Here is a 137,535-nt window from a genome sequence, read left to right as displayed (position 1 = left end):
CCATGTCATTCCAAGCATGTGTGTCAATTTGTACCTCTCTATCTACATTATTCCCTGATTTATTCAGTTTTCAAATTTATACTGAGTTTTTGATCACCCGGTACACTGAGAGCAGGCGAGATACCTCATAGACCTCTCACAGAAATGAAAACAACGAATAAACATGTGTGAGCTATGTTACAACGAAGGCAATCAAGAGTCAAAACTTCCAAAACGGAACGCAAGAGCCATAACATGTAGTGCTTGTGTAGAACAAATAGGAGGTACGTACGTCTGGAGAGCCCTTCGTTACACGTCGCTGTTGCGAACGGACGTCACATCACGACAGACACACAAATTTAAATATAGCAAACAGATACGTCTGTGACCTGCCGGACAGTTCATAATTTTGTGGAAAAAGAGAAAAAAGTGGGGCTTGAAGTACATTTGAACCCGATTCTCCCTCTACTCAGTCCAATACCGTGACCATATTACCACGACGCCACAGTCATTCAGGGTCGCTCCATCTTGCACCTCTTCACCTTGGACCGTTCACTGTATCTATTTTGCTTCTCTTCTCACAGTTCGGTACACGTTCTTCCTGTTCCCATGCTTGATTTGTATTCAATGTTTGAAGTGTTATCCAGTGGGCCATCTTATCACTAAATCTGAGGGAGCTGCGTTGGGGAGTTTCCCTTGTTAGCAATTAAATTTCCAAAAACAGTGAAATGCATATATTTTATTTTTAACAGGGAAGCCAAACATAAATATTCATAGATGTAGCTTCAAAAATGCTTGCATAGTGAAATATTTCCATAAAAACCTTCATCTCCTATTTTACCCCCATAGGGACTGAATTTCCAAAAACAGTCAAAGACGTATTTTTTTATTTATAACTGAGAAGCCAGATTCAAATGAAATCCCCTTAGGGGATGAATTTCCAAAAACTCCGAAGCAAGTATTCTTTTTGTAACTGAGAAGTCAAATAACCAATCTTCATAGCTGTAGCTTTAATAATACTTTAGTTATTCTTTGATAATGATTTACTTTAAAAAAATTCACCCACTATTTCGCCCACATAGGGATCAACTTTCCAAAAATGCTGAAACACCTATTTCTCCTCGAGAAACCAAACACCAGTTTTCGTAGATGTAGCTTCAAATTGGCCGTAATAGTGGGGTACTTTACAAAAATCTTTCATCCCCTATTTCATCCCATTAGGGGAAGAATTTCGAAAAATCCCCTCTTAAACGACGTTTAAAGTAGAAGATCAATACGTTCTCCAAATTTCAAGTGTCTGTCCTTAGTGGTTTGGGCTGGACGATAATGAGTCAGTCAGTAAGTACATTGCCTTTTATATATATAAATTATCTGTTCTAGGCGTATGCTAAAAATCTCTATGAACTACTTTTAAGCGCTTGGCAGACGGTACTCTTCACTCTACAACATTTATGGTTTCTTCCCATTCCATTCTCATATAGCGAATGGTAAGAATGACTGATTCTATGCTACTCTGTGAACTGTTATTTGCATACGTTCGTCTTCATGAACCCTGTGGGACGGATACGTATGTAATGGAATGTAGTCGAATTAAATCAGGTGATGCCGATATAATGAAATGAAATGATGATCGTATGGCATTCTTGGCCGGGATGCCCCATTCGGGATAGGTGACGCCACATCGGTGACTTACGAGTCAGTGATGAAGACAGTGATGATGATGGACACACAACACCCAGTCCCCTGCTGGGAATCGAACCCGGGCCCCCTGCGTGGTAGGCGGATGATTAGTAAATGAGGTATCTAAAATAGTGGTTTACTATTTGGAGAGGAAGATAAAATAAATATCTGAAGCCGAGATAGAAAACACAGACTGGCAATAGTAGGAAAAGCGCTTCTCAAATGAAGAAATTTGTTAACATCGAATGTCAAGCGCTAGGAATTTTTTCAGAAGGTATATATACTGCGCAACAAAATGAAAGGGTCAGTTTATCGAAACCCCTAACTGTCTCCCATTGGGACGTATAAGCTTGTTATTCGACTCGAAGGTACCTACAATCGTCCCCTGTAACGGTACAAAACCTGGCGTCCTACGACGTCATAACGGGCTCGAAGGCGCTTCAAATAGCAAAATATCGATACACACGAAAAAAAGGCCAGAGCTCAGAAATTATGTGGACTGTTGGGTGAGTTTACGGTGTCACATTGGCACCAGCCAACCAACGCTGGATGTCGAGGTTCTGAACTCCATCTCAGAGACGTCAAAAGAAGGGCTGAAATGTGTGTAAGACGGACAGTCCACGGTGGCGTTGGGCAGAATTGTGACGAAATTTGGTGCTAATGTGATCCCATTAACCCACCTTACAGCTCACATGAACTTTCGAGCTGTGGCCTATTTTTTTCGCGTGTGTCGCCTCCATGCAGTTTGAAGTGTCGCCGAGCCCGAGGGTGACGTAGCAGGACGACACGATTTTGCATCATTACAGAGGAACGTTGGGGGCACCTTTGTGCCAAATTTCAAACTCATGAGTCGCAATGGGAGGCAATAACTGGATTTTCAGAAAAGTGATCCTTTAATTCTGTTGCACAGTGCATGTAGAGTGTAGTCTTCCACTGAAGTGAAACGTGGACGATAAGAAGTTTAGACAAGAATAAAATAGAAGAGTTTGAATTGTGGTGTTACAAAAAAATGATGAAGATTGAATGGTTAGAGGGGATACCTAATGAGGAGGTACTAGAACGAAATGAGGAAGAAATAAATTTGTTTCTCACCTTGACGAAAAGAAGATACGGGATGACATGACACTTCCTGAGGCATCAAGGTACTGTTGCTTTGGGAATGCAAAGAAGTGGAGGAGGCGGGGTAGGGAAGGGGCGGAGTAAAAATTGTACAGGAAGACCAAGGGTTGAAAGGTTGAGCGCAGTAAGCAAGTTCAGATGGATATAAGCTGCAGTGTTTATGCAGTGATGAAGAAGCATACACAGGATAGACTAGAGTGGAGTGCTGCGTCAGACCAATTACAGGACTGAAAATCACAATAACAACAACAAATCCAATAACAGCAACAATAACAACAACAAACACTATGTGATCAAAAGAACCGGACACCCCCAAAAACATACGTTTTTCATATTAGGTGCATTGTACTGCCACCATCCATATCAGCGACCTCAGCTGTCATTAGACATCGTGAGAGAGCAGAATGGGGCACCCTGCTGAACTCATGAACTTCGAACGTAGTCAGCTGATTGGGTGTCACTTGTGTACGCGAGATTCCCACACTTCTAAACATCCCTAGGTCCATTGTTTTTGATGTGATAATGAAGTGGAAACGTAAAGGGACACGTACAGCACAAAAGCGTACAGGCCGACCTCGTCTGTTGACTGACAGAGACTGCCGACAGTTGAAGAGGGTCGTAATATGTAATAGGCAGACATCTATACAGACCATCACACAGGAATTCCAGACTGCATCAGGATCCAGTGTAAGTACTACGACAGTTAGGCGGGAGGTGAGAAAACTTGGATTTCATTCCCGAGCGGCTGCTCATAAGCGACGCGTCACGCCGGTAAATGCCAGACCACGCCTCGCTTTGTGTAAGGAGCGTCAACATTGGACGATTGAACAATGGAAATACGTTGTGTGGAGTGACGAATCATGGTACACAATGTGGCGATCCGATGGCAGGATGTGGGTATGACGACTGCCCGGTGAACGTCATCGGCCAGCGATTGTAATGCCAACAGTTAAATTCGGAGGGGGTGGTATTATGGTGTGGTCGTGTTTTTCATGGAAGGGTCTTGCACACCTTGTTGATTTACGTGGCACTATCACAGCACAGGCCTGTGTTCATGTTTTAAGCACCTTCTTGCTTTCCACTGTTGAAGAGCAATTCGGGGATGGCGATTGCATCTTTCAACACGATCAAGCACCTGTTCATATTGCACGGTCTGTGGCAAGTGGTTACACCACAAAAACATCCCTGTAATGGACTGGCCTGCACAGAGTCCTGACCTAAATCTTGTAGAACACCTTTGGGATGTTTTGGAACGCCGACTTCTTGCAGGCCTCACCGACTGACATCGCTACCTCTCTCCTCAGTGCAGCACTCCGTGAAGAATAGGCTCCCATACCCAAATAAACCTTCCAGCACCTGATTGAACGTATGCCTGCGAGAGTGGAAGCTGTCATCAAGGCTAAGGGTGAGCCAACCTCATACTGAATTCCATCATTACCGATGGAGGGCGCCACGATCTTGTAAGACATTTTCAGCCAGGTGTCCGGATACTTTTGGTCACATAGTGTATGCCCCTAGAGAATATTCGTAGCTTATACCCTGAACAACGGTTCTTGAATTTTTATAAGCAGATTGTTGTAGGATTGTTTTAATATCTATCATTGAACATTCTTCAACATTTCTGTTATATTTTCTCGCCAGTCAAACGAACTTGTGACCAGGCATACTGTCCTTCTTACGAAATAGATGTCCTCTGTTAGTTCGCCCTGAAATGGTTCCTACATACTTGAAGGGTATCTACATATGGGTCATGCACCTGTTTAGTAAGCAATCTCTTTTGTAGACAAGCTGCAGCTTGCCAGTATCCTCTACCAATGAATTGTAGCCTGCCATATTTCTTTGCCTACATCTGAGGCTGCATACACTGCTGGGAGAAAATAGTAGATCTAGAAAGACAACGTCGATTTTGATCTGATGACGGGATTTGCCACCTGGGTGATAGAAGATGTACTGAGAATGGTTTCAACGTGGTCAGCCAACATATAGTGTAGTGGCATAGCTACTAGAGCGCCATCTGTGTCTAATGCTTACAGCCAGAAGGCTTCGTGTGGTGCAAAAGTGTGAATCGAGCAGGCTACCACGCCACAGAGTAGCACACGTGCTCCCAACAGCCAACTGAGTGAGTCTGAAAGGGGTCAAATTGTAGCCTTCCGAGTGGCTCTTCAGAGAATTGCCGCACAAGCTGGATGTGATGCGTCAGTTGTGCAATGATGCTGGTATGAGTCGGTACGTGAACTTTCTCACACCCGCAGACAAGGTTATGGACGTCCACGCAGCACAGACTCCCTCCAGGATCGTCGTATTGTAAGGGCAGTAGTGGTAGCACCACAGCACAGATAAAAAAGGTATGAGCGCAGATGTGTCAACACGGACTGTTGCGAACCGGATATTAACAGTGGAACTACAGACATGCACATCTCTAGCCCGTCTACCACACACGCCACGGTATCGACGAACAGAGCAAGAAAGTGCCATCAGAGGATCGCTTGGAAGACGGAATAGTGCGTCGTGGCCTTCAGCGAAGAAAGCAGATTCAGCCTGCACGCAAGTGAGAGTCGTATGTGGGTATGACACAGACCTGGTAAAATGCTCTCTCTCTCTCTCTCTCTCTCTCTCAGAGAGCACGTTTGTACAAGATACAATGGACCCACTCCAGGCCTTATGGTCTGGGATACGATAAGCCACAACTCTAGTTCACCATCAGTGTTTCTGGAGGAGACGCTAACCAGCGCTCGGTAGGTGTAGTATGTTGTTAGATTCGTTCTTTTGCCGTTTTTGAAACATGAAGTTGTTGTTTTGTTCCAAGAGGATAATGCTCGTCCGTGGAACTCGACATGCTCTGTAGGATGTGCAGCAGCTTCTCTGATCAGCACGATCTCCAGACTTGCCTCCAATGTAGCACATGTGGGGTATGATGGGACGCTGACTCGTGCGACTCGTCAGTTAACAAAACAGAGCTACGTGAACAGGTCGAGAAGGCGTGGAATAACGTATCTCAGGACAGTCTTCGCCATTTGTACAATCCATTGTATACCAGAATAGCGCCTGCATTGCCATCTGTGAGGCTACAACACGCATTAAAATGTGTGTTTCATCATATCTCGATACCTGGTACCTCAGAACCGCTTGTACTATTGATCTGTATATCTAATCGTTTCAGGTACTCCATATGCACTGTTGCAACAATAAATCTTGAGCGAACTGGAAATCTCTAAACTTGTTCCAACAGGGTATTCGTTTCACTTCATATCTCCACACGATGTTAATCCCAAATTCTTATGGGGCGCGACTGACTCTGGGTGTGACAACATCACGCAGTTACCTAATGTGTCACGTGTGCCGTGTGCATTTGTTTACAAACACAGCGCTGTCAAACATTTCGTGCCATACACCAGAGGCGTTGTGTTTTGTATATATGTGTATTGGTTTTGTTATTCTTTGATTATGTTTTTTTACATTTTTTATCTTCCATGCATGTAAGTTGGTTGTGCATAGCTATGACATAACTGTGATGATTTCGTTGCTTCCGTGTTATGTTTTACTGAACTGTAAGCTCGAATCGGCTGAACAGGCTGTTGTATTTTTTGTCGTATACTGTAACTGCGACCACTTTTGCTTTTGTGTGATCTGGTTCCGTCGTATCAAATACACGCAGCTTCTAATAGTCGAACGACAGCCTGCTGTGGGGCTAGTGAAGCAATGGATGCAACCTGTCGGCTTTGACCAATGACGTCATACATTACTCATAGATAATATCTTCATTTTCAGCCATAGATAATAAAGCAGTTCTGTGCCGGGTAAGCGCTATCATTGTACATGAAAATAATTGAATGTGATTTTAAAAGAAATCGATACATATTGCTCAAAATATTCTTCATGTGCATTTATTGAAATAAATGATTGTTTGCAATTAATTCGGTATTTAATTACATTATTAGTGATATTGGTCTATTAGTTTCTTATTTTACGACAATTTTTAGTATCTCATTTTCGTTTGTGGGTATGGATTCATCTGTTCCGATGAACTTGGATGATTTGAGAGAGGCTACGGGCGTAAACATGCTGGCTACGATTTGTTTTTTAGAAATGTGTGGTCTCGTTGCCGCGTATGTTGGATGTCGTGACTGCGGCGAACATACGCGCCTCGCAAGTGTATCTCGTCACCGTACTCACAACTTATTCGTATGGCGCTGCAGCAAAGATCCGTTGTGGCGGTCCATTAGACGAGGGACGTGGTTCGAAAAATCTAAGCTCGCCTTGAGAGACATTATGAAAATCACGTACTGTTGGTGTTTGAGATATCCTGTGTGGCTGTGTGTCCATGAATGTTGTGTGAGTAAGCGTACAGTTGTGGATTAGTACTCTTTTTGTAGGAAAGTTGGTGGAGAATACATGAAATATAGGGGGCCGTTGGGGGGAGGGGGGGGGGGGGAGTTGAAACTGACGAGTCGCATTTTGGCAAAAGGAATTACAACAGGGGGGAACCTCCGGTGGGATTATGAGTTTGTGGGGGGGGGGGGGCTGTAGTTTCAGGTCAAGAGTGTGACGATGTAGTGTTTAAAGTAGTACCCAATCGAAGGAAGGAAGTTTTGGTCGGCTTAACTGAAGATCACGTTGCAGAGCGTTCCATTGTACCATTGTAATTTCAGATGGGTTTTCTTCATATAGGGATTTAGGGGGAAGGGGTTCTCAGCATCTGGTAGTTAATCACAATATTGAGTTCAGATCATTATCCACAGGGGCTTGCACAAATAGCATAGAGGGTTATTGTTCAGCCGTGAAATCTCTTGAAGGGAAGGGAAAACGCCATCACATAGACGAATATTCATGCAGGCGTAGTATTCCCCAAACATATTGCCCACCGGCCGTGGTGGCCGAGCGGTTCTAGGCGCTACAGTCTGGAACCGCGCGACCGCTACGGTCGCTGGTTCGAATCCTGTCTCAGGCATGGATGTGTGTGATGTCCTTAGGTTAGTTAGGTTTACGTAGTTCTAAGTTCTAGGGGACTGATGACCTCAGAAGTTAAGTCCCATAGTGCTCAGAGCCATTTGAACCATGTGAACCATATTGCCCATTTAAATGTTTTGTTAAACGGGTTGGGCAAATGTACCGTCCGAAGTATGTTATCTAATTTCACATAAGGATGGGGGTGGGGGATGGGGGGTGGGGGTGGGGGGGGGTGAATGTGTGTGTCTGTGCGTGGATGTGAGTCTGTGTCTGTGTGTTTTCGTAATGTTTTGTTTGTTGTGTATGTCGGTATGTGATTTTTGTTGATGTCTTTCTAGGTGAGCTACGGTTCTTTTAAGAAGTTCCTGTGTGGTAAGTTCAGTTTTCCATTTTTTCTTTTACTGCATTTGACTATTTTGATGTATTTCATTGTTGTATTACACTATTACGTATGTTTTCGTGTGCTCCAGCACGTATAAGAAATTTCACAGCTGTCGTTCTTCTTTCGTTTCCCAGCACTGGTATCAGTACAATTTTTTCGAATCTGTACTAGCAATATTAAAGGCGAAACGCCCGACACAACTAAAATATGTATCCCGTCCTTCAGTTGACCTTCACACTGACACTACCTATTCGAAAAGAACGACATATTTAACATTGATGAGATTTACCTATATATGTCAACTGGAGAGCGGGATACAAATTTTGTGTATAACTATATAGCTCAACTAAAGAATGGGATACAATTGGCACTGCTGTGATCAAAACTATAATTTTCAGTCGATACTATTAGCATCGAAGGCAGAAAAACAATTATGACGCATAGTGAAGTACGGGATACAAATTGTATATGTTTCGTCTTATTGCCTCTTCGCGTAGTTCAACTGAGGTACAGGTTGCAAATGTAGCATACGTCCATTTCTACGTTTTCGTTAGCTATATATATATACACACACAGCTAACGACATCTACTACGTGGTACTACTATCTACGTAAGAACAGACCATTAGTGGTAGCGGAGGCGAAGGAAACAACACATGTAAAATTTGTATCCCGCGCTTCAGTTGACCCATATAGTTCAACTGAACAACAGGATTTTAATGCTAACGAAAATGAAGAAATCGACGTACGCTAAACTTGTATCCCGCACTGCAGTTAACCAGTTCAGTTCGAAATAGGTTCGAGATACAACCCATATATATATATGTGACGTGAGGTATTCTATGCTACCAATATTTCGATCAATTTTTCCCTTTCATTTTCCACAGAAAAAAATACGATACAAACATGCGATATCCTTAACGTGAAAATACTCCTTGCCTTGATATATGTCACTATATTTTTCGTCTCTCGTATTCCTTTGTTTCTGAACTGTCTTGTCAGTTCTTTTATCTGTGTAATAAATGCTCACTGGTCAATTCTAACATCATTGGTAAAAGCCGACGAGTTGTATCCCCTGCTTCACTATATAGACCCGCACAGCTTGTACCAGTACTAGTTATGATTCACTAACCCATTTGTGAAAGGATACCATGCCTTTATGTATCATGGCGTGAATTTCGCATTTCTCTCAAGTATGCTCCAGTTGCCAGTTTTTGCTCTGGGCTCATATTTTGTTGATAGGTAAATATACAGGATGTTCAGGAGGAATTGTGAACACACAACACACAAATGTGAGGAATGTTATCCACAGCTACACGTTTCGGATGTCAGGCTCCCACTGTCTGTCTACCTCCATTCAGTCCTTCATGCACAAGCAATTGCAAAAGCACAGAATTGTTATGAAATAAAAGAAAATCAAATTAAGGTATTCGTACATTAAGTACTCGTCTTACTTACTCACAGTTAATAAACCAAAACGCAGAGAAAATCGCAGTATTAATAAAAAGACACGATTGTGCAGTAGAACCTAATAATAATCACCCACGAACGTTTTCGAAGATCTAAGAAGAAAAATTCAGAATCATAATGGTAGAATCATTCGCGTAGTGGCCTCTATAGGTAGCGTACCAAATGGAGTCGAGTGTTGGTCAACCTCAGAGTCGGATGCAATGTAACTCAAGTGTTCAACTTTAGATGGTGCGTTTACCACATGATTAGAATAGTACAGTGTGGAAGCATTAGGAGAGCACGTTGATTGGTATGTGTAGTATGTGATAATATAGGCTGCACTACTGTTCCACTTGTCGATTGGTTGATGCCAAATAAATTAGTGTCATTGATGGATAGTGGTTAAGGAATAACAGAGACAGTGTGTAATACATTTTGAGGATACAATTAACAGAACATATTAAATATGACATCTATTAAAGGGACAGAATAGGTACTGCCAATGTTGTTGACAGCCCTACCTACTTTACCAGAACTCAGTCTTAACTCCATAAATCCGATTGTTGTTGGTTTACCTTCAACAGTCTGGCTCCCATCAATCATTAAAAACGGTTGTTAGGAAATGAGGCACACTTCATAATTGGCGGCCAATATGGGGCTCGCATAAGGAATCACGACAATGGAGAGCTTCGCATCTTAAATAGTGCTCGGAGAGATGAACTTATATTTACTCAGCAGGACACCATACTGTGTATGACAATTGCTCCATTCTGTCCCATCTGTGAATGACGTGCAAAAGGAAAGACTGTCAGGAGGAATCAGAAAAGGCTAGAATTCATCTAATTGCAGGTGTTGCCCAGAGGCACAGAAATGAAGTAAGCCCTACTGTACTTATAGGCGCAGACGATCAGTAGAGCCAAGATTCCTCTTAATGTACTATGATGCCTCTTTCCATTGAGCTGTTCTGGTGGACTAATTGTTCATAGATAGATATATCTACAATTTGGAGTGTCCTGAGGTCTCCTTGTCGTGTGCCTAGTGCTCATTGGGAGATGTCAAACCTACCAGTTACATACTGGAGTAGAATACAACTTTTTTGGACTCGACTTGTTTGCTAATATCTTCTGGATACTATGGTGGCCTATAAATTTATCTTCCAGATCTGTACTACTGTTTACTCCCATCTAATAATCTTCTTCACTATGCTTGGATCCTCTTCTCCAAAGATTTCGTGAATTAGCTAGAAAAGAAGCTCATTTCTCTCCTCAAACAACTTAAAAAATTCATAACCAGAGTTTCATCATTTCAACGATATATTGTCAAATTAACCATTAATAAAATGTACTTTACAGTGAGTACTAGGCTCCTTGTTCTCTCCGGTCCGCTTACAGTAGAGTAAATCAAATACATTACTTTTTACATAACATTCACTGCGAATACAAGCTCCTTGGTTGTTGCTTTGATTAACCATTCCATCAGCTCTTGGTAGAATATTTTATACATTTAGGATGAAAACACATGCAATACTGGTGTAATATTCTACATCATTTATTATTTATTTCACAAACTGGTTTTCGGTTGTCATGCCATCATCCAATACAGCTATAAGTTTGTGGTGCATTGAAATTTTGTTGGATCAAAAATTTCAAATTAGTGCATCTACAGATTATCTTCATTTCCAGATATGAAGAAGTTAATCTTTGATTTAGGAATAAAACAAGGGAGTTTATTTCATTTTAAATTTGATGTAAGATTATTTAACTAAGATAAAATATACAACATGTTAATTAATGAACTATATACAAACTACAACAGTTGTTCATAGAAGAAAATAAATTGAACAATAAACTATGGTGACATATTCCAGGGATGTGGCTCAACAAAATAATCTTGTCTTTAATTAGTCCTTGGTGGACTTCCATAACACTTTTCATCAGTGGCTGCACAGAATAACAAGTCCACCACAGCAAGTGACAACGTTCATTCACAACTCAGGCCCATAGGAGGTGCAGCTCCTGCATATATTCTGGGCTTTGCATAAACAGAAACCCAGTGTCGGTGTTTTGCTCTGGTCTAGCTCAAGTAACTTAAAATATTAGGTTTTCTCTCTATATTCAAGTGACTATCTTCCATTGCTTGAAGAGCATAAGTGTGTTCCATCGCATTTCCTAACGAAATGTCATGTTATGCTACATCCTGAATGTTGTAAAGAATACCAGGGATACTCTGGAGAGACGTAATGCAGTCCATCAGTCACCACCAAAGGCTTTTTGAGACATCTGCTCATCTGATAGGACTGAGATTTATTGTCAATGACGTTGTGTCAACTCCTTATAGAGAGTACTGCCTATTGTTGCCAAAGTTACATAGCTGACAGAAGTAAGTCCCTCGTTCATTAATGGTTTTGTTGTTATTTGAGATATTTTCCTGTTTTCTTTATCTTTCAAAGCTTTATTTATGTTTTGGAAGTTATGAAATTACATGTTTCCAACAATGCTGTATGTTATTAATCTTTACCTTGTCCTGTAACTCCTCTAAAGTCTGTTTTGCAAAATATTCTCTCTTATCTCCATTGTGCTTCACTTTGACCTCTTCATTTTCACATTTTCAGCTAGATACAGAACATGACTGTAATTTCACTAAGGACAAACTGTTTTTGTTAAGGTGCACATGTAATGTTTTGGAAGAAACATTGTTATTCTTATTTTGAATTTTACAATTTTATAAAATTGTATAAAATTTTGTGAAAAGCAATCAATTGCAGAAATTACTGTAGCCAACATCATACTCATGCAGACCACAATTACCTTAGTTATTCTTAAATTTTGGTACATTTGTCTTCATACCATTTTCTGTACAATTTTATAGCTCAAATGTAATAATATCTCCATGCCAATCATCGTGGATTTCAAAGAAAGAAAAAAAAAGATTGTGCAATCCTCAACATGCACTTTTCTCAAATGACTTTCTGAAAGTCATGTATCAAGGTACTCCGCCGAATGCACTATTTATTGAGTTCCAGAAGCATATGACTTGTTACAACACCAACAGTTATTACCAAAATTACGATTATAAGGGAAATGAAAGAAATTTTGTGACTAGACTGAAGATTTATTGGTAATGTTGCAGCAAAGTTACATCTGTATGCAAAGTTGTGTGTGCGGGAGGCTGAGCGGTGGGTTCTTGTGTAGTGTGGTGAGTGTAAAGTCTAAAATCCGTACTCAACAGGAACAATCTTTTTTACTCGAAGCCACCTGTATAGTGTTTCGACGTCAATGGCTTGGAGTCAGATGTGGCTGTTTAGTGCACAACGAGTGACATACACTGAACAGTGGAATGATGCAACAGCTCAACAGAAGCTTACTGACCCAGGAATGTGTCACTCTGCAGCGTGACAAACCAGTGGTGTGCATCTGCTGCTTGTGGCCTTTGGTAGCTGGCAGAAATGTTCTGTCCTCCCAGGCTCCTTCACTTTTAATTTACCGATCTTGTAAATTGTAAGTCAGGGGTGGCGTGAACTTACATTGATTTTGCTTGCTTTACACCACTGACCTTTACAGAATTTGATTATATGCTTCTTCTTCCGCCATTACTACTTCTCATTTTTTACCATGAATACAATACTGATTTTTATCGGACTTCCTCTTCAGATGCAGGCAGTTACAGTGACATGACATTCGCATAGTGCACGGAAGAATAGAAAACTTTCGTGGTTTTGCACTAAAAGGAACTCTCACACTTCATACTTTCATAAAAATCATTATTCAGCTAACACAATGTCTACTACACACTGCTCACAAGAATACGTCTTCTCCCCACGAGAATTAAAGACAGAGTCTATGTAATAATTGACAAAAAAAATAAACGAAGTTTTTATTATTTGTCATTTGCCTTCCGGAGTAGCAAAATACATCCTTTCCGACTCTTGCAGAGGTTGCGCTAGTGTTTATCATTGCTTTTTAGCTTTTGTCGTAGCTTGTTGGGGGTTTCCTTGTGTACCTATACACCTGGACCAGCACTATCAGGTTTAGCTGACAGCTTGTGGATCAGTGGCTTTCCCTAGTCAGTTGGTGTAATTAAACCATACATTCAGTCGATGAATCAGCTTTGCTTCTCTTAAATCCTAATCCCATGATGAAATTAGCGAATATCTATTTGAGCAATATGGTGCCAGTTTCAGGCCATGTAAGCTTTTCATTAGTCAGCATACTTTTCTACAGCCATCATTATAACCTTCAGGCTGTGTCATAAATATCATTTCCTTCAGGTCACTTTAAAGCAAAGCAGTAGTCACATCTATTTGTGCAATGTTCATCTTCTCCTTCGCTGCAAAAAATGGCGCTGAGCACTATGGGACGTAACATCTATGGTCATCAGTCCCCTAGAACTTAGAACTACTTAAACCTAACTAACCTAAGGGCATCACACAACACCCAGTCATCACACGGCAGAGAAACCTTCGCTGCAACAAGGGTAATGTTCGAGTAGTCAACATCTTCGCCACAGGGCTGAAAGTTGGTTCATAATCGAATCCTTTCTTTTAAGAAAATCCTTCGATAACCAAGCTTGCTTTGAATCTGTCAACTGATCTTCAGCATTCTCCTTCAATTTGTAGATCCACGTACACAGAATTGCCCTTTTTTCATGAGGTAAGTCGTCCAAAGTCCAAGTTTTATTTTCTTGGTGTGCCACCATTTCTTGATCCATTGCTGCTTCCCACTAATCTCATTGACTCATATTCATGGTATCACAACAAGATTCTGGCTCGCCAAAGGTCATCAGCTGCATCATGTAGACTTGAATTTCTTTTGGCGGTCTCTCAGTTGTGTCCCAACCCTTTATTCATCAGATTTTTCTAATTTCTCCTCAGTTTCATCCAGTTAATTGTCACAACTATGGAACATATTTTCTCTTGGAAAACTAAATTCCACTTTGCTCTCTACTTCGTCTGACGACTCTTGATATTTCCTAAGAGGGAGATCAAGATCCACAGGAATTAATGGACTTTCCTTTTGCATAATTCTCTCTTCATAGATAACATAACATGATATTGTTAGCTGATGACTTTCTTCACTTTAGGTCCAATAAACATCATCATGCTCACAGCCCATCACAATCTCTTTTACCACTTTTCGATACATTTTCACCATTAATTGTTTTGGAATTTGAACATAAAATGTAGGCCCTCTTATACATAGATGCTTCATGGCAAGCTTCTATTGATATCATATTTTGTATGGAGGTTCCCCTACAGTACTGGAAGGTCCCATTCAATTCAGAATGTATGCTGCAGAATTTATTATTTCAACCCAAAACGACTGAGGAATGTTTCTGTGAGCATGCATCATAACCCTGACTGTTTCATAAAGAGTATGATTTTCTCTTTCACTGCATCCACTTTGCAGTGGAGAGTATGCCATAGTGAAATGTTGTAATATGCCTTCCTTCTGTTGAATCTCCATTGTCTGTTTATTGTTGAACTCTCCTCCATTGTCGCTTAAGAGGTTTTTACTTGTATGCCCAGCAGTCTTTGCTTTGGTTGTAAATTTCATTAGGTTATTAGGAACTTCAGATTTTTCCTTGACAAAGTAAATAGTTATAAATTTGCTGTAATCGTCTTTGAATACAACAAAATATGATACTGAGACTTGGATTTTTGAAAACCACCACAGACATCCATATGAATCAGCCCTCACGGTTTAGAAACTCCCTTCCACGCTCAAATGGAAGCTGATATGCTTTACCATAAATACAGCCTTCACAGAGCTCAGAGCACAATCCCACATTTATGTACAAGATCTTGGAGAGTAACATCTCGACATATCGCTTAGTGTGATATCCAAATCTTTCATGATACAATTAGTAGTAAGTTTTCTCGACCAATTTAATATACTTCAGCAAGAATAGGAGGTGCAATGCTTATAATCATTAATTTCAATAGTCCTCCATAATGATACTGATTGCCAACTACTTTTGTAAAGTAACTGATATTAAAATAACATTTTTCTCTTGTGGATAAAATTGTACTTTTTGGATTTTTTTCTTGTGCCACTAAATAAGACAACAGATTCTTTTTAATTTTTGGTACATATCATGCATTACTCAAAGTGATTTTGTGCCACTTTCAATTCACTACTGCTCCATTTCCATGGTGCCCCTGCCAGCAGCCTCAGCAGCTGATATTAATGTATGTAACTGTATACAGGGTGTTACAAAAAGGTATGGCCAAACTTTCAGGAAACATTCCTCACGCACAAAGAAAGAAAATATGTTATGTGGACATGCGTCTGGAAACACTTACTTTCCATGTTAGAGCTCATTTTATTACTTCTCTTCAAATCACATTAATCATGGAATGGAAACACACAGCAATAGAATGTACCAGCGTGACTTCAAACACTTTGTTACAGGAAATGTTGAAAATGTCCACCGTTAGCGAGGATACATGCATCCACCCTCCGTCGCATGGAATCCCTGATGCGCTGATGCAGCCCTGGAGAATGGAGTATTGTATCACAGCCGTCCACAATACGAGCACGAAGAGTCTCTACATTTGGTACCGTGGTTGCGTAGACAAGAGCTTTCAAATGCCCCTATAAATGAAAGTCAAGAGGGTTGAGGTCAGGAGAGCGTGGAGACCATGGACTTGGTCCGCCTCTACCAATCCATCGGTCACCGAATGTGTTGTTGAGAAGCGTACGAACACTTCGACTGAAATGTGCAAGAGCTCCATCGTGCATGAACCACATGTTGTGTCGCACTTGTGAAGGCTCATGTTCTAGCAGCACAGGTAGAGTATCCCATATGAAATCATAACGTGCTCCATTGAGTGTAGGTGGAAGAACATGGGGCCCAACCAAGACATCACCAACAATGCCTGCCCAACGTGATAGCACAATTGCGTGCTGATTCTCGTCAGCCCACACATGTTGATTGTGAAAATTTACAATTTGATCACGTTGGAATGAAGCCTCATCTGTAAATAGAACATTTGCACTGAAATGAGGATTGACACATTGTTGGATGAACCATTCGCAGAAGTGTACCCGTGGAGGCCAATCAGCTGCTGATAGTGCCTGCCCACGCTGTAGCTGGTACGAAAACATCTGGTTCTCCTGTAGCACTCTCCATACAGTGACGTGGTCAACGTTACCTTGTACAGCAGCAACTTTTCTGACGCTGACATTAGGGTTATCGTCAACTGCACGAAGAATTGTCTCGTCCATTGCAGGTGTCCTCGTCGTTCTAGGTCTTCCCCAGTCGCGAGTCATAGGCTGGAATGTTCCGTGCTCCATAAGACGCCGATCAATTGCTTCGAACGTTTTCCTGTCGGGACACCATCGTTCTGGAAATCTGTTTCGATGCAAACGTACCGCGCCACGGCTATTGCCCCTTGCTAATCCATACATCAAATGGGCATCTGCCAACTCCACATTTGTAAACGTTGCACTGACTGCAAAACCACGTTCGTGATGAACACTAACCTGTTGATGCTACGTACTGATGTGCTTGATGCTAGTAATGTAGAGCAATGAGTCGCATGTCAATACAACCACTGAAGTCAACATTACCTTCCTTCAATTGGACCAACTGGCGGTGAATCGAGGAAGTACAGTACATACTGATGAAACTAAAATGAGCTCTAATATGGAACTTAAGCGTTTCCAGACACATATGCACATAACATCTTTTTTTTATTTGTGTGTGAGGAATGTTTCCTGAAAGTTTGGCCATACCTTTTTGTAACACCCTGTATACTGTAGAAAATGGTGAACCATTGTCTTGAAAAAGTTGTCAATATTGGTGATATGACTTTTTGTACCATTAGCTACAGACAGCTACCAGTATCACACTCAGATGACATAATGGTAGACGTCTCAGCAAAGAGAACCATGTTCACATCTGGAGTTTCAGCAACTTCTGACACATCACTTTTCTGATGCTTTTGTCACTGAACATCCGTAAACTACTTTCGGCATTTTTTGATCATGTGATTCGGCGTCTTACAATAATGGCAAACAATTTTCTTTTTCAACTATGGTTGTTTAGAGACTTGTTTCAATGAGTCACTTACAAGTGTCTCTTGAGATATAGAATCTCCTCCTGTACTCAAGAAAGCTTCCTTGTATGGACAAAGTCGAGTTGTCAGGGTGTTAACAGTCCCATCATTTTTTGATATAAACATTCAGCTTGATTTGAATGAGAAATACTCATCTGGTAGCATACCTAAAATTTTACAAAATAAAAGTAAATTGGGCAATTCTGGATTATTTTCTACATCTTTGGCCATTTCTTGTTTCAAATCATCCCACACATTTTTCAGTTTTGATATATGAGTTGCTATATCATCATTGAAGTATTTCACAATTCCAAAAAACCATATTAAAAGCTCATAAACACTGTCAAATACTTTATGCAGTTCAGCCTCCACTCCTCCAGATGTATTGAGACACATGGTTTTCTGCAATGTTTTCTCTGTTATATTCGTAGTCAATACAATTAAAGCACTGTTGTCAGCCTTAGGATAATTATTTAATGCTTTCTTACATATCTCTATTTCCAGAACAGAAGAATCTTCTGCAGAGTGTACAGGTTTAACTAACCTACCTTCAATAATGTCAAGCACTTCAGGAATACAATGTAGACAGGCATTTGGTTTGTATTTCCATGGATTCCAGTTTGATTGCCATTCCAACCAATGTTTATTACTCTTGTTGTATCCATAGTCGAAATTGACAAGCTGACTCCAAAAGTTACTCTGAGATATTAAAGTCGTAATATGCTAAGTTCAAAATTTTAACTTCATTTGTGTACGAAACTTACAACTTGTGTTTCTTCAATTCACTTTAAATTACACAGTAGCACATCTGGGCCCATGACCTGCTTTATTATTTAGGAATAGTACAAGTTTTCTACATTTAAAAACATTGGTTTATTAAAAGTCTGCTCATTAGCGCTTGACAAGATAACACTTTTGTTGTGGCAATAAGTATAAACCAGTCTGTTGCTGGTACGACAGATATATTTAAATGTCATTCAATTTATTAAATAAGACAGTTCACAACCTGAAATTTTAACATGTTGTATCAGAATTGAGAGCAAACTTCATAACATGTGTTCTTGATTAGTTTTCTGTGGTAAAGTGCTGAGAAGTGAAACAACATTTCAAAACATCGACATTTATTTGCCAGCGAAAACATATAAATACAAACACATCAGACTCTATTAATAGAGGAACAAATAGACCATATTTACCTTTACCATCATGTTTATTTTTCCTCGTATGATTTAAAATATTTCTCCTTCATTAGAGCTGACTTTTTCGCTTAATATATTGTTTTATGAAAATTGCTTCACCAGCTTATGTTCTTATTAATATACAGCATAGGTGTCAGTTCTCTTATTGCAAAACCTAAATAATGTTTAACTTCCAAGTATTTGACCTCGTTTGTGGAAGACCACTCAATGAAAAAATATCCAAGTCATCATAGAACATTTGCAATTTGATACGAACACAAAACAACACAAATCCACTATTCTAACATGAGTGAGTGCGGCAAATATAAGTTAAGTTTCAATGTTAGCAGATACCGTCAACACTTTCTTCCCGGGAAACTTTACCGAGACGAGACGCCCTGTACGAATGTCGTCATTTAATATGCATTGTTGAATATTTTGGCGTGACGTGAAGTGAAGGCCAGAGTGTGTTGACCTTTATTCAAGGAGCGGTTCTCAATACCAATTAAATTGGCGGCTTTTACTTAACAGTATTACGAGAACAACAGTGAAATATGACGCGATAGGATGCTGTTGTACTACATTGTGCGGCAAAAAAAAAGTTGTCGCAATGAAATGCTGGTCTTCTGCTAGACGGTGATATTTTTATTAAGTCTCTGGAAATGATAACATCAAGGATAATATTTAAGCTAAAGTCGATCGGGATATTGTATCGATATTTTGGAAGATTAGATGAGTGAAATATCTTACCTCGGCGTCGTATGATGGCGGAATGCGCGAGTTTCTGTGACAACAGTTCACAAATATTGTTTATTGAACTGTGTTCATATTGGAATTTGTGTACATAGAGAAGTTCGCGCGGAAGTGGGCAAGTTGTTGATACCGTTTCACAACATTTAAAAGATCTTTGGATGTAGTTACTGTAGAAAGAGTATTTTCTGCAAACTAACGAGCAGCACCAAACCTAGGTATGTGTAGTATATCTTTTAAGTACACTTGCGCGTTCGTCAGTATAAACATTTTGTTGAAGTGTGTTTGTTTTTGAGTTAAATAGGACCTTCGTCTAATAAATACACCTTTGTGTTTATTGGTGGCAACCGTAATATTAAATTGTCACAAACCTCATGAACATAATGAAGTATACCTTTTGGTTGTTTGTTTTTACCATTACGCAAGTTATTTTGAACAGGAACTGATAAGTGTCGCGTAACATTTATATATGTGCTGTAGCAGTAGACATTCAAATTAATGGCATGATCTTCATCTGGTTGCGAAAAAATGTATCATGAAGTAGTTGTTCTAATCTTAGCAATCCAGGCGCAGACCTACATTTATAACTCGATGTAAAAACTATGTGCTGTAGTATCCATTATTCCAGCTGCCTGAGATAACTTAATGCCGAAACGTTATCTGTGTGTGGGCGTAATGGAAAGAATATTATGAGGTTGTATTCGTCAGATTGATGTTACAGATGTGTACTCATCAGGAATTAGTGCATTTTTGTCGAAATTAAAGGTTGGCGATAATCGATTTAGTTATTCAAATGTGAAATAGATAACGTACATAGGCTAATGAAAAATGATTTTCAGTTGATTTCTGGTTGAAACGTCTTTGTTGTGATGGTAGTAAAACAGCTGAGCGCAGTGGCACAGATGTTATCGCACTGTACTGTTATTAGAAATAAGTTAGTTTGAAAAGGCGAGCGACCGAATTCTTTCTCACTCTTAAGTAGCTATAACTTACTCTCCATCTCTAGTAACTGTAGGTCTATCGTTGATAGGACATTGATCCTTTCTCTCTTACTCAATAGTAAGATCGTGTCAGTTGAACACACTGATTGGGACTAGTTTTTCAGTTGTATGCTTAGCCATGTCATAGTGAGTGTGACATAATTTCTGGTTTGTAAAAAAGTAGTCCTACAGTTCATTATTTTTGTGAGCACTCATCCCAATTTTCTCAGGAGACTCATGTTTAAGAATTCGATATGTAGTGTTAGGTACACTGAACTGTGTAAGGGTCATGCTGCTTCAATTTGTCAATGTTAGAAAACATTCGAACCCTTCCATGTCAGATTATATTCACATTTGTGGTGTTTAGCAGTCTGTAAATTTTGTAGGTACTGTCAAACTCGTGTTGCTTAGTATACATTACTTTGCCTTCAGGAGCCCATGAAGTCAAGGCAATCAAAATTTTGCTGTGGAGCTGTATGATGGAGTACACCCAGTATAAGGTGTGGGGGAGGGAAGTGATAGTTCATATTAATTTCACATTGAATGCTAAAAAGGTGTAAGATATCATGATAGTACACTTGCTATGAATAGACACCTGTTACATGTCCCAGTTATCTCCAGACTGACACTGAATTGATTGCGCCTCCCTGTCTCAGAATTGGGGGGAATGTCACTTTGGTGTATCAAGATGTTTTTTGGTCCATTTTATGTATGTATTTAAAACTCTGAAATGACATGATTTGCTGGTGGTAAGCACTTTCATTGTCCTTATTGCTTTTCTTCCCCCCCCCCCCCCCCCAATATTCAACTAAGTAAACTCGTGGAAACTGTATAAGGTGTTTGTTCATTGGTATAGCCCCATATTTCAAAGATAATATTGCTTTGGGCTTATGTTCTTATGCCTCTACAGCTAGCCCACACAGTTGATCCTCCCTCTCATTTGTCATCCTGCATTTGTCTATAAATCATATTTCTGCTTGTTTGGTTACAGAGCTGCAATAAGTCAGCTTTATCGTGTCCTTTAATGAAAACACAACAGATGGGACATGGCATACAATACCACTTGTCAGTTTTGGGCAATGACGTCATATGTCACCTCAAAACGCACACTCACTCACACATGATTGGAAAATAGCAACCAATAACTTAATTGTAAACTATTTCATAACACATATAATCACAAAATATAGAGTCGTGCAAACTCTTAATAATAAACATCAAAACTTAAGGACAATTGTGGGAAAATAGAGATTTTGAGTGGGGGAAACTAATATCTAATATAGAAACCACAAAATCTTATTAAAAGTGAGCTATACAATGTGCGGCAACAGAAACAAGAAATAGTGAAAAGTGGCAAAAACTAACAAGAGTATCAACAACCTAAATGGGATTAAATAGCTCACTTTGAATGACCAGTACCAATAAAGAAATTGAAATGCACACCTAATGAAAAGTGACAAAATACAGTACTGATGATATAAGTTGAGCCCACCCAGGAAGAAAGAGTCATGAAAACTAACAAATCATGGTATCATGAACCCAAGTTGAACCGTATAGTTCAACTTGAAAGACCAATACTGATAAAGAAATCCTAAAAGAAATTGCTCTACACATCTAGCAAAAAGTCACAAAAACTAATGACATGCAGTATCAACAAGTTGAGTTAAACTATATAGCTCAAGTTGAAAGACCAATACACATAAATAAAAACCACATGCCCACATAGCAGAAACTAATGAAACATGGTAGCAATGTCATTGACCGACACTGTCCATGTTGCCACAAAACCGAAACTTGCTCATATAACTGTTATCGAAAACCTGGCCTCACCAATGCAGATGAAATAAACTCCGTGATCCCTGCCACTGACAATCTACGTAGTTACCAACAACTAGCAATACAACTGAAAATTACATAATACCTAGTTCTATGTACAGGGTGCAGCAGTGAAACCTCCGTTTATTATTGGTGCGCAGAAGCGTTGGGAGTAGTGGGGGTGAGTAACCGAGGTCACCACTGCATTCCCCAATACCAAGCATTTCAGTAGCCACAAAGCAATGGACTAAGCAACAATGGTCATTTTCAGTGAGTTTTCTACCAAATTGGTAGCTATGTAGCCGCTCTGCGTCTTTTCTGGTCACATTTTCAAATTAATCGTAATAGGCTGTTGCCTTCGGTTAACTCAATATAAACTTGGGTCAAAACCTTTGAAAATGTTGGTTAAACAAAAAGGAAAAGAGGTGACAGAGTGAAGATAGTGCGTACTCACAAGAATGTGGAACATGCAAGAATTGCTGTGGGAAGAAACCCCACAAGAAGCTTATTCCGAACCTCTGGATCAGTGACGAGGCACATTTTCACCCCAATGAATATGTGAACAAACAGAACTTTAGATATTGGAGTGATCTGAACCCTCACCAACTCCATTGGAAACCCCTGCACTCAACCAAGCTAACAGTTTGGTGTGCAATGTCCTCATCGGGAATAATAGACCCTTATTTTTTTGAGAACGAAAGAGGGAAACCTGTTACCATGAATGCTGAGTGCTATTCAACAATGTTAAGGACATTCTTCATACCTCAGCTTCATCACAGTGCAGTGAATAATGAAACATTATTTCAACAAGATGGAACAAAGATTTACGCAGCCCATGTGACCATTAATGTTCTTAATGAAGTTTTTGCTAACCTGATGATTTCCAAGAGTAGAGCGATTACTTGCCTCCACCCCCCCCTCCCCCATTCCTTTCACCTGACCTTACAGCTTGTGATTTTTTCTTAAGCGGTCATTCCATGTCAATTTAATCAATTTGAGAAATCGTTCCAGCTGATAGTCTCAGATTTGGCTGAAATTTAGCACACCAATGCTACCAAGTGTGAAACACTCGTGTACAAAATTTCAAGTTCCCGTGCCAATTAGTTCGAGATTTGGCTGAAATTTAGCACACCAATGCTACCAAGTGTGGAACACTCATGTACAAAATTTTAAGTTCCCCTGCCAATTAGTTCGAGAGTTATGGCTTGTGAAAAAAGGTGGCGTGACCCAGAAATTGCAACCCGCATCTGGCAATCATCTTCAGACCTAACTTCAGGTCTTCATAACTTTGGAACTATTCCGCACAGTCCAGTGACATTTTTACAACCCAGTAACATCCACTTGGAGAACACACTGTGAATCAAAACACCAATAACATATTTCAGAGGGAAAATTAAAAAATTCCTAAATGTGATTAAAAAAATGTAATATGTTAAAAGGTACATAATGCAGGTGCCCTCTATGCCAAATATAATTCACGCAAAAAGGGTATAAATTTTTTTGTGGTAAACTTAATATGGCCTAAACACACACAGAACTCATCTTGCCCATATCAGTCACACAGGCAGAGTTACATGCACACATAAATAAAAAAGTTTGAAAAATTACCTGAAATACATGGATTTTCTAAGTGTGGTAGCACAAAAGGGACAAGTGATATCCAAGCCAAATTTCAAACACTGCATAAGTAGACCATAATATAATATGTGGCAAAATTTCAACTTGTTATAGCAAGGCATTTGCATACAATAAAAGTTGACTGAGATGTATTTGTTTACGTTTCTTTTAATACGATTTAGCAAGTAATAGTGATGATGCAGACAGCTTGTTTCAGATAAAGCTGTAGCAATTGTTGGGAACCATTCGGCAACAGAAAGTTAAACAATGGTAGTTTTCAGGGACAGAATGAGTCACTGTTAGGCAGGAACAACAAAGGAAACAAGCAACAATTACAGGTTACTCATGTTTTTAAGATTCTGGTTCAGACTGATCAGTACTGTTGTGGAAAGTCAGTATGGAGGCAGAAGAGTGTACAAGTGGTGCTTTTGTTCAAGCAAGTTGCATTATTGGTAGAGCACAAGCACCTGAATGTCATAAAACAACATATGGAACAAAATGTGGCTTTCGCTTTGTACTGTATGATCTGGATGAATCGGACCAAGATTTGTTGCTATGGAGATCCAGGATACATCCTGTGGGCGCAAGAAGTACAGTTCCAGTAAACTTAAGTGTTTGTTATCATCATATGAAAGTGTTTCTGGATAAGTATTCTTTCCTACAAAGAAGTTGTTTTGATCCATTTCGGATTCATAAGAAGACAGTGAAGTGTAGCCTCAGAGAAATTGATATAAAATCAGTATTGAAAGTGAATCAGTGCATGGGACTTAACATGAAACCAGGACAAAAGTTATGTTCCAGGTATGTTACACTGCTAAAAAGTTGAGAATATTCTGATAATTTACATGAGAGTGACAAAGAGTATTAGCCACCTACAACGACAGCGGATGAGCAATTAAATACTTCAGTGACTGTTCTTGGTTTGTCTCCCACGAAGACGCACAAAGTTGGGAAAAGAGGCAGGCCCAGCTATGGTAGAAGAAAACTACAAGAAGCTCTAATGGAATTAAAACACAAAATAGCTGAAACACTAACGCTAGAAGAGGAGGAACTATCTGCTCCAAAGGAACAGAAATCATACCAGAAATGCTCTGATTTTGACAAAATTGTACATGATTTGAAAGAAAAATGTGCCATATTCACACGACAGAAAAAAGTAGCTATTCTTACCCATGCACCTTCCGGCTGGTCTATTGACTACACTGCATTGGAATTCAATGTTTCTACATATATGGCAAAGCAAGCTGGAAAATAAAAGCAACCCAAGGAGTGCTTCCACAACTTCAGCAGGCTCAGGAATAAGCAATTGAGTTCAGAAATAAAGGTGCTAGTGCTGGAGTTTTATGAAAATAATGACTGCCGCCGAATAATGCCTGAAAAAAAAAAGACTGTGTAATGGTGAAAATGCGAAATGTTTGTGTACAGATGCAAAAAAAGACTGTTGCTATACAACATATCAGAACTGTATGTAGAATTCAAGGAAAAGTATCCAAATACCAAAGTAGGTTTATCATCTTTTTTCAATCTTCGGCCAAAATGGATTGTTCCTGTAAGTGCAAGGGGCACACACAATGTTTGTATATGTGAGATCCATCAAAATGGTAAGCTGATGTTTGCTGCTATAAAGGATTTTGGTCTGGATTACAAAGGTGCAATGAAGCTGCTAGTGTGTGACGTCAGTTCCTACCAGTGCATGATAAACAGGTGTGAAAAGTGTTCTGGTAAGGCAAATCTTCCAGAACACATGAATAACAAACTGTATGGTGAACTCCTTATGGATGACGATAAGCTTGTTTCTTATAAGTAATGGACACACATGGATTGCACAAGTCTTGAAACAAAGCAAAGTACAGTGGAAGATTTTGTTGAAATGCGTTGTCAAAAACGGACAAACTGACCACACACACCTTCACAGCAACAGCACAATCAGATTATCTCCAGTTTTGTAAGGATAATTTGAAACAAGATGAAATTATAGTAACACTAGACTTTTCTGAAAATTATGCATTTATAGTTAAAGATGCCATCCAAGGATATCATTGGGAAAACATTCAAGCAACTCTCCAGCCATTTGCGATTTATTATAGAGGTGAATCAGGTGATGTGCCTGTCATGAACCTGTGCGTTTTTAGTGACTATTTAATTCATGATTCCATTGCAGTTCATGCCCACTTTCGCACTGTCATGGCATATGTGAAAAACCAGCTGCCTCACATACATTTTGCGAAATACTTCAGTGATGGGACAGCTAGTCAGTACAAAAACTGCAAAAATCTCATAAATTTATGCATGCATTACCACGATTTTCAGAGTCACGCAGAATGGAATTTTTTCGCAACAAGTCATGATAAAATTGTTTGTCATGGTATTGGTGCTACCATTAAGTGCATGACATCGCGTGCTAGTCTGCAGCACCCTACAGAAGGTCACATTCTAACACCTCTTCAATTATTTACCCGTGAACAGAAAAATATCTTTTGCATGCAATCTTCTATGTTTCGAAAGATGAGGTGAAATCAGTCAAAGAGTTGCTAAAAAGCAGACTAGAACATGTTAAAACTGTTGCAGGCACAAGGAGCCATCATCACTTCTCTCCAGCTGACTCTGACAATGTGCAGATGAGCAGACTGTCCGGTTGCAACTATAGGTTCATGCACAATATGTGTCTTCACAATGTGTCTGACTCATGATTCAGAAACCAAAGCAGCAACATACAACCAGGTTGCTATGTTATTACTGTTTATCATGACAAATGGTACTTAGGATGTATTGCAGAGTGCTGTGAAGCAGTAGTAGGTGATGTATTTGTGAACTTCATGGCACCAGCAGGGCTAGCAAGATCATTTAATTGGCCATGTTTGGCAGACAGGTGTTGGATTCCTTTTGAACATATTCTTATGACAGTTCCTGTTCCTACCACAGTGTCAGGAAGACTGTACAATTTGCAACTCAATGTACAGAGTACAGTGGCTAAAGTGTGGGAGAACTCCTGTTCGAAGCACAATCGACTGGTTTTTAGCAATTAAGGTGCAGTAAAATTAATGATAGGTTGTGTTAATCTGTCTATATGTTGTTGCTTAGTGATTAAACAGTTGTGGGAGAGGATAAGAAGAGGCAGAACAGTTTACGGTATGTTTTTACAAAATTATGTTATGGAACAATGGCCACATCACCAAATACATCTGTCAACTTCCATTGTAGACAAATGTCTTGCAATAACATGCTGAAATTTTGAGATATATATCATTATGGTCTACTTATGCAGTGTGTGAAATTTGGCTTGGATATCACTTGTCCCTTTTGCGCTACCACACTTGGAAAATCCATGTTTTTCAGGTAATTTTTCAAATTTTTGTCTTTTCGTGTGCATGTAACTCAGTTTTTGTGACTTATATGGCATGATGAGTTCTGTGTGTGTTTAGGCCACATTAAGCTTACCACAAAACAAATTATACTCTTTTTGAGTGAATTATATTTGACATAGAGGGCAGCTAAAATTATGTACCTTTTAACGTATTACATTTTTAATCACATTTTGGAATTTTTTTTCATCAGAAATATGTTGTTGGTGTTTTGATTCATGGAGTGTGTTCTCTAAATGGATGTTACTGGTTTGTAAAAATTTCACTGTTCTGTGCGGAATAGTTCCAAAGTTATTAAGACCTGAAGTTGGGTCTGAAGATTGCCAGATGTGGGCTGCAATTTCTGGGCCACACCGCCTTCTTTCACAAGTCATAATTCTGGAACTAATTGACAGGGGAAACTAATACTTTGTACACGAGTGTTCCACACATGGTACAATTAGTGTACTGAATTTCAGTCAAATCTGAGACTATGAGCTGGAGCCCCTGGTTGAACTGGCATGGAATGACCCTATGGGGTTACCTTGAGAGCAAAGTGCGCAAAGAAAGGTCTCTTAGCATTGGTGATCTCAAAGCAAGAATCCGGCTGCAAATCGAGAGAATTCCTTATGGTATGCTCCATCACGTGATGGACAGCTTCGTAAATCGCCTGTGAGAATGCCATGATCGAGAATGACAACACTTTGCTGATCTTATTTTCAAACAATGAAAAAAAGTGAAAATGTTTCTTAAATGCTTTTCAACGTAGAATAAGAGTGTATGAATAAAATTTTGATATCTACAACCGTGTTTATTTTATACTCATTTAAAAAATGCAGGTTTGACTGCCGCACCTCGTCTAAGGGGTATAGTCATGTAGGGCACACATATTCATATACCATACATACTACAGCAAAAATAAAAACATGCTTACCAGCCAAAGTTAGCCAACGCATAAATCTAATGATCTCATGATAACAAAAACGATATTTCATCATCACAAACTCCTAAACAGAAAGCCTAGACTACTCAAACCAGGAACCCCTCCCAATTGAATGCTATATGTTGCACCCCTAACAATGCCGTATATACTGGTTGTAGATGCAACACCTTTAATATATATTAACCAAATAATTGTAGGAATTTAATCCTGCTCTGAATGTCATTCCCCATTGTGACATGCAGGGACCTACTTGCGAATGTTGCTGTCACGTCCAGAACTAACAAAAAATAAAATGTAAACCTAAAGCTCTGACCACGAACAATACAGTGCACTAACAATTCCAAATGCAAATATCAGTATATTACCCACAACTGTAAATATCAAGATATTCACTAATTAACTGCCATAAGCTCTTCCAACATTATCATCGCAGCAAGCACTCAGGAAGTTCAATATTACTAAGAATTCCTGGAAAAAAATTCAGAAACATAAACAACACAAAACTATAGAACAAGTACACCACCATGTACTTCCAGTGCCCCCTCCACAAAAACAATAGATTTAAAAATACACCTCACCACCATGACGTATCTCAACAGTTACATTGTGGGTCAAAGCAGGATAGCGGTACTGGCTATGTCGTCAGTCAAAGCAGGATAGTGGTATTGGACATGTCATGGGTCAAGCCAGGATAGTGGTACTGGACATTTGAGTTGGTCTAATGCTAGTATCATCTATGGACAACATTGACTCTGCTTAAGGCAGGTGGTTTGGTAAACCATTTATAAATATTCAGGCTAATGGAGAGCCTAACAGAGATCCATGAGGTAATTTGTTACTAACTTTCCCGTGACCTGAAAATAAATTTTCATGACAAATCACCTGTCAACATACCAGAAAATATGATGTGAAATAGTTGTAGGGAACATCATGGATACAACATTTGTAAATTTGCTAAGCAGCAACTCGTGGTTTATCAAATCAATGACCTGAAGGGTAGGAACAGCCCACATTTTAAATAATTTTGATTTATAGCATTTTTAACCCATTTTGAGCATTGACTAGCATTTTATTCATATTTTAAAAAGTTAAGTAACCTTTCATGAACATTTCTTCTAAAGTCACTAGAGAAAACTATAACATTACAAATACTAAACTAATTATAAATACACAGACCGCTCACAGAAAAGCAGAAGCATTGAGTTGTTGGTAGGCACACACAAAAGAAAGAAAACTTGCTAGCATTGGTATACTTTGAAGGTTTTGACAGAATTGCTTGCTGAAAGGAAGCTTGCTTGAAGGAAGCGAAACATTTAGTAATGCCAATAGACAGACATAGAACATGCCACTATCCCATCTGTTGGAACTATTAATTCATTACTTGACAAGGCGAGAGCAATAGGGTGAAAGAATGTTTTGAAGGAAGGGTAGACCACTTGGACCCCAGGATGAGACAGACCACTTGTTTTTAGAGCCTTGATTTGAGGAGCTCCTAAAGGCTAAGTACAGCATGTTGACTATTGAGAATTTGTGAAATTAACTATAACATAAACAGATATCGGCATACATATTTTGAATGGACAGTAAGGTAGTAAGATACTTGACATCAAATGATCCCTAAGAAAGATACAGATACTTTTCAGTGAAAATTCAATATAGGGTTTTAAGAAATAAAAGCTGTTAAGAATAGTATTAGAATAAAGTATCAAATGCTACCTACATTAAATTACTTACATTTTACAAAGATGTGTACACGTTAGACTCTAGATCTAGATATAAAATTGAATGTGTTTGAAATTTCATTATAGGATAACTACATCCTACATATTAGTAAAATAGTGCTAAAAACAGACTATTTTTTCATGCTAAGAAAATTGAGTTTTGCTGATTTTTTTTCCCCACCCTCTGTTTTTGAGTGTGTTTGTGTGTGTCTTTGTCTTGTTGAAAAAGAGATTGTGAGTGAGCGAGTCAGTAAGAGAAGAATTAAGGAAGATATGAAGAGCACTGTTGATTTAACACAGCTTTTCTCATAGTTTTTGTGTCCTTGGTCAAGTGATATACGTCCATTCAACATTAATCCCACTTCATAGTTTTATGAGAAATATTTGAAAAATATATTTAATGACTGTTTTTCGTTTCCTGTAACAATGAAGGATGGAGGTAGATGTCAAAGAGACATCTGCAGCTGGAGATACCAGTGATGGAGCAGTTAATGCACATGAAGAGAGGGGAGACGAGAGTGATGTAAAAGATACTGTGATGAATATCACAACTGAGAATACTGCAGGTGATGATAAAGCTATTCTTATTTTTGCATAGACATACTGAATTGGAATGTATTGGGCAACTAATACTAAACCAGCGCAAACTGACACAAGAAAAGACACAAGACTGTCAATTTCTTGATTAAGTCATATGATGTGTGGTGGATAAAAAAGATTACCTTCTTCTCTCACAGTACTTTTTTGTACATGATAGATGTATACTGAACTCAGTATACAATAAATGCAGAAATGTGCCAGTAACTTTTGAAAAATCAATATTCTACTGTAATTCTCTCCCCAGTTAAAAACCCATTGGTTAAACTAAGTTGTACAGTTCTGTCAAGCAAAAATAGAAGACAGTTCCTGAATCTTTAAACAACTGTAGTGTAAGACAGTTACTCCTAACTTAATTTTGCAATTTTAGATCTGTTATGTTTGTTGTTTTTATGCTATAACTAACACCTGTGTTTTGTATCCTAATTAATTTTCACTTTGCATTTTGTAAAATACCTGTGAAACAATACTGTTCAGATAATTCATTTTATCTGGTTACCATTCATTTAGCTTAATGTCAGCCATTCCATTTGTCTTGTGTAATTCATTATCTGTGCCAGTTCAGGTGCATATTTTTCGCACTTACCGGTCAAGTGGAAACACACTGTTTATGAGAGTTGTTGAAGGGTTGATTACCAGTCCATAGTGGAGGAAGTAGCGTGCACTGAATAAATACAAGGTTCATGGATGTGTTTGGAATTGATAGGTCTAAGTTGTATTGCTTGGCAAAGTAAATGGAAGATTTGATTAAGGTGGAAACTCCTTCATGTGTACAGAAGCCAGCAGAAGAGAGGTACATACAGTGTACACTTAAGAATCCTTACAAGTAGGTCACACTCAGATATTACACATCTATATACTAACACCTTGGGATAGCACAATCTTTAATAACATTGACATACATATTTTATTTGGCAATGCTTCTTGCTTGCTATCACTGTAGCTCCATTTATTCACAGTATAATGTGCATGAATCCTTGTTTTATCTGAGTGAACCTTTCACCTCCTTAATTCTGTTGCTTCATCTTTCCATAAAAATCTGTGCTTTTCTCTGAAACTAGATAGTCCATGTCATATGATGATTCATTTATTCGGACACCTTTTTGAAACCAGATCCCATGGCCAGAGTAATTTGTCTCATAGTATCTTTTCAAACTTTAAGGTAATATTCTGTGTGCCAAAAGTTGTGAAGGTTTTGCAAAGATAGTTTATCTTGGTAACATTCACAATATCGTAGATATTTTTGGCTAATAACAGAGTTAATTCATACCCTTAATCAGCTATTTATTGTGTACACTTTAGCCTCATGCCATAGTTTTCACATACTCAGCTTACTGAACTGTAGTATTTTTACTGCATATTGTGTCACAATTTATGTCAACAATGTTACTCCCTCTTCTTCCTCGCCATCAGTAAATTTAATTATATCAACAGCAACTCATTGTGCCTGCTATAAGGTATCAGTGAAGGGGACTAAGAAAAAGTTACTGATTTAAAGATTGGAACCAAAAAGCTTGGAAGATGATAATTAAATCTAAACTTTTCGTTTCACTGGAACAGTTATTAGTGATGACAAATGTTAATAACCACATCTGCTTCTCCCCTTCTCATTTACTTAGTAATCTGTTTACTTTTCTCCATTCAAACAATTAAACATTGCTCCACCCAACAGAACCTAAAAGTTCCAAGGACATGGTTATCTTAGTACTGCTACCTTGTATTCCCCTACTACATCTTTTCCCAAATTTATCCAAAATCTTGGAAAGCAAAGGGAGGAAAAAATCGGGAAAATAAAAATCGCATAAGATAGTGTGCAACACAAAGTTAATGACTTATCCACACTTAAGCACCACTATTACAATATCATATTCAGATTTATCAGATAACACCATAGTAATTACAAAGTGCATCAGACAGATGCCATTTGAGGTCTCTTCATCAATAAATTGTAACAGTTAATGAAAATAGGGTTCATTAGTAAGTAAAGAAATGTAATTAATATTAAGATAATAAACAAAATGTATGAATATCTTTCTCACAGTACTGAAGGTACGAGGCTATTATATATTCAGGAATGGAAACTATTGAATCTAAATGATTATTAACTTTTGTCTAAATACTCTTCCCTTTATAGTTTCATATCTTTCTCGTTTGGTTATATTCTCATTTGTACAAATCCTGTATCAACACCATTATTTCTAATGGTCTGCTAAAAATCAACAAAACTTTACACCTCATTGTCACACATACAGAGTCCCTTTCCTTATTTGTGTGATGATATGTCTTATTGCCCAGTGGGGCAGGACAACTGCACATAGGTGCCCATGTTAAGATTGGTGTTTGTTGACTAGTATAGCCAGGTGGTTCAGTGTGAGCAGAACAGGGTCCATACATGGATGTAGGTCAACAACTTCTTCCTGCACGTACACAAGTTGCATATAGTGGTGCTGCTCCACCACAAGGGTGGGAAGTGAGCAGATTTGGACCTGGTGCAGTCACTGTCAGAAAACTGGCAGCCCTGCTCCACACCTGTGCAGACTGTTGTTTCTGCCACATTAATTTCCTCATGCACACTTCTTTTCCTATTATTGCTCCATTCTTAACCCCAAAAACATTGCAATCTCACTTTGTAGTTTAATAAACTCACTCAAACCTGTAAAGTTTTTTTCAGTCATCTCTGTGTTCTTGCTGTGACTGATGTATCACAAGGATTGTGGTTTGTCCTTTTCTTCTTTCTTAAACATTTGGTGTTCCTGAGATGGTTGTGGATCTTCTGTTTTGTCCTGCTTTCCTCGTCTTGTTCTTGATTTTCTTTTCTTTCATCGCCTTACATTCTGTATGACTGTATACTCTATGGAAAATGCAGGATGGAATAATGACAGTTTTGTGAAAAGGCTCTGCCTTTGATGGGGTAGGTGATGTTAGTGACCAGACTGGAGTAGGTGGTGGTAGAAGGATGTATGGGACAGGTCATGCATCTCGGTCTTCTACAGGGGTATGAGCCATGAGGAAAGGATTGGAAGCAGGGGTTGTGTAAGGATGGATGAGTATATTGTGTAGGTTCGGTGGATGGCGGAATACCACTGTAGGAGGGGTAGGAAGGAGGCCACTGTCCTTCCCACTCGTCCATCCTTACACAACCCCTGCTTCCAATCCCTTACTTCATGGCTCATACCCCTGTAATGGTCCTAGATGCAAGACCTGTCCCATACATCCTCCTACTACCACCTACTGCAGTCCGGTCACTAACATCACCTATCCCATCAAAGGCAGGGCTACCTGTGAAACCAGTCACATGATTTACAAGCTAAGCTGCAACCACTATGCTTCTATGTAGGCATGACAACCAACAAGCTGACTGTCCACATGAATGGCCACGAATAAACTGTGGCCAAGAAACAAGTGGACCACCCTATTGCTGAACAAGCTGCCAAATATGATATCCCTCATTTCAGTGACTGCTTCACAGCCTGTGCCACATGGATTCTTCCCACCAACACCACCTTTTCTGAATTGCGCAGATGAGAACTTTCCCCTGCAATACACCCTATATTCTCGTAACTCTCCAGGCCTCAACCTTCCTTTGTCACTGTCCTCACACATCCAGCCCCCTCCCTGTGCCCATTCCACCACTACACAGCTGTCATTTCACTGCCACACCCAGGTCTTTTAATTTCTTTTTATTTCTCTCCTTTCTCCAACTTCCTCCCCCCCTCCCCACCTTCTTTTCTGCCGTCCATCTAAACTGCAGCACTTCACTGTCCACCACCCCCATCACAGTATCCCTCCCCGCCCTAGCCTCCTCCTTACCCCCACCCAGTTTCCACTCCCATCATGCACTGGTGCTGCTGCTCGCAGTGTGGTTTCAGTTGCCTGAGACTGCAGACCTATGTGCGTGAGTGTGTGCGTGTACGCTTGGGTATGTGTCTATCGTTGACAAAGGCCTTAATGGCCGAAAGCTATAATTGTGTTCTGCCTGTTGCAACTCAACAACTCCGCTATATGGTGAGTAGCAACTTTCCTTTCAATATTGTGACATTCCATCCTGGATTTTCCATTGTTTGATTTATCTTGTGTCTTTAGCATTTTGGGATACTTATGACTGTGTCTTATTTGAATGTGTTTTTCTTCTGGTCAGTATTCTCATAGGAATGCCACCTAAAAATCTTATTAGCTTTCCGCTGTCATTCCTAAGCCCGTGCTCCAAATGACTGCATCTCCCATTACCCTCTTTGATACGGAACTGATCTTCTCACCTACTGTCCAGTCAGCAGGCCAGTTTCCTTTGAAGTTTGTCAAAAACATGACAGGGTGGATCGAGCCTTCCAAAACAGATTTGCCGATGCCACTTAACGGAGAGCTGTGATGCCCTGTGAGTGCAATTCCATTGTGTAAGCCATGTGATTCTGTTTGTAATTCCTTTTTGATGCATTCCTGTGATCTTATTATTGTCCTTGGTGATTTCAGTCCTCACTGTTTGCATTTGGTTATAGAGCCCACCGCATTTCTCGCATGTTCTTCTACAGTCTTCTCGATTTTAGCAACATCACTATGCACTGTCTTCATGTCACATCTTACTTTCACATTTTCTGTCTGACATAAACCTGTGGTCGCGCAGGTTTCCTTTTCGTAGCTATGACTCTTTTGGATTGATTTTGTAATCCTGGTTCTGATTCAGAAATTCTTTCCTGTTTGTCTGTTGCCAATTCCGCACATTTGGCTACAAGATGTTCTAGCTAATGAAATATTGACAAAATTTTTTGTTATGTTCGTCCTTTTCCTTGTTCTTCCTTCTACTTCTTGTTCTTCCTTCGTAAACTCATTAATGCAACAACACACCCAGGGATGGAACGCACTGCCGCCTTGGTGTCTTTGGAGGCCCAAAGTGATTTTAAGCTTGACGCAGTACCCGAAAAATTGTACTCCAGGTATGGTTTTTACAACTTTGTTTTCATCTATTTTAAGTATGTACCATAGTTTTATGTTATTTATACAGATGGATCCCAGCAGGGGAATGCTCTCGGTTGTTCTGTGGTTTTCCCTGATAGGGTTTTTAAAGTGCGTCTTCCAGAACAGTTTACAAATTGAGAGTTATATGGCATTCTAATGGCACTAGAGAGGGTTCACAGATATCACCGTACAAGTTTTCTTGTCTGTTCCAACTATCTTAGTGGACTGCAAGCGCTTCACCAAATTTATCTGGTAGACCCGCTGATTCAGCTCATCCATGACTGCTTACAGCGGCTCCATCGCCGTGGCAAGGTGGTGATCTTTTGCTGGGTACCTGGCCATGTTGGGATACAGGGCTGATAAAGCTGTCAAGGAAGCATGTTGGGATGGTGCTGTCCATCAATGTCCCATCCCGTTGCACGCCATTATCTCATTTTCTGACATGTGCATCATGCGTCAGTGGGAGATTGACTGGTTGCAGGTGTTGGACGACAAACTGCGGTCACTCAAACCGACCACAAAAGCTTGGCAGACTTCGTGTCATGCTCACTGCTGGAAGGAGGTTTTGCTTACCCGACTGTGTATTGGGCATAGCTCTTTCACACATAGCTTTCTCCTCCGATGGGGGGAGGGGGGGGGGAGAGGATCCATCTTTCTGTGAAGTTTGTGGCGTGTCGCTCTCAGTTCAGCATATTGTGGTTACGTGTGACCTGTATACTGATCATAGGGCAGTCCTTGGTCTCACTGGAGATCTGCCCACGGTCCTCACAGATACTGATACCAATGTTACCAGGGTGGTGAAATTTTGTGAACTATCAGGCCTCATCCCTAAACTGGTGGGGAAGGACGGCAGACTTTAGTACGTTATAAACTGCTCTGCATGTGGGGACAGCCTTCGTCCCCACCCATGAGATTTCATGTTGATTTTTTGTCAGGGCACTGACGATCGTGATGTCGAGTGCCCCCTCAACCCAACTCATCGTCATCATCATCACTAATGCAACAGTTTGATTTTGTAGTCCCAGTTCCCTACTAGTCATTGGTTCTTTTTGTCTTTAGTACTGTATGTAAGATTTTCCCCCACTCTGGTTTCACTTCCATCCAAAAATCCAGTATCTTTAGCTTTGTCTCCTTGTTCCCATTATGTCATCCTGGTCCTTATTTATCCTGAGAAGTACCTGTGCTCTTTTGGCCATAAAGAGAATTCACAATGATACATGCATAACAACCACCGTTTGACTTTACTAAATAGGTGAATGGTTACAACAGAGGTGACTTTAAACCTTCAAAGGCTATTTCACACCCAAAAAACTTCTGCTGCAGCAACACTAAAGATTGTTATGATCATTTGGCACCTGCTCTAAGGTATCGGTGCGTGTGCCACTTCATTCACTACTACTATAAAGGTCAGAATCAATAAAATTTTAGAAGACAATAGTTAAATCAAAGTGCTTTATTTCACTGAAACCCTTATTTCTGATGAAAAGTTAATTCCTGCAACTGCTTTTTTTCCTTCTCCCTTCCAATTGTCACACATTGCTCCACTAGCTTCGACCTCGCTCAACAGAATCCAAAAGCTTCAAAGACACAGAAACCTTACACTGCCCACAGAGGCACTTTCCACAATTTGGTTTGTCTGCATTGTAATAAAGCACACGAATTAGAACTGGAATGCAGCTGTACCTAGACATGCGGCCACATTAAATTCCTGCTATGACCAGTTCTGTGGTTCGCTTTGTTGAGTAATGCATTGGCACTAGGCTTGATTCAGATGCGGTAAGTAATAAGGGAAGTGCAAACCGTGTGCTTGGGATAACAAATCCTAAATAATGTCCCATGATTTAAAGATTAAAGGATAGTGGCAGAGATGGTTATTCCAAGTTGAATGTAAAATTCTTAAAACTTGTAGCATTTTGAGCTGTGCCCAGAGTGGCTCTATGTTGGTAAGATGGAATTCTTACAGATAAATAACACAACTTATATGTAATCTGCGTGATTACTGCACTCATGCAGCACTTTTTTTGTGTCTACGAGGGGAGTTTTACAGGAAGCAAAGTAAACAAACCTTTTGGCACAGAATGAGTTTTGTGCAGCAAAAGCGGTAAGTTGCTAGTCTTTCATGCACTGCTGCCTTAAAGGGAAATGGAACCTATATTTTATGCTTTCCTGTGAGAGTGACAAAAAGGGATAACTGACATATAATTGTTACGTGTAATCAAGGGCTAAATGGTTTCTACATGAACAAGTTGGTAGTGGTATCTCTGATGGGCTAATATTTGGTTTACCAAAATGTAGCAAAATACTTTTGGCACCCAACTAAAGAGCACAGAAAAAGTGCAATTATGGTTTGTAGAATCTTGTGTTACTGGTTAGCAGTGTGTTAATTGTCACAGTAATTAATAGTTGAATGTTAGGTGCCGGTGTGTATTTGGGTTCTGCTCTAGCTTTTATCATTGCATATATTTCATGGCATTTTCATTAATTATTGGCTGCCGACAATTGTCATTTCTTGTAAACCCACCCCTCGAACCCACACACATACTTACTTCCTATGGTTACATCGAGCTTCTCTTATTACATATTCCATGTAGTGCAATCTTGATCTTCCTCTTGCTGACCTAGCTTCTAATATTGATTTTAGTCATTCCTATCTCACTTTAAATATACAGTAGGCTGCAGTAGTCCTGTTATGGCTGATTTTTATACTTACCCTTGTAACACTCCTTTTCACAACATTTTAAAACTCGTGTGATTGTTATTTTACTGAAAGTTTGACCATGAGTGTGGTGCTATTAACTTAGGCAATTGGACTCAGAATTAATTTGTCTTCTTCAAAACATAATTAGTGTGCAAAGCAATGCGGATAGGCAAATCATTTCTGGTAGGACACGCACATTTGTAATTAACGTGTTGTATAGTCTCCAACCCCATTCAGAGTTTTTAATGAGTAACAAACTTACAACAATTACTAAGCAATCAGTAAATCTGTGCCTTCCCTTATCAAAACATCCTGTATGGTTCTGAAAAAGGTAACCAAAGAAATTAATCTGCAACCTAACTTCATTTATATTTATGTCCCTTAAACTCAAATATACGTAAATGAACATGCACTTGTTACATTTTGCAAACATTGAAACAAACCAAAGCAATTAGTTGTTTCTCTTGAGTGTTCATTGAGCAAAACTGTCAGAATTAATTTACTTGTAGATTACTGGTTGATTTCTCATGAAAATCTTGTTCTGTTATGACATTATGCAACAATCAAAATTTGTGAACCTTTTTAATGAGACTGAATCTTTAAATAAAATCAGTGTTTTTATTGTGCCTGTCAGCGACTCAACATCTCCACTATATGGTGAGTAGCAACACGTCCTTCTCATAATATTGTTGTTACTGAACCTGGAAATAGTTTTTCAAAATGACACAAAATTCCGATAGGCCTTGTAAAGCAAATAATTAGGTTTTTTCTTTGAAATTATGAGGCTAAGGTAAATTTTAAGACTTGAACCAGAAATCTTTCACAGAAAGTGTGACTTAGGTAAGTAACTGTCTGTATGCACACGTAAATTGAGTTTATTGATAAAAGAACATACAATATATACTGGCCTGCATGAGTTACAGTTTTAAAGAAAACTACATTGCATAAAGGTGTCAATGCGAAGCGCTCTGTCGGTGTTGGTGAACGATGTGTAGTTTCAGCCTCAGCAATTACAAGGCTCTCATACTGTTTTTCTTCTAATTAACAGTTGCCATGGAATACTGTTTAAACATTCAGCTTCTTTATTATCAGAGCCAATGACTGTCAAAGGCAATATTTCCATGAAGTTGGACATACTTTAGCTTCAGTTACAAACCGATGTACACCTACTATGATGATTGACTACTGCCTTGAGCTTCGTCCTGAGTTAGCATGCTCTCCACGCTTCGTCCACATTTTCCATTGACACACTTTTGCTCATTAGCACAGAGGGACTTCACTCCAGCTTTTCCTATCCTATTGTTACAATTCTCTTTACCTTATTTATGGATGAGTAACCTTGCAATATTTTCACAGATTATCTTACAGGACGCCAACCCATGCAATTTAAGATTGAAATTGACGAGCAGATCACAGAACAAGTTAATATATTTAAATTTTTAGTGTACAGTATTACATGCGTGGAATACAATTAAATACAAAATAAATTAGACCTATTTCAGTATTTCTGTGGAACTTTACATAGAACACCGGGAAAGGAAGTCCACAGAGACAGTCTGCTAAAGTTCTGTAAGGTTATGGCTACACCGGCACTGCTCTATGGATGTGAAAACAGCACTCTTAAGAAGAGAAATGAAAATAGAATGAAAGCATGTGAAATGAATTTCCTTAGATATGTGGCTGGATATAAGTAAAAAGGGACATGAAGACACACAAGCTGAACTGCAAAACATAATTGACACAATGAAACAATATCGCTAAAGATGGAAAGAACATACGGACCATATACCAGATGCAAGAATTACTATAAAGCTATAGAACAGTATAAACCAAGAGGCAAAAGTTAATTCGGAAGACCAATGAAGAAATGGCGTGAACAGTTTTGAAGGACGCCAAACAGATCAAAAGGCCCTATCCTTGATGTAGATGACGATGATAAGCTTCTGTGTATATAAATGGTTCATGTTTAATACAAAATCAGAAATAAAAATAAATAATAGCAAAATGTACATGCATGTAGCTAAAATGCCTTCATCAAAAGCACTCTGGATCTTATTTTATTACTGTGTAAGCAATGTCTGCTTAGTAACTAGGATGGCAGCTTGAACTACCAACACAGTGAAACAGTTCTGCACACGACCAGGCAGTTGTGGGCAGGCAATGTTAAGTAATCAGTTGCCCAAGACATTCTCCAGAATGTTTTGAAGAAGTGGAAAAAGCTGAAAATAGAGAAAGGGTAAGATGGTCTGACATCAGAGAGAAAGGAAGAACGATGGATGATGTCATTTAAATATGAATATGACTCAGAAAACAGTGTAATTGCTTTAATGCATAAGTTTCGAGGTCACAAGCCAAATGTACAGCACGCTGTAGGAGACTTGCCACATGCGTATCAATCATCACTGTCAGTTTCAGAAGAAAAGTTTTCTAATTTGAAGCTCCTCTGCCAGAAGAACATTATTCCAACAGTTTACCATGAATTCTGTCACACACTGATATGCCGAATAGTTACTAATATTTAAGAAGAAGATTGAAGTGTTAAAACTATTTTAATTTCAGTGTTAATTTTAACATACCGTCTTTATTTTCTCCTGAGAACTATATTTTGTTGTTATGTTGTGCTTGCATATTATTGTATTCATGTGCTAGAAAGCTTTGGAAATAGAAAATGTTATAAAAGCATTATTACTGTCAACAGAATTTATGAAATAAAGATGTTCACATTCATGGCCACTTGCCGCAGTAGTATGATCTCGGTGAAATATGACCGGACCGTAAGTGACATTAATGTCAGACATCAGTACCTTTAACAACAATCCCATCTCTAAAATAACTTCTGGAAATTTTTTTGCTGTAAAGTATGTAATAGCAATGAAACAAGACATTCTAAGCAGTATTTGCTGGTGTACATTTACAGGTTGCTTTCTGGGAAATACTGTAACTTACTTTGTCATACTATAAAGTTTAAGAATTGCTAGTTATGATAGTATTGCTCTGAACTGTTGAGAAGCGTGAGTTGACCCTAATTTTAATCTTTTCCTTGTATTTACACTGAAATTGAAAATGTCCTAGTTTTAATTTTGCATTGAAGAATGAACTCTAATGCACTATGCTACAAACATATTTGCATTATTAGGCAGAGAAATAGTGGGACAAAATGTCTTGGATGTGACAGGGGCTGTAACTTAAACGAAAAATATAAAAATTGTAAGCTGTGCAAGGTACACACACTCCATTCCGTTCTGTGGAATATTTGGGTTTAAAAGTAGTTCTTAACATTCTTTTTTGTGTATAAAACTACATATTTATATGAAATTAATGAAGGTACTGTATGTACACTGAGAAGTGTTGCTATGTATTAATCAAAGTGGCGAGGTAAATAGTGCCCACACATGTGTAAACAGAGGGCATGACAGGTAAATTGAGCCACACCATTTTTTCATTGTGTTAATAGACAGCATACAGGAATTGGCGCACTGGAAGATCCTCCAACTGGGAGAGATGATCATGCAGGGTAGTATTGTATTTTGTAATCATGTTAATGCCACTCCTTTCCATTTGAATCGCTAGTGGGATGTGGCAAAAAGGCCAGCTTATCAAGATGATAAAACCAAAGGGGATCTACATCAGTACTCCACAGCCACCTTACAGTGTGTACTGGAGGATACTTCTTGTACTCGTACCACTATCATTCCCCCTCATCTCTGTTACATTAATTCCAGATGATTGTTTGGAAGAACAATTGTCTGTAAACCTCCACAAAAGCTCTAATTTCTCTGTTTCTCATCATAGTCATTTCATGATTTGTATATGAGAGGAAGTAATATGTTGAGCAACTCCTCTTGGGATGTACATTCATGCAGTTTCAACAAGAAACCTCTCCGTGCAGCACAATACCTCTCTTGTTGCAACTGCCACTTTATTTCAGTGTGTGTGGGGAGGAGGAGCTGTACACACACATCTCCATAGCTCTTGCACTTAGTAAATAATGCTGAGAGGAAGCATGCCACTCTTTGTTGTTGCATGTGGTTTAGCTCTTTTATTAATCCAATCTGGTAAGTATCTCAGACTAATGAACAGTTCTCTAGAATCAGCCGAATTAATGTTCTGTTGTTATTATTGTTTTCAGTCCAGAGGCTGGTTTAATACAACTTTTCAGTGGTAGTCAGTCTTGTGCGAGCTGCTTCATCTCTGCAGAACTGCTGCAATCTACACACATTTGAACCTGTTCATAGTATTCATACCTTAGTCTCCGTCTAAAATTTTTATCCCCCACACTCCCTTCCATTACCAAATTGACAATTTCTTGAAGCATCAGGATGTGTTCTATCAAGCAGTCCTTTCATGTAGTCAATTGTGCCATAATTTGTTTTTTCCCCTCCAGTTCAGTTCCTCCTAATTTATTATTCAGTCTACCCATTTAATCTTCAACATTCTTTTACACCACCACATTTCAGCAGCTTCTGTCACCTTCTTGTCTGAATTACCTATTGTCCACACCTCATTTCTGTACAAGTTTGTACTCCAGACAAGTGCTTTCATAAAAGACTTCCTAACACTTCAATTTACATTAGACTAGTGACCTGCCATGGCTTTGCATGGTAGCACCAAGTAGCTAGGACCAGACAACTTGTCAAGTGTAGCAGTAATTTTCTTTGTGGCACTTGTGTTGAACTATGATTAAACTATTGACTTTAGCTCTGGCCAGTTGCTGGCCACTCTACTGCAGCACCAGTCCGGGGCGAGCTAAATTTTCTGTATGACCTTTTCTCACGTTTCCCAAGTAATATCCTCATGAAGCATCCTCAGCCACATGACATTGGTTGAAAGCACTCTGTCACAAAACTTTGGTTTTAACCACCCTCTACCATGCAGCTGGGGTACAAAGCACCTCTACCATGCAATATCGGTAAGGTGTACCCTCTGACAAGCAACATCAGCACAATGTACTATCTGCCACTCAGTATCTGTACAAAGCATCCCCTGTTCTCCCCTGTTCTATTGACATTCAGTACGAAATACCTCTGCCACATAACATTGGTGCGAAACAATCTTTGCCACACAACATCGGTACGCAACATCCTCTGCCTTACAAAATTTGTATGTTGCGCAATCTACCCTACAACACTGGTACAGAGCACCCTCTGCCACACAACACTGGTACAAACTGCCGTCTAGCACATAAGAATATTGGTGTGAAGCACCCTCCATCACACAGCACTAGTACGAAGAAATCACTGACACATCAATAGGAAGAACCTTCTGCCCCGCAAAATTGGTATGAAACTTTCATCATCATGCAACACGATCCTTCTTCATGCAACGTCAGTACAAAGCATTCTTTGCCACGTAGCATTGCTTCCTGCCCAACAGCAGCTCCAAGCAACACCAGCTACCGCAATTCCAAGAATTATGCCATTCATCACCAATGCCAGTGGCATATTTTCACTATGATGGGAGGACATTAATTCATCATGGTTTAGCCGATTTGCATGAAATATTTATGAATTGTATACACAGACCTTACTTGTAAATCAGTTCATCTGTTAGTAACTACTGAATCAAATGCCTCCAGCAGTCCCTGAAATTACTTGAAAATATAGAAAGGACTGTGGCAGGGGTCTTCAATTAATATACATATAGATGTTAACAAGAACAACTTTTTTTATTTTTATTTAAGAAATACATGTCTTGCTATTGTCACTGTGCACTTTACATCTTCCCTACTTCAGTCAGACATCATCAGTTAATTTGCTGCCGGAATAGCAAAACTCATCTACTACTTTCAGTGTCTCATTTCCTAATCAGATATGACATTACATTACCCTTCTTTTACTTTAATTGAAATTTATCTAATGACCTCTTTCTAAGATACTATCCAGTCCATACAACTGCCCTTGCAAGTCCTTTGCTTCCTCTGGCAGAATTACAATGTCATCACAAAACCTCAGAAGTTTTGTTTCTTCTCCCTGAGCTGCAATTTCTTTTCCAAATTTCTCCTGGATTGCTTCACTTCTTACTAAATGTACGGATTGAATAACATTGGGGATAGGCCACAACTGTGTAACACCCTTCTCATCCATGGCCTACCTTTCATATCCTTTGACTCTTATAACTGCAACCTGGTTTCTGCACAAGTTGTAAATAATCTTTTGTTCCCCATGTTTTATCCCTGTTAACTTCAAAATCTCATAGAATGTAGTCCATTCCATATTGTGAAAAGATTTCTCTCTCATATACAAATGCTATAAATACCTAAGATAAGTCATAAGGTCAGTATTGCCTTTTCATGTTTCTACATTGCTCCGAAACCTAAAGTGATCTTCCCCAAGATCATTTTCTACTAGTCCTTCTACTATTCCATAAATAATTCATGTCAATATTTAGCAATTATGATTTGTTAAACTGATGGCTCAGTAGTATTACACTTGTTGGCATCTGTCTTCTTTGGAATTGGAATTAATGCATTCTTCCTGAAATCGTAGGATATTTTACCTGTCGCATGTATCTTTCACATCAAATGGAACAGTTTTGTCATGGGTGGCTATCCCAAGGATCTCAATAATTCTGAAGGCATGTTGGCTACACCATGCTATCACTTACATCTCTCAGTGCTCTGTCAACGTTTTCTCACAGTATCATGCCTCCCATCTCTTCTTCACCTACTGCCTATTCTCTTTCTATAATGCTGATCTCAAATTTGCATTGTGTTTACAGATCCTCTATATACAGGGCTATTACAAATGATTGAAGCGATTTCATAAATTCACTGTAGCTCCATTCATTGACATATGGTCACGACACACTACAGATACGTAGAAAAACTCGTAAAGTTTTGTTCGGCTGAAGCTGCACTTCAGGTTTCTGCCGTCAGAGCGCTCGACAGCGCAGTGAGACAAAATGGTGACAGTAGCCGAGAAAGCGTATGTCGTGCTTGAAATGCACTCACATCAGTCAGTCATAACAGTGCAACGACACTTCAGGACGAAGTTCAACAAAGATCCACCAACTGCTAACTCCATTCGGCGATGGTATGCGCAGTTTAAAGCTTCTGGATGCCTCTGTAAGGGGAAATCAACGGGTCGGCCTGCAGTGAGCGAAGAAACGGTTGAACGCGTGCGGGCAAGTTTCACGCGTAGCCCGCGGAAAATTGGCTCATGCCACAACTGGAGACCGACAGCGCCGACTTCATCTTTCAACAGGATGGTGCTCCACCGCACTTCCATCATGATGTTCGGCATTTCTTAAACAGGATATTGGAAAACCGATGGATCGGTCGTGGTGGAGATCATGATCAGCAATTCATTTCATGGCCTCCACGCTCTCCCGACTTAACCCCATGCGATTTCTTTCTGTGGGGTTATGTGAAAGATTCAGTGTTTAAACCTCCTCTACCGAGAAACGTGCCAGAACTGCGAGCTCGCATCAACGATGCTTTCGGACTCATTGATGGGGACATGCTGCACCGAGTGTGGGAGGAACTTGATTATCGGCTTGATGTCTGCCGAATGACTAAAGGGGCACAGAATATCGAACATTTGTGAATGCCTAAAAAAACTTTTTGAGTTTTTGTATGTGTGTGCAAAGCATTGTGAAAATATCTCAAATAATAAAGTTATTGTAGAGCTGTGAAATCGCTTCAATCATTTGTAATAACCCTGTATTCCTTCCACCTTTCATTGCCCTTCTATGGTTAGTACTGGCTTGTCTTCTGAGCCCTTTATATTCACACAGTTGCTTCTCTTTCCTGCAATGATCTCTAATTTTTGTACAGACCTACCTTTCCCGTAGATATGCATGCTTCCTTAGCCATTTTGCACTTTGTCAGTTTAATTCTTTTTAGAGACCATTATTGCGTTTCACTTGCTTCATTTTTTATTGTCTCCTTTTGTCAATTAAATTCAATTTCTCTTTATTTACTCAGGGATTCATACTAGTCCTTGCTGTTTTACTTGTGTGATTGTCTGCTGCCCTCTCTATTTCATCTCTCATAACTACTCATTTGTCATCTATTGTTCCCTTTCACCAGTTTTAGTCGGATGTTGCCTAATGATTCTTCTGAAACTCCCAACAATCTCTAGTTCCTTCAGTTTATCTCTTTAGTTTCTTGCCTTTTTGTAATGTCTTTAATTTTAGTCTAAAGTTTATGACCAATAAATTTTGGTCAGAGTGCACATCTGCTCATGGAAATGTCTTACAATTTAAAATCTGGTTTTGAAACCTGTTTCTTACCACTGTACAATCAATGTGAAACCTTCCAGTGACACTTAGTCTCTTCTGTATATGCAGTTTTCTTTTGCGATTCTTAAACCAAGTGTTGGTGATAATTAAATTATGCTCTGTGCAAAATTTTACCAGGTGGGTTCCTCTTTAATTTCTTTGCCCCAGTCCATGTTCTTACATTTTTCCTTCTCTTCCTTTTCTTACTACTGAATTCTATACACTTATCACGATTACATGTGCATCTCCTTTAACCGTCTATATAATTTTGTTTACCTTGTCATACATTCTTTCAATCTCTTCATCGTCTGCGTAGGTACTTGGCATATCAACGTATACTACTGTGGTAAGTGTTGGTTTTGTGTCTTATGTTGGTTATGATGATTCATTCGCTGTACCGGTCATAGTAGCTTACCCACATTCCTATTTTCTTAGTCATTATTAGCCCCTCCCCTGCTTTTCCTGTACCTGATTTTGTGTTAATACTGTTTACTGAACTGACCAGAAGTCATGTTCTTTCTGTCCTGCACATCATTAATTCCTACCATATCTAACTTCAGCCTTTCCCTTTCCTTTTTAAGTACTGTAAGTTACATACCCAATTCAGTCCCACTTAGGGGCAGGAATTTTTCCTCATTTGAATCCCTCCAGGTCCACTCAGTGTGCTATCAATTTAGTACTGGGGGTAAAAGGTGACCATAGGAAATGGGCACACTGCTCTTCCCTGGGGCTTCCATGGCTGCCTGCCTCATTTCCTTGCGGAATTTTTACAAAAATGAGTTTTCAAGGTGCGTGTGGGTTCTGCCTTGTCAGACACCTCTATCCAGGAAAACGGTGTGCCTCAAGGATCCATCCTGAGCGTCATCCTCTTTTGTTATCGCCATTAACCCTATAATGGTCTGACTCCTGCTGGGCATATCTGGTTTCCTTTTTGTTGACGATTTCGCCATCTATTGCAGTTCTCCATGGACCTGTCTCATTGAGCGGCATCTCCAGCGAACTCTTGATCGTCTTTACTCACGGTTTTTGTTTTTCCACTGACAAAACCGTTTGTATGAATTTCTGGTGGTGCAGTCGGTTTCTCACACCATCTTTACATCTCAGGCCTTTTGTTCTTCCATTTATTGAAACTATGAAATTTCTGGGGCTCATGCTTGATAGGTCTTGGTCATCCCATGTGTCTTACCTGGCAGCGTGCTGTACGTGGTCCATCAATGTCCCATGTGTCCCCAATGGTACTTCCTGGGGTGCAGATCGAAACACCCTCCTCCATTTGTACCGGTCCCTTGTCCATTCGAAACTGGACTATGGGTGCTTTGTTTATGCGTCTGCACATCTGTTCCTCTTATGCCGTCTCAACACTGCCCACCATCGTGGCATCCTTTTGGCAACTGGTGTCTTTTACACTAACCCAGTAGAGAGTCTGTTCGCCTAACCTGCTGAGCTACCCACTGTCCTACCGCTGTGACTTTCTCCTCAGCAGGTATACATGCCGTTTGTCTGCCAATCGTGGCCACCCATTCTATGCCTCCATTCTTCGATGACTCCTTTGATCACCAGTATGGGGCGCATCTCTCTTCTCTGTTACCTCCTGGTGTCTACTTTTGGCACTTGCTCCAGCGGCTTAACTTCACACTACCTGCAACTTTCCCGATGGGTGTGAACCCTTCACCTTGGCTTCATGCAGTGACCCATGTTCACCGTGGCCTTCATTTGCTTCCTAAGGACACTACTCCAGCTACCCTCTATCACCTTCAGTTTCACAACGTTCACATGGAACTTTGCGATAATGCCTTTGTGTACACTGATGGCTCTCAGACTGATTGTTGTGTTGGGTGTGCCTGCCTTCGTCATTGGCGCTAACGTTTTTCAGTATCGGCTTCCAGCACACTGCTCAGTATTTACAGCTGAGCTCTTCGCCCTGTATGAGGCCACAGGGTACAACCGGCGGCACATGCTTTCCAAATGTGTGCTGTGCTGAGACTCTCTCTGTGTCCTTCAGAATCTCTGTGTGCTGTACAACGCCCATCATTTAGAGTAACGGGTCCAGGAAAACTGTTGCTCACTCTTGATGGAGCTACTGTGATGTTTATGTGGGTTCCTGGTCATGTCAGTCTGCCACGAAATTAGGCTGCTGCCAAGACTGCAGTCCTTGAACATCAGCCCACTACTTCCTATATTCCCTCCAGTGATCTCTGTGTTGCCTTCTGTCAGGAGGTGGTGTCACTTCGGCATCGCCATTGGTCCTCCCTTCATGGGAATCAGCACTGTATTATTAAGCCTCTCCCAATCAATTACATTCCCACTTGCGTTTGCCGTGTGAGATAGCGGCCATTTTAGCAAATGACACGTGGGCTGTTGATCACGTTTTACTTTTTATCTGTCATAACAATACTGCAAAGGCCATTTAATTTTTAGTTCTGGACCTCCAATTCCCTATGGTGGATTTTACAGCCCTTTCTCCATGTCCCTATTTTTACCTGTCTTCTCTTACGTTGATTGGGATTGACGTGTAGTTATTTTTTAACTCCTCTCTTTCTTCGTGTTGTACAGTTTTGACTTGGGCATGTATGACCCCAGTTGGTTTTGCGCCCTAAAACAAAACAAACCACCCTTCCTGTCCTAGTGCAAAGAAAGCTGTACTTGACACACAGTCAGGCTAGTAGCTCAGTCACGGACTGTGTACCACAGACTATACTTCACCTACTAGATTTAGGAATCTAATAATCCACGTTCTAATAATCCACGTTCCAGCCCTTGTTTTTCCTGCTGACAAGATCCTCCTGAGTAGTTCACACCAAAAGATCTAAATCGGGGGCCATTTTTACCAAACAGAATGCCATCATCATTACATGTGCAACTAAATGTACATAACTACTCTGCAAGCCACCATATGGTGCATTCCTGATGGTACCTTGCACCAGTGCTAGCCATTTCCTTCTCCCCCCCCTCCCACGCAAATGGGCCAATGGACCGAGGGAAACGAGTCTCCACGATCATCATGTGAAATATACATTGGTGGCAGTAGAATCATTCTGCAGTCTGCTACAAATGCCAGTTCTCTAAATTAACTCATTTTCCAGGGGAAAAGGGGAAGAAGAAAAATATTCTCTCCAGGGATTATGATCAAACTTACTGGCAACAAGTTTAGCAGCACACCTCTGAATTGTGATGGCTTTCTGTAATTAGTTGCTTTGGTAACTGCATGTCCCATAGATCATTTAATCACTTCTTTTATCGAAATGATGTGGAACAAGCCAGTTTACAGAGTATGTATAAGTTATTTGTATTAACATATGAACAAACACATTATTTATTTAGTCCTCATGCAACAACACTCGAAGTACTCGAGAATGGACTTGAACTAGTGCACTGTACACAGTCTCCTTTAGAGGTGAGCTACACTTTTCTATAATTCTCCCAAAATCCAAAGTCCATCCTTAAAAGCTTGTTCTATTTCGTATTGCTTGGCAATTTTATGCTAGATTTTAATTGATGTGACTGTGTCAACAGAACACACTGTATTTGATGATTACAGGATTGGTTTTCGACTCGTCTGCATTAACCTAATTTCTACATTTAGAGCATGCTGATATTCATCACACCAAATGGAATTTCTGCCTTCATCCTCTACCCTTCTACTGTCACCCAATGACCGTACTTTCCCATAAACTACAAGCGTTATCAGCATAGAGCTGCTCACCTATTGACGCTATCAGACTTTCCTGGGGCATTCCTGACGATGTCATATCCTTGTCTCTGGTGAACACTTGCCGTTGAGGGCAACATAATGGATTCTATTACTTAAGATGTCTTCGAGCCATCAACATACCTGGGAACCTATTGCATGTGCTAGGACCTTTGTTGGGTGTCTGCAGTGAGGCCCTGAGTCAAACGCTTTCCAGAAATCTTGGAATATGGAATGTGCCTGTTGGCCTTCGTACATGGTTTGCAGGATTTTTTGTGAGAAAAGGGCAAGTCAGTTTTTGCACAAGTTTCCTGTATCAGGGAAATTTATTATGTTCGAACTTCGAATATGTTCAAGAATCCTGCAGCAAGGCAATGTTAAGGATATTGGTCTGTAATTTTGTGGGTCTGTTCTTTTATCCATCAGATGTACAGGAGTGATGTGCTTTTTTCCAGTTGCTTGGACTTTGTGCTGGTTGAAACATTCATGATGACTGCAAGCCTAGCAAGGGGCCAATGCCATAGATGAAAATCTCCACCAAACAGGAGTCTATGCAACAAATGGCAGTATGTCTGTACCAGCCTCCTGCATGAATAATTTCTTAGATGCAGAAATTTAAGCCTTTAGCTTTTTTTGCTGTCTACTGCCACACCAGACAGATCGATGGGTGATTGGAGGGCAACCTTTGACCTACTTAACGATTTCGCATATGATCAGAACTTTCTCAGCTTCTTGGCAAGATCTTTCATTAAGATGTGATGGTGGAAGTTGATGGGTGCTTTGTGTACAAAAAATTTTATAGACATATGAATTTCTACAAACATTTCCCTGTCTACATTCTCATCTTTTTTATATCAATAGTTCATGTATCTCTTCTTCTTCAGAATTTTCTGACTTTTGTTATTACTCAGTGATAGGTCTTTTCCACCTATAAGCCACTTATTAGTGCGCTCTGCTCCAGAGTGCAATTTACAATCAGTTTAAATTTTATCCATAATTTCTCATCATCCATCATATTGGAACTAAGTGATACCTATTCAGTGTCTACATCAGGATGCTAAAAAATGCTTATCTGCTCTTTACAGCGTAAATACTCTCATAGCCTTCTTGAAATATTTAATATCTTTAGTAATCATCACTGCTATAGTATCACAATCACTAGTTCCTCTGTTTATACTGACACTGTCTACAAGGTCAGGACTGTTCGTTGCTATAAGGTCTAAAATATTTCCATTATGTGTAAGTTTAGAACCAGCTGCCCATGACAGTTTTCAAACTAACCATACAGTAGAGCTGCAGGTGCTCAGAAAAATTATGGCTATAGTTTCTTCTTGCTTCTAACTGTTCGCAGTACCAGCACAGCAAGGTCATGTTGGCTAATGTTACACGGCCAGATCAGTCAATCATCCGTACTGTTGCCCCTGCAACTAGTGAAAATGCTGCTGCCCCTCTTCAGGGACCACGGGTTAGCCTGGCCTCTCCACAGACAATCTTCTGGTTTGGTTACACCTGTGGTATGGCTAGATGCAACTGTCTGTACTACCAATTTTGGAAAATATTTTCTTCTTGTTCTGGGAAGAAAAAAAAATTGCCACATGCCTAATAGAAACCCTACAGTCTTGTTAATTGTATTTCTGATGATAAATTTTGTTGTATTTTGAATATACCTGTAATTGCCTTTCATTTTGAATGCCCTTTCACTTGTTTCTTAAAAATTCAAATACACATTCCTGTTCAAAATGAAGTGAAACCCCTCAGGTAGAGGTAAATATCCAGAACTCAAAAGTTGGTATTCTGAGACAGTTGTTTCACATGCAGCTACAGGAAAAACAGAGATAAAATTCAATCAATTAGTGCATCATTAAAGAATAAAGACACCCATGGGTATGGTGAAATTCCAAATAGGATTTTAAAGATTGGTGTACCAAATATAAATTATCTTCTCAATCAACAGTGCAATTTGTCTTTCAGGTGTGGTCAGTTGATAGATTGATCTATTCATTAGTGAAATCACTTTATAAAAATGGCAAAAGGAATAATGTAGTTGGTTGCTGACCAATTTTTTTGCTACCAGTACTTTCAAACATTTTTGCTGTCTGATTCACAGGTTTGGCTTCAGGAAAGGAGTATCCACAGTAAATGCAATTTATTCTTTTGGGTGTGAAACACTGTCAGAGCTAACCAATAGGTTTAGAACAGTAGGTATTTTCTGGGATTTAACAAAAGTATTTCATTGTGTGGGCCATGCAATACTTCAGCATAAATTGAAACACTGGAGGGTTAGAAAAAATGTCAACAGTGTTTCACTTTACATACAGAGAATTTGAAGGCGAAGGTTATCCTCCAGTCAACAAAAGAAATAGGTTTGAATCTGACTGGGGCCATGTAAAGTAAGGGATGCCACAGGCTTCTGTACTGGGTCTGTTACTTTTGTTTGTATACAAGGTATCCCAGAAGGAATGATCAGTATTCAGGGATATGACAGAAATGCTCATTTGAAGCGAAAAGAAAATCATGGGTATACATCCTGTTCTGAACAGTTTCCAAGATAGAACACATTTAATGTGCGTTTATACTTGGGCTAGTGGGGCACACATGTGTGTCTTACCCACTTAACCTTTTTGACATTTTATTCTAGCCCAACCTACCTCTTTGCTTTCAGTATCTCTGCATGGGATGTCTTTATGCCATTAAACAATGTTGCAAGCATGGTGCGTTGTAAGTAAATTAGTGCGAGGGATTGAGAGTTATCAGAGAGAAGCATTGATTAACTGTGTACGTGTGCTAGCTAAAATGCCACACGTCTACACTAACGAAGAATATGCAAATATGATGTATATTTACAGCTTCGGCAACGGTAGTGCTCCCACTGCTGTCGAAGAATATCGTCGGGGCTTTACTTTCCTGATCATAGGATGTTTGCTAAATTTTTCAGCACATTGGTTGAAATACATTTACTTCCAAGTTCCCATTTTTCTTCTGAATGTGTAGTTCAACAACACATGCCACATGGGTTGATTTTTGTCACTGGTTAAATAACAATAACCTTTTGCTTCCATTAACACTGTTCACTGATAAAGCCGTGCTTACATGGAATGGAATCAACAACACGACATAATTGTCAATGGTCGCAAGAAAATCCACACGCTACAGTGGAAACAAATTTCCAAATTTATTTTTGGATCAGTGTTTGGTGTGCCATGATCTGTAATACGTTGATGGGCCCCACTCATTTTAGAAGAGTGAATAATGGGATGGAGTTACTTGTGTTTAGCCTTAATCACTGGATTGGCCACCTAAAGGCATTATATTTCTGTTTATGGGGTTGGATGGAGCCTGAAGTGTACAAACAAAAGATGAATAAGTAAGATCAACAGCTTGTTTGCATCATAAATGCTGCTGCCCTCATTGAGGAACATACTGAAGCACTCAGACAGGCAACACTACATGTTCTCCTATGAATACAAATGCAGTGAAGCTGCTTGAAGGATATTCAAACATTTATTGTATCTCACTGTCACTGAAAAAGAGTAACAAAGGTGTCCTGGTATGACGGATGCATGGATTATAAGGCAGCACACACCCAAAGAAAGTAACACAGGAAAGCGAATAGTAAAATATGTTATTCAACTTTAGTACCACTGGCTACAGCAGTTGTAGAATGCGGGTTTAGCGTGTCTGTTGTGCGATGACTACAGTTCCATGAACATAAACTAAATTATGTTCTCTGAACCAAAGTCGGAAGAACACGAATCCTCTCTCTTCAGGTACTATTCGAAGAACAGATCCAAACTAACAGTGCTCAATTAAATTTCTAGGCAGGTGGTCGCTGTCCATACATGCAAATTCTATTCACAGCACTGTTTCTACTGAAGACTAATAACTGTCTACCTATTAGCCACTGTTCCCATCTCACTCTACAACTTGAAGACGTGACGAACCTTCTGCAGGAACTCCTTAGCAAGACTCGGACTGACTTACAACTTGCAGCTGGCGATGCAGTTACCTAAGTGTGCTTCTCTCTTCCTGGTAGCGCTGCCACTACAGGGGATACGATTGTTGTGGGCTGCATGATTGATTTGTATGCGGCAGTATTGGTACTTCTGGTACCTGTCGCAAACTCTTCTTTTGTGATATCTTGTGTACACCACAGTGAATATATTAAAAATACACATTTTCAATTAGGACTTTGTAAAATACATGTTATAATGTTAACTAACTGTTGTACGTATGTAAACCTGACAGTGTATTGAATAATACAGAAAATAAACAACAATGTGCATCAGATGTGTTCTGTCTTTGAAAACATTTGGAATAGGGCATATGTCCATTTGAAGTTTTTTGCTTCAAATGATCGTTTCTATCACATCCATGAATACTGACCATCCCTCCTGGGACAACCTTTGTATAGGTGATCTGCCAGTAAACATGGCAAGCAGATTTTGCAGATAATACAATTGTTATTGTGAAAGATGTGGAATGTAATATAAATAATTAGCTAATAGGTTAATTAGTAACTACAGAATGTTGCTTTCAGAGAAGATTAACACTTAACTGCAACAAAATAATGCATACAGTTTCTGACATGAAGCTCTGGTAAAAGCCAAATTTCCTTTTCCAAAGTGGTCAATCAGTCAGTGAAGTTGACCTGTTTAAATTATTATTCTTTCTAGACAGTATGACATTCAAGATTTTGTGCAGAAACAGAACTCTGCTATCTTTGCACACTGTCTCTGTTAGCAGAGAAATTTACAGGTGATGCCTTGGAACAGACACATTTTATTGTACACTTTAACATGGTAAAAGGAAACTAACATGAAGTCTTGCTAAACATTACTTGGATAAAGTCACAATGTCCATTATTACCCACATGTTTCACAAAAGATAACAGTATTTGACAAGTAAGGTGTAGATCCTAGAACTGTTAGTAGAGTAACTTGTTGGTGGATAATTGGAATGATGAGATTTATTATACACACGTTAACAACACAAAAACATTTAGATGAATTTTTTTACAATACAGTTTCATAGAATAAAAATGTGAAGCATCTGTAGTCACCCATAGCAACAAATATGGTTATTTAAGAAGGGAGGCATAGATCCTAAATTCTCACACATCAACTAGAGTTATGACAGCCTAACAAATACAAAACTACATTTTCAATCAAAAATCTTGCAGCAGCAGATGATGGTGAGGCTTTGTCAGAGGTTTTGTCACCTTGTTTGCCAGTATTTGGTCTGAAGGTATGTGCTCCACTGTGACTCGGGCTAACTCTATTTTTTTCTCTTATAAAGTGATGTCTTGCGTCTGGGTTTGGTTTGACTCGTAGCCACTAGTGTTAGACAACTCAATTGCTGTTTTGATGTCCTGTAGTAGTTTGGTTGGCTCCTTCTTTTGGAGATATTGTCTTAACCTTTGATGCTGTAGGATCTCTCGACACGCTGGTGTAATAAAGCCCATATATTCTGCCTCAGTAGTGGATAAAGCTATTTTCAGCTGTTTCTTACCCTGCTGGGATATCAATGCTCCTTAAAATGTAAACAGATATCCAGTTATTGACTTCCTTTCTTCAAAATCTGCGGCCTAGTCTGCATCATATTCACTTCTTATGTGGCAGTCCTCTGCTTTAGAAATGAAAAAATTCATATCCTTGGTACCTTTTTGATATCCAAAGAGCTTTTTTAGTGTCTACCCGTGTGGTATTCCCATATGATTACAAAAACAGCTGACAGTTCACATTGAATAAGTTTGGTCTGGTCCTGTTTCTAATTGAGCATACATTAAACTTTATGTTGCTTCAGATAGGGTATATTTTTTGTAGCTTCTTGCTCTTGTATTTTTGGACTCGTCCCATGAGTGAGCATTTAATTATTATCCAGTGGCATTGATATCAGGTTACATTCTTGTATACTGAATCTGTTGAGAATTTGCTCCATGTAGTGTATCTGGTCTATCCACAAATAACCTTCTTGTGGTTCCTAGTAATTCAGACACTAAACAGTTAGTGTGTTTGTGAAAACATCTGTGTCTCATGTATTTGTACTGAAAATTAGTGTATCATCCACAGAAGTAGTAAGTATTAATATTTGTGAAACTTGGATTTTTGCAATAGACACAATGGTCAGCCGTTGACCGTAATAAATTTGGTTTCATCGGTGTACTATCTAATTTCAAGTTCAGTAGCAGCCACCTGGCCTCATTTCATATACTCCTTGTTTTAGTCTTTTAATACCAGTATCTTTCACTTTCTTTGTAACTGAATCTGCTTTTGCAACTGTCACACAAATCTCCTCAAATAAGTCACCTTGTAAGAAAGCCATTGTAATATCTACTCATCATTGTCAAGATTGTGTTTAGCAGACAAAGCAAATAAATATCTTAATCAGGCATGTCTTATAACTGGTGCATGTATTCCATTAGAACTTAGTCCTTGCTTCTGAACACAGCCTTTTTAATACTTGTCATGCTTTACAGATTTCAGTTTGGCCTTTCAAATATGTTTTAAAGACCTATTTCACATTTCTTGGGTTTTCTCTGAAGGTAAAATAGCAGAATCTGTAATATACATCTTCAGTTCTGCATATTCAATGGCTTATCCTCGAACTGGGTGTTTATCATTATTCTGGACTGAGATACGTCAAAGGGTGTATCCACTTACTAAGATATGAATTTTCACTTATCTAATTGTCTAGATGGTCTTCATCATCTTATTTGGAGGCATGATAATGTCCACAGCCTGGGCTGGGATGTAGAAAATTAACTGGTGTAAGGATTGTGAATATCTGGTAAATTTCAAGTTACAAAATGAAATAGAGCATCTGAACTTTTAACAGTTTGTACTCTGAAACTGTTCACATATTATGACATAATTTGAACTAATAACTCCAACACTAATACTTCATGCAGCCTCACAGAGTAACTTAACCACCATTCACCATAACTTTCTGCCAAGTCTGTACACAGTGAAGAAATGCAAAGATACCAAAGAAAGCTAAGAGTTTACACGTTTGTCAGAGGCAATAGCTGGTACATATGTAGCAAAATGAAATAGAATTGAATGTACAAAATTTTATGCTGAAAGCTCCAAAATTGTTTCAAAGACATGAAATGTAAATATTTAAGCTTAAAATAATTAATTGTATTTGATTTAGTTTTTATTTGAGGTTTCTTTTGTTAATGAAGAGATCAATACCTGCTGGTATCATGGGATTCACCTTGTGTTGTGGTCTTGATTACTGTACAACTCCCATGTGTGGTTCTCTTTGTGAGATTGTAATTCTTCTCGTATTGCCTTCATGCAGCGTCTTTGGCTTTGGAATTCTTGATGACTTTCGTATTGGTTCAAGTTGTTGCTATTGCTGTTATCAGTATTTGAATTATCTGTACCTGATTTCTCATTGCAGGTAGTGTTCTTCAAACTACTACTTAAAGTGATAGTCTCAGATTTGGGTTCAGTTTCTTTTAGTTCAGTCAGTGTTACTCTTTTTTTTTTTTTTTTTTTCTGTCAGTGAGATGGACAATTTACTTTGTGCCTGTGACTTGGGTTCTCCTTTATACTGTTTAGAAATACCTTTGTCAAAAGTAATAGCCCTCATTTTTGTGATTTTCTGGCAGTTAGGTCCAAAGAGCCTGTATAATTGTGAATCTTCACAGTATCCTACCAAGATGTATGCAATACTTTTTTGGCTCCATTTTTGTCAGTGTTTCTCGGAATGAGAACATATTCCTTGCTCCCAAATATTTTGAATATCAAAGATCCGGTTACTCGTTTTTCCAAGCTTCTTCTGCAGCCTTGTTTTTTAGTGCCTTAGTTGGAGGGAAAAAGACTTAATTAAGTAGACTGCAGCGAAGGCTATTAATGCCCAGAATTTATTTGACAAATTTGTTTCTTTTTTGTCACTTTTTCTAATACTGTAGAGTTGCGATTCTTTTTTGTTCTGGCGTACGTTATACTGTAGTCTGATGTCAGATCCCTTCTTGTCTGAAAAAAAAAATGTCATTCACATTTTCTGTGACATTGTCTGTATGTAGAGTGCAGCTCGGTTTTCCAGTTTGCTTTTCAACTAGGTTTTTAAAGTCTAGAATCAGCTGAGAGCATCAGTAAAAGTAGGGATATAGTTGGTTCCTCCAATTGACCTAATTTGCTTAAGTCCACATACATTTGAGTGAACTAGCTTGAGAACTTCTGTGGCTCTTGAGCTAGATCATGGAAAAGGAAGTCACATTCGTTTGCCCTGTAAGCAAATTGCACATGGAGTATGCACTATAAAGGAGTCAGTGTACAGAACACCAGTGTGACCCATTCTTGAGTACTGCTTGAATATTTGGGATCCCCACTGGGTCGGATTAAAAGAATATACAGTAAAGGCGTGCTGCTAGATTTGTTGCCTGTAGGATCAGACAGCACGCAAGTATTACGGTGATGCTTTTTGAACACACATGGGAATACCTGGAGGGAAGAAGACTCTTTTTGTGAGGCACTGTTGTGGAAATTTAGAGAACCAGCATTTGAGGCAAACAGCAGATTGATTCCACTGTTGCCAATGTACATTTCGCATAAGTATCACGAAGATGACATGTGAACAGCTATGGCTTGTGCGGAGTCTGATCTGAATGACACAAGCACAGCCTGTGAACAGTCCTGTGTAAACTTTAGCCAGAAATTCTACCTGGTGATTTCTCATCGTGGAGGCAGGATATAAGGTTTGTTGTAAAGGTTTTTGTCACCAATCTAATATCTTCATGTCTTCATGAGTGGAGGAACTTTCAGGAACTGAATGTGATAAGGAGAATGCATTATGAAGAAGTTATAAAGCCTTCAGGGCAACGCAACCTCCAGCGTTCAGTGTATCTGTTGCAACAGTTCTTCAAAGTCCTTTTATCAAGAGTGATGCCACAGTCCAAACTCAAGCTTCAGACAGGCACAAAAACATTAACTTCCAGCTGCATCTGCAAAGGGAAAATTCCCTCTGAACTCTGTGCTGAGACGCCAGCAGGCCTTCCAAACAAAAGTATTCAGTCCCAAGAAACTTAAGAAGTAAGTATCCTTCCCCATATAACCACCACTACCTGCCTCCAAGTAAAGAGAAAAGTTCAGCCAAAAGTCAACTAAACCCCAAGAAAATCTGTTTAAAATCATTGGATTGCCAAGTGCTATCATTTACTGATGGTGAAGATAATGTTACAGACATCCATGTGTGTGTGTGGAGGAACCAGATAGCATGGTGACTTTCCCCCCTATTATCTGCTGCACATCACAACAACAGAGAGAAAATAGAAAAACAAGCCCTCACTAATCAAAGGTTACTACGTGAGGGCAGCAGATTCAGAATTCGTGTGTATGAGCTCTGACTGCTATTACATAAAAGCCACTGTGCCTGTGTCTCAACACTCACCTTAAGGCTGCTAATGCCCTGTGCTAGACACTTAGTCTCTCTGTAGGAAATATTATTTGAATGGTGGCTGGGCTAAGGGGGGGAGTTGCATTACTCATTAGGAAACGTACCAGATGTTACCTGTCCCATTCACTATAACTAACAGTGGCTGTTGTCATCTGTGTGTTAAAAATTACCAAATGCACAACATAATGCCTACCTCATGACCCAATTGATAAAGAGGCTATTGTAGACCTAATTAAGCGATTCCCTAGGCATTCCCACTTGGTGGAGATTTTAATGCATGTTACGTGCTTTGGGTTCAGACTGCACCTGCTTCAGTGTAAAATTCTCAAAAGACTCTTTGTACAAGAAGACATCTGTCTTCTGTACAGAGGCCAAGTTACATGATTACTTCAGCCACAGGATCGTTCTTGCCTAGTGACTTTTCTTTCTGTTTGCCTGCATTCTGAAATGTTGCAGAGTGGGTAGTGGACACCAATGTACAATCAAGTGATCACTCCCATATCTGGTTATACTTTCGTGATAAAAAGACCCTGTAAAACATTTGCTTAAATGGGTGCTCATCAAAGTGAACCAGGTGCTGCATTGTCAGTCAGTTTGTTGGGAACACAAAGATAGTATCTAGGACTAGGTATCATTGACCATGCCACTGGCGCATGCACCAAGAGCGTGCAGCACTGCGAAGGTTCTGGATGAGACCATCAGTAGAAAACCAAGTAGCAGTTTTGGTTACAAGGGCAAAAGCGTGAGCAATAGACATGAACCGAGAAAGACCATGGAAAGTGAAGCTGAATTCCATTACTCATTATACACCATCCACAAAAGTATGAAAATAGATACGGAGAGTCTTTGTTGCAAGCAGATCAAAACATAATCACATAATCAGTGAATGATAGGATTTTCTTTTCCAGGGGACATAGCGTGATTAGTGACTAATAACTTCCGTAACCTAACATCTCATAGCAACAGGTACCACATTCCTAAGTCAGAAAGAAAATGCAGGTAGGGGGCAGTTGGACTATAGTTCCAACGACCAAGAAAAACAGAACGTGCTCTGTGTGAACTGAAATTGCTTTATCTGCTGATGAGGCTACAGTACCAGATGTTATTATGTGTATCAGTAAAATATGAAAAGGAAGTGTCCATAATTCTGTCAGTTGCATATTGTCACCAGAACTGATTCTTCTAAAACCATGAAGCTCCACAAGCTATTACCATAGTGTTACTCTCACAAGCTGTGTAGAATGCTGTCTGTCAAAAGGGGCATTTTAAGTAACACCCTCTTTGGCATTCTTATAAATAGGATAGTGAAGACTTCTTTGTTTGTTGACAATTTTGTGATTTACTGCTCCTCCTATTGTCTCACGGGCACAGCTTATCAATTACTGGTTACTAGATAGAGAGGGTTTTCAACACAATAGATAGGTATTAAAGTTTCAACGGAGAAAACAGTGTATGTTTATTTTAGTCATATAAGTTGCAGTTTTAATGAACCAAAACTGCATTTTAATGGCACCATTCTCCATTTTAATCAGTCATTTAGATTCACGGCTGTCATATTTGATCAACAGCACATTGTATAACTTTGAAGTAGCATCACTTGAAACTTTTAGACATTTTAAAGTGTTGAGGTTTCCTTTGTTGGGAGTCAGAATCTTATTAAAGTTATAAATGGTAACACTGCTGACATTTGACTGTACACATTTTATTATTTGCAATACTTAGATTTTGTCTTTTGAGCCATTATCAGGTGCAACTGGGAAAGATGTTGGCACCTTTTCATCTAGACTATGAGTGTATCAGTTACAGTTCGGCTAAAACTTCACACTTGAAAGATGTTGAACACAGTAAACTATGCAGGCACCAGACAGGGAAACAAGTATGCCATCCCTTGTCTCCATGCCAAACTTACTGTCTTACTATCTGATGGCACCTGTTGATCACACACAACCTACCTTTAAAGCTAAGTCTGTCAAGTGCCTCCTGTTTTTGTCGTCATAGCTCACCCTTATGCAGAGTTATTATTCTTATACTAGCCACAAGCTGCAAAACCATTAGGGATCCAGATAAAAGTTCTTGTAGCAGAGAGCAAAGAAGTAGCACTTCACTATCCAGCAGTGGAGGGTGAATCTTTGAGTGCAAGACACTTACGCTGGCAAAATATCAAAAACTCCATAAACAAACATAAACCATTAATCTCAAAACGAATCCCAGCAGATAATATGACAACAAGTGGCCACTAAACCCTTGGCATGTGCAGTGCTGAATTGTATGCAGTCTTGATGGCTTTTGAGCAGTTAAGACTTGCTGATACAAAGACCTCCTCCATCTGCTCCGACTCCAAGAATGCCCTATAGAGCATCAGAGAATGCTCCCAGCAGAAAATCTTGTCCAGAACCTTCAAAGTACAGTGTTTTCTGTGCAAAATCATGGTAAAGATGTTTTTCTGTTGGGTGCCATGGTACACACTAATTCATCGTAACAAGTCTGCTGATGCATGTGATGATTGAGATGAGAATTCACTGACGTCATGTGAGGTCCCTCGGCACTCAGTTGTCAACTGCCCTTTAACTTATGGTGATCTCCTCCATCATGATGAGTCTACAGACTGTGACATGCCATTGTTATAACTGTTCATATTTTAAATGGATGTTGTTTGTATGCTGAAATGAGATGCTTTGACCAGAGACAAGCGCCCCCCCCCCCCCTGCTCTCTCTCTCTCTCTCTCTCTCTCTCTCTCTCTCTCTCTCTCTCACACACACACACACACACACACACACACACACACACACACACACACACACACACACACACACAGATAAATAGAGGGAGAGCTTTTTAATTTTTGTTTTAAAATACCTACTTATTATTTTAAAACAATCTTAATTGCATGAAAAGTAACCTTTTATGCATTTTAGAATCACTTGTACATTATAATTTTGAACTGAGACGGTTTTGAGTTGTGCATTATTAAAATTTTTGGGGCCTGGCTGTCAGCACTCTCGACAGCACAAGTCTGGTCTGGAGGGAGTGGGCATTTACAACCTCCTGAACTTTGACATTTTTACATATTTTCAAAAAAAGTAGTAATATACTTCCACAGTGCAACATATGTGAATTTTTTGTAAGGAAATATTTCTTTATTTGCCTCATTAAATACATACTTCAGTATTCAGCAAGGCTACTGATAACCAGGCCACCGAGCAGTCTTAAACCACTACAATCATAACCCAGAAGCTACGTGTACAACAAGAGGCAGCAGGGACTGACAGACTTGGTAGTGAGTGAACTAATGTAACAGATTTAGCAGACCATATACATGAACTGAAGAGCATCGTCCTTTTGTGGGGCATTTTCAGCTTGGGAAATACTCAAAAGACACACAAGGAGTATGAAACCTGACCCACCACAGAAATATTGTGTTTGGCAAGGAGAATCAGAATCCTATGTCCAGAATGAGCAGGTGCGTTATGATGGAGCTGTCAAGATTTTGCTGCCTGCAAATCCAATTGTTTGCGCAGCACATCATCATCAGGCAACAAAGGACCTTCTGGTAATGTTTCTTTATGATGGCTAGGGCCTTGTGCTGCATATTCACGGTGCGCCTCCCCTTAAAGTAAGAAAAAAATGGTCAACATGACACTGTTGCTGTGAACCTACTGTACTCATCTGGATTCAGGGAATGTTGGCTGTTTCCATAATGAGGACTGCATCTTGGTTCCTTGGTTATAGATATAAACCCACACCCCATCACCAGTGATCACTGTGCACCACTGCACTCGCAACTCCTGCTGATGTCAACACCAACTCACTGGAGGGCGCATCAAAACTTCACGTGACAAGAGTGTCCCTGGATGCAGTTTTGACAGAGTTACAAGATACTCAGCAGAGGAAGGAAAGAAACAAACGGCGTACCACGGGAGCGGTGTGGGAGAGGGAGTGCCACAATGGCAAGACCATGTAGCCCTGCTACAAGGTCAGTCCCCATAGCAGCAAAGAGAGCGGCAGCTAATCAAGTTTTGGCTTGACAAAGAGCGTCATAATGAAGTGCCAAGAAATTATTGCACCTGATGAGGGTGAACGGAAGAAGCAGCGGGCAGCGAGCAGCCCTCATCCCGACAAGGGGCGCAAACAAAAGATTACCATTGACGAGCGAGGCTGGTCTACTCTTGTAGCCACACAAGCCCCAGAGATGGAGGGCTGCCCCAAGTTGCAGCTTAGCAGCTCTGCAAGTCCCTTCAATGCACCTGATGAGGTGGCAGATGGTGGTACCACACCACCAGTCACCAACGAAGAGGTCCCCACCCCTTCTGCCCAACAAACTAAAGCAAAGGAACTGAGTTCAAGGCCAATCGCCTTCCAAGTGAAGGGTGACTATTCAGTTCCTGCAACAGATATTACAGTAGACAAAGTAAGAGTTCACTGCAAAATCTGCAGGAAAGTACCTCGTGCACTTTAACCTGTATGACTGCGAGGACTACTGCAGTGTATCTAGAGGGGCAACAGACAATGAGCTTCCTTTCTACACATACACTACAGTTTCTGACAAGGGGATCAAGGCTCTATTCCTGTGGCTTCCCATGGACCATGAAGACAGATTGCCTACAGAAGGCGCTAGAACAACTCTGGTTTGGAATTCGCACAGTGACACAGTGAAGTACCCAAACACTGGTGAAGATGGGCCGGTTCTGCTAGCTGTGCCCACAAACAATTCCATTAATTGGGGTCTGTTTAGCCTCACATTATTAATGAAGACAGGCATCACAGCTGAGGACCTGAAGTCAGGGCAAGGGGCACTGTAGTGCTACAGATGTCATGTCACTGAGCATGTGGCAGACCAGTGCTCGTTGCCTGATATCTGCATGAAGTGTGCTGCAAACATCCCAGCAAGCAGTGCACACTAAAAATAGAAGGCACACTGACATGTGCAAATAGTGGTGGGTCACACGCAGCGAACTACTGTGGCTGCAAATATCTCAAAGCCATGATGGCTCACCATTGTGGCGGGGGCTGGCGCTGATGTGCCACAGCAGCTCGCCACTGTCACAGACATGGCCTCCACACAACAAAGAGGATGGCACACCTGCACCAGAAAGCACATCATGCGTTTGCAGAGGGGCATCCTGTACACAAACTGGAAGTGCACAGCAGCCCTCTTCAGCAGACGAGGACCAGGCATGATGCTGAAGCAGTGAAAGACAGTTATGGCGGCTATGCCGAAACTGTTGCCCACAACAAGTCAGTTCCACTCAGTTACTTTCCTGATGGCACAAGAGGAGGTGAAATCGGCAACCTGGTTGTAGCGCTAACACTTATGTTCCGTCAAATGATAGGCATGATGGACTGCATGATGCAACAGACCACTGCTGCCATGCAGGTAGTTACGCAAGCAGGTAAGCAATCCGCTGACAGGCAGTAGACGGCACAACACCACAGTTCAGAGCACTCAATTGTGCAAGCAGCGCATTTGGTCGGCCCACCGACTTCCAACAAACTGCTGTGCTGGTGCTGGCACCAGAAGAAGATAAAATTTTGAAAGGGTCAACATGAAGATGACCAACTGAGAGGTCACAGCACAGTCTTATGAAGCTGCAGAACAGGACTGTGATTGCAGCAGCGAAAAGCAAGAGATAGCCTTTGCCCCGTATGTTTTAACAGCATTAACTTCAGAATTTCAAAGTTTGTATTTCAATCAATATTGTCAAAAGTGTTTTCTAAATCTACAAATGCTGTCAATATGGTTGTGCTTTTCTTCAACTAATCTCCTGAAATAAGTCACCAGATCAGTATTGCTAATTTCTCCAGACTCCAAACTGATCTCTCCCCTGCTCTCTCCCCAGACCAGTTCTACCAGTCATTCCATCCTTCTATAGATAATTTGTGGTAATATTTTGCAAACATAACTTATTAAACTGATAGTTCAGTAATATGTCTGTCATCACCTGCCGTGTTATTACATTCCTCTTGAACAATGAGTGTTCTTTGCATATCACACTTATCCAGTATACCAGTTTGAATCACTTTGTCATGGTTGTTTCAAGTTTCTTTCCTTAATATGTCTTTTTTACACCTTTCAGACTTCCCTTCTTTTCATAGTACTGGCTTGCCAGTACCTATTTTACCTTCAGAATATTTTACTCAGGATGAGACAATAGTCGTTTCTGTGTCTACCAATGTGCAATGAACTAATGTCATTGACATGTTCAGTGTTTTTGGATAGGTTGCACTTGTAATCTTAAGTAGTGTGGCAATTCAGGTTCATATCTAAGAGACAAGGGTGACAGCTGCCCTAGCAGCAGCACATCAGAATATTGTGAGTTGACATAGCTACTCATTAAAAGCAACTTACTTTTCATTTCATCAGTGTTCGTTTGCTTCAATTCCTGTATTTCGTGCATATCTGTGTATTTATCAGGCTGTCTTTAGTATGGATAGGAACTCTGATTGCTGTGTTCAGATGTGACCCTTTGCTCACAGCTACAGGCAGCACTGGCTTGAGGCTATTGCCAATGGGCATCACTGTGGAGGCTGGATGGGGCAATCAAAGGGACATCCAGCATGACCCACATGTCCTCTGATTGGCTCACTACTGTGGCTGCCCTGGGTACTACCCACATTGAGGTTGATCCCTCACCTGTGGTTGAGTGGGAGATTGTTCCAAGGTGTGACTGGCAGTGAAAGATTTTCCAAAGGGCTGATAGCAGGGCCTTACCCCAGTTCATCGGACGAGCAGATTTCAGGCGGTATCTGCGGCTGACAAAGTCCTAAGCCAGATCATGCCACAATCCTCTGGTCTGCAAGATCTGGGTAATTCAGAATGTGGGGTTACTGGTAGTTGGGAGCTTCAGCATTAGGCACATCATGGGGCCCCTTAGAGGTATGGCTCAGAAGGAGGGGAAGTGCGTACTGAGAAGAGTCACTCCAGATGTGCAACAGGTGCTTCCAGATGCCATGAAGAGCACAGTGTGCTGCCAGCAGCAGGTGGTGGCCCATGTTGGTACTGGTGATGTGTGTCACTTTGGATTGGAAGAGATTCTCTCTGGTTTTGGGCAGCTAGCTGAATTAATAAAGACTGCCAGTTTTGCTAGCAAGATGATGGGAGAACACGCCATTTGTAGCATCGTCTACGGAACTGACTGTGGTCCTTTGGTACAAAGCTGAGTGAAGGGTCTGAATCAGAGGCTCAGCTTGTGTTATGACTGTGTAGGTTGCAGATTCCTTTCAGAAGCCCACTTGAAGTGAAAATGGTTGGGAAAACATACTTGACCTCTTAGCAACAAATAATCCTGACCAAATAAGGAACATAATGGCATATACAGGGATTAGTGACCTCAAGGTTTTTGTAGCTAGACTGAATACCATAACATCCAAACCCACCAAAAATAAACCTGAAATACATTTATTTAAAAAAGCAGATAAAAATTCTCTTGGCAACTTCGTAAAAAGACAGTCTCCACTCCTTCCAGCCCGACTATCTAAGTGTAGACGAGATGTGGTTTAAATTCAAAGACTGTGATTTATTGGCAGAACACACAGAAAATGTAACAGGTCTACCAAAGAGACGGCTTACGCTATACAGAATGAGATTTTCACTCTGCAGCGGAGTGTGCGCTGATATGAAACTTCCTGGCAGATTAAAACTGTGTGCCCGACCGAGACTCGAACTCGGGACCTTTGCCTTTCACGGGCAAGTGCTCTACCATCTGAGCTACCGAAGCACGACTCACGCCCGGTACTCACAGCTTTAGTTCTGCCAGTATCTCGTCTCCTACCTTCCAAACTTTCCAGAAGCTCTCCTGCGAACCTAGCAGAACTAGCACTCCTGAGTCTCGGTCGGGCACACAGTTTTAATCTGCCAGGAAGTTTCATTGGCTTACACTATGCTTGCCTGCCCCCTTCTGGAGTATCACTATGAAGTGTGGGATCTGCATCGGATAGGACTGATGGAGGACTTTGGAAAAATTCAAAGAATGGCAGCCCATTCTATATTATCGGTATGATATACGAATTGGGGTTGCGGTCATTAAAACAAAGGTATTTTTGACTGCAGCAGGAACTTCTCATGAAATTTCAATCTCCAACTTTCTACTCAGAGTGTGATAATATTTTGTTGATGCCAACTTACATAGGGAGAAATGATCATCATAATAAAAATGGAAAAATCAGAGCTCACCTGTGAGCACTGAGTGGCAGGTTACCCATTGTTACCCATTGACATGGAGGGTAACTGTAGGGGCTGGCCATCTGACCTCGCCATTTTATCCTGCAAGTGGATAGGTTCTTTGGCAGGGCCTGAGCATCTACATCTGTACGCCAAAAGCCACATTGAGGTGCTTGGTGGAGGGTACTTTGTGTAGCCTGTAATTTCCCCGCTCTCCTGTTCCATTTGCAAATAGTTCACAGGAAGAACGATTGCCAGTAAATCTCCACCTAGGCTCAAATCTCTCATATTATATCTTCATGGTCTTTTTGTGAGATATACTAGGAGGAAGCAATCTAAACTCTGAAGACAATAAAATAAAGTTTCACAGCGAAGGAATTATCCTAATGGGACAGAAATTGGCAGACGTGATGTACATGTACAAACAAACAAATGATTACAATTTCAAAAAAATTGGATGTGTTGTTCAAGAGAGAGAGCTTCACAAATTGAGCAAGTCAATAAAGTGTTATTCCTCCTATGGCCCTTATGCAAACAGTTATTTGGCTTGGCATTGATTGATAGAGTTGTTGAATGATTTGCTGAGAGATATCGTGCCAAGTTATGTCCATGGTGCATTAGATCGTCAAAATCCTGAGCTGGTTGGAGGGCCCTGTCCGTAATACTCCAGACATTCTCTGCCAGGGAGTGATCAGGCAACTGTGCTGGCCAAGGAAGGGTTTGGGAATCACAAAAACAAGCAGTACAAACACTTATCTTGTATGGGTGGGCATTATCTTTCTGAAATGTAAGCCCAGTATAGCTTGCCGTGAATGGCAACAAAACAGAACATAGAATATTGTCAACATATCACTGTGCTACTGTAAGGGAGCTGCGGATGATAACCGAAGGGGTTCTGCTGTGAAAAGAAATGGCACCCCAGATCATCACTCCTTGTTGTTGGGCTGTATGGTGGGCTACAATCAGATTGGTATCCCCCCCAATGTCCACGTCATCTCCAGACACGTCTTCGGCCTAGAATGTCATCAGCTGGAGTAGAATTGCCTTCAGTGGTGAGTCCCACTTCAAACTGAGTTTGAACAGTCAACAAAGAATGGAGATGACCCTGACAGCCGTGGGATACCAGCTTGACTGTTGTCCACTATACAGCCCGACAACCAGGAGTGATATACTTTGGGTGCCATTTGTTTTCATAGCATGTCCCCTTTGGTTGTCATCTGCAGCACCCCCTACAGCACAGTAGTATATCAGTAACATTCTATGCCCCATTTTGTTGCCATTCAGGGCAAGCCATCTTGGGCTTACTTTTCAGCAAGATAAGGCTCTCCCACACACAGCAAGAGTTCATACTGCTAGTCTTTGTGCTTGCCAAACCCTACCTTGTCCAGCAATTTCTCTGGATCTCTCCCTAATTGAGAATGTTTGGAGCATTAGGGGTATGGTCCTCCAACTGTCTCAGGATTTTGATGACCTACCGCACCAGTTGGTCAGAATTTGGCACAATCTCTCTCAGGAGGACAACCAACTTTTTTTACTGACTCTTCTAGGAACATTTGCTGTCAGAATTTTAACGGTAAACCACACTGTTATTCAGAACACCTCTCTGGCAACATCTGCTACTAAAGTACGCTGATAATCTTTGTGATGCTTTAATGTTTACTAAATGAACCTATAAAAAGACACGCTGCTCTTCTTTGGATCTTCTCTATTTCCTCTGTAAGTCCTATCTGCTACAGATTCCATGCTGACGAGCAGTACTTAATTATTGGTCAAATGAGTGTTTGTGAGGTACTTTATTTGCTGATTGACTATATTTCGCGCGGATTCTTCCAATGAATCTGTCTGGCATCTGTCTTCCTCACAATTAATTTTATGTGATCATTCCACTTCAGATTACTCTGTGTGCATACCCCTAGACATTTTATGGATGTAACTACTTCCAGTGATGGTTCTGCAGTCTATGTATTTGCAGTATGTTATATTCGTTTATGTTGATGGTCAATTGCAACATTCTACAGCCAGCAGGCAGACGAAGGAAGGTAGCTATAGAGGGCTCAAATGTTACAGTCTGGGGGGCGAGTCCTTAGTACTGACAGTTCAGTAGCATCATTCAGTTGCCTAATGACCACAGGTAGCCAGTCAATGACGGACTGCATTCAAGCAGGTAGCAGGAGCCATGTTGCTGCTCTACAAACATGACGCACCCATGTCAGAAATGTATCATTGAGTGTGTCTCATGCAACCAATGTTGTCATTTTGTTGTTTATGTTAACAGTTCGGCTCATAGTTCATATTTGTTGTTTTTAGTGTTATTTGCCTGTTTCTTTTTAAACATTGTCCAGTGCAACAAGTTGTGCTGGCCCAGCATCTGAAGCGAAACTAAGGAGAAGTGTGCCACAAGCCAGGCCTTCAAACTCATGTGTCTGCTGGTGAAGCTACTTTGAAAAAGAAGAGGAGGAAGCAAGCTCTTATTTTGTTTTGCTCAGGTTTATAAGAGGACTGCAGCAGCGTTGAAAATAAGTAAGAGCACTGTTGTAACAGTAGAGAAAGAACAATGCAGTATAGATTGTGGTGAGGGTGGCGCAACAAGACTACACACACACACAAAAGAAAGAAGCACCTGAGAAAGAAGCAAGTGACAAAGTTTCGAGAAAGACTTTATTCGTAGTCATATAGGTGTATAGCTATTATGAGAGAAGGGAACATCCCACTCTATCTAAGTTACTCATGTCACTTCAGAAAGATGATCTTTTTAAAGGAAGCAAACTTTCATTACATTCAATGCTAAAAGACATAGGTTTCAGGGCTTCAGCTACTCGGTGTTTAACAGATGCAGAGTGTTGGTGGGAAGGACAGATGGAGGTGCAGACTTCTGCACAAGGTCATGGGTGTGAGATGTGATAATATAGTGTGGATAGATGAAACTTGTGTTAGCGCCAACCATTCATTACACACAGGCTGGAGTGATGGAATGCCTGAGGGAATGATGGCAGTGTCTTTTGGAAAATTGGGGCGAATTACTGTATCATGTGCAGGTACATCAGACGTTTTTGTGCCAAACTGCTTGTTATTGTTTTGTTTGGCGGGGGGGGGGGGGGGTGATTACCACTAAGAGATGATGAACAGTGTGGTTTTTCAAAAGTGGTTTGAGACATTGCTTATGATAAATGTGACTAGTCCATCAGTCATCGTCATGGGCAATGCCCTTTATCATTCCGCTGTTCATTATAGGACACCAACTTTGGCAGTGAAGGAAAAAGATATTATCCGGTAGCTGAAACAACAAAATGTTAATTTCAGAGAGGATTAGAAGAAGGCAGAATTACTTGAAACTGACAGAAAAGAAACCAGGAATTACTCGCAATTGTGTCAGAAAAGAAATCACAATTTCCAACATGTGTAATTGATGCGAGTGCTAAAAGTCACAGGCATGAAACTGTTTGGCTTCTTCCATACCATTGTCACGTCAGTGCCATTGAATGGGTATGGGTAGAGATAAAAAAATATGTTGCTGCAAACAATAAAAAATTCACAATCTATGATGTTGAAAATCTTCTTGTAGCAGCTGTCAATCAAGTTACAGGTAAGACATGGACAGAAATCGTGAACAAATACTGTATGTGTTATCAGAGAGGCAGCCAAAAATGAATACATTGTGGAAGAATCCATATAAAATTTAATAATGGGAAGTGCTGAAAGAGACTGTTTTAAATCAGATTCTGGCAGTAATCACAGTTGGTGTTTTCCTATTAGAATAACTACAAGAAAGTAAGAAGGGAGCATGCCCTTGATCTGTATCGTATTGTGAGTACCATCTTCAGATTATAACTATTAATATACTCATAAATTATTCTGTCACTCAATGTAGAACTAATTGACGTTGCTAATATTTAACATCAGGATTAAAAACTGCGAATGTTCAATGATTTGCAAAAATAGTTTTCATTTTTATTGTGAAGTTTGACAATAACTTTATATTGCAGTATATTAGATTAAATAACTCTCTTCACTTTTTCGAAATTAATATATTACAAGTAGCAACTGTAAATAAATTCACGCATACAAATATGACCTGCATGTTGTCGATGCTTTTGTTTCTGCTGTGAGAGAACGCATATAAGTAAAGCCCAGATATGGACCATACGCCATGTTCGGCAACATTGATGTCTGTCCGCCTGAACTGTCTGTACCAGTCTCATCTTGTGGACTGTAGGTGCATTATGGAGCCCTTTTGGGAAAATCGTCCTGAACTGGAAAGAAGTCCAATGAACACCCAGTGTGTGTACTGGGATCCTATCCAAGATGTGGAGAAGGCCCTGCCTGTGGCTAACAGGGGTGCTGGGTGCAGTCACCTTCAAGTCGTGACTGATGTCAGCACCAGTGATGCCTGTTGCTTGGGTTCTGAGATCCTCTGCAGTTAGCTGGTGGATGTGCTGCCCTTCCTCATGGGATACAGGCAGAGCTTACAGTTGCAGTATTGTTTCCAGAGATGATTGGAGTCCTTTAGTGTGGAATCAAGTGGAGGATTTTGACCAGTCAGTTATACGATGCTCTTCGCTGCCAATTTCTGGAGCTGTGTTATGTTGTGGGAAATTGTAGGAATCCTCTGGATAAGTCAGGGTCGCATTACACAGAAAAAGCGGATATTTGGATAGCAGAATACATGTGAAATGTACCTTCTTTCTTTTTTAAAAGAAAAAAGGCGGTTGGAAGCCAGGCGATAGTTTGAGGACCTCTGATAACCACCGCCCAGTCAGTAAAGACACATAAAGTGAAACCTGATATGTACAAAGAAGGGGCATTTCAAATGTCAAGATTTTAACAGTAATTATCTGAAGCATTCATAACAAAGTCCCTGAAGTTATTGCCATCCAGGGAAGCGCTCGTGCTTGTACTCGAAACTGAGAGCTGGATGCAGTGTTTATTGCAGTCGACAAAAATAATTATCTGTCAGTGCCGAAATTGAGTCTGAGTGAGAAGTTACCTGGACATGAGTAACTGGCTGAGGCGAACTCAAAGTAATCGTAGGTTATTCTCAACTGTCACCTGATTCCACTATAACTGTTGTAGAGTCATTTAAAGAAAGTCTACACTCAGTAGTGGGGAAGTAGCCCTACTGAGTATTGACTAGGACGTCTATGAATTCATTGCAGTTGGTACAGTCAGTCTTGGAAAGTAATGCTGAATACTTCCTCTGAAAACTGTCTTGAGCATTTAGTGCAACAATTGTCACAAAATGGAAATATCTTAGGCTTCCTAGTTTCAAACAAGTCCAACAGTGTCAATATAAAGAGAGGGATTACTGGTCACAGTATAAAGCCTTAATGGTTGCTAAAGTTAATTAATCCATCAGAAAGTTTAAAACAGCTTCTCTGTTGGAAAGAGCTAATAAGCAGTTGTAGGCTGAAGTTTTAAATTTCACATTTAAGAAACCATTCATGCAGGAGGATCATACAAACATACCATTGCATAGACTCCCATATGGAGTACATGGATATAGGCATCCCTGGCATAAAAAAGTAGCTCAAAGAGTAGAAAACAAAAAAACTCACCAAATCCAGACAGAATCCATTTCAGGCATTTTCTTCATAAGTAGCTTGTGTTTATTGTGAATCTCTAGTGTAGCAAAAAGTCCCAAGTGATTAGAAAAAATTGCACACGGTTTGCGTATATAAGAAGGATAAAGGAACGCACCACAAAATTACAAACCAATTCCTTAATATCAGTTTGTTGTAGAATTCTGTAGTGTATTCTGCTTTAAAATTTAACAAATTTCCTTGAGAGAGAAAAGCTTCTCTCAGTTCGAATTTATAAAGTATCACTCAAGCAAAACTCTACTTGCTCTATTCTTGCAAATTATCCTGCAAACCATGGATGAAGGGCAGCAGACAGATTCCATATTTCTAGATTTCCATAAAGTGTCTGACACAGTGCCACACTCAGACTGTTAACAAGGAGCCAAGCATGTGGAATATGTTCCCAGAAATGTGGGTAGCTCAAAGACTTCTTGAGTAAAAGAAACTGGTACGTTTTCCTGGATGGCACGTATTCATTGGAGACAAAGGTATTGTCAGGAATGCCCTAGGGAAATGTGACAGAACTGCTCTTGTTCACTGTAAACATAAATGATCTGACACATAGGGTGCGCAGCAATCTGTAACTGTTTGCTGATGAGGCTGTAGTGTATGGATCAGTGTTGTATTTAAGTGACTGTGGAAGGATACAGGATGATCTAGACAAAAAAATTTTTTATATAACGAATGGCAGTTACTGACAATGTCAAAAAATTTAAATTAATGTGGATGAATAAGGAAAACAATCCAATAATGCTTGACTACAGTATTAGTAGTGTCTTACTTGACGCAGTAATGTCAAGGCATAATGTTGCAAAGCAACTTCAAATGGAACAAACACCTACGATCATTTGTAGGATCTGGACCACGAGGTCCAGGGTTCGATTCCCGTCCACCATTCGTGAAAGTGGCTAAATTGGACTGCGTAAAATCTGGGACTTTTTACGGGTGCTGATGACCACGCAGTTGAGTGCCCCATAAACAAATCATCATCATCATTTGTAGGAAAGTGTAGATCATACATAAAGGAAATGGCATACAGAACACTTATGCAACTCATTCTTGAATACTGCTCGAGTGTTTGGGATCCCCACCAAGTAATATTAACAGAAGACTTTGAAGCAGTTAAAAGACGAGCAGCTAGATTTGTAACTATCTGTCTCCACCAACATGCGAGTATTACAGAAGTGCTGTGTGAACTCAAATGAGAATACTGGGGGGGGGGGGGGGGGGGGAGAAGACATTCTTTTTGCTACACACTTGAGAAAGTTTAGAGAACCACCATTTGTGACATCCTGCAGAGCAGTCTTACTGCCACCAACATACGTGTTGTGTTAGGACTACAAAGGCAAGATACAAGAAATCAGGGCTCCTGCTGAAACATGTAGTCAGTCGTTTTTTCCTTTCTGTGTTTGAGAGTGGAAAAGGAAGGGAAGTTACTAGCAATGGTACAAAATACCCTCGGTATAGTGGCTTGCAGAAAGTTTATGTAGCTGTGGATGTATACATAGATTATTATCTAACGATACAGTAGAGCTGTATTTCATCTGGAAATATGATGGCTATAGCTCCCCTTTACTTCCAGCCATCTGCACACCTGCATAGTAAGGACATGTTGGCTTATTTTTCAATGTGATATCAGTCCTGCCTCCACACTATTGCCACTATAACTATTGTAAAGGCTGCTGCCCCACGATTTTGTTGTGGTGGTCGTCAGTCCAAAGGCTGGTTTGAAGCAGCTCTACATGCTAGTCTACCGTGTAATACTGTAACTTACTTCCATTTGAAACTGCTTACTGAATTTGAACATTGGTTTCCCTCTATAATTCCCATCCCCCTCCCTCCTCCCCCTCCCTACATACACATATGCGTGCGCCCCCGCGCGCGCCCACCCACCCACACACACACACACACACACACACACACACAAACCACTTCACTCCATTACTAAATTGATTATGTATTGATGCACCACAGTGTGTCCTGTCAACCAATCTGTTCCTTTAGTAACATTGTGCTGTAATCCCCTCACCTTCCCCTCCCCAATCTGGCCCAGTGTTTCTTCATTAGTTACTCAGTCTACCCATCTAGTCTTCATGCTTGGGATACAGGTGTCCTTATCTCAAGTGTGTTCTCTGTAGAATTTTGCAGTGCCTCAACAGATACATTGTGCAGATTTCTTAACAAAATTTACTGAAAATTGTGTATCCTGTTCCTACTCATTCAGAGATTTATGAGAATTTTATAAGGTTTTTTTTGTGTCATTCTTCATTTTCTCTTTCTTGGACAGGTGACAGCTGCAGCATCAGTAATAATAGTATAGCTGATGGGAATACTTTACCAGAAGCTTCAGAGAAAATGTCGGAGCAAGACTCGGACGTGTTGATTCCAGTCCATGACAAGTTAGGCAGTGCAAGTGATGAAAAAAGTGAAGAACTAAAAGCTCCGGAGGCAGTAGAAACTGATGCAGAAATGACTGACGTTTCTGAAGCTGTACCATCATCTGGTAATGGTGTGACTTCTGTTACTACTATCACAGAAATGGTACAAAAATCATCCCCTGTAAAGGATGTCCCAATGCTAGAACCAACTATAAAAAAGGAAGATGAGGATGAACAGAAAGAGGAACATTTGGAGCAACCACAACAGCAAGCAAGTGCTGTCTCAGATCTCACTGCACATTTGGCAGCCACTGCTGTAGAACCAAAGCATGAGGATCCAGGTGGGGCAGATGCTTTGTCAACCCTTGCAAGTGCTGCTCTTGGCTGTAACCAGGCACCAACTGATACTCCTGCTGTGGTTAGTTTGCTCTTCGGCAGTTACATTAACTGTATTGATAACATGTATTGATTTACAACAAATACTTTAATTTGATCATTTGTTTTGTTATGTTCTTATCTTTTATTTTATTTTCAGAAGCAGAGAGATGAAACGGAAAACTCAACAGCAAATAAGAAGAAAGAAAGCTCTGAATGGTATGATGTTGGTATTATACGAGGTACAAACTTCACTGTTAGCAAATTTTTCATTCCTCCAGAAGGCTATGAAGATGACAGGCCAGTGACAGAATTTTTGCGTGGTTTGGAACCAGATTTCTCCAAACACACAGAGATGAAGCTAGAGCCAGGAACTGCATACAAATTTCGGATTGCAGCTATAAATTCTCGCGGCCAGGGACCCTGGAGTGAGGTAAACAAACTTCTTTGAGAGACTTAAATAAATAGTTGTTGCTTGAAACATTGCAGATCACACATGCAAATTATCACCCAGAATAATGCATATCTTGTCTTTCAAAGGTCTCTGCTTTCAAGACTTGCTTGCCTGGTTACCCGGGTGCGCCATCAGCAATAAAAATCTCCAAGTCGTTAGAAGGTGCCCATTTGTCATGGGAACCGCCTCCTCGCACCTGTGGTCCCATTCTTGAGTATGCTGTTTATCTTGCTGTTCGCAGTACACAGGTTAGTTTGTTTAGTGTATTGTGCGATGGTATTGTTTTGTCAATCTTTTCACATTTCAGATAAAGCCAGTATGGATGATGACAAAATTGGTAAGAAAACAATATACAGTGAAACTTTGATTTTACATTCTCCAATTTTATAAATTTTGCGATTCCATACCATAAATTTGTAGCCCCTGTGAGAAAACATATAAGTTCAATGCTAAAAATTTCCCACTTTTACATTTCTTCCTAGTAAGATTTAGCTCATTTTTAAGTTCTTACTCAATGTGTCACTTGACTTTGTCCCATTTTCTTCCCATTTACATTTGATGAGACTGAACAAGTTATAAGTGGCTCAAAAGACAGATGTTTCTCTCCATGGGTGGTGGTGGAATTAAGGGAGTAGGCCTTATGGAGAGGAGAGATGTGAGAGAGGAAATGCTGATGTAATCCACGATTGGTGTTGCCAGCACAACATTTAGCTTCATCGTGCAATTATGATACAACTACTGCTAGGTTGTAGTGGTAATGGAAAAACGAGACAATCGACACAAAGTGTTCTGGATCGAGCCAATATGTGACAAAGGGGCCCTGCTACCACCTTTGCTTGTGCCACTTACAACTCAGTCTCATGTTTTTGCATGTTATTTCCAATATACTGTATTCAGCAACAGTATCAATCATCAACCTTTTAAATTCAAACACTTAAGTCTCAAAGAATATACTCAGTCATGATCAATGAAACATTACCCATTTCCAACTATTTAATTATTATTGCCTGGCGATTTATTACGTCACCCAATAGCCAGGGCACACGACATTAACACACATAAAATGAGCTCACCTACTGGATGTGTGGAGAGGGGTAGGGGCCCTTCAGTCACTGGAGTGCAGGTAGGGGTGAAAGCGTATTGTGAAGTGCTGAAAATATACTTTTCGTGAAGATGATGTACTATGACAGAGATGTCACACGGAAATAGAACATGGGTTTTGTGGCAGCACATTTTAAAGAGTTTCGTGTTCAAATCTCACACGATACATTTGCAACAATTGCATACTCTACTCATGTATGTACATGTAGATAAACACTGTTTGGCCTTCTACATCGACGTAAGTACCACCAAATTATCAATTGAGATGAATGGGCATAGGCAGAGGGTGTATACTGGCATCATGCAATATCCTGTTGCAGAGGATGCTCTACAACATGACAGTTGTGATCTTGGTGCTTGTTTCACCTCACGCACCATCTGGAATCTTCCCCCAGACATCAGTTCCTCAGAACTCCGCAAACTAGCATTACAATGTGTCCTTGTTTCTCGCCACCCACCTGGCCTTAATTTATGTTAATTTCTTCCGTCTCAGCATTTATTCACAGTAACTACTCTTTTCTTCACTCCACTTTAGTTGTCTACGTCTTTCATTGTCGGACCCATCCATTTTTCACTGCCTCCCCCCACCTGTGTTACATACAATGCACTTCGCTTTTCACTTTTGTTAACTCATGCATGGTGTTTAAGCAGTAATCTCTGCCTGCATATTACCCTTTAAGCGCTCAGGTTTTCAAATCTTGCCCAATGCAGTCCGCAACAATCAGATTTTCCTTCTCTGACCCTCAGTTTTGGGCAACTTTCACAAAATCCACCCCTTTTCCTAGATCTCTCCCGTCCTTTTCATTCAGTCCTCTTCCTTCTCCTTCAACCCTTCTGCCTGAAGAAGGAGCCACTGGCTCCGAAAGCTTGTCAATTACAACTGTCTTTAATGTGCGTGCTCTGCCGCCCCTTAGTGAGTAGATTTTTTTATCTATCCCAATTAAACTATTGTGTCAAAAATTTATTGTTTTCATTATTACATGTGTGTACTTTGCATCACACACTGTAGATCATAAAGATTGGCAACAGTGATAGAGGATGTGCAGCAAAACTGTAGCACCTGAGCTTCCTTTCAGATTTACGTTTTACACAGTGTACAGAAATTCATTGAGCCGACTTCTAATAAGCTTGTAATGTCATTTGGGAAAGTAAACTCATTTTTTCATATCTGTTTCTGTCATCAAGCCTAAAATAACACTTTAACAGTGGTGATTGAGTGAAAGCTCATAAGAAAGCATTAAACAGTAACAGCAATGGTGACAAAGTATGCCATTAAGCAGATGTCTGCATTTATGCATAAGGATTAACCACTTAGCTGTTGTGATATTTTTTGTTTAATTCAACATGCTCATCAATTTTTGCTTTTTTCTTACTGAGCACAAAGGATGATCTCTCAAAAATGCATGTTTTGAACACACAATTTGTAGTCATAACATGTCAGAAAACGTCTCGAGTACCTTGTATCCAGGTACCAATTCCAATTTTTTTGATGAGTTCTTACTTGCTGTTACGCATCTGTTACTTTTTAAGAACTGATGAAATTCATTGCCACAAATTATTGTATAAGCATTGTATTGTACATTTAATTTCCTTCACTTAGACAGATTTTATACAAAGTATTGGAGAGGATTGTGATTTTTAATCATATATGCCAATTACACGTGTTTTTGCTCATATTTTGGGGAGTGGGGGGGGTTAACATTTTCCTCAATTCTGCACTATCCTCCATTTTGCGTTTTTTATGTCTGGATCACGCAAAACCATAAAATAGGGGTTTCACTGTATTTGAATTCTGAGTAAATAGCAGTGCCATATTGAATAAAACTTTTTTAAAAATTGCTTATCACAGCATAGCTAGCTTCACAATAATAGTTGTACAGTAATTATATATCAGGTGCAGAAGATTCAACTATATGTTTTATCGATAGTCTGCTAACTGACGCAATTCCTGATTTGACTTTATGTAATCAAAGGTAATTGCATTCCACATATCCCCCCACACCCTCTGCCCATCCTTTTCCCTTGCATTTGTACCCTATGCTGACTTGCATTTAGCTTTTGTGAATAGAGCTTTGTTATTTGTAATTGTTGCCACAAGGAAAGTAGGGCCTCTTTCATATTTGTATTCAATATTTTAGTAGTAGGGTGTTTAGGGAGTATGTTATGCATGTGCAAATTCAGGATCAGTTTGCCTTTGTCTGTGAATAGCTATAGATGCATTTGGTCAGGTTCCAGATAGTTGTCCGCCGCTCGTGGTCTCGCGGTAGCGTTCTCGCTTCCCGAGCACGGGGTCCCGGCGGGGTCAGGGATTTTCACCTGCCTTGAGATGACTGGGTGTTTGTGTTGTCCCCATCATTTCATCATCATCCAGGAAAGTGGCGAAATTGGACTGAGCAAAGATTGGGTAATTGTACGGGCGCTGATAACCACGCAGTTGAGCGCCCCACAAACCAAACATCATCATCATCATCCAGATAGCTGCCTTGGGATGCAGAGACAGTGAAGAAACCAACGTGCCATATGATGTACACAGTGTGTTCCATGTCCTGCCCAAGGCAGAACATGGCACATTCGAGTGTGCACAATGAAGTTGCACCACACTGACCTCAAAGTGTGTGACCCGTTGTATGGCCAGTTCAACTAGTTCAACAATCTGTTTGCAGCAGAAGTATTTTAAACATAGTGGGTACAAATATGCCTGGCCTAATGAACAGCGTCATCCAGGATGTATGGTTTAGAGAGAACTACACCATTATAGCCAAGATGTTTTCTAAAGCCAGTGAATCTATCAAGAACGAGACTTTTTATTCTTGATGGAGCAAACAAGCAATCATTAACACCCTGTTTACAAAATTGATGAGCATACATTACTTAGATACCGTGCATCCCACGCTGGGTAAGGAACTGTTGACTAAGTCAGTTAAGGATGAATGTATCGAAGGAAAAGTCCCTCAAGAGTACTAAAAACAGTGAGACAGAATTGCTGGTAAGTACTTACTGTCTGGAGGTGAAATATTTAGTACTACATTAGATACACATAAAAATACACACATTCTTAGCTCTGGAATTAGTACTTCCTTCCTCTCGCCTCCTCTTACATACGGAGGCATACTCCATTCGTGTCTGGAACACTAAAGTGAATGACTGGTAGTGGTGCATAGTATACTACTCTGTGTGCTTTAATGTAACTTTGGTGAGTGATAATATTAGTGTTGTCACAATAGATAATACTTTACAAAATTGAGCTAAGCTTCTCCGCACAGTTACCAAGAGTGGATTGGTCAATCAAACTGTACTGATTTTTTAGAACCACAAAAAAAAAAAAAAAAAACAGTACAGACGACAGGCTAATGACTGCTATCAATTTCAAGATGTCAGTATAGAAAAAAATTGCTCTTCACTCTGTCAAACAGTAAAGTTATAATTATAGATCATCCCTCTCAGCTTAGCTCTCAGGAAAATGCAACATCTGCACATAACTCTTAAGAAGAATATGATTCACTGATTTAAAATAATGTATTATACAGCAAAAATATGAAGTTTGACCTTCAAAGAGACTGAAAAGGAGTACCACATCGTTATGCATTGACGAAAAGTCATGGGTTCACAATAGGTCACTGTATCTCCATGATTGTTACAGATTTATTTTCAGCCATAATGGCTATGTTTGTGAACCGTGCATGTGTGGAATAACTATTTATTTCTAGTTTCTGCTACCACTCACTCACTCATTTTATCTTCAGTCTAACATAATACAATGCATTTCGAACATGTTCTGCTAATCTTCAGGCGTTTATGCATACACTACTGGCCGTTAAAATTGCTACACAAAGAAGAAATGCAGATGATGAACGGGTATTCATTGGACAAATATATTATACTAAAACTGACATGTGATCACATTTTCACGCAATTTGGGTGCATAGATCCTGAGGAGATATCAGTACCCAGAACAACCACTCTGGCCGTAATAACTGCCTTGATACGCCTGGGCATTGAGTCAAACAGAGCTTGGATGGTGTGTACAGGTACAGCTGCAGCTTCAACACGATACCACAGTTCATCAAGAGTAGTGACTGGCATAATGTGACGAGCCAGTTGCTCGGCCACCATTGACCAGACGTTTTCAATTGGTGAGAGAGCTGGAGAATGTGCTGGCCAGGGCAGCTGTCGAACATTTTCTGTATCCAGAAAGGCCCGTACAGGACCTGCAACATGTGGTCGTGCATTATCCTGCTGAAATGTAGGGTTTCACAGGGATCGAATGAAGGGTAGAGCAACACATCTAAAATGTAACGTCCACTGTTCAAAGTGCTGTCAATGCAAACAAGAGGTGACAGAGACGTGTAACCAATGGCACCCCATACCATCACGCCTGGCGATACGCCAGTATGGCGATGATGAATACATGCTTCCAATGTGCGTTCACCACGATCTTGCCAAATATGGATGCGACCATCATGATGCTGTAAACAGAACCTGTATTCATCCAAAAAAATGACGTTTTGCCATAGGCGCTCCTGTCTGTGATGCAGTGTCAAGGGTAACCGCAACCATGGTCTCCGAGCTGATAGTCCATGCTGCTGCAAACATCGAACTGTTCGTGCAGAGGGTTGTTGTCTTGCAAACGTTCCCATCTGTTGACTCAGGGATCGAGACGTGGCTGCACAATCCATTACAGCCATGCGAGTAATATGCCTTCCATCTCGACTGCTAGTGATACGAGGCTGTTGGGATCCAGCACAGCGTTCCATATTACCCTCCTGAACCCACCGATTCCATATTCTGCTAACAGTCATTGGACCTTGACCAACGCGAGCAGCAATGTCACGATACAATAAACCGCAATCGCAAAAGGCTACAATCCGACCTTTATCAAAGTTGGAAACGTGATGGTACGCATTTCTCCTCCTTACACGAGGCATCACAACAACGTTTCACCAGTCAACGCCAGTCAGCTGCTGTTTGTGTATGAGAAATCGGTTGGAAACTTTCCTCATGTCAGCACGCTGTAGGTGTCGCCACCAGTGCCAACCTTGTGTGAATGCTCTGAAAAGCTAATCATTTGCATATCACAGCATCTTTTCTTCCTGTCGGTTAAATTTCGCGTCTGTAGCACGTCATCTTCGTGGTGTAGCAATTTTAATGGCCAGTAGTGTACATACATAAGAGAAATGTTACTTAAAAATAAACAGTCTTAAACTAGATTAATCTAGAACTCTTTGCCTATTGTTTGTTACTGTAGCTGCTGAAGATGGTGGGGGTGGGGGGGGGGGGTGATTTCTAGCCATACACTGCCCCTCTTGGGCAGGACCTGCTAGAAATCGCCCCTCCCCCCTCAGATGCCACACCAGCTTCAGTAGCTACAGTAACAAACAATAGGCAAAGAGTTCTAGATTAATCTAGTTTAAGACTGTTTATTTTTAAGTGACATTTCTCTTATGTACGTATGAATAAATGCCTGAAGACGAACAGAACGTGTTCGAAACACGTTGTATTATGTTACACTAAACATAAAATAAATAAGTGAGTGGCGCAGAAACTAGAAATAAATAATGTTACAGATGTGCCTGCATAGAAAATTTAAGAAATGTGCTGACACATATTGTAATTTTTTGGGGGGGGGGGGGATTGATGGGACAGACAATGCAGATAAAATTGCAATCAGCTTAAGCAGAATGAACTCTGACAATGATGATGGCAGAAATATAATGGTTCATATTCAGATCTATCTCAGTGATTGGGTGACAAGAAGAACAGTTAATGGATTCACCTGAAATGTTAGCAAATATCTAGTAATTGTAACTAAGGCAAATAACAGGACGAAGTTCTAAAAGTAAATTAGTCATAGTGTATATAAACATGTTTTGGCCATTAAATGAGTGTGTTAATAAACAGGGCAGTATGCAACATACACTGATTGATAATATGTAGAATGTATCAATACATTGGAAAGCTGGGTTGGTATAACGCCATTACATCACTTTAATCTCACAAAGTCAATTACACTTACAATGTAGTCCAAACATATTCTTCAAAATGTTTAAAATAAAACATATATCATTCTGTGTGATACTTGAACCCAAATCACTGCTGCATTCGTGCTGCACACATTTCATTCGCCAATGAACATTAAGAATTTCTAGAAAATAGACAAAAGTCCCTTTTGCAGCAAATGGCACTTTCAGTAGAGGATAGAATGACTTCCTTAAATTACACTGTGCTTTGTGCACTCAGAAGTGAATTGAGGGGTCATTGCTTTAGACATGTAAAACGTTAGCAAGCACTGTTAACGTAAATTCGTATCATTGTTTTTCTACTTGCAGTACAATGCATAATACTAACTGTCTGTATAATCAGGTTGCCACCGGTGCTTTCATCTTGGCCTTTGAGGTTGATACATTACCCGAGAAGGTCAAGGTGATGGTCTACCGCTGTTATGTAAAACCCTATGACCCTCCCCCAGTGCAGTGCTTTAAATGTTGGAAGTTCAGTCATATGTCTTCCCACTGTACTTCCAGCATCACACGTCGAGATTGTGGATGCCCATCACATCCCAATACTCCATGTTCCCCACTTCCCATCTGTGTCAACTGTGGAGAGCACCATTCGCCCTGCTCGCCAGACTGCAGGATTATCCAGAAAGAAAGGAAAATCTGGAGTACAAGACCCTGGATCGACTGGCGCTAAGAGGGAATTTGAACGCGTAGGCTACATTCTGTATGCATGACATCATCTTACGCCGCCACTACAAGTTCTAGCCCCATCAGCTCTGCCAACTCCAGTCACCTCTCCGAGCCAGAAGACAACACCTACCCCCTTGATGGTGGGGAGAACTTCCGTCCCTATTGCTCCTGCACTGCCTACTTCAAGAGCAACACCCCACAAACCATCAGGGATGTCTGTCCCCAATTCTAAGCCGGAGAAGCATACAACTCCTTCGACTGCTCTCACTAGGAAAGGGTCCCTTGGGTCACTCCCTTCCCAGCTTTCTGCTAGTGGGAAAGATGACACCCGCCAGTGGCTGAACAGCCCAAAAGCAGCTGATCACAGGGCTTCACGCTCATCCTCAGTCCCGGAGACTGAATCAGTGAAGTCCTACCAGACAGGGAAACCCAAGGAACAGTAAGATAAATCCAAAAAGAAGGTCCCCAAGACCAAGGGAATTGCAGTGGCACCCACACCACTGCTACCACCAAGCTCTGCATCTGTGGATGAGGTGGAGATTCTGGCGTCCGCTGAGGACCTAGATCTCGCCAGACCCTCAGACAAAATGGATATAAACCACTCGGGCAAAAAGTCAGTGGGAGCAGGTGGCCCTGAGGTGTAAACTGCCTCACTGAATGTTCTGTGCCTTCCCAGTGTCATGATGACGTCATCCTCCAGTGTAGTTGCGGCAGTTTTTTCCACCGCCTGGCTGAACTACAGCAACTGTTAATCTCTACACCTTCTTCCAGCATTGCCCTCCAGGAAACCTGGTTCTCAGCTGTGCGGACCCCTGCCCTTCGCAGCTATAAGGGATACTACAGAAACTGTAGCGACTGTAATCGAGTGTCAGGTGGAGTTTGTGTTTATGTCCTAAACTCAGTCTGTAGTGAACCTGTGCCCCTTGAAACCCCTCTTGAAGCTGTGGCTGTCAGGATAAGGACGACACAGGAAATAACTGTCTGCAGTGTGTATCTTCCTCCAGATGGTGTAGTATCCCTGAATGTATTAATTGCACTGATTGATCAATTCCCTGAATCTTTCCTACTTTTGGGAGATTTTAACGCCCATAACCCCCTCGTGGGGAGGCACCGTGCTTACTGGCTGAGGCAGAGATGTCAAAACTTTACTGTCTCAGTTCAACCTCTGCCTCTTAAACACTGGGGCCGCCACACATTTCAGTGTGGCTCATGGTGGTTACTCGGCCATTGATTTATCAATTTGCAGCCCAGGACTTCTCCCATCTATCCACTGGTGAGCACATGACGACCTGTGTGGCAGTGACCAGTTCCACATCTTCCTGTCACTGCCCCAGTGTCAGGCCCACGGACGCCAGCCCAGGTGGGCTTTAAACAAGGCGGGCTGGGAAATTTTCACCTCTGCTGTCACAATTGAATCTCCCCCACACAGGAATATCGATGTGATGGTTGAGAAGGTGACTACAACAGTCATTTCTGTGGCAGAAAGCATGATTCCTCACTCTTTAGGGTGCCCCCAGCGAAAGACAGTCCCCTGGGCGTCACTGGAAGTTGCTGAAGCAATTAAGAAGTGTCGGCGAGCTCTACAGTGGCATAAGCGGCACCCTTCCCTGGAGCACCTTATAGCCTTTAAACGGCTCCGTGCTCGCGTTGGCTAATTTGTCATGTGATGGAAGCAGGAGTGTTGGTAGAGATATGTCTCAGCCATTGGGTGCCATATGTCACCTTCCCTAGTCTGGGCAAAGATCAAATGTGTGTTCGGGTACCAGATCCCAGATCACAGTGTTAACATAAATGGCGTGCTACCTACCGATGCAACGTGATTGCCGAGCACGTTGCTGAGCAATATGCTCAAGCCTCGGAATTACCCCCCAGCCTTTCATACTCTCAAATGGCAGCTGGAAGGGAAAGTCCTCTCATTTACTACACACCACAATGAATCCTATAATGCCCCATTTACAGAGTGGGAGCCCCTCAGTGCCCTTGCACATTGCCCCGACACAGCTCCTGGACCAGATCGGATCCACAGTCACATGATTAAACATCTCTCATCTGACTACAAGCAACATCTCCTCGTCATCTTCAACCGGATGTAGTGCGATGGCGTCTACCCACCACAACGGCAGGAGAGCAGCATCATTCTGGTGTTCAAACCCGGTAAAAACTCACTTGATGTGGATAGCTATCGGCCCATCAGCCTCACCAACATTCTTTGTAAGCTGCTGGAACGTATGGTGTGTCGGCGGTTGGGTTGGGTCCTGGAGTCACATGGCCTACTGGCTCCATGTCAGGGCGGCCTCTGCCAGGGTCGCTCTACCAATGATAATCTTGTGTCCCTAGAGTCTGCCATCTGAACAGCCTTTTCCAGATGCCAACACCTGGTTGCCGTCTTTTTTGATTTACGAAAAGTGTATGACACGACCTGGCCACATTATCGAGTGGGGTCTCTGTGGCTCACTTCTGATTTTTATCCAGAATTTACTGTCACTTTGTACTTTCCATGTCCAAGTTGGTACCTCCCATAGTCCCCCCCCTCCCCCATATCCAGGAGAATGCGGTCCCGCAGGGCTCTGTATTGAGTCTCTCTCTAATTTTAGTGGCCATTAATGCTCTAGCAGCAGCTGTAGGGCTGTCCATTTTACCTTCTCTGTATGCAGACGACTTCTGCATTTCATACTGCTCCACCAGTACTGGTATTGCTGAGTGGTGCCTACAGGGAGCCATCCACAAGGCGTAGTTATGGGCTCTAGCCCACGGTTTCCTGTTTTCGGCCACAAAGTCGCATGTTATGCACTTCTGTCGGCGTCGTACCGTTCATCCAGAACCAGAACTTCACCTTAATGACGATCCACTCACTGTAGTGGAGACATATCGATTCTTAAGACTGGTTTTTGATGTCCAGTTGACTTGGCTTCCTCACCTACGTCAGCTTAAGTGGAAGAGTTGGCAGCACCTCAATACCCTCCGCTGACTGAGCAACACCAACTGGGGTGCAGATCGCTCTATGCTGGTACAGCTCTACAGAGCCCTTGTTCAATCCCACCTTGACTATGAGAGTCTGATTTATGGTTTGGCGGTGCCCTCAGCATTGTATCTACTCGACCCAGAGGACCACTGTGGCGTTCGCCTAGTGACAGGAGCTTTTAGGATGAGTCCGCGGTGACCAGCGTTCTTGTGGAATCCGGAGTGCCTCTATTGCAGGTTAGGTGTGCACAACTGCTGGCCAGTTATGTAGCACACATTTGTAGTTCTCCTGTGCATTCGAATCACCATCTCCTTTTCCCACCCACGTCGGTTCATCTCCCACATCGGCAGCCCAGGTCAGGTCTTCCAGTTTCAGTTTGTGTCCAATCCCTTCTTTCTGAACTGGAGTCCTTGCCTTTACCATCTATACTTGAGGCCCATTCACGTACATCTCCATGGTGTATACCTAAGCCGCAGCTTCGCCTGGACCTTTCACATGGCTGTAAGGACTCAGTTAACCCCACGGCTCTCCGCTGCCACTTCCTCTCGATTCTTGACAAGTACCGAGGCCATAAAATGGTTTACACCGACGGATCAATGGCTGATGCTCATGCAGGCTTCATGTATGTCCATGGAGGACATATTGAACAGCATTCCTTGCCCGATGGCTGCAGTGTTTTCACTGCCGAGCTAAAGCCGGCCGGTGTGGCCAAGCGGTTAAAGGCGCTACAGTCTGGAACCGCGTGACCGCTACGGTCGCAGGTTCGAATCCTGCCTCGGGCATGGATGTGTGTGATGTCCTTAGGTTAGTTAGGTTTAAGTAATTCTAAGTTCTAGGGGACTGATGACCTTAGAAGTTAAGTCCCATAGTGCTCAGAGCCATTTGAACTGCCGAGCTGGTGGCAATAACTCGTGCTCTTGAGCACATCCGTTCATGCCCTGGGGAGGCGTTTCTTCTGTGTACTGACTCATTGAGCAGCCTAAAAGCTCTCAACCAGTGCTACCCTCGTCGTCCTTTGGTAGTGACCATCCAGAAGTCCATCCATTGCCTTGAAATGGTCCGGTCGTTCAGTGGTGTTTGTCTGGACCCCAGGTCGCGTTGGAATCCCAAGCAACAAACCTGCCGACAGGTTGGCCAAACAGGCTACATGGAAACCGCTTATGGAGATCGTCTTCTCTGCAACTGACCTGCGTTCAGTGCTACGCCACAATGTTTTGCGGCTTTGGGAGATGAAATGGCATAACCTCAGCACGCACAACAAACTGCGTGCCATTAAGGAGACTACGAATGTGTGGCAATCCTCCATGAGGGCCTCTTGCAGGGACTCTATGTTTCTCTGCCAGCTCCACATTGGCCACACTTGGGTGACACATGGCTACCTCTTGCGCTGTGATGATCCATCTCAGTGTCGGTGCGGCACTCGGCTGTCAGTGGCCCATATATTGGTGAGCTGTCCTTCTTTGGCTGCCCTGCAGCGGACTCTTCAGTTACCGGACTCGTTGCCATTAATTTTAGCTGACAATGCCTCATCGGCTAATTTAGTTTTACATTTTACCCATGACAGTGGGTTTTATCATTCTATATAAATTTTATCGCATGTCCTTTGTCCCTTTGTCTTGTCCACTCTAATGCTTTTAGGGTGGATGTTTCAACAAGTCACAGAGTGGCTGGCTTTTCCTTTTTATTCTTGTGGTCAGCCAGCCATGGTCATTTGCTCTCTTGTTTTTATCCCTTCTACCTGTTTCTTGCTTCTCTCTATGGTTCTTTTTCTTGTTTTGTCCATAGTAGGATTGGTTGTCCTTCTGTCGTTCTTCTGGTCCTTCCTTTCTCTTTCTATTGTGCTGTATGTCTCCTTTCTTTTCTTCTTTCCATTGTGTAATTATTTTACCAGGAACAAGGGACTGAAGACCTCGCAGCTTGGTCCCTTCCCCCCTCATTTAAACAAACAAACCGACCAACCAGGACTCGTGAAGTCGCACATTGCACTGGGATTCCACGCACTGCTGTTTGATAACCATGAAGGCATACCCGTTATTGCTATCCATACAAAATCCAGTGTAATCATGAACCGTTAGCCACTCATTTTCTGACAAGAGAGCATCTGCAGTGTGGGCACTTCAGAAAATGAAAGAAGGTGACAGTTGGTTGCCTAACATGTTGTGGACCAATGAAACCTATTTCACAGCCACAGCTGCAGAATTTTGAATACCCAAATCCTAGAACTGTTGTTGAAACCCTACTGCATGTTGAGAAATTCATGGTGTGGTGTGAATTTACCACATCTACATCTATGTGTATACTTTGCAAATCAAACTTATGTACTTGGCAGAGGTTTCATTGAACCACCCTCACAATAATTCTCTATTATTCCCCTCTCGAACAGTGCATGGAAAAACTAACACCAGTATCTTTCCATGTGAGCTCTGATTTCCCTTGTTTTATTATGACAATCATTTCTCCCATTGTAGGTTGGCATCAATAAAATATTTGAAAATGATGGAACCCAACAATCAGTTGTCCTTTCCTTTCGGGCTTTCATAAATCAGACCTATATTTCGGCTGGTGCCTGGCTGTTATCAATACACTATTTCATAGTGTCAATACATGTCCTAGTTCATCAGTCCCCTTTTGTTCGGTCATCTGTCACAGTTCATTCAAGACTTCTCAGTCTTAGTCTTAGTCTTAGTCTTAGTCTTGAATGAACTATGACAGAACATCAAACAACAGGGCACTGACTTACTAGGACATGTATTAAAACTATGAGGTAGTGCTTTGATAATGGTTAGGCACTTGCCGAAATCTGAATTTGTTTTAAAAAAGCTTGAAAGGAGAGGGTGACTGATTGCTGTGTTCAATCATTTTGAAAGTCTTGTCACATTCATTGAGTGCATTCCACATTCCAAATGGAAGGTAACTTGGTGATTGAAATTTTGTGAGAAAATTCTGGTGTAGTGAGGAACACCTTTGTTTTAATTATGTCCACCCCAAATCCTGCATCGTGTCCACGACACTATCTCCCCTATTTCTTGATAATAAAAAATGTGGTGCTGCTATTTGAACTTTCTCAATGTACGCTGTTAAACGTATCTTGTAAGGATCCCACGCCATGCAGCTGTACTCCAAAAGAAGACAGACAGGCATAGTGTAGGCAGTCTCTTCAGTAGATATGTTGCATCTTCTAAGTGTTCTGCCAATAAAACACAACTGTGGTTCGCCTTCCCACCAACATTTTCGGTATGAGATTTTCACTCTGCAGCGGAGTGTGCGCTGATATGAAACTTCCTGGCAGATTAAAACTGTGTGCCCGACCAAGACTCGAACTTGGGACCTTTGCCTTTCGCGGGCAAGTGCTCTACCATCTGAGCTACCGAAGCATGACTCACGCCCGGTACTCACAGCTTTACTTCTGCCAGTATCTCGTCTCCTACCTTCCAAACTTTACAGAAGCTCTCTTGCGAACCTTGCGAGCACTTGCCCGCAAAAGGCAAAGGTCCCGAGTTCGAGTCTCGGTCGGGCACACAGTTTTAATCTGCCAGGAAGTTTCAACATTTTCGATGTTTTCTTTCCAGTTTAAGTGATTCATAATTGTAATTCCTAGGTATTTAGTTGAATTAATGGCCTGTAGATTTGATTGATTTATCATATAATGCTGACTGTGTGTCAATAGACCATTCCCTTCGAGGTAATTCGTAATGTTCGAACACAATATATCTTCAAAAATCCTGCTGCATACCGATGTTAATGATACGGGCCTGTAATTCAGTGGATTACTTCTATTGCTTTTCTTTAATATTAGTATGACTTGGGCAACTTCCCAGTCTTTGGGTACGGATCTTTCATCGAGTGAGTGTTTGTGTAGAGCTACTGCATCAGCATACTCTGAAAGGAACGTAATAGGTATACAGTCTGGACCAGAAGCCTTGCTTTTATTAAGTAATTTAAGTTGCTTCACGTCTCCGAGGATCACTACTTAAAGTTATTGGCAGCTACTTTTTATTCGAATTCTGGAATATTTACTTCGTCCTCTTTGGTGATGGGATTTTTGAAGGCTGTGTTTAGTAACTCTGCTTTAGCAGCACTATCATCAATAATATTTCCATTGCTGTCATACAGAAAAGGCAATGTTTTTGTCTTGCCACTAGCATGCTTTACGTATGCGTACCTCTGAATTTAAACAGACATTTTCACCAATTTATCAATGGTAAATTGAAGTCACCACCAACTATAATTGAATGAGTTGAGTATGTGTTTGAAATTAGACTCAAGTTTTCTTTGAACCTTTCAGCAATTGTAACATCCGAGTTGGAAGGTCAGTAAAAGGATCCCAGTTATTATTTTATTCCAGTTGCCAAACATGAGCTGTATCCATACTAACTCACAGGAACTACCTACTTCAGTTTTGCTACCAGATAAACTACTCTCTGCCCATCCCCCCTTCCCCTCCTCTCTCTCCATCCCTCTTACCCCCCACTCTGCCCATCAACTTCTCTAAGCTGTCTACTCATTCCCTCCTAGCTTCCCTTTTCGCTGTCCCTCTCATGCTTCCACTCTCTCTGTCCATCTTCTCTTCCTCCTCCCCCCCCCCCCTCTCTTTCCTCCCCACATCACCCTATTCATCTCTTCATTATCTATTTCCCTAAACCTTCTTCTCCCCATCTACCTCCTCTTCCCCCGCTCTCTGTCCCTCCTCCTCCTCCTCCTCCCCCCCCCCCCCCATCTCCTCCTCACCCTCTCTGTGCCCTTCGTGTGCCACTTCTCTCTGTCAATGCCCTTCAGCCACCTCCCTTTGTCCATCCCAGCGGATCCCTGTCTCTGTGCCTCCCCTTCTCTATCCATCTCCATATCAATCTGCATCCAGCCGTGACCATCTACATGTATAGCCCCTGCAGAACAGGTGAATGAAGCGAGCACAGGCTACTGCCACAACACATCTGTCGTGCAGGGCAGCATGAACAGTGGGGGCTTGGAGAACCTTTTTTCCTCCTAACAGGGCTTTCTGATTCTACTCCCCACACAACCTGCCTCTTGTGCAGGCAGCCTGCTTGGTTGGCGGGCTGAAAAAACATGGTTTCGCCTGTATCTCCACTCCTATTGGAGCTAGGAGAAACCACAGTCCTGATTTTGTAAAGTTCACTGTTTGTGTGCAAATTTTGGTTGAAATCGATCCAGGGGTTTGGGAGGAGATCGTAATCATACGTACTTGCAGTGTTCTTTATATGGTCGCACAAAAATAATCAGTTTTGTTTTCACAAGTAGATTACAGAGTTAACTTTATTGCACTGTCACTACAAGCAATGAAAGTGATGTGATATGTTGCTTCGTTATCTCAGTTGGTACAAGAGTTACGCCAATTAAATTTCAGTTTCGGCCACTATCCGGTCGGCTGCACTTTCAAATGCATGCACCGCCAGCTACGCCACAATGTTTCCTACAGCCACTTAAGTTCAAACATTCATACACTGACCCCATTTTTGTGTGTTTGCCAGTTGAATACCTTTACAGACTTTCATAGTGGCCAGGGCTCAACATCTTCTGAACAGACTTTGTATTGAGGTTATCAGTGTCAAATCAGCACAAGGTCTAAACCTCACCATCTCAGATTTTCTTGAAATTTGGCACGTGTGTGTTGTTGGTATAGATGTAGAAAAGTGTGAAACTTTACTGAGCTATGTCAACTCTTTTCTGAATTACAGAGCCATAAAGTTATCATAAATGGCATGCCTGAATTGTATCTGTAAATAGTCAGTGGTTCAAAAGTTTGTGATAAATGTAGGAAGAAAATTACTATGTTAAAAATGTTGAACATGATCATTTTCACTCAAAAGCATTATTGTACATTGATACAGAATTTATAACTACTTCAGAGGTTAATCAATCATTTAATATATCTCTTGAACAGTTAGGTGAGTCTCCCATTGCAAAGAGAAAAATGAAATACGAGAAGTATTGGAGATCAAAAGCAAGAAAAATTTCCACAACTGTGAAAGTTAAACTCTTTTTCTGCTTGTGCTGGAAGTTTGTCATCAGAAAGCAAAAGTGATGTTGAGAAATGTGAAGTTGTAAAAAATCTGGAAAATAAGTTTTCCAGTTGTACAAGTTGTTCAAAAAGGCTAATGCTTCTAAAATGTTTACCAGATAAGTGGAACATTAGAATGGTAATGCATGAGTACAAATGCCCAGTCAGTCAAAAAGAATTCAAAGAAAAAAGCCTTTCAGAACGTTCAAATTTACAACCCAGGGAAATGCTTGCCAATAGACACAGTGGGAAATTCACATTGATTTTATGAAGGATGTAATTAGCAGGGCAGTGCCAGGTATTAAAGGCTTTGTGACAGTTAATGAATCAGACGGAAGTAGAGCAAATGTTTTCGAAAAACGTCATATTGTGTAACCTTAAAGAAGAATACAAAAATTTTAAAAAGAAGTTTGACAGCATAAAAATAAGTTTCTCTAAATTTGCTAAATTGAGACCTAAACATTGTATGTCAGTTAGTCAAAGTGGCACAGACACTATTTGTGTGTGCACAGGCCACCAAAACATGAAACTAATGATAGTAAATACTAAATTGAAAACTGTAACAAGAGGTAAAATTCAAAATTACAAGCAGTGCCTCACAAAAGTGCTTTGTAACACATCGTCTGTTGATTGTAAGATTGGGAAATGTGCTTACTGTCCAGGTGGGAATGAGATTTGTAAAATTTTGGAAGACTCCTTTGCTGAAAATTGAACTAAAAAAGTACAATTTCACCAGTGGGTTGTAGTCTTAGATATTTCGGAGAAAAGAAGAGTTTGATTTATTCTGCAGCAAGTTGTCCTTTTTATCTCAGCATTACCTCATTCTCAGGGAGCAGAAATATTTTCTTAACTGCACAAAAGAAAATCTGATAGAATCTGAATTCTTTGTCATGTGTGATTTTTCTGAAAATTACCACACAGTTCTACAAGATAAAGCTCAAGAGTTACCACTGGACAAAGCAATGGGTTAATATCTGGCTCTTCGTTATATATTTCAAAGAGGAAAACAAAGTTGAACATCTTACTCATGACATTGTTTCTGATTCACCAGAGCACACCACAGTTGCTGTATATACTTAAAAGAGACAAAAGAACATAACTTTTCTGGCAGTCAAAGATCAAAACCTTCCAAAAAAAGTTATTCTATTTTTCAGATGGGTGTTCAAAAACAAAAAGAGCTTCTCAAACCTCAGTTTCCAAGCGGAAGATTTTGAAGTGTGAGCAGAGTGGCACATTTTTGTCACAGCACATTGCAAAGGGGCTTGTGACGGTGTTGGACGATCTGCAGAGAGACTCGCAGCTCATTCCAGTTTGCAAAGACCCTATGAATACCAATTACAAAACCCACTGCAACTTTTTCAGTGGACAGTAGAAAACATTATCAATGTAAACTTAGCATATGTAACTTAAGAAGACTATATTGAATCTGAATGTTTCATGTAAAATTGCTTTGGACAAGCATTGGCTATCAAAGGAAAGCTTCAGTACCATGCATTCATTCTGAAAACTAGATCAAAACTATTGGTGAAAAACTTTTCTTAGAATTCAGAAGTTTGTTAAAAGGAAGTGTCAGAATCTCACCGATAAACTAAAATTAGCAGACACATCAGGCTATACCACTGTTGTCTATCAAGCAAACTAGTGCCTCAAGTAGTTCTTGCAGAAAAATGAAGAACTTGATGAAGTAAAAATAATTTTTCTTCATCCAACTGGGCCACTACATCCTCCTTATATCCAAGAAATGCTGACATTCTGGTGACAGTAAATCCTGTGACTCCTACTGGAAGAACTTATACTTTACTTGAAAGTGATGTGTACCAAACGAAGCCTTTTCAAAATTAAAATGTTAAACAGATCCTGTTACTTAATAGTTAGTTTTACTGTGGACTATTTATGTAATCTTTATCACAACAGTGTTCATGTTTAGTTTCATGAAAATGTCCATATTAGTAATGTTGTAATAATTAACATGAGTACACATTTGAATTATTGAAAAAGAGAGCTTTAGTATTGTTTCTTTCTTTCCCTGTTTTTTTTCCCAATGAAGAAATTATCATCCCAAATTTATATTTTGATCTGTGATTCACAACAATACTAGATACTCATGGAATAAATTTGGAAATTGTAAAATGTGTATTTCTGAAAAAAAATTAACTAAAACTTTAAATTTTGTATAGAAAAGAATTTTCTTATATTAACCTATATATTATTATATGTGGTAGGGAAGGGTTTGAAAAATGATACCTATTCATCCCAGGTCTGTTGCAGTTGGCTTCTACAGCAATTCTAAAAAGTACCATTTCCTGTTTTTGTGCCCATTTATGTTAACTTTGCACCTCTGTAATTAGAAACAAGTTGACAGCTCAGTAAAATTTCATGTTTTTCTAAGTCTGTACCAACAGCATGCCTTTGCCAGATTTCCAGAAAATCTGAGATGGTGAAATAGAAAACGGTCTTTTTCTGTGTTGATTTGACCATTGAAGAGTGACAGGTTCATAAATCTTTTGTATATGTGTATGTTTCAACATTCAAGTCTACTGTTAGCAGCTGATGCTGCTACTAACGAAGCAAAGTTAAGTATTTTTATTATTTGCTATTAGATGTAGAATAAATTAATATCTGAATTCTCTGTTCATGAATGGCATCTGTTCCTCGCCCCCTGTATCTACTAAAGAACCACACATTGTTCAAAAGAAGACATAATATAAATGTAAGACATAATTATGTTGCCCTCTGTGTACTATCCTTTGCCATATACTGGTTTCACTACCTTCAACTGTTCAGAAAATAAAAGGAGCACTATATCTTGCATGACTCATCCTGGCAAGAAAAGTGTCAGAATCCTGAAAATCGCTTCGGTAATGCATCTCAAGTTTTGTGTATATTAATCATTTCAAAAATTGGTCATATGCGATTAGGACTTGCACTTTGGGGGTTCTATACGAACTTAATTATGTACATAGACAGTTCATCCATTTCGGAAATTGAGCATCTTGACAATTTTTACCTGTTATCGACATTGATATTGGCAAGATATGGGGCCCACAGATTCCAAGACTATTGAGGGTGTTTTTATTTCAAGTATGAAAACGAATAACAAATAACAGAAGAAATGAACAATTTTCTAATATTTTCCTTGACTTGTACTGTGAAAATGTCCTTCTTGCCAGATTTCATGATTCTACATCAAGGGCAAGTACCCTTTAGGTTCAAATGAGTGAGTCTGCAAGTATCAAAATATGTTAAGTAAATGGCCATATCTTTTGATTACTTTGACTTAGTAGCTAACATTTATTGTGCTGCCAAGGGACCATAGACCTTAGTGTGTGACGTAAATTTCAACTTGATATGTCTACCTGTTCCTGAGAAAAAGGAATCTTAACAGACAGACAGATAAATAGACAGTCTGATAACAAATAACAATTTTTTTCATGTGATGTAATTTAAATTTTTGCACTTTTTTCTTTGGTTGTGGTGTGAAACCATGCTTCATTTCACGATTCTAGGTAAAGGCAAGTACCCTTTGGGTTTTAATGAATGAGTTTGTGAGTATCAAAATATGTGATAGCTGTATCTTTTGTTGACATTGACATTGACACTTCCCTTTTTTGCATTTCCAGTGGACCATAGACCTTAATATGTGACACACATTTCAACTTGATAAAGCTACCCATTCCTGAAGAAAAGGGTTTTGAACAGTCAGATGAACAGGCAGACAACAACAAAGTGATCCTAGAAGGATTTTATTTTTGCTGATTGATGTACAGAACCATAAAAAGTAGAATTTAGTTGGATGACATTGTTGACTAGGAGCCTCTAAGGGGTACATTCGGCCACTTAGCCAGCATGTTACTATATGGGAAAGAAGTATACTTTGTGTGTGTGTGTGTGTGTGTGTGTGTGAGAGAGAGAGAGAGAGAGAGAGAGAGAGAGAGAGAGAGAGAGAGAGAGAGAGAGAATTATTTACATAATAAGTAAGTTTTAAACATTGAATATGTTGTTGTTATTTTTATACAAAATGATAAACCCTCTCTGCTTCACAGTCTGATCCAAAAGTACAGCCAGGACAACCAAGCCAGTTAGCATTTGTTCGTGTATACTGTGGTGCAACAAATCAGTGTACAGTGGGCAATGCGTCACTTGCAGCAGCACATATAGATACTACAACAAAACCTGCCATCATATTCCGCATTGCAGCAAGGAATGACAAAGGGTATGGACCAGCAACACAAGTTAGGTGGTTACAAGGTAAGTTATGACATAAAAGTTCAGCAGTGTAAGCTATATTTATCTTCTCTTTAAGCAGCATCACCATTTAGGAGTTATTTATGGACTGTGAAACTGGTCATTAACATGTCAGGTGCATTAAAATTTAAACCATAAATGTAAATTTGAAGTACAGCGTAACATAGTTCATGTAATTATCAATAGATTGAATAGCTGACAAGTACATACAGCATAAAACCAGACATCTTGTGTTAAGTTTCTAGTTTCTTAAATATAGGAGCAAAGGACTGCAACAGAAGATGTCAGAGAGAAACAGCAATGAACTTCAAAGAAACAGTAGGTTCTGCACAAGAACTAGAAAGTGGACTCCCAAAATTTAGGTGGAAACAAAAGTAGAATGATAGGGATGGGGAGAGGAGTTGAGGAAAAAAATGGCAAATAATATGAACGTATGTGATACTGAAGACAATAGCTCCAAGAAAGATAATTGTTTATCCTTTTAAAGATACCTTCAGCATTAGAAAAACACATAGTAAATTGGTGCTGTACGTAACTTCTGCTCCTAGTGTTGCTGTATTGGATCTATGAATTTTATAATCTGAGCTAGTCATAAATACATTATTTATATGCCTCTTTACTAGTTATCACCGTCTCAACTATATGATTTGTTGTCTTCCTTGATATCGTTGCTGATACAACATTCAAGATTCAAGATAAATTCTAAAAGAAAAAGATAACAATAAGAAATTTAGATGCACGGAATCCTGCACAAAACAGCTTGAAAGACAAGGAGTAAAATAAACAAGCGTAATTAACACTTTGGAGAGCAAGCCCAAACATAGCTCAATCTAAAACTGTGTTTTAAAAAGGCCACATCTGAGTATATATCAGGCCTTGATTTTCTCGTTGCGTGAGCCACCTGTCACTCTAAAACTGGACACATTTCATATGAGAACAGTTTACAGATGTCTCGCTACATGTCCTGTAACTGGAGCTGCATTCTTTTGTTAGTTTCTAGAATTATTTTGAAAGAAGCATTAGTGAACATAGCAGCTGCTGTCACTAATGGTTGAGCCAATATTATCACATTTCGTGCATGTACTTGTCAGATTTAGCAGTTTGCTGTTCACCTGCTACAAATACGTCAAGTTTGTGGAATGAGCTCAGTAACTCACCTAACACTTTTTACTTAGGAGGATCAATATACTTTCTGTCATCATTATTTTAAATTTTTAATCCATTGTGGAACTACAGTAAGTATGGAAAACAAATCTCTGATCCTTTTTTATTATGTATTACTCTCAAAGCTACATCAATTACATCTGTGCCAGTAATGCTTCAAATGATGGCATCAATGGTCGGTTTCGTAGGCCCAGTATGGGGAGGTCTCTAAAGTGTTAAAATCCGGGTGACTGTAGTAACAGAGTATTTGCTAGACAGTAAACTCCCATCACAACAATTTTAAGTTATGTGTTGCATTGTGGTGTCTAAACGTTCTGAATAGTGTAACAAGTCCTGAACTGTACCAATATTCAGCAACAAAATATGGAGTGGGAAGCTAGTCTGCATTACTTTATTGGTGATCACATCAGGATAGATTATGACAGAAGTTGTAGGTAAAATTAGTAGATTATGTGCGAGCTCGGAAATCACTATCACTGTTTGACACTTGCCCATTGGTGTAATCGAAATGTGTGGTACTGAGGGTGTGCATGTTTTAAAGTAATACCACCAGCACAGGTGAAAACTATGAAGGTGAATCATGTGTCAGGGTATCATAGAGGCCAGAAAAATAAGTTATGTAGGTTAAATGGCTGGTGTAATGTTATCCCGGACAGTGCTGGAAGGGGTCAGCTGAAGTAGCCATAGAGAACATAGAAGGCTATATTTGTCTATCAAAACAAATAAATATAAAAAAATATAATGTAGTTCGATAGATAAAAATCTATACACCAAATGATGGCAGAATAACACATGTATAAAAGGTATTTTGTATGCAAGCTTTCAGAGCCAGTGGCTCCTCATTTTGGTTGAAGGGGAAGGAAAAGGACTGGTGAGGTTTAAGAAAAGGGGTAGAATTCAAAAAGTCACACAGAACCCAAGTCAGGGAACAGGATGAGAAAGAAAGACAACAGTACAATCTACTACAAAGAAACTATTTTTATTCCTTTTTAATTTTTTTCAAAATCACCACTGTTCAACAGTACTACTGTAGCAGTTCCATAAGACTCTTTCCTTCTCATTCCGTCCATTAAGTTTCCTCTAACCTGGGGTTCTGGGTGACTTCCAAGCTCCACCCCTTTTCCTAAACCTTACCAATCCTTTTCCTATACCCCTCTTCCTTCCCCTTCAACCCTTCTGCCAGAAGCAACCACTGGCTCCAAAAGCATGCATATGTATTAAAAGTGGAACGTCGCTTAACGAGCACCTCTCAATAATGTGCAATTTGTATAACAAGCAAAACAAATTGTATAAAAAAGAGACTAACTTAATGTGTGATCTTTCGCATAACGAGTGACAATGGTTTAGTATGTTGTCACCAGCTGTTTGCATGTAGCGGATGAAACATTCAACAATATGAGCGCCTTTCATTGTCAGCACTGGCATATGAACAATATCTTTCATATGTACTGCATTCTGGGGGTAGCACTCTTTTTGCTACCATCCCTCTTAGTGCAGCTTGTGATCACACACTTTTCTAAACTTGTGTTCACACTTTTTTTTGTCCAAATTTTAATAACCTTTGTAGAAATGTCCTCAAAGATAAAGCCGCGAGAAGACTACCTCAAGAGAAAGAAAATGACCTTAGAAATGAAACATGAAATCATAGAAAAATGTGAAAGTGGAGCATTGCTGATTTAGCATGCACATATAATTGGTCTACATCATCTATTTTCACTATTAATAGTGACGAGATGGGTCTGTTCTGGAAAAAGATGCTAAAGCGTTCGTTTATAACAGCAGAGGAGAGCGTATTCCCTGGTCACAAGCCAATGAAAGACAGTCTCCCACTGCTATTCTGTGCCAATGCAAGCAGCGATTTGAAAATTAAATGCTGCTTGTCTATCGTTAAGGAACTCCATGAGCCTTCAAGAAGTATAAAGTTCAGAAGAGCAGGTTAAATGTGATTTGGAGGTCCAGCAGCAAGGCTTGAGTGACATGTGATGTTTTTTGTGATTGGATCAGTGAAGTGTTTGGTCCTTCATTGAAAAAATATTTGCTCGAGATGAGTATGCCAGTTCACGTTTTGCGTGTTACAGACAATGCTCCTGCCCATTCTCCAGGCCTACCAAATGACCTCTGCCTCCCAACACCAATTTGTTACTCCACCCTGTGGCCCAGCAGATTGTTTGTAACTTTAAGAAGCTCTACATTCAACCACACTTCAACCATTGATTTGAGTTGATTGAAGCTAACAATCTCACTCGCAGAGAGTTTTGGAAATATTGCATGCATCAAGATGATCAAAAAGACTTGGGAAGGGGCTACCAAGAGAACTCTCACTTCTGCTTGGAAGAAGCTTTGGCCAAAGTGTGTTGTCGAATGTGACTCAGGCATTCAAGTCAGTACCTGTGGAACCTGTAGTCAATAGGATTGTGTCTTTGGCCAAGAGCATGGGGCCAGAAGTGGATAACAATGATATCAATGAGCTTCTGGTAGATCACAGCCAAGAAGTGACCACCAAAGAGCTTATGAAGTTGTAGAGAGTAGTCCTTCACAGGAGGAAGAGGAGGAGGCAGTTACAGAAAAGCTGCAATCTTCTGGCACAATAAGAGAAATGCTGAAAGCGTGGGAATCAGTTACATTGTACATTGAAAATCGTTACCACATTAAAGCAGTGGCCAGGCATGACACAAATTTATTTGACAATAATGCTGTGGCACATTTTCGCCAAGTGTTGAAGCATCAGCAGAAACAAATGACTAGGTTGCTTCCTAGTAAAAAGAATTAGTTATGTATCATGAATAATGAAGTTCATAATACTATATGTATAATTTTCTTTGAATAAATGGCATGAATAAGATAAAACTGTCAGTACTTTTCCTGCATGGAATGCATTATTGTTTTTTACATTAATTTATATGGGATAAATTGTTTCACTTAAAGGGTGTTTGCATTACGAGTAAGATTCTGGAACGAATTACGCTCACTATGTGAGGTTCCACTGTACCCTTTATGTGTGTGTTCTCCTGCCGTTGCTTGGTGAGAAGATTTTTTATCTACTCAATTAAAACAAATAAATAGTTGTTTATTGGTTTATTCCATTGTGAATTTGTAGATTTCTTTTCAGTGTGTTTATCATACATTCTTTTCCGTATGTTTATCATGTATTATTTGAATCATATTATGATTGACTTCCAGGCTTACATTTATATTTGCTCTCTGAAGGAGGCAGATACAGCTTAAAGCAACAAAAATTTGACAAAATTCACCAATTTTTCTAGTGGCATAGTAAACTTGGAAGAATGAAAGTTGACCCTTTCAGACAATTGGTGGTCTTGTACAAGATACAAATACAATCGACCATAAAGAATCTATTTTTACCCCCTTTTAAATTATTTCGAAATGACGGCTGTTCAGCAGTAGTACTATAGCATATTCATCATATCGGGAGTTTAATGTGTTTAATTTACTTTATTGGCAAAATACATATTTACAAAACTGAGTTCTTTTATGTGTATACCAAAATACATAATATTTTTAATTATATTTTAAACTATGAATTTAGTTTTCTAAACTTTTTTAACATAGTAGTATGTTTTTAACTGAGAAGCTATCTAATAGAAGAACCTGATGTTGCTTAATTATGTTGATATTATATAGTTATATACATCAAACACATTCAGAACCAGTTTTTTGTGTTAAGAGAGAGACAGATCAAGAAGATATAAAGTGCAAGAAATGAGCAAAATACGTTGCTAATGCATTTTTGTACTTTTGTTGTTGTTTTAATGTAAATCAAAAGCTACTAGCAGAGTAAATTTTCCCTCCTAATGATGACTAGTTGCCTGTCTTCTCTAATCTGATCTTAATCCTTTTTCTTGCCTCTTGTGTTGTTTCTAGTTTTCTTTTCTCTGCTGATTTTATTCACACTCTATCCACTTGGTCCAACATAAGTCTATAAAACTTTGGAGGCTTAATTCCTAATTGTGTAATTACTTCCATCTACCTTTCATGCCTTCATTAAGTGTAATTAATGCATCATTAGTTACAATTTTAATAATAATTTTCCCACAAAATCCACTTTTGGGAAAAGCTTTCTAAATTTTGCTGTTCAGTGACTCATTATCATTTTGTGTATTGGCTCCAACACACATTTTTAAGAGCTCTGTGGAACCTACATTTTTAAATACAGGCTTGATGGGTTCCATCACTGTAGGTGGTAAAGTATTTTTGTGCCTATAGCTACAGTAGTACAAGTTTATATGCCAACTAGCTCTGCAGATGATGAAGAAATTGATGAAATGTATGATGAGATAAAAGAAATTATTCAGGTAGTGAAGGGAGACAAAAATTTCATAGTCATGGGTGACTGGAATTCAACAGTAGGAAAAGGAAGAGAAGGAAACATAGTAGGAGAATATGGATTAGGGCTAAGAAATGAAAGAGGAAGCCGCGTGGTAGAATTTTGCACAGAGCATAACTTTAATCATAGCTAACACTTGGTTCAAGAATCATTAAAGAAGGTTGTATACATGGAAGAACCCTGGAGATACTAGAAGGTTTCAGATAGATTATATAATGATAAGACAGAGATATAGGAACCAGGTTTTAAATTGTAAGACATTTCCAGGTGCAGATGTGGACTCTGACCACAATCTATTGGTTATGAATGTAGATTAAAACTGAAGAAACTGCAAAAAGGTGGTAATTAAGGTCAAGTAGAAATCCTTGGGTAACAGAAGAGATACTGAATGTAATTGATGAAAGAAGAAAATATAAAAATGCAGTAAATGAAGCAGGCAAAAAGGAATACACGTCTCAAAAATGAGATTGACAGGAAGTGCAAAATGGCTAAGCAGGGATGGCTAGAGGACAAATGTAAGGATGCAGAGGCTTATCTCATGAGGGGTAAGATAGATACTGCCTACAGGAAAATTAAAGAGACCTTTGGAGAAAATGTTGTGGTTGGCAAGAGAGCCAACACTGTTTTACTAAAGGAGGCCGAAATGCACGCATTTTAGCTCAAGCAGGCTGTTGTGAGGTCTGGAACATGACAAGGAAATTAGAATTTAGAAAAACGGATGTAGCTGGTGGAATACTTAACTTTAATCCATTAATGATGAACGTCGCTCTGGACAGTACATGATTCACAATATCAATAGTAACTGAATATGGTGCCTTGCTAGATCGTAGCAAATGACGTAGGTGAAGGCTATGCTAAACTATAGTTTCGGCAAATGAGAGCGTATTTTGTCAGTGAACCATCGCTAGCAAAGTCGGTTGTACAACTGGGGCGAGTGCTAGGAAGTCTCTCTAGACATGCCGTGTGGCGGCGCTCGGTCTGCAATCACTGATATTGGCGACACGCGGGTCCGACGTATACTACCGGACCGCGGCCGATTTAAAGGCTACCACCTAGCAAGCGTGGTGTCTGGCAGTGACACCACATTCCTCCCCCGCAAATCGGCATACGGTTGTGGCATAAGGCTTCCGCCCGCCGTGGGGAAGACCCCATGTTGACGTATGCGACGAGGTGGGGAGCCTAAGAACAGATGAGGCCGTGCCACTCACACCCCGCCATTCGGACCGCGGGGAGCTAGGAAACGCCTGAAAACCTGCTCCAGGGCGCACGCCAACATGCGGTGTATGCGCCCGTAGAGTGACAGGAGGGGCCGAAGGGTCGACCTCCATCGGGCCAGGGCACCCGACGGGCGAAGACGACACATGGTCTGGAGCAGGCAAGAGTTCCATGTCGGAGGACAACTGGTCCCGGGAAGCGATCGGCGGCGCGTCACCCAAGGAGGCGCCCTGTGGCTGCAGCGAAGCGTCCACTGCAGGCGTTGCCGGCGGGAGAACAGGCGGTGGCGGCGCGTCGCCATGAGGCAAAATGGAAGGCAGCATCGGTAACACCTGGGGCTGAGGCGAGCCAGTAGATGGGTCCCCAGGGCGCTGACCGGATGGCACCGTCGCTGAAAGCAGACGGCGAGCAGCAGATCCCATGTGACGACAGAGGCGCAGCTGGTTGAGATGCCGGCGCACCTCACCAGAGGCCCCCAAAACCAGATACATAGCGCGGCCGAGGCAGCGAAGAATGCGCCCTTCGAGCCAACGCCGTGAACCTCGATAGTGGCGATAGTAGACAACGTCCCCTGGAGCAAAAGCAGGTGTCTGCAGCTGCACAGGAACCTGATGCGGCGGATGTAGCAAAGACATCAAGGTTCGATGATGACGACCGTGGAGCAACTCAGCCGGCGAGCAACCATCTCGGGGCTGAGAGCGATACGAGGACAAAAAGAGCAATAACGCGTCCTCCCGAGAATGCGACTCTTTCAACTTCAACGTCTGTGACTTGAAAGTCCTGACCAATTGTTCAGCGGCACCGTTTGACTGTGGCAAAAACGGCGCGGACGTCAGATGTTGAATACCATTGGGCTTGCAGAATGACTGAAATTCTGCGGACATGAATTGTGGGCCAATGTCGGAAACAATAGTCTGTGGAAGACCTTCAATGCAAAAGATAGCAGATAACGCTTGGATGGTGGCAGATGACGTCGTGGAAGACATCCGGACAACAAAAGGAAAATTACTGAATGAATCTACCACAACCAACTATCAAGCATTCCAGAAGGGACCAGCAAAATCGATGTGTAAGCGTTGCCAAGGGGAAGTGGCTTTTGGCCATGCAAAGAATTTCCGCATTGGTGCTGATTGTTGTTCAGCACACACCATGCAAGAAGAGCACATATTCGTAATCGCGGCATCGATTCCAGACCAAGTACAGTGCTGACGAGCAAATTCTTGCGTTCTCACTATACCCCAATGTCCTTGGTGGAGAAGCTGTAAGACAGAGGACTGTAACAAACGTGGTACCATGACCCTGGACTGATCATTATCAGAACGCAACAGCAAAACACCATGTCGTACAAAAAGTCTCTCCTGGTGAGCAAAAAATCGGCGAACCAACGGATCCCTGATCCGTGATTTGACAAGGGCCATTGCATAGCAACAAAACGCAGAGCGGTAGCAAAGACGGGGTCGGCAGCTGTGGCTGTAGCTACACGACGAAAATCAATCAGAAATGATTCGACCATGTCATCGGTTTCCGAATCAATGAACATGCAAGCAAGTTCGGAGGAATTGAATGCTCTATCCTCAGCAACAGGCAAGCGGGACAACGCATTCGGCGTTTCCGTGCTTAGCAGTGGACCGATACAAGATATCGTAGCGGTACTGTGAGAGGAAAATACACCAGCGAATGAATTTCTGCGCTGTACGTGGAGGTACAGGCTTGTTCAGATGAAAAAGCGATGTCAAAGGTTTGTGGTCTGTGATGATGGTAAAGTGACGACCATACAAGAAATCATGAAACTTTGTAACACCAAATACGAGAGCCAATGCTTCTTTCTCGATCTGTGAATAATTTCTTTGCGCGGGCGAGAGCAATCTGGACGCAAAGGCAATAGGGCGATCATACGATCCATCTTCGTGCGCAAGCACAGCACCGATCCCGAAATCCGATGCATCCACCATCAACAAAAGGGGCTTCTGGGCATCGAATGTCATAAGGCAAGTATTGGAAAGCAACGCCGATTTCAACTGGCGAAAGGCGCGTTCACATTCCATCGTTCAGACGAACGGAATACTTTTACGGCGTAAGCGATGAAGCGGAGCTGAAATGGAAGAAGCATGTGGCACATATCTGTTATAGTAATTTATTTTTCCCAGCACACTCTGTAGCTGCTTCAAATTCTGCGGCGAAGGCAAGCCTTGTATGGCACGAAGGTGCGTGGGACTTGGATGTATGCCTTGGGCATTGAGTACATGTTCCAGGTATGGCAAATCACGAGCAAAAAACATACATTTGTCCTTCCGCAAGCGAAGACCATTTTGTCGCAAGACCTGAAACAATGTTCTGAAATTGGCCAAATGTTCTCCTTCCATCTTTCTGGAGATCACAATATCGTCCAGATAATTTGCTGCAGTAGGGACCGACGCACAAACAGTTTGTAAATATTGCTGAAACAATGCAGGGGCAGATGCACACCCGAATGGCAGTTGTTTGAATCGATACAAACCAAGATGCGTGTTAACCACCAAAACGCGCTGGGATTCTTCGTCCACCGGTATTTGCAAGTACGCATCTGCGAGGTCCAACTTCAAAAAATATTTACCCGGGCACAGTTTGTCAAAAAGGTCTTCCGGGCGGTGTAAAGGAAAAGTTGCAATCACTAGTTGTGGATTCACTGTTGCCTTGAAGTCCACACAAAGTCTCAATTTTCCGGAAGGTTTTGGCAAAATTACTAAGGGTGATGCCCAGAGAGAAGCCTGCACATGTTCAATTACACCTTGTGATTCCAAATCGTGTAATGTTTTTGTGACCTCATCACGCAGTGTGTGGGGAACATTGTGTGCTCTGAAAAATTTCAGTTGCGCGTTTACTTTCAGTTCCAAATGTGCTTTATAGGTCTGCGCAACTGAGGCCCGGTGCAAAAATGTCCGCAAATTCTTCACATAGACGAGAAACACTGTCTGAAGGCACAGTCTGGTTCACTGATAGGACCTTATTTACTATAGACAAGTGAAACAACTGAAATAAATAGAAACCAAATAAGTTCACTGCAGAAGAAGAACAACGAAGGACGTAAAATGACCAAAGTTTTGTTTGTCCTTTGTATGTTGCAAGAAGGCTGCACTGTCCTAACACAGGGATCTTTTGACCTGAATAGCTACTTAACTTAACATTTGCGGCACGCAACGGAGGTGTGCCCAGCTGTTTGTACGTGTCTTGATTGATCAGTGAAACTGCAGCTCCGGTATCGAGCTGGAATGGTATCACTTTGCCGTTAATGTCCAAGTCCACAAAAAGTTTATTGTCCTGCTGACGACAAGAGCGACTGTCTCATGCAACGTGAACTGACACTGGTACATAATCACTTGCGACTTGATGGCATTTCCGGTGATGTCGACGCACACTATTTGTGGGACAAACACAGTCACTGTTAGAGAGAGTGGCACTGAGCGGAGTGGAGTGAACTACATGAATTTCCATGGGCGAAGTTTCACGAGTATCCTTGGTTCGATTCCGATTCCGGTGCGAAGCAAAGGGCCGGGAATGGTTTTGAGCTTCCGATCAGAGCTTTTTCTGGCAAACACTCTGAACATGTCCTTTTTTATTACAATAAAAGCAAATAGCTTGGCGTGATGGGCAATTCTCACGCGAATGTCTAGTAGTGCACCACGAACATGATTTTAGCACTGCATTTGCTTGCTGGCGCGGCACACGTGGCTGAGAGCCTGGCGGCAGTGGCGCGGCCGGGCGCTAGGGCTCTTTACTGCTCCGTGCAGCCCGCCCGGCGGGCCGGTTATCCTGACACATGGCTGGTGAAGTTGCAAATGATTCCTGAGCAAAGTCAAGTGTGTCCCGCCGATCCAATATGTCCATCACTTGTTGAAGAGAGGGATTGACTAGTTTCAAAATCTGTTCCCTTATACGAACATCAGAAACGTTCTGTGTAATTGCATCATGTACCATAGTATCTGAAAAAGGGAGTCCACATTGACACTCAAAAGCACAATCCCTAGTAAGGCCTTGCAAGGTTGCAACCCACTCCCGATTAGTCTGACCTGCCATACATTTTGTACGAAAGAAGGTATACCTTTTCGCAACTACATTGACTGATTCTTTGAAATATGCATCTAATGCAGACAAAATTTCTTCATAAGACAGAGTTGCTACGTCGCGTCGGGGAAATAATTTGACTGTCACACGGTACATTTGTACGCCGACCGATAAGAGATAAGGCTGCCGCTCGTTACCTTGAATTCTGTAGGCGGCAAGATGGAATCCAAATTGGCGTGAGCACTCTGTCCAGCTTTCCAGTGCAGCATCAAAAGGTTGAAAAGTTGGTGCAACAGCGTGTTGTGGCTGCGTTAGCGGTGGAGCGGCGGCTGCCGCATCATTTTGCATTGCACGTTGACCCTGGACGAGCTGTCCAAGGGCACCCAGTAAGGCCTGAGTCTGCTGGTTCTGTAAGCGATAAAATTCGGAGAGTACATCTGGAGATTGTGGCAAAGCCATTACACAAGTAAATCAGGGCAATATCGATAAGAACGCGGTTTTGCCTCGTCGCCAATGTTGTGATTGGCAAGAGAGCCAACACCGTTTTACTAATGGAGGCCGAAATGCATGCGTTTTAGCTCACGCAGGCTGGCGTGAGGTCTGGAACATGACAAGGAAATTAGAATTTAGAAAAACGGACGTAGCTGGTGGAATACTTAACTTTAATCATTAATGATGAACGTCACTCTTGACAGTACATGATTCACAATATCAATAGTAGCTGAATATGGCGCCTTGCTAGGTCGTAGCAAATGACATAGCTGAAGGCTATGCTAAACTATAGTCTCGGCAAATGAGAGCGTATTATGTCAGTGAACCATCGCTAGCAAAGTCGGTTGTACAACTGGGGTGAGTGGTAGGGAGTCTCTCTAGACCTGCCGTGTGGCGGCGCTCGGTCTGCAATTACTGATGGTGATGGTGGCGACACGCGGGTCCGACGTATACTACCGGACCGCGGCCGATTTAAAGGCTACCACCTAGCAAGTGTGGTGTCTGGCGGTGACACCACAGAAAAGAGAACCACTGCATAAATATCAAGATGGAAACCCAGCTCTAAGCAAAGAAGGGAAAGCAGAAAGGTGGAAGGAGTATATAGAGAATCTATACAGGGGTGATGTTCTTGAGGACAATATTACGGGAATGGAAGAGGGTGTAGATGAAGACGAAATGGGAGATATGATACTGCGTGAAGAGTTTGACAGAGCACTGAAAGACCTAAGTCGAAACAAGGCCCCGGGAATAGACAACATTCCATTAGAACTACTGACAGCCTTGGGAGAGCCAGTCCTGACAAAACTCTACCATCTGGTGAGCAAGATGTATGAGACAGGTGAAATTCCCTCAGACTTCAAGAAGAATATAATAATTCCAATCCCAAAGAAAGCAGGTGTTGACAGATGTGAAAATTACCGAACTATCAGTTTAATAAGTCACAGCTGCAAAATACTAACACGAACTCTTTACAGACAAATGGAAAAACTGATAGAAGCCGACCTCTGGGAAGATCAGTTTGGATTCCGTAGAAATGTTGGAACACGTGAGGCAATACTGACCCTACGACTTATCTTAGAAGAAAGATTAAGGAAAGGCAAACCTACGTTTCTACCATTTGTAGACTTAGAGAAAGCTTTTGACAGTGTTGACTGGAATACTCTCTTTCAAATTCTAAAGGTGGCAGGAGTAAAATACAGGGAGCAAAAGGCTATCTACAATTTGTACAGAAACCAGATGGCAGTTATAAGAGTCGAGGGACATGAAAGGGAAGCAGTGGTTGGGAAGGGAGTGAGACAGGGTTGTAACCTCTCCCCGGTGCTATTCAATCTGTATATTGAGCAAGCAGTAAAGGAAACAAAAGAAAAGTTCGGAGTAGGCATTAAAATCCATGGAGAAGAAATAGAAACTTTGAGGTTCACATATGACATTGTATTTCTGTCAGAGGCAGCAAAGGACTTGGAAGAGCAGTTGAACGGAATGGACAGTGTCTTGAAAGGAGGGTATAAGATGAACATCAACAAAACCAAAACGAGTATAATGGAATGTAGTCGAATTAAGTCGGGTGATGTTGAGGGTATTAGATTAGGAAATGAGACACTTAAAGTAGTAAAGGAGTTTTGCTATTTGGGGAGCAAAATAACTGATGATGGTCGAAGTAGAGAGGATATAAAATGTAGACTGGCAATGGCAAGGAAACCATTTCTGAAGAAGAGAAATTTGTTAACTTGGAGTATTGATTTAAGTGTCAGGAAGTCGTTTCTGAAAGTATTTGTATGGAGTGTAGCCGTGTATGGAAGTGAAACGTGGACGATAAATAGTTTAGACAAGAAGAGAATAGAAGCTTTCGAAATGTGGTGCTACAGAAGAATGCTGAAGATTAGATGGGTAGATCACATAACTAATGAGGAGGTATTGAATAGAATAGAGGAGTTTGTGGCATAACTTGACTAGAAGAAGGGATCGGTTGGTAGGACATGTTCTGAGGCATCAAGGGATCACCAGTTTAGTACTGGAGGGTAAAAATCGTAGAGGGAGACCAAGGGATGAATACACTAAGGAGATTCAGAAGGATGTAGGCTGCAATAGGTACTGGGAGACGAAGAAGCTTGCACAGGATAGGGTAGCATGGAGAACTGCATCAAACCAGTCTTAGGACTGAAGACCACAACAACAATAATATATAGCTATTAACAGTCCTTTCAGACACTGCACATTGATAAGGACATCTTGTCTCATTTCGCTTGGGCCAAAAATACCGGGTTGGAATCGGAAAAGAATTTGTGATACCATGTATTCCATATAGCTGCTCTCATCTTAATAACAGAATCAGAATTTAGGACGTCCCTAATATTTATTTATGGCAGCGTCTGTCAATTTCGTTTTACCACAGAGAGGTTTTCCATCAGAAAACTTTTTATCCTTGTATTCTCAATTCATTTTTCTCAATTGCACACCCATTTTGTTTTGGACATGACCAACACATTACAATTTAGTGATAGGTTTATTAAGTCATGAGGCTTTAAATCTGAAACAGCCTTGAAGGATTTGTTATCACCACCACTAATGTAATGTATTGTGCACCATGTCTGATTTCTGATCATAGAAAAGTTTTCTTCATTCTTTCTACTTCTATGGCACGTGCTGGTATCCCTGTGGTTAATTGAACCGTTTTGTTCATGACTTTCCATCCATTCTGCATAAGCCATAGTATTTTTCCTCTTTCCCTATTTAACAACATTTGTAGTAAGAAGTGAGCTATTTGGTATCCACAACTATTCCAGATTTCCTTTCTGTTACAGTGCTTACCCCGTGTAATGACTAATGTTCACTTGTAAGCCATGTACCATCACATGAAACTGGTAACTTCGTGCTTTTGTTGTGTCTTAATTTCTTCTCCTGATGCATTACTGGTACACAATTTCTTCACAGGTGCTGTCAAACAGGTGGCCTCATATTCATTATATCTTAAGCCTGTCACATCCTGTCCTAAACATCTCATTCCGTACACCACACTTATATTAATAGTATAAACATTTCTCATTTTCCCTGACACAAGGCAGTTATAAAATCAGTCTGGTCTTGTTATACAAGATAGAAATACAATTTACCACAAAGAAAAGTACCCATGTTACAACAAATTTGTAGTAACAAAAAAAAATGTAGATCTGAAGAATTTTAATGGTGTACTTCCAGATGTTCAGCTGACTTATTTTTCTGTTATGTGTACATGCTGCCTGGTCTCTAACCGGTCTACTAACTATTGTTGGTCTCACACTGCTATTTATAGCTGAGCATGAATCCAACTCCTGACTCTCACTATGCTCTTTCAGTGCTCTTTGTTTTCCAGAGCCTGCACTGATATTCTATGAAACACACATTCTTTCAGCATTTCCCACCTCTGGTGGATGTGATGGCCATTGAGATCTTAACAAAATGAGTGCCACTGCCCAAGTCTTGTTTAAATCTAAACCCCCATCAGTGTATTAGGTTTCCTGCCATCTTTTTGTTGATAGACTTGTAATTACACAGTCCTGGATATTTGGCTTTTGATGCAGGAAACTGTCTCATGATATTTCTTTTCATCATTATATTCGAGGCCGTGCTTGATGACAGCTTATTTGCTTGGTTGTTTTGATCAAGTATGGTGCTGATGTTCCTTCCATCCCTCGTCGACTGTTCCAACAATCAGCCTCGCGTAAGACCTCCCACATTCGCATGGAAAGCGATGCTCACCCTGCTTTTGCTGGCCTAGATTATGTTTAATATTACAAAGAAGTTTTTATCTTCGTCCCTGGGAGCAAAATACACTGGATAACATCTTTCCGTAGGAGTCTACCAATCATTCTGCATATTGAGCCAGACCTCCACCATGTAGACCAGCAGATCATTTGTAGCTTTAAGACCTCTTTCCCATGCATTCCTGATGTTGAGTGCAACCCCTTTGGAAAACTATTTGTAGATACAACTCGTCTGTGTGGCTCTGTCTGTCAGAAAGTGTTCGAGCTTGATGGACCAGAACACCATATTTCTTTGTGATTGGATAGTGATGGCCCAAGGTGTGGGTGTGGGGACAGAGAGAGAGAGAGAGAGAGAGAGAGAGAGAGAGAGAGAGAGAGAGAGAGAATCAGTGCACATGCATTTTCCATATACACTCTGATGAAATCTGACCAGTCTACTCTTAACTAACCATTGATGAAAGGTTAGCTGCCCTTCTTTTCAAGTTCCATTGTAAATTTTATATTATGATGGAAAGAATTTCAATGTTCCATGTGGTCACACCACAGATGTGTTGCCCAGAGCACTTCATGGGCACTAGTGCCTGCTTCAAATTACTCCATCCAGTGGACTACCCATAGTCAAGCCATCACTGACCCCTCTCTCCATGTTTCAAGCTATCACCATCTGACAGAAAGAAATTCGTTGTTAAAGACTCTGCTCCATAGAGCTTAAACACTTCCAGAAAAGAAGTGACTCACCGAAGAATTAAGATACCTACAAATAGTGTTATGGGGTCATTCCATGTCAATTCAACCAATTTGAGAAAATGTTCCAGCTGATAGTCTCAGATTTGGCTGAAATTTAGCACACTCATGTACAAAATTTTAAGTTCCCCTGCCAATTAGTTCCAGAATTATGGCTTGTGAAAGAAGGTGGCGTGACCTGGACATTGCAACCCGTTCTGGCAATCTATCTTCAGACCTAACTTCAAGTCTTAATAACTTTGGAACTATTCTGCACAGTCCAGTAAAATTTTTACAACCCAGTAACATCCACTTGGAGAACACACTCTGTGAATCAAAACACCAACAACATATTTCTGAGGGAAAATAAAAAATTCCAAAATGTGATTTTAAAAAATGTAATACGTTAAAAGGTACATATTGTAGGTGCCCTCTATGCCAAATATAATTCACTCAAAAAGGGTATAAATTTTTTGTGGTAAGCTTAATGTGGCCTAAACACACACAGAACTCATCTTGTCCATATCAGTCACACCAACAGAGTTACATGCATACGAAAATACAAAAATTTGAAAAATTACCTGAAAAACATGGATTTTCCAAGTGTGGTAGCACAAAAGGGACAAGTGATATCCAAGCCAAATTTCAAACACTGCATAAGTAGACCATAATATAATATATGGCAAAATTTCAACTTGTTATTGCAAGCGACAGAGATGTATTTGGTTACGTTTCTTTCAACCCGATTTAGCAAGTAATAGTGATGATGCAGACAGCTTGTTTCAGATAAAGCTGCAGCAATTGTTCGGAACCATTCAGCAACAAAAAGTTAAAAAATGGTAGTTTTCAGGGACAGAATGAGTCACTGTTAGGCAGGAACAACAAAGGAAACAAGCAACAATTACAGGTTACTCATGTTTTTAAGGTTCTGGTTCAGACTGGTCAGTACTGTTGTGGAAAGTCAGTATGGAGGCAGAAGAGTGTACTAGTGGTGCTTTTGTTCAAGCAAGTTGCATTATTGGTAGAGCACAAGCACCTGAATGTCATAAAACAACATATGGAACAAAATGTGGCTTTCGCTTTGTCCTGTATGATCTGGATGAATCGGACCAAGATTTGTTGCTATGGAGATCCAGGATACATCCTGTGGGCACAAGAAGTACAGTTCCAGGACACTTAAATGTTTGTTATCATCATATGAAAGTGTTTCTGGATAAGTATTCTTTCCTACAAAGAAGTTGTTTTGATCCATTTCGGATTCATAAGAAGACAGTGAAGTGTAGCCTCAGAGAAATTGATATAAAATCATTATTGAAAGTGAATCAGTGCATGGGACTTAACATGAAACCAGGACAAAAGTTATGTTCCAGGTATGTTACACTGCTAAAAAATTGAGAATATTCTGATAATTTACATGAGAGTGACAAGAGTATCAGCCACCTACGATGACAGCGGGTGAGCAATTAAATACTTCAGTGACTGTTCTTGGTTTGTCTCCCATGAAGACGCACAAAGTTGGGAAAAGAGGCAGGCCCAGCTATGGTAGAAGAAAACTACAAGAAGCTCAAATGGAATTAAAACACATGCTGAAACACTAACGCTAGAAGAGGAAGAACTATCTGCTCCAAAGGAACAGAAATCATACCAGAAATGCTCTGATTTTGACAAAATTGTATATGATTTGAAAGAAAAATGTGCCATATTCACACGACAGAAAAAAGTAGCTATTCTTACCCATGCACCTTCCAGCTGGTCTATTGACTACACTGCATTGGAATTCAATGTTTCTACATATATGGTAAAGCAAGCTAGGAAAATAAAAGCAACCCAAGGAGTGCTTCCACAACTTCAGCTGGCTCAGGAATAAGCAATTGAGTTCAGAAATAAAGGTGCTAGTGCTGGAGTTTTATGAAAATAATGACTGCCGCCGAATAATGCCTGAAAAAAAAGACTATGTAACGGTGAAAATGCGAAATGTTCGTGTACAGATGCAAAAAAAAAGACTGTTGCTATACAACATATCAGAACTGTATGTAGAATTCAAGGAAAAGTATCCCAATACCAAAGTAGGTTTATCATCTTTTTTCAATCTTCGGCCAAAATGGATTGTTCCTGTAAGTGCAAGGGGCACACACAATGTTTGTGTATGTGAGATCCATCAAAATGGTAAGCTGATGTTTGCTGCTATAAAGGATTTTGGTCTGGATTACAAAGGTGCAATGAAGCTGCTAGTGTGTGACGTCAGTTCCTACCAGTGCATGATAAACAGGTGTGAAAAGTGTCCTGGTAAGGCAAATCTTCCAGAACACATGAATAACAAACTGTATGGTGAACTCCTTATGGATGACGATGAACTTGTTTCTTATAAATAATGGACACACATGGATTGCACAAGTCTTGAAACAAAGCAAAGTACAGTGGAAGATTTTGTTGAAATGTGTTGTCAAAAACGGACAAACTGACCACACACACCTTCACAGCAACAGCACAATCAGATTATCTCCAGTTTTGTAAGGATAATTTGAAACAAGATGAAATTATAGTAACACTAGACTTTTTTGAAAATTATGCATTTATAGTTAAAGATGCCATCCAAGGATATCATTGGGAAAACATTCAAGCAACTCTCCAGCCATTTGCGATTTACTATAGAGGTGAATCAGGTGATGTGTCTGTCATGAACCTGTGAGTTTTTAGTGACTGTTTAATTCATGATTCTATTGCAGTTCATGCCCACTTTCGCACTGTCATGGCGTATGTGAAAAACAAGCTGCATCACATTCATTTTGCGAAATACTTCAGTGATGGGGCAGCTAGTCAGTACAAAAACTGCAAAAATCTCATAAATTTATGCATGCATTACCACGATTTTCAGATTCACGCAGAATGGAATTTTTTCGCAACAAGTCATGGTAAAAATGTATGTGATGGTATTGGTGCTACCATTAAGTGCATGGCATCATGAGCTAGTCTGCAGCACCCTACAGAAGGTCACATTCTAACACCTCTTCAATTATTTACCTGGGAACAGAAAAATATCTCTGGCATACAATCATTCTGTGTTTCAAAAGATGAGGTGAAATCAGTCAAAGAGTTGCTAAAAAGCAGACTAGAACATGTTGAAACTGTTGCAGGCACAAGGAGCCATCATCATTTCTCTCCAATGGACTCTGACAACGTGCAGATGAGCAGACTGTCCAGTTATAACCATAGGTTCATGCACAACATGTGTCTTCACAATGTATCTGACTCGGGATTCAGAAGCAAAAGCAGCAACATACAACCAGGTTGCTATGTTATTACTGTTTATGATGACAAATGGTACTTAGGATGTGTTGCAGTGTGCTGTGAAGCAGAAGGTGATGAATTTGTGAACTTCATGGCGCCAGCAGGTCGAGCAAGATCATTTCATTGGCCCCGTTTGGCAGACAGGTGTTGGATTCCTTTTGAACTTATTCTTATGACAGTTCCTGTTCCTACCACAGTGTCAGGAAGACTGTACAATTTGCAACTCAATGTACAGAGTACAGTGGCTAAAGTGTGGGAGAACTCCTGTTCGAAGCACAATCGACTGGTTTTTAGCAATTAAGGTGCAGTAAACATTAATGATAGGTTGTGTTAATCTGTCTATATGCTGTTGCTTAGTGATTAAACAGTTGTGGGGGAGGATAAGAAGAGGCAGAACAATTTACGATATGTTTTTACAAAATTGTGTTATGGAACAATGGCCACATCACCAAATATATCTGTCATCTTCCATTGTAGACAAATGTCTTGCAATAACATGCTGAAATTTTGAGATATATATCATTATGGTCTACTTATGCAGTGTGTGAAATTTGGCTTGGATACCACTTGTCCCTTTTGTGCTACCACACTTGGAAAAATCCATGTTTTTCAGTTAATTTTTCAAATTATTGTCTTTTCGTGTGCATGTAACTCAGTTTTTGTGACTGATATGGGCATGATAAGTTCTGTGTGTGTTTAAGCCACATTAAGCTTACCACAAAAAAATTTATACCCTTTTTGAGTGAATATTTGGCATAGAGAGCAGCTACAATATGTACCTTTTAACGTATTACATTTTTTAATCACATTTTGGAATTTTTTTATTTTCCATCAGAAATATGTTGTTGGTGTTTTGATTCATGGAGTGTGTTCTCTAAATGGATGTTACTGGGTTGTAAAAATTTCACTGGACTGTGTGGAACAGTTCCAAAGTTCTTAAGACCTGAAGTTAGGTCTGAAGATAGATTGCCAGATGTGGGTTGCAATTTCTGGGTCACCTTCTGTTACAAGTCATAATTCTGGAACTAATTGACAGTGGAAACTAATACTTTGTACACGAGTGTTCCACACATGATAGAATTAGTGTACTGAATTTCAGTCAAATCTGAGACTATGAGCTGGAGCCCCTGGTTGAACTGACATGGAATGGCCCTATGGAGGTACTCACAAGGGAAACTCCCCACATCAAGGTGTAAGAATGGAACCTCCAGATGTACATACCTTATATTTGTTCCACACAAGTACCACATTTTGACCTTTGTGTTCCATTTGGAAGTTTTGACTCGAGAATTCCTTTGGTGTAACATGGCTCACACTGTTTATTTGTTAATTTCATTTCTGTGAGAGGTTATGCAGCATATTTCCTGCTCTCAGCATTCAACACATTTACTTGCTACAGTAATATATTCTTATCACATGACTCATATGTAGTGGACACGTTAATGCCCAGACAGACAGTTAATGAATTTCTGAAAAATAAATAAATAAAAGGGGGTGGGGTTGGGCAAGAGGAAGATTTGAACATGGATCTCCCACTTTGTAGTGCAGCACCATGACCACACAACCACAACACAGTTAACCTTGCAATGTTGCTCATCTCAAGCTTCTACTGTCCATTGTTTATAATTTGCTTCTTTTTTCACATTTCAGTACACCTTCTTCCAGTTTTCATGCCGGGCTATCCACTGCTAGGACATTTTACAACTAAATCTGAAGGCAGTGCAATGGGGAGTTTCCCTTGTCAGATCATCAAATTGAGTGGATGTTGCAGTCAAAACCTAAAATACCTGGGAAATAAGTTTTGGTTGAGACTGAGACAGGGAAAGAGAAGCCAGGAATCACTTACCTACCTTATGCTGGGCCAACATCCAGAAATATTGGTAGACTCCTACAAAAACATGCCCTCCAATGTATTTCACTTCCGTGAACAAAGATTTTTAAAAGATCTTCAGTGTAATGTTAGGCAGTTTAGGTTTCTAAAATCTAGGTGTGTGTACCGCATTTCATGCAAATGTGGCATTTCACCAGTGGAGCAGACTTTTAGAATAGTTGAGGAGAGATGCAAAGGAACAGCAGAAACACACCCGACTAAAACAACCAAGCAAATCAGCTGTTGCCAAACAGCCCTCAAAATTAATCGTGAAATGAAATATAGAGAGACCAATATTGTGGTGCAAACACAAGTTTCTGGGTCAACATAATTTAGGAGTCTGTCAGTAAAAAGATGGCAGAAAACCTAGCACACATGTTTGGAAGTTTAAATCTAAACAAGTTTAGTGTCTTGACTCTCAAAAATATTACAGTCTTGATGGCCATCACATCCACCAGAGCTAGGGAATGCTGAGAGAATGTACATTTCATGGAATATCAGTACAGGCTCTGAAAAGTAAAAGAGCTTCAAAGGTCTTAGTGGGTGTCAGAAAACAAACTCACAGTCAACTATAATGAGAAATAATTGCAATGTGAGACCAGCAATAGTTCACACTCTGGGTGGAGTCAAGGCAAAGAGTACACATAACAGCACAATTCATAGCATCTGAAGAACACTGGGTAAGTTGTTGAAAAATTGTGCATAAAAGACAACAACAAATCGGAAAACCCTGAAGTACATCATTAATCAATCTCATTGGGAAAACGTGATAAATATGTAGGATTTTCTTTGGTGAAAAAGGAAGGAAATAAGGAATTACTGGCAGCATATTCAAAACAAACAAATTTAAATAACATAGCTCTACTACTCAATAAAATGCTTAGGTGAAACCAAATTACGGAAATTTTTAAAAGTGTATGATTCCAGAATTTCAATGTGCTTGACACCTGCCTACTCTCATCTACTCAGAAGGTGACCTCAATGTTTGGTGCTTGATTGTCACACATTATTAAAGATCCACATTGTGTGTCTCCACATGCTGTGTATGTCCTGCAATCTAAGTTGAATTTTGTAAACAACATTGTAGGAATTTTCTTGATTTTACTTCTTGTCTTCAGCTTGTTCCAGAAACCATCCTAAATCATTACATTAGCATTAAAAAAAAAAGGATAACATGTAACATCACTTTCAAAACTTTATGTACACTCCTAGTGCTCATTAAACAGGCAAGGGGGAAGAGAAAAGACTCATAAGTGATACGTAGTTTGTGGGGCAAGTGATTCTGAATAACTTCCTCTCTCCCTGTACTACTAGTTCTGCTTGTAATATCTGTTGCTCTCAAGGACTGGGCTACTGGCTTGAAAACCTAGAGACTTGTTATCTTTTCTTTTCTTTCCCCCTCTTTTTTTTACACACACACACACACACACACACACACACACACACCAGTACTACTTTATATTTCAGTTTCAGGCTACCTGTTTCTTTTTAAGTTTTTGTTGTTGTTGTTGTTGGTGGTGGTGGTGGTGGTGGTGGTGGTGGTGGTGGTGGTCTTCAGTCCAGAGACTGGTTTGATGCAGCTCTCCATGCTACTATAATCTGTGTAAGCCTCTTCATCTCCGAGTAACTGTTGCAGCTTACATCCTTTGAATCTGCTTAGTGTATTCATCTCTTGGTCTCCCTCTACAATTTTTACCCTCCATGCTTTCCTCCAGTACTAAATTGATGATCCCGTGATGCCTCAGAACATGTCCTACCAACCGATCCCTTCTTCTAGTCAAGTTGTGCCACAAATTCCTCTTCTCCCCAGTGATGCTCAGCATCGCCTAATTAGTTATGTGATCTACCCATCTAATCTTCAGCATTCTTCTGTGGCACCACATTTCAAAAGCTTCTATTCCCTTCTTGTCTAAAATGTTTATCGTCCACATTTCACATACATACATACATACATACATACATACATGGCTACAATCATATAAATACTTTCAGAAAACACTTCCTGATACTTAAATCGATACTTGATGTTAACAAATTTCTGTTCTTCAGAAATGCTTTTCTTGCCACCACCAGTCTACATTTTATATCCTCTCTACTTCGACCATCATCAGTTATTTTGCTGTCCAAATAGCAAAACTCATCTACTACTTTAAGTGTTCGTTTCCTAATCTAGTTCCCTCAGCATCACGTACTTAAATTCGACTAAATTCCATTATGCTCATTTTGCTTTTGTTGATGTTCATCTATATCCTCCTTTCAAGGCACCATCCATTCCGTACAACTGCTCTTCCAAGTCCTTTGCTGTCTCTGACAGAATTACAATGTCATCGGCGAACCTCAAAGATTTTATTTCTTCTCCATGGATTTTAATACCTACTCCGAATTTTTCTTTTGTTTCCTTCACTGCTTGCTCAATATACAGATTGAATAACATCGGGGAGAGACTACAACCCTGTCTCACTCCATTCCCAACCACTGCTTCCCTCGACTCTTATAACTGCCATCTGGTTTCTGTACAAATTGTAAATAGCCTTTCGCTCCCTGTGTTTTACCCCTGCCACTTTCAGAATTTGAAATAGATTATTCCGGTCAACATTGTCAAAAGCTTTCTCTAAGTCTACAAATGCTAGAAACGTAGGTTTGCCCTTCCTTAATCTAGCTTCTAATATAAGTTGTAGGGTCAGTATTGCCTCACATGTTCCAACATTTCTACGGAATCCAAACTGATCTTCCCCGAGGTAGGCTTCTACTAGTTTTTCCATTAGTCTGCAAAGAATTCACATTAGTATTTTGCAACCATGATTTATTAAACTGATAGTTTGGTAATTTTCATACCTGTCAGCATGCACCTTCTTTGGAATTGGAATTATTATATTCTTCTTGTAGTCAAAGGGTATTTCGTATGTCTCGTGCATCTTGACCACCAGATGCAAGAGTTTGGTCAAGGCTGGCTCTCCCAAGGCTGTCAGTAGCTCTAATGGAATATTATCTAGATCTCTCAGTGCTCTGTCAAATTCTTTACGCAGTATAAAATCTCCCCTCTCTTCTTTATGTATGCTCTCTTCTATTTCCATAATATTTGCCTTAAATACATCACCCTTGTATAAAATCTCTGTATACTCCTTTTGGCTTTCCCTTCTTTGTGGAGGACTGGTTTTCCATCTCAGCTCTTGATATCTGTACAGGTGGTTCTCTTTAATTTTTCTGTAGGCGGCATCTATCTTATCCCTAGTGAGATAAGTCTCTACATCCTTACATTTATCCTCTAGCCATCCCTGTTTAGCCATTTTGCACTTCCTGTCGATCTCATTTTTGAGACGTTTGTATTCCTTTTTACCTGCTTCCTTTACTACATTTTTATATTTTCTCCTTTCATCAGTTAAATTCAATATCTCTTGTGTTACCCATTTATTTCTACTAGCCCTGGTGTTTTTATCTAATTCAGCGTCTGCTGCCTTCACTATTTCATTTCTCAAAGCTATCCATTCTTCTTCTACTGTATTTGTTTCCCCTGTTCTTGTCAATTGTTTCCTAATGGTCCCTCTGAAACTCTCGAAAACCTCTAGTTCTTTCAGTTTATTCAGGCCCCATCTCCTTAAATTCCCACCTTTCTAGAGTTTTAATCTATAGTTCATAACCAATAAATTATGGCCCGAGTCTACATGCACCCCTGGAAATGCCTTACAACTTAAAACCTGGTTCCTAAATCTCTGCCTCGTCATTATATAATCAGTCTGAAACCTTCTGGTGTCTCCGGCTCTCTTCCACGTCTACAACCTTTTTTCATGATTCTTAAACAAAGTGTTAATGATGATTAGGTTATGCTCTGTGCAAAATCCTACAGGTGACTTACTCTTTTATTCCTTGCCCCCAGTCCACATTCACGTACTACTTTTCCTTATCTTCCTTTTCCTACTATCAAATTCCAGTCCCCCAATTACTATTAAATTTTCATCTCACTTAACTATCTGAATAATTTGTTTTACCTCATCATACATTTCTTCAATCTCTTCATCATCTGCAGAGCTAATTGGTATAAAACTTATATTACTATGGTAGGTGTCGGTTTCATTTATATCTTGGGTACAATAATGCATTCACTATGCTGTTTGTATTAGCTTATCTGCGTTCCTATTTTTTTATTCATTATTAAACCTACTCCTGCGTTACCCCTATTTGATTTTGTATTTTTAACGCTGTATTCATCTGACCAGAAGACCTGTTCCTCCTCCTACCGAACTTCACTAATTCCCACCATATCTAACTTTAAACTATCCATTTCTCTTTTTAAATTTTCTAACCTACCTGCTTAACAAAGGGATCTGACATTCCACACTCCAATCCATAGAATGCTAGTTTTGTTTTTCCTAATAACATCTTCCTGAGTAGTTCCCAACTGGAGATCCGAGTGGGGAGATTACTTTACCTGCGGAATATTTTACCCAAGAGGACGCCATCATCGTTTTACCGTACAGTAAAGCTACATGCTCTCAGGAGAAATTACGACTGTAGTTTCCCCTTGCTTTCAGCTGTTTGTAGTGCCAGCACATCAGTGCTGTTCTGGTTGGTGTTAAAAGGTCAGGTCAGTCGATCATCCAGACTGCTGCCCCTACACTACTGAAAAGGTTGCTGCCCCTCCTCAGGAACCACATGTTTGTCTGGCCTCCCAACCAATACCCCTCTGTTGTGGTTGCACCTACTGTACGGCTATCTGCAATGCTGAGGCACGCAAGCCTCCCCACCAATGGCAAGGTCCATGGTTCATGAGGACACTTTCCTCTATTAAAGTTCACTTACCAGGTGTCATCTGCCTCTTATATGTCATGCTTACCTTAAAATCCCACAGTTTCCGTCGCAAATATCAGTTATGTCCAGTGTATACTACTTTTTATAGCTGTGAGTTGGCTTTTACTGATATGCTTTAATTGTATTCAAATAGTGCACTATTTTGACGTTGCAAAGCAATTGTTAACAGGTAATATGGGACTGTATAGTACAGTCATAAATGTCTCAACAATAGCAATGTACAGGGGATAAAATGATGATTTAGAACCCTTTGGAAGACTGTATGTGTTGACAGATGCTGGTATTGTGCAGACTCTTGTCTGAAAATTCTACGTTTTGGCACTATATTCTTGGTTCTTTAAAGTTGGTCAGTTTTTCGAAGGAAGTGTTAAGGTCGTGATGTAATCATATTAAGAATTTACCTACATGAGACTGATGTTGGGGGAAAAAGAATGAATTTTACACAAAAACAAAGATGATGTGACTTACCAAACGAAAGTGCTGGCAGGTCGATAGACACACAAACATACACACAAAATTCAAGCTTTCGCAACCAACGGTTGCTTCATCAGGAAAGAGGGAAAGAGAGGGAAAGATGAAAGGATGTGGGTTTTAAGGGAGAGGGTAAGGAGTCATTCCAATCCCTGCTCCAGTCCGGAATCCCTGAACTATTACACCAACAATCTGAAAACAGCTTTCGCATCCCGCAACTACCCTCCCGACCTGGTACAGAAGCAAATAACCAAAGCCACTTCCTCATCCCCTCAAGCCCAGAACCTCCCACAGAAGAACCACAAAAGTGCCCCACTTGTGACAGGATACTTTCCGGGACTGGATCAGACTCTGAATGTGACTCTCCAGCAGGGATACGACTTCCTCAAATCCTGCCCTGAAATGAGATCCATCCTTCATGAAATCCTCCCCACTCCACCAAGAGTGTCTTTCCGCCGTCCACCTAACCTTCGTAACCTCTTAGTTCGTCCCTATGAAATCCCCAAACCACCTTCCCTACCCTCTGGCTCCTACCCTTGTAACCGCCCCTGGTGTAAAACCTGTCCCATGCACCCTCCCACCACCACCTACTCCAGTCCTGTAACCCGGAAGGTGTACACGATCAAAGGCAGAGCCACGTGTGAAAGCACCCACGTGATTTACCAACTGACCTGCCTACACTGTGAAGCTTTCTATGTGGGAATGACCAGCAACAAACTGCCCATTCGCATGAATGGACACAGGCAGACAGTGTTTGTTGGTAATGAGGATCACCCTGTGACTAAACATGCCTTGGTGCACGGCCAGCACATCTTGGCACAGTGTTACACCGTCCGGGTTATCTGGATACTTCCCACTAACGCCAACCTGTCAGAACTCTGGAGATGGGAACTTTCCCTTCAGTATATCCTCTCTTCTCGTTATCCGCCAGGCCTCAACCTCTGCTAATTTCAAGTTGCCGCCGCTCATACCTCACCTGTCTTTCTACATCATCTTTGCCTCTGTACTTCTGCCTCGACTGACATCTCTGCCGAAACTCTTTGTCTTTACAAATGTCTGCTTGTGTCTGTGTATGTGCGGTTGGATATGGGTGTGTGTGCGAGTGTATACCTGTCCTTTTTTCCCCCTAAGGTAAGTCTTTCCACTCCCAGGCTTGTAATGACTCCTTACCCTCTCCCTAAAACGCACATCCTTTCGTCTTTCCCTCTCCTTCCCTCTTTCCTGATGAAGCATCCGTTGGTTGCGAAAGCTTGAATTTTGTGTGTATGTTTGTGTTTGTTTGTGTGTCTATCGACCTGCCAGCACTTTCGTTTGGTAAGTCACATCATCTTTGTTTTTAGATATATTTTTCCCACGTGGAATGTTTCCCTCTATTATATCCATATATATAGTAAAACTTTGTTTATATGTTTTTCAGGGGGCTAAAAGAAGTATAAGTGTGAAAAATGTATACATGAAAGGAAGCGCCATATTTGCAAATTACACAGTAAAAACACAAATGAAAAATACAGTAAATGAAAAGTTACATAACAGGAACCATAATACACTCCTGGAAATGGAAAAAAGAACACATTGACACCGGTGTGTCAGACCCACCATACTTGCTCCGGACACTGCAAGAGGGCTGTACAAGCAATGATCACACGCACGGCACAGCGGACACACCAGGAACCGCGGTGTTGGCCGTCGAATGGCGCTAGCTGCGCAGCATTTGTGCACCGCCGCCGTCAGTGTCAGCCAGTTTGCCGTGGCATACGGAGCTCCATCGCAGTCTTTAACACTGGTAGCATGCCGCGACAGCGTGGACGTGAACCGTATGTGCAGTTGACGGACTTTGAGCGAGGGCGTATAGTGGGCATGCGGGAGGCCGGGTGGACGTACCGCCGAATTGCTCAACACGTGGGGCGTGAGGTCTCCACAGTACATCGATGTTGTCGCCAGTGGTCGGCGGAAGGTGCACGTGCCCGTCGACCTGGGACCGGACCGCAGCGACTCACAGATGCACGCCAAGACCGTAGGATCCTACGCAGTGCCGTAGGGGACCGCACCGCCACTTCCCAGCAAATTAGGGACACTGTTGCTCCTGGGGTATCGGCGAGGACCATTCGCAACCGTCTCCATGAAGCTGGGCTACGGTCCCGCACACCGTTAGGCCGTCTTCCGCTCACGCCCCAACATCGTGCAGCCCGCCTCCAGTGGTGTCGCGACAGGCGTGAATGGAGGGACGAATGGAGACGTGTCATCTTCAGCGATGAGAGTCGCTTCTGCCTTGGTGCCAATGATGGTCGTATGCGTGTTTGGCGCCGTGCAGGTGAGCGCCACAATCAGGACTGCATACGACCGAGGCACACAGGGTCAACACCCGGCATCATGGGTGGGGAGCGATCTCCTACACTGGCCGTACACCACTGGTGATCGTCGAGGGGACACTGAATAGTGCACGGTACATCCAAACCGTCATCGAACCCATCGTTCTACCATTCCTAGACCGGCAAGGGAACTTGCTGTTCCAACAGGACAATGCACGTCCGCATGTATCCCGTGCCACCCAACGTGCTCTAGAAGGTGTAAGTCAACTACCCTGGCCAGCAAGATCTCCGGATCTGTCCCCCATTGAGCATGTTTGGGACTGGATGAAGCGTCGTCTCACGCGGTCTGCACGTCCAGCACGAATGCTGGTCCAACTGAGGCGCCAGGTGGAAATGGCATGGCAAGCCGTTCCACAGGACTACATCCAGCATCTCTACGATCGTCTCCATGGGAGAATAGCAGCCTGCGTTGCTGCGAAAGGTGGATATACACTGTACTAGTGCCGACATTGTGCATGCTCTGTTGCCTGTGTCTATGTGCCTGTGGTTCTGTCAGTGTGATCATGTGATGTATCTGACCCCAGGAATGTGTCAATAAAGTTTCCCCTTCCTGGGACAATGAATTCACGGTGTTCTTATTTCAATTTCCAGGAGTGTATATGCCTATTAAGTACTTAAAAATTAAGAGAAAAAGGTACACGTCTACATGGAAGGAAATGCCACGTCTTAAAATATTACATTTTTATGGAATTAAAAAGTAATTTTGGGTATTGTGACTTCTTAATTTATGTGTAAAAAAAAAAAAATATATATATATATATGTTGGAAAGGCATTTCTCTCCAGTCTCCTAAAACGTAGTAGCAGGCAGTTTGGACTGTATCTGTTTCTGACAAATTTTTAGTCGTAACTTCCTGGCAGATCAAAACTGTGTGCCCGACCGAGACTCGAACTCTTGACCTTTGCCTTTCGCGGGCAAGTGCTCTACCAACTGAGCTACCGAAGCACGACTCACGCCCAGTACTCACAGCTTTACTTCTGCCAGTACCTCGTCTCCTACCTTCCAAATCTCATTCTGGAAATTTTTAGTCATTTGTACTTGTGTTGCGCATTTTAAATATGTGAGTTGTATCACTGTATTGCATTTTGTTATTACAGATGCTGCAGCACAAATGAAAGTTGGAGCCATGAAGAGAGGACAAACGAGATCACATGTTGGACTGAAAAGAACAAGGGATGAAATGTCTTAAAAGAGGATCAGAAAGACAAATACTGTTTTAATCTAAATGCTTGGAAGAGGAGTATGTGCTTCATTATTCAAAGACAATATATTGCTATCCTTAATCAGGATTTGTGAAGGTATCCCCTGTGGACATGAAGAGATCTGTTTCAAAATGCTGTTTTATGTGTGTGTGTGTGTACATAAAAGTGACATGAACTGTAAACTACTGCTGTTTTATGTCATTTAAACAGTAGTTCAGTTTAATACATTGGATATTAGATGTGACATGACTGTGAATCAACAATGAACTTTTTTAAAAAAATAAATGAGGAAGACTCTTGTATTGTCTTAAATGTTGGTTTACTCTGTAATGTCATCCTTATAATATAAACCCGGATATATAAGCACAGACATATTAATTGGTTTTTGTGAAATGGGTCCCTTATTAGCCCTGCCTTCAATAACTTATCAGTATATCTGTACTCAGGAGTGTAAACTATGCTTAACTATAAAGTTTCCATTAGAAAGGTTTTAACTGTAATAGTATGTAGGTAACTGTAAATGTACTCTCTAAAGTTACATAAATGCTTTGTCATAAGTGTTGGATAAAAATATCATCTGAGTTTGTAGAACGAGGAACAATGCGCCCCCCCCCCCCTGTCTCTCTCTCTCTCTCTCTCTCTCTCTCTCTCTCTCTCACACACACACACACACACACACACACACACACACACACACACACACACACAAAAGATTGGAAGTTGTACAAATACTGTAGCAGTATTGTATCAGAAGGCCTTTCACAGAACCAAAATAATTTTCTGTTCATGTGTAAAATTCGTCAGTTACACAGTTCAAAAGAGATGCAAGGAATCACACTCAACTAAAACACCCAAGCAAATCAGCTGTTGGTGTGCACTGCCCCAAAAATTAATCTTGAAATGAAATACAATGAGATCAATATTGTGGTGCAAATGCCAATTTTCTGAGGCAGCCTAGTTAAGGAGTCTGTCAAAAAATTAGATAGCAGGAAACCTAGTAAACAGGAATCGAGTTTTAAATTTAAACAGTCTGTTTTTGACAAACACATCTAATAAAGCCACAACCTGCCAGATAATTTGACATATTGTTTGACCATTTACTGAGGCCTTTGAAACATACTCTGTGCTCAAACAGTATAAGATATCTCACACAGAATAATATCATCAGTCATCAGTACAGGCAAAAATGGATTCCAAAACATTGGTCTGCCGACATATACATGCATAATCTGCAACCCACTATTTATGGATGGCAAAGAGCACTTTTCATTGTACCAGTTATTAGGGCTTCTTCCAAATCCATCCCCTTATCCACTTCAGGAAGTGTGATTGCTTCAACTTCTCTGAGCACACTGTAATTAATCTTATTGTGTATTCACGAACTTTATGGCAGTGATACATGAAGAATTGTAGTAGACTCCTAGTTTCATCACTGGTTGTTGAAAATTTGTAAGTTGGTATTTCCAGGATAGTGTGTGTTTATCTTCATGCGTGTGCCAAAGTTTTCTCAGCATCCCTGTGATGCTCCCGCATGCATCAAGCAAACGCAAACAAACAAACCTGTGACCATTCCTTCTGCCATTCTTTAGACATGTTTAATGTTGTCTTTTAGTCCTATTTTGTACATGTCCCACAAATTTGAGCAGTATTATGGGATGAGTGTTTTATAAGCAATCTCCTTTGTAGACTGATTACACGCTCTTAGAATTCTAACAATGGATCGAAGTCTGCTGCCTACCTTATCTACAACTGAGCCAGTGTGACTGTTCCATTTCATATATGTACAAATTATTACAGCCCGGCATGTGTTTGAGCTGACCAATTTTAATTTTGACTCAATTATATAGTAGTCATAGGGTACTAAGTTTTTTGATTTAGTTAAGTGTACAATTTTGTCATATTACAGACAACCGCATAATCAGTGAAAATATTGAGTTCACTATTAATAGTGTCTTCAAGACCTTTAATATACAGCATGAAGAGCAGGAGTCCCAACACACTTCAAGAGCGTCAGGGTCGACTGTTTGAAACTATCACCTCGCGGCCATTCATTCTGGTGAGCTCTCGCTATGCAAGTAATTAACCAAAAAAATTAGGAATTTTGTGTTGTACTCCGTAGTGTTAAAAATGTAGTATTTAGTAGACCGGTTGTGTTGTGTAATGGATACGGTAAGGATTACACATATGGAAAATTGTGGGTTTGAATCTCATCAGGTTCATGACATTACTTATTTTTAAATCTTTATCGTAATGACTTTGATCATCATTTTTATTTGATTAATTTCTTTAATTGTAATTTTTCATTCGTATTTCTCTGTCACGTCAATTTAATTATCATATCAACTTTTTCATTTGTTCTCATTTTTTCTTTATAACATCCTTTTTTCACTCAGAATTTTTGTGACTGTGAGAGTAATTATTTTTGGGTGTTATAATATTCAAGTATTTGTAATGCTGATCCATTGGTTAAAAAACAAAAGACAAAATAATCTATGTGGGTCATTCCGAAAGTAAAGAACATTTTGTTTTGACACGTGATCCCGTCTCCGCATCACCATCACTGCCGACCGACTGCTGAACCTTGGTACTCATCCACTTCAGTTTGGTGGCAGTTATGACCCAATATGATTTATTACTTTGTAACTGTGCAGCTTTAACATGGGTAACACAATTGATGATCCCACCAAGTGTGAGGTACACAGTGTTATCCACTTTTTAAATGCACAAAAGTCCAACCCACCGAAATTTAGAGATAGATAACTGAGGGTTATCCTAATCCGATGAAAGAAGCATCAGTCTGAAAGTGACGTGTCATGTTGAATGGCGGATGGAAGAACATCTATGACAAAGATTGCAGGGGCCGGTACTCAGTGATGACTAATGGACTTATGAGCAAGGATTGAAACTAAAATCCAAGAAGGTATCATGTTGAATGGTGGATGGAAAAACATCCATGATGAAGATTGCAGGGGCCGGTGCTCAGTGATGACTGGTGGACTTATTAGCAAGGATTGAAACAAAAATCCAAGAAGATTCACAGTTAGTGGATTACAGCAGCCTACTGTCAGATGCTTCAACGACTTCGCAACACCACTTAAAACAAGCAGTGCAGAAAGCTAACCAGTGGAGTAATCATCCCTCACAATAATGCACATCTGCAGGAGTGACATAGGGCTCACTTCAGTGATTTCAGTGGGAAATGTTTCAACATCCACCATAAAGTCTGATTTAGATTGTGTAATTATCACTTATGTTCCAAACTCAAAGATTTTTTGAGTGGACAGTGCTATGGAAGTGATGATGAACTTTGAGAAGATATTAATCAATGGTTCAACAGCTTGGCAGCAACTGAGTATGCAGAAGGCAATGACCACGAAAAAAGGTTGCTTGGGTATCAAATTCTATGTAAAATACAGTTTTGTTTAATTATATCAAATAAAAATTTCTGTCGAAAAAAACATTTTTTACATTCCGAATGACCCTCATATTTATATTGAGTGGAAAGTGGTGTCAAAAATGTATTTTTCATTACAACATGTGCATTGTTTTGGATGTTAATTGTCATACAAACATTTAAAATGTAGCATAAATTCCTAATTGCATGAGGGACAAAGTAACACAAATGAAGTGCAAAATGAATGAAGATATTATGAGTAAAACGAGATTCAAGCAAAATGAGGTCTAGAAATAATGAATGCAACAACATGGATGACAAAATGTGATGATAAAACTAAAGGAATTAAATCAAAAGTAACACACAAAATTAATTAAATCACATGAACAAAGATTTTAAGCAAGAAAAGAATGGAGGAAGGAAAATTGGAGCATACAAAGAAATTGATATCATAATTAAAATGATGTGACAAAGGAATAGAAATTTAAAATTGCATTTAAACCAATTAATTTATTAAAAATAATGGTCAGTCATTTCAATAAAGATTTTAAAATAAACAAAATTCAAAGGATGTGATGAGTTTTGAACCCACGACCTTCTGGATGCAAACAGTCTTAGCCTATTCATTATGCCACGCTACCACTTTATGAGTGTCACACAAAATTCTCTTCCTCCCCCCCTCCCCTGCACATACACTTACTTGCAAATGGCGGCAGGGTGTATGAGTCCTGGGACAACCGGGAATTTTTTCATCTGGGAGAAATTGGGGAATAGTTTGGGAACTTTTTAGAATTCTGGGAATTTTTCTGTAATTTAGTTTTCAGTTAAATTTTTGTACCTTTGACTGGTAATAATTGATATTCTAACAGAGAATTTCACTTTAGCCCACTACTGCAGGATAATACTGCAGCAACAAAACATAAATGAGAGAATAATATCAAAGCAAAATGCAAAGAAAATGTGCTATTCACAACGAAATGCTGTGCACTCCCAAGCGTCTGCCAAACTTCATAACAATAATTGCTTTCACTTTGTCTTTCTCGTGGGGCTTGTTTCGATGAACATGACGTCACGATTGTTTACATTTGTAACAAGTTGCGGGAAATTATTGTGAATGATGGTTTGAGAACTTTCAAAGTAAATTTCCTTTTGCGCAAGATGAATTACCTTATGTGCAAGAATGTGTCATAATTTCTTCAATCATGACGCGTTGCTCTCATTCAAACGTTAACACTGGGGGCCAGCCATTTACATCATCACTTAAAATTTTACTGGTTAATTTGTGTTTGATATATCTTAAAAAGGTAACAAGCATTAAAAAAGGTCAAGCTTCAGAGTTAGTTTTTCTTATTTATTGTAGGTATTTCGTAGAGTACAAATTATGCAATAACGATGGCAAAAAGTATAATTAGTCTTAAAAAAGGGTGAAGTGAGTTATTAAGCAGTTTCACACACACACGGGGTCCCGGGTTCGATTCCCGGCGGGGTCAGGGATTTTCACCTGCCTCGAGATGACTGGGTGTTTGTGTTGTCCTCATCATTTCATCATCATCCAGGAAAGTGGCGAAATTGGACTGAGCAAAGATTGGGTAATTGTACGGGCGCTGATAACCACGCAGTTGAGCGCCCCACAAACCAAAACATCATCATCATCAGTTTCACACATAATTGGCTTTACAATGGAAAAGTCAGAAGTGCTCAGTGGAACATGTTTTCAGCCAGATAACCCACGAAATGTTCAGTGCACAGCAGTTGAGTTTATAATCATGCTCGTCAGAAATATTCAGCTGCTGCAATTTAAGCTGCTGCTCCATGCTTCCTAACTACACCATTGGGAAAAAAAGGGCAAAAAATTTTTGACAACCAATATTATACATGAAAGCCTAGCTGTTTTTGGTTATACTGTATGTATACTAATTTAAACCATTAACACTTTCTATTTGTGTGTTCGCACTACTTAACAGTGATTTTGCTATTGGCTTTTGAGATCAGGTAACATGTGCTATCATTGGCTGACAAAAGTGTACCATAATCTCAATTTCAGTACTTCAGAAGCTACCATGCTATACTTGGTGGAATTTGTGTTTATATTTCCGTAATGTGAAGATTTTGCCGTGCATCAAAGATCTATCCAAAGCATTGCCCTTGTATAAAACCTTCATCATTCAAAGGATTAAGAAGTTTTACAGCTCCGAGGGAAAGTATATTGTCATTTTAACACGGAAAAAAAATTGACTTTTATCTGGGAAAAATTGTATTTTCACTCGAGGAAAAGTGTATTTGTAACCAAAAAATCCAAGAATTATTTTTTATAAATATATATAATTTTTTTGTCTCTGTACGCAACCTGTGATACCTGGGGTTTTAACCAACATAGCTGTATGGATGGTTTCAAAATGTCTATCCCACCACTGAGGACTTCTCCTTGTTAGACATGAACATAATTCATTAATATATGTACACATTGTTTCTGGACTGTTGTCGAAACAAAGGCGAATTTCTAAACACTGAAGTGCTTTTTTTAAAAAAGTGCCTGGGCTAAGGTTCTGTGGTCATATTTCAGAATTTCTCAGTAAAATATTTGACAGAAGACATCAAAGTACTGCTCCATCATTCCTTATTAAAAGATCAATAATACTTTCAGGGAATGGAACCCTAAGACTGTTAAAATCAGAGTGGAATTATTCTCTCTGTTGATCTTATTTCCAGCAGGTGAGGATTAAATGATTAACATCCCCCACATCTGAGATGTTACAGTCACAGGTGTCAGAATTTCTTAGTTGTAGACAAAATAAATTTGTAGGAAAGCTGCCGTGATTAAATTTCATCCTCGTGAGTAGAGAAATAGCTCTGTGGTGCATACACAAGTTGTGAAATCACAGAAAGCTGGGTATGTGGGGTTGTACCCAGCTATAATATTTTTCTTCATTAATAGATGATGTCTTCCATTCGTGTTTCGATGAGGGTCGGATATCCATTTTAGTTTGAAGTGGTATAACCATCAAGCATTAAACGGTCACAGTTCTATATGCAGTTCATGGTGTACAGCAAGATGTCACTTAACAAGTACTTACATGATGCAGAGCACCACTTCTGTGGTACACATCTGAAGTTGATGTCTGTCCATCCAACAAATCTTCAATTCAGTCACAAATATTGTACATGATAGACTATTATTTTAAATTTGAGCCAGAGTTCTTCTGCGTGCTCCTGTCCAGACTTAATTTAAAGTCCATCAATGGCATATGGCACTATTACCTCTTTATCTAGTTTGCTGTACATATAAATCTTTCTACCTGTTTTTGTTTTGCCCTTTGTACTTTAGTAATCATTGTTGCTGCAACTTCCACAAGGTCATCCTCAAATAGGCGAAGTCTATTTGTTGCTTTTAGATCCAGTACATTTCCATCATTAATGGACTTCCAGTATAACTGTTCTAGTGAGTCCTCAGAGAATGCATTTAATAGTCTTTCTCAGGATGTCGTGTCACTTCCTCTACTTATAAAGCTATGATTTTCCCAATTGATTGATGGATGATTAACATCTCCTCCAATGTTGACAGAATGATGGAGGATGATTCATACTGGCAAACTTAGGTTTTCTATAAATCTTTCAGTACATTTTGTGGTCAGTTCAATAGAAAGATTCAGTTACAAGTTTATGTTCAGTCTTGATACTTAGTCTTGCCCAAACAACCTCGTATACAGCTTCAATTTCTATTTTGTTGGATTTGAGTTTATCAACTACGACAAATACAGTACTTCAATTTTCTTGTCGTTTTGATACACTCTTGCGGCGGCGTGAAGTTCTACCTACAGAAAATGTGTCCACTCACTTTTCAGTTATCATCACTTCTTGTGCAGCACTCGTGGCTGCCCTGTTAAAAACATATAATGTTTCTCAACTGGATAAGCTGTAGTAGAGCTAATCACACTAACTGCAAAAATGTTTTCTATTTTCAGGTTTTAGCTACCTACTGTTAAATGAGAGAAAGTCTTCAAATGAACTGTATGATATACTGTCACTTCTTTGTTGCAATTGCACCACCAAATCTGTACTAGTTTGAAGTTACAATTCTGACATTCAGAAGTTATCACAGTCACTCTTAATAGCCAGCTTATGGTATTCACCTTCATCTGTTACTGGAAAAGTTACAAGCAGATGTTGTGTGTTTTCGAATGCTCACTTTAATTTAAGCAAATCAGTCACTTTGAATGATTAATTCTTGGTAACAAGTTGTGTAACAAGCCAGACAGATTTTATTTATTCAGTAAGTCACAGTTCACACAGAAAATTCATGATTCACACAGTCAGTTATATTCTTCAAAATAACATCATCTTTTCAGGGCTTATTTAAACACATCCAATAGTGATGATAGCTGAACCCTGGATTAAATCTAACCTCCACAAAGCAATTGTCTAGCCCAAAAAATACGCATGAATCTTCTCTCTTCTGATTGTCTGAGATATATTATAGCCATAAACAAATACTAACAAAGAGATAGAGGGGCTGGCCAGTACTTACCTCAGCTCAGTACAGCCGATAGATACAAATAAAACAGAACCGAAAATTTACGTTCCTAGCTTTCGGAACAAATGTTCCTTCATCGGGGAGGAGAGAGGGGGAAGAAAGGGAAGAAGGGAAAGGAGATTCAGTTACTCACAACCCAGGTTATGAAGCAACAGGGAAAGGAAAATAGGGAGGGTAGCAAGGATGGAGGCATGGTTGTCAGAGGGAAGCCAAAGATATTCTGCTGTAAGTACTGTGGCAGCTTCAAACCAAAGAGGATGCATACAGAAGTAAAGAGGTATTATAGTCAGTAAGCTGGCAGTATAAAACCTCCAGTGTCTTTTACTATGAACAAATCACAACATAATATTTTTTTCATGGCAGTTTCTTAAATGAACAAATTTAGACAATTGTAAAATAGCAAGAGACTCCCCTTTACTTAACTGGATTATCTGAGTGTGTTTCTTGTTCCCTCAATAGTTTCCCCAGTACCATAAACTGACAAATTATATTTTACAAATTTCCACTAAGCATATGACACTGTTTAGATATAATTCTCACACTACCATTTACTCAGTTAATTGACATAAAAATAATCATTTATCATTTTATTTTGCATTCACACTAATAATTAAAAAAATCAGCAACAATAAATAAAAAACATAATATTACTAGTAGGTTACAACTGTTTAGAAAAGTACATTGATTTGACTGCTTATGGTTTCAATGCTTGCATGATACTGTCATCTCTCGGCCGTAGCCAGTACTAGCTCAGCTAGCTTAGAGTATCCACTTGCTGCAAGAAGCTGTATGAAGCTAATAGCTATTGCCAGACATTTATATGCACACTGTATAGGCCTCACTAAATTTTTCCAAAAAATCTCACTGCTATCTGTTTCAGGCCTAAACACCTTTCTCTAATAGTATTTCATGAGCTCCACTGCTTTTTAGAAAAGCTTCCAACTCTGCTATTTTATTGTGAGTGCTTCAGCAGGAGACATTTCTTTGGATCTTGCACTAACCCTTCCAGTGCACGATGCAGCTTTTGTTATCTTAAATGAATGGAGAGTAACCCAATCTACAAACAAACTTGCATGCATGCATACATAGTCATTTACTTGGGTTGCAGCTTCTGGTATGTACTGGACATCTGAACCATTTAGAGTGACTACAGTTTTCAATCCTATGACTCAAGTTTAGGAACATGTATCCTTGCTTCTCACACAAGCCTTCCATTCAACACAAAAGCAGGGGGCCAAGATCAGTTCTAGGGACAATGTTGCAGATGGTGAGTTACACTGCAGCTCTGTGAGCAAGGCTGGTCTTCTCAACCTTCTGTCATTTGCTGGAATGATTAAAGTATGACCTTTGAACACAGATGACAGTCATTGTTTACAGTGCGTGCCACGATCCGCAGTTGGTTGTTTCCTTTTCCTTCAATGGCTGCCGAAACAGCGTCTTCAACATGTTAGATGAGGCCCCAAGCCATGCACACTGAATTTGCATCATGTTCCTTCTCATCCCTTGCTGCCATTTTCATAAGAGGTACCATTATTCAATGAACATTTGAACTGCAGATGATTAATAGATGTCGGTCCTTTTGAGTTTGCCTCCCCTTGACACTAGATACAGCGTGTTCCCTATTGGTAAATTGATTCACACTGTCTTTGGTTTCAGTGGGAGACAGTCCCTTGAACTTTTGGTTACAGGTGTGGGTGTAAGACCTTGAGTTCTCCCTTGTCCCTGCCTCCAGTGTACAGGACACTTATCCCTATCACAGACCATTATGGTCAAGTGGACATGTCCATTCGCAGAAGCTTCCAAACATTTGACAGTCATCATGGGAGTTCCTAGCCTTCTATGTTTATCAGGTAACTCATCCTGTGCCCAACAACAACATTCAAAGAGTCCTACATGGTGCTTGGTGTGATGTTTTACAGAACAGTAAATAAATAACCTTAAACTAAGCTTACCAATTCTCTCTTTATTTCTGGACCTCATAATGTTTTGTAATGACGCAAATTATTTGCATGTTTTAGAATAAAGAAACCCACTAATGATGGCAGTATTTCGTTAAAAGTAGTTTGGGGAGGAAAAGAAGTGTTTTGCATCCCATGCTGTTCATGCTACAAGTATTAGAAGTTCTGTTTAACAACTGAAGCAATTTAATCCCAAGTCCATTGAAATAGCACAAAAAGGGATAAAAGTTAATGAGTTCTTAAAAACATTTTCTGAGGTTATTGTCCCTAACAAAATTCTAAAACAGATACTATTCACGATGAGTCCAGACAGTATACAGGTCTGTTGATAAGGAAAATTAAGTGTAACGTGTGTTGGTTGTAATATAGAGGCCACGATAACATATATGACAAACACAGATTTATTACAAAATACATCACCATATTTACCAGATTACAAGACTAGTCCCCCGACCCAAATT

General features: G+C 40.3%; 1 protein-coding gene across 3 annotated transcripts; it reads left to right on the top strand.

The window, feature by feature from the left end:
- Window positions 1–19,537: 19,537 nt before the first annotated feature.
- LOC126092607 (host cell factor 1-like) lies at window positions 19,538–127,503 on the top strand. 3 transcript variants are annotated; one of them, XM_049908308.1, is made up of 7 exons: window positions 19,538–19,760; window positions 30,392–30,525; window positions 75,537–76,045; window positions 76,166–76,435; window positions 76,543–76,704; window positions 97,265–97,469; window positions 127,087–127,503. In XM_049908308.1, the coding sequence occupies exons 2-7, from the start codon at window positions 30,393–30,395 to the stop codon at window positions 127,176–127,178; spliced, it is 1,371 nt and encodes a 456-aa protein (XP_049764265.1). In that variant the 5' UTR covers window positions 19,538–19,760; window position 30,392; the 3' UTR covers window positions 127,179–127,503. The 3 variants fall into 3 exon arrangements, with proteins under 3 accessions (XP_049764265.1, XP_049764264.1, XP_049764266.1); XM_049908307.1 differs by having other exon boundaries at window positions 76,163–76,435; XM_049908309.1 differs by lacking the exon at window positions 30,392–30,525 and having other exon boundaries at window positions 76,163–76,435.
- Window positions 127,504–137,535: the final 10,032 nt, after the last annotated feature.

This window comes from Schistocerca cancellata, chromosome 7 (genome assembly GCF_023864275.1).
Source record: "Schistocerca cancellata isolate TAMUIC-IGC-003103 chromosome 7, iqSchCanc2.1, whole genome shotgun sequence".
NCBI lineage: Eukaryota > Metazoa > Arthropoda > Insecta > Orthoptera > Acrididae > Schistocerca > Schistocerca cancellata.
This window is presented reverse-complemented; position numbering and strand designations above follow the sequence as displayed.

Bases quoted from the DNA above. Each gene is read 5' to 3' on its own strand.
- LOC126092607 (XM_049908307.1), top strand. From the start codon at position 30,393: ATGGAGGTAGATGTCAAAGAGACATCTGCAGCTGGAGATACCAGTGAT. The intron at 76,705-97,264 runs GTTAGTTTGTTT...TCTGCTTCACAG, and splicing joins TTGCTGTTCGCAGTACACAG to TCTGATCCAAAAGTACAGCC. The intron at 97,470-127,086 runs GTAAGTTATGAC...TTGTTATTACAG, and splicing joins ACAAGTTAGGTGGTTACAAG to ATGCTGCAGCACAAATGAAA.